Here is a 143,207-nt window from a genome sequence, read left to right as displayed (position 1 = left end):
CACAGGAACAGAAAACCAAACACCACATGTTCTCACTCATAAGTGGGATTTGGACAATGAGAACACATGGACACAGGGAGGGGAACATCACACACCGGGGCCTGTCGGAGGTTGGGGGACAAGAGGAGGGAAAGCGTTAGGACAAATATCTAATGCATGCAGGGCTTAAAACCTAGATGACGAGTTGATAGGTGCAGCAAACCACCGTGGCACATGTATACCTATGTAACAAACCTGCACGCTCTGCACGTGTATCCCAGAACTTAAAATAAAATTTAAAAGAAAAGAAAATACACAGGGCAAAAATGGTGTCAGGAGAGGGACATTCAAACAGCTGTGGTTGGGTTTGGGAGGGGAAATTGTGAGTGTTTTCGTTTACATCTATTTTCCAAATATTTGTCATGTGATTACACTACTTTTCACTTAAAAAAAAAAAAAAAAAAAAGCAAGGCTAGAATGAGGAAGAACCACTGTATTCTGCTTCAGGGAGCCCTGGACCCTGTGAATGAGTCTCATTCCCTTTCTCGTCCTCTCCACAGGTCCAGGAGAAGGGCACCTACGACCTGCTCACCCCCCTGGCCCTGCTCTTCTATTCCACTGTTCTTTGTGTAAGTCCAGGTGGGCCAGGATGCGGGAGGTGAGGGAGGAGGGGCAGGAGTGACCTCTCTCTGGGGCAGAGCCCTCACACCTCTGGAAATAAGCAGAGAGAGAAACTGTCAAACAGTGGCATGTGAAATGGGTTTCAACCTTTAGATGGCTTCAGAGCAGCCACCATGAGAGGCTTCCAGTGACTCCATGTGGCCGCCATAGTGCCTGGCATCTCTGGGCTCCCATGGAGGAACTGCTGCCACTGTCTGTTCACAAGCCACAAGAGATATTCTATGTCCACCTCATTCTTCACCCCAGTGGTCGGTCACCCAATGTGATCACCTGCTGTATTCACCAGACAGGGGGCACCAAATGTGTACACTGACTGAATCCATCCTCAAAAAATAAACATTTACCTGTAATGAGGCTGTTTAAGTAAAGGTGGTTTAGGCATTGAAGACCATTATCCATAACATAACATTGAAGACCACTGAATCCACCCTCAAAAAATAAACATTTACCTGTAATGAGACTAATTAAATAAAGGTGGTTTAGGCATTGAAGACCGTTATCCATAACATAACATTGAAGACCATTGAATCCACCCTCAAAAAATAAGTGTTTACCTGTAACGAGGCTGTTTAAGTAAAGGTGGTTTAGGCATTGAAGAGTGTTATCCATAACATAACATTGAAGACCATTGAATCCACCCTCAAAAAATAAACATTTACCTGTAATGAGGCTGTATAAGTAAAGGTGGTTTAGGCATTGAAGACCATTATCCATAACAAGGGTCAGCAATGGCACCATTGACCAGTAAGGGGACAGCCTTTCAGAGAGGCTCACTCAAGCATTGGGTAAAGCAAGTCCCTTCCAGTAGAGACACCCCAGGTGCCATCTTGCCCATCTGAAACTCACTCCCTGTGGGTAACTTCCAGTTCCACCTGGCCTTGTCCTGGGACACACTGCTGCCAGGAAATGTGTGTCTTTTGTGGAATATTCCAGAAAGGGAGCAGGGGCTGTTTGGGACTATCTGAGCCTTTTCTCACCTAGATCTCTTTGCTTGTTGCCTGCCTCCATCCTAGACACCACACTTCCCACCAGACTCGGATCTCCTTCTGAAGGCAGCCAGCACCTACCATCGGTTCCTGACCTGGCCTGTTCCTTACTGCAGCATCTGTCAGGAGCTGCTCACCTTCATCGATGCTGAACTCAAGGCCCCAGGTAAGCATTGAGGCAGCTGGCACGGGGGGCAGGGTTCACAAGGTCAGAATGCTTCCAACTCCTCTGAAACTGTTCTTTGTGACCCCCCTTACCTTGCATCCTTTGGTTCATCTCTGCCCGTGCCTTGGTTCACAACCATGGAGTCTCCTCTTCACGGCACCATCAAGCATCTGATGGTTGAATCCACACAAGATGAAAGTAAACAAGGGAGGTAACTCGAGGAGGGATTCTTAGGGGAAGCAGGAGCGAGCACTCAAGGCAAGAAGACCCCAGCCCTTGGCCTATGCCTCTGATCTGGTTAGTCAAGGGGTCTCCAAGGCTGCCCAGGTCAGACAGAGAAGCCCCCAGGATGCTGACAAGAGGCCTTTGCCTGTTCTCTGTGCCCCAGGAACAAGTAGGTAATTCTGTGTGTGGGTTGATGCAGTTTGGGTCAGGGAAGGTGGCTGGTGCTAGGAATGATGGCCACTGTGACAAGTGTGGACAAGAGCCGGGACTCAGTTTTCATGTGTGGGGTCTGAAAAGTAGTTCAGAAATTGCAGGTGCTGTCATAAACATGAAAATCCGGTCTAAGGAAGCTATGATAGTGCAGGAGAAAACATTATCAAGTGTGATTTACTGAGAAGTGGCTCAGCGAATCAGTACTCAAAGGAATAAATTCACAAAAGCACCTCAATAGATGCCTCTAAAATATTTCATAAAATTCATCACCATTCCTGATATTCAAAACCCCTCAATATATGGAAACGATTACTCTAGAAGTGCTTTTAATATGGCAACAGCCCAAGGTAAAATACTAGAGGCATCTTCTTTAGAGCCAATAATCTTCCTCTTTTGGCTTATCGGTATTTTGCCTATGCAAAAAGACAAAAACAAAGAATGCTTTCTCTTCTGAAGACGAGAAATTTTAATTAGTTGGAGTTCAAACAATTGGTTTTCTGTCAAGACTGAGAGAATCCCCTGAACGAAGAACTGTCAGACTAGAAAACAGGTAACTAAGAACTTTTTTATAACCAGCATTAACCAAGAAGAAAACATAATTTAAAAAAATTTACAATAGCAGTTAAAAATAAAAAATAAAATTTTAATAACCTATATAGAGGAAACAAACTTTGCTGAAGAATGAATAATTGAAGAATCATATTGCTGGGTTGAATCAATATTGTAACGAGACCAGGTGTTAGGAAAATAAACATAACCACAATCGAAATAACAAGATATTTTTAAAATCTATAAAATATATATAAATAAAAAAATATAAATATTTTACATATAAATAAATTTATATATAAAGAAAATAAAATCTATTTGAAAGATTTATTTATGCACTTAGTATATATTCATTCATGTATTTTTAAAGGAGAGTAAGAAGGAAATATTTCCATTTTTTGAAGGTATTATAGGGCTATAGTTATTAAAATAGTACACTATGGGTATAAGAATAGGTAGATAATGGAAGAAAATGTAATATCAAGAAACAGATTAAATATACAAAATTATATTATATGATAAAGTGGCATCCTCAAATTGCTGATGAAAAAATCAGTCATTTCATAAATGATATCAGGATAATTGGTAGACCATAAAAAAAATTGAGTGAGAAAACTATCTAAACAGGCCAGGTGCAGTGGCTCACACCTGTAATCCCAGCACTTCGGGAGGCCGAGGCAGGCAGATCACCTGAGGTCAGGAGTTCGAGACCAGCCTGGCCAACATGGTGAAACCTCATCTCTACTAAAAATAGAAAATTAGCTGGGCTTGGTGGCATGAGCCTGTAATCCCAGCTACTCAGGAGGCTGAGGCATGAGAATTGCTTGAACCTGGGAGGCGGAGGTTCAAGTGCCTCCAAGATTATGCCGTCGCACTCTAGCCTGGGCAACAGAAGCAAAACTCTGTCTCAAAAAAAAAAAAAAAAAAAAAATTCTATCTAAAAAATAAAATTAAGAGTCCTAACTCAAACATAAAAATAACTTTTAGATACATTAGCGGTTTAGGTGTAGAAGACAAGACCACAAAAACTACAGAAGAAAAATAGGTTGTATGAGCCTGGAGAGGAGAAGAGCTGCCAAACATATTCCCCAGGGCAAAAATTATAAAGGAAAAGACTAACAGGTATGAAAGCAAAAAATTTAAAGCTTGTCATATGGCAAGCCCACTTTGAGTGAAAGGTAAATGACAAACTGAGAAAAATATTTGCAATAAAAATTAATATATCAGGCTGGGTGCGGATCATGAGGTCTGGAGATCAAGACCATCCTGGCCAACATGGTGAAACCCTGTCTCTACTGAAAATACAAAAATTAGCTGGGCGTGGTGGTGTACACCTGTATTCCCAGCTACTCGGGAGGCTGAGGCAGAGAATTGCTTGAATCTGGGAGGCAGAGGTTGCAGTGAGCTGAGATTGTGCCACTGCACTCCAGCCAGGTGACACAGCGAGACTCCGTCTTAAAAAAAAAAATTAATATATCAAACCCATGAAGATTTTTTTTTGAGTCCATTAAAAAATAGGCAAGCACACTTATGGAAATATGAATAAATATGATTCAACAACATCAAAAAAGAACCCCCCAAAATATTCACCCTCACTACTCAGACAGAAAATGCAAAACTAAAGAGCAAAACTCTTTTTCCCCCCTATCAAATTGGCAAAAATAAAAAAGAAAGAACAAAAATGCCAGTGCTGGTGAGGAATGGGGGGCTGTGTTTACTAAGGAATCAGAAAAAATATCCTTTCACCCAGCAATTCTATTCCTGAATTTTATCCTGATGAATCCCTATGGATGTACAAAGATTCAGCTACAAAGATGTTCATCAATGCATTCTTGCTAATAATCAACCAATGCTAAAAAACCTAAACATTGAACATGGTTGAGTACCCTGTGGCAAAGTCATTTGGTGAAATGTTATTCAATTATTAAAAACGATATTGTAGAAATAGTTACTGAGCTCAAAAGATGTTGAGTAACTAGTCGAGCGTAAAAGCAGTCCCCCCAGTACTAAGTATGTTATAATCTCATTTTTATTTTCTCTCTTGCTAATGGACACATGCACCAGACCAGGTTTAGTACTGGTAGTGTTTCATTCTCACCTTACACATTAAACACACACAGAATGGAAGTACCAAATCTTATTCCCCAACGACTTATGGACCCTAGAAAGCTCAAGACTGGCTTGTACATTTCTTTGGAAGGGTTCATAACTTGCCTAACCCAACCAGTTACCTGATCTATCTGCGTCCTACGCAGTCAGCTGACCTGTTTGTGCCTCGTCCAATCAGCTGATCTGCATGTCCCCAGTCGGTCAGCCGTCTGCTGTTGTCTGTCATTACAAAGAGCAGAGCAGGTACAGCTAGGAATGGCCAACCCCCAAGTCTACCTACAACCAGGTCCTCACCTTGTGGTAGAGACTTGGGTGGAGATTTAGGACGTCAGGAAGACCCTTAAGAGACGCTGGACTCTGAAAGGTAAAAGGTGGATCTGCCAACCCAGCTTCCCAAGGAAAGGAACAAACCAGTTAAAGGAACAAACCCTAAAGGAACAAGCCAGTTTAAGGTCACACTCCTTCATTCCCTCCCTCACTCCCTCCCACTGTCCCCCAGAACAAACAGACTTGGATGTCTTCTGAGCTTCTTTTCTTCCTTTCTACAAGGCTCAGAGAAAGAATTTAAAATGCAAATGTCTTGGCAGGGCCTTGGGTTTCTACCCAAGACTGAAATGATTCTTTTTTATTTTGAAAAGGATAAGGGAGTTGTGGGGTTGGGGGAGGTGATTACCTGTGGGGAGACCACTTCCCAATTTCAAGTAGAACCAGCTGTCCCTCCTCACCTCAATGCACGCTATGCCTTGAGATATTTTTGCAGGCGGCTGGGTAGAAACTCTGTTCTGGGCAGACAGAAAGCAGATGTGCCATGGAGGGGCTGGCGGTGGTGAGGCCCAGTTCCTGGAATGATAAAATGTAAAGTCTGCAGCACAAGGACCAGGCAGGGCAGCAACGGGAGCCGGAAGTAGAATGAGGGTCCTTTGGCCTCAGAGCAGGGGGGATCCTTGGAACCATCACTCACTGCTGACGGCACATCCTTCCCGGGACCATGTGAAGCCTCAGATATCCTGGTGACCAATGAGAAGTCAGATACCCCAAGAGGGCAGCTCAAGCCAAGTACCCATGGTAGGAACCTCTCCTCTTCCAGGGAAAGCAGAACCAAAATAGGAAACCATCAACTCTCCCTCGTTTCCGGGAATCATTTTCAAACAGTTCCAAAACCTCACACATATATAAATATATAGTGAGCCTGTGCCCACTCATTAATGAGGAGAGCAGCACGATGATATAGCTGGCTTATAGGAGGATCCAAGAAACTGAGATGAGCTCCTCATGGAAACTAGAGTAAGATTCAAAGTTAGATACCAAATAGTTAATATCACAGAGGGGAAGAAAACTGTAACCTTTGAGGTTATCTTTTCTACTGAACAGAAATCTCTTGCTACTTACCTCACATCCACCAGTTAACCTTCAATTTTAAAGAAGCTAAGCCCTAATCCATAACAAATAGTTAAACAAAATTACCTTCTACATGACCCTTAAATGAGCTTTTTGAAAAATGCTTTTGTATTTTTTTTTTTTTTTTTTGAGACGGAATCTCGCTCTGTCATCCAGGCTGGAGTGCAGTGGCGTGACCTCGGCTCACTGCAACCTCCACCTCCTGGGTTCAAGAGATTCTTCTGCCTCAACCTCCCGAGTAACTGGGACTACAGGCATGCGCCACCATGCCCGGCTTATTTTTGTATTTTTTTTAGAGACGGGGTTTCACCATATTGGCCAGGCTGGTCTCGAACTCCTAACCTCGTGAGCCGCCCACCTCGGCCTCCCAAAGTGCTGGGATTACAGGCGTGAGCCACCGTGCCCGGCCTTTCCTATGATTTTTAACAGGCCTGCGGCCATCTTTGTACTCAATTCCTGAGTCCCTCCCACCCCCAGTTAAGTGGAGAGAGGGCTAGGATGGAGGCCAGGGAACTTGAACACTTGAAGGAGAGCCTGATTAACTTAGTGGCTTCTAGTCCTTGGGGCCAGATCGTTGTATTTGCAAATCCTGGGTCCGCTACTCACTAACTGTGGGCCTTCAGCAAGACATTTAGTTTGTGAGCTTCAGTTTCCTCATCTGTAAAATGGGTGTATAGCAATGCTTCCGTGTCAATACAGTTGGTGAGGATTAATGTTGGCCTAATTGATTTCACAGTGCTGGGGGCAGTAAGGGTTGCAGTGGTGTTAGCTCAGAAGGTAGGTCCTGGTAAAGTCACAGGGAGAAATGAGAAGGGACGCGGGGAGGTGAGGCCCCCACCCGTGAAGTCTTAGGGACCCAGTTGCCATGGAAATGAATGAAACAGTTTATCCTGCTTTGATGTGGCTGGGTGGCAGAGGAAGTGGGCCTGTTATCAAGGCTGGGGGCCTCCCCCTGCTTCCTGACTCCACCCCCATATGATCGTCCAGTGCCTCGATTCTGGAGGTAGCAGGAAACTTCACGTCAGTGCCACCGGGTCCGGCCCACCACAGCCCTCTTGGGGTCAGCCCACATGTTTATTGAATATTTACTCTATGCCTGCATAGCTGTGCCGACCACAATACTTTCCTGCAAAGAATTTATCTGTAAAGCTGGGGGATGACACTGGGCATCTTACGTGCAAACCGCTCTGCAATTTTCAAAGCACACAAACTTCAAGGATTGCATCTCGCCTGTAAGGGAAGAAGGAAAAGTCATATTCTTCTCATTATAAAATGGGAAATGATTTTGAGAAAACCAAGTTCAGTATTTCTTGTTCAAGATACAAAGTGAAGTATGAAAGAGGCAACATGAACCCTCGTATGACAAAGACCCGTACTTCGTCACTTATTAGCTAATGATCTTGGACAAGTTGCTTAGACTCTCTGAGCCTCCTGGTCAAAAGCAGGATTATAATTACCATTGAGGATGATGAGGAGGAGGACAGCAATGATGCCAGGGTTGTCTACGGCGTATGAAGCACTGTCACAGCTTCGTCCCATCTAACCCTCAGAACACCTCCATGGGTAGTTACTATTATTCCCATTTTTCAGATGTTGAAATGGAGGGCTCGACATTTATGTAACTTGCTCCTAGTCACAGAGCTGACAAGAGCTCTACCACTCGGACCCATATCTCTTTGATACCAAAAGTCATATCATATCCTTTTCACATTTGCATAAATCTGTGTTTCTACCAAGAGGCCTGACAGATGGCTGCATGACCCTGGGTTACCCAGGCTGTCTTTTTATAAACATTCCCCCTTTGGGGAATTTCTCCTGCCCCTTTCCCTTTGGGATGCTTAATATGGCTTCATACCCTTTGATCTCCTATCAAATGAGAAACAAACCTGGGTTAGGTCAGTTTTGCTTATCAACAGGTGGCAGGTGAATTCAGAATGTTCTTCAGTGGTGAGACGTTTCTCTTGGGACATTACTGATCACAGACATTTGCATTTTATACTTTTTGTCTCTGGTTATGGAATGAAAGGTTAGACCTCTTGAAGGATGTCCAACATCATTGACTAGTAGGTGGGGGAGGTTTAGGGTAAAGAGTAGAGGCCGGTGTTCCAGAAATCACAGGGTGTGATCAGTTAGGACTGAGTTGGCTGCCTATAGCAGAAAGCCCCAAACAACAATGCCTTAAACTCACAGGGGCTAGTTTTCTCTTACACACACACACACACACACACACACACACACACACACACACACCACACACCACAATCTGTAAGAAGGCAGGCCAGCATTGGCATGGTGGTCCCATGAACCTCCTAGACCAGCCTTCTCTCATCTTTCTGCTCCACCATCCTTAGCAAGAGGCACCATCTTCAAGGTTGCTTCATGGTCTAGGATGGCTGCTGGAGTGCTGGCCATCATGTCCACATTCCAGTTAACAGAAAGAAGGAGGTGAGGTGGGTTGCACCTAAAACATTCTGCAAGGGAGGTTGAGAAATTGACTCATCAACTGGGTACAATGCCCAGTGTCTCACTCGTAAAAAAACGAGGGATGGATATTGAGCAGATGCCTAGAAGTCTCTGCCACGTGTGACTTACTCGTAAGAGTAGCCCATAAGGCCTGGATTGGTCCTATTAGGGTGACTATCACTAGGGTGGTGAAAGGGTGTTGTGAAAGGCCCCATCTCACTTCGCCACCACAAGCCCGGTGGCTCTGCAAAGCTGCAGACCTCATCCTGCAGGCATTTCCGTGGGGTCACTGCACTTGTTCAGAGCAGCATATGTCTTGTGGTGGCACTGAACTTTCATTCCAAGAACTCACATCTCCTCTGCCTGCATGGAGGCCTGCCCAGTGGGTTCCTTCTCCCCAGTATTTTCCTCTTGGCTTTCTAGCCACATTCCTTCTCACCTTCCACCTCTCTGCTCCTGGACTCCCGGTGGCCAGGGATTCCAGCCTCCCTTGTTATGTCCTCTCCTCCTTTGTCTATTCACCTGAAAGCTGTGCTTCACCTTCCTACCCAGGCCCTGCTGAGGCCCACAACCATGAGTTTCCAATTCCTCCAGTCTCTCTGGAGTCCAGGATCCTGGAGATGGGGAGCAGGAAGGCACTGCACATGGGACCCCCAGTGAGGAGGGAAGTGTAAGAGAAACCAGGCTGTGGAGAGCGGTGTGCCTGGTGTTTGCTTCAGGGTATGACGTAGGTCACACTGTCCACCGTGAGTTCATATTAATCGTAGATGCTGGAGAACCAAACCCGACCGAGTCTCATTGGGAGACTGCATTGCCGTTGAGGCCGGGCCCTGCTTCCATCCTGTGGATTCCGTGGAATCTTGGGGTTCCCCTTGTAAGAGGAAACTGAGTCAGATGTGGCTGCTGCCTGCCTCCCCTAGGCTCAAGTACCCACATCACCCTCAGCAAGGACCTGTCTATCAGTGTGTTGTTAATGCCAGTGCTGCTTGATGGCAGATGTGGTGATTTTCATGTGTCCTGGATCTTCACAGTCAGCTGTTCTGTGCAGAGTCCCTATCTATTTGCAACTTTGAAAAGAGTGGAAGCTTTGATGGGCAGACAAGGCTTGATGGTGAAGGGTCTTGGACAACTGGGCCAGGAGTTTGACCTTCACTATGACTGTGTTCTGCCCACTCACCCCATTCTTTGCCTATATGGGGTGACTCCTCTCGATTTCTTACTTGCTAGGGCCTGATGCAGGAACAACCCAGGCAAGGTTTTTGTTTAGCCCTTGCACCAATCTTGATCTAAGAAGCTAAACTCAGAAAGTTGTTTCCCTCTGCTAAGGTGACCAAGGAAGGCTGTGATCTAAGATCAAAGGGAGAGAGGTGTCTGTTGATCTGAGGCTCCCCGGTGCAGCTTCCCTGTTTGGGGAGTGGAGGGTGGAGTTAAGGGTGGTCCCGAAACTGATATTGCACACCCCCACTTAGCATTCATGGCCTCCCTGGCATCACCAGCTAACACTGTGAAAACCAAGCCCATGGAGGATGCTGGGTGATATTCCCAGCCTCACACCATAGACCAGCAAATGGGGACTCAGCGGTACAATTTCTAAGCCAGGTTCAAAGGAGTGAGTCATACAAAAGTTTGTAGGATCAAAGCCTCCTCCACACTGCACAGTCTTTTCTAATTTGTTCCCAGCCCAGGCCCCAGCCCACCAGTTAATTACCCAAAACTCCACACCCCATGCATGCTAAGCAGGGGGGTCCATTACCAAGAGTGACCAAGGAAGGGGGTTGACGGTGTTTTTGGGGTGATGGCGGGAGTTTATCTGATGATCGTAGGCTCTGCTTGGGAACTGTTGGTACCTTGGGTATTCAGCACCAGCCAAACAACTTGAAAAATAACTCTCTCTGGGTCAGGGTGTGCCAAGAGGTACAGGCAACCTCCTAAATATCCCCCGTTAAAGCAACAGGATACATACAGCAACAGTCGCAAGGAGTCCACGTAGCTCATACGAAGCAGCTTCTTGTTCTAATTGTAGCACAATCCGAAAATGAGACTAAGGCACATGAATGTAGACGTGAGAGATTGCTCCTCATCCTAGAGACGAGAGGAAATGAAGGAGCTTCAAGGTTGTCCACAGTACCAGGAACTCCAGAACAAAAGTTCAAGCAGCGTGATGATGAACCGTTGGGTATGGCGACGGGGAAACGTTGCCAAGCTTCAGGAGAGCAAGGTCAGGAGGGCAGAGGCATTGGAAGCCAATGGCTGGGCGTTTTGGAAGAAAGCTGATGTGGAGGGAGAGTGACATCACAGTCCACTGCTTCCTGGAGTGCGACCGCCTGGATGACCTGGGTCAACAGAGGCAGAAGTGGCGGTGACGAAATGGGGTCAGCGGGGTGTAGGTTACCTGTTAAAAGCATTAAATAGTAAAAGAAAAGAGAAATAAGATCAAGAGAAGATTTTGCGTGTCTGTGTATTTTACGGTCAGGGAGATGGGGGATATCTTTGTCTCCACTACAGTAACTACGGTCACTACAGTAACTACGGTAACTACAGTAACTACGGTATTATGTTGGGGTGGTTGGAGAGTGGGTGAGGATCTCTTCTCTGTAATGCATGCGAGTGGCCACCAGATGGTGTCCCAAGTCCTGATGTAATAGCCACTGTGTCAAGGACTTTCCTGGCAAAACGGACCAAATGTTAACTTCTAAATATGTGATGATTACATAAAGTAAACATCATACAAAAGGCCCAAAATCAAAGCAATTAGGTCCCAAGTTAGAAGAGCATTATATGGTAATTTTCTACCTTTCACAGTCTTTCTATTTATAGCTGTCTTTAAACCCCCCCGGTCCAGACTTCCACTTCTGAGGGGACGTCCTGCAGGTACCCAGCTCAGTCCCAGTTCAGGGTGGCCCTGTTCTGGACGGGGACTACCCCGGGCCTATTTCCAAGCTATGACAAGAAGGCGGCCCACCCCACTGGGTCCCCAGCCCCTGCTCTGTGAGGGAGTGAACTTCTGCTTCCTGTTTCACCTCCTCTTCGTGGTGGAAACAGAACTGAACGCACACTGTAAAGCAACTACTGTGCAGAACGGAGTCAAGTTGCAGAAACAAAAGGAAAACCTTTGGTGTGTTTCTTCTCAGCATTTGGAAGTCAGAGGAGACAGAGAGCGGGAAGGGCCGGGGGAGAAAGGGGATGTGGGCTGGGAGCAGAGCCTGGGATGCAGCTGCCTCAGAGCAGAGAGGACGCCAGGCCAGACCGCGATCCTTTGAGAGGACTCGGGACTCCAGGCAGAGACCGGGAGGCGCAGGTGTGGAAACTCGAAACCTGCTGCCTGGCTGGAGCTGAGGCAAAGTGGATGGGCCGACAGGTGCCTGGCATAGCGGGAAGGCATCCAGGACCGGGAGAGGGGACGGCAGCAGGGACCCAGGAGTAGCCCGGCGGCACGAGACGCGGCAGCCTCCTGGGCCCAGGTTCTGCTTCCTGCGATGCTCTCCCTCCCAGTCTCTGAAGAGAGAAACTTTAAGTTGGTCAAGCTGGGATGGGGCCTGGGAATCACAGACTGTTAAAGGCCTCAGAGACCACTGATCTAATCTGCCCCTTCCCGGGAGAAACTGAGGCTCAGGGATTAAGTGACCTGGCCAAGAGCTGGAATAGAACTCAGGCTTCTGACCCGGGCTCTCACCCTGGATCCCTTTCTCTTTAGCTAGGCTGCCTCCAAGCCTGGGGCCGGGACCTGAGCCACGAGGGGAGTGGCAAGCTCTAAGGAAGGGAGGGCAGTCGGAGAGGCCACGGGAATCCAGAGGACAGCGAGGCCCAGGACCGAGTTTTGGTGTTGGAGGCGAAGGTGGGGATATGACTCGTGAGGTGTAAAAGGATGCAGAGAAGCAAACTGCTAGGCACGCTGGAGGAGCCACTGAACAGCTCCTCTCCAGGTTCTCCTGAGCGCCATCCGGGAACTTCCAACCTGATTGTCCGGTGCTTGGCTCGCCACGAGGCACAAGGATGATGCTGAAGGAATTGACCAGCCCATGAACTCTTTTCTTGTTGGCCCACAGGGATCTCCTACCAGAGGCTGGTGAGGGCTGAGCAGGGCCTGCCCATCAGGAGTCACCGCAGCTCCACCGTGTGAGTGCTCTTGGGGGACGGAGAAACAGGGGGGAGGGAGTTTGGGACCCCTGCACTGTTCCACCTTCACCCTCCTCCCCCACTCAAACATCCAGTACCCTGCCCCCCGCCCCCCCACCATCCACCCCAGCCAGCAACAAACAGGCTTCCAGGGATCTGGGAACTCCTGGCACTGCTGGTGGTATTTTGTGTCCAGGTTTGTTTTTCTAGGCTGAGGGTCTTTCACCAGATTCTTAAAGAGGGCTGCATCAATTGTGCCAGGTGTTAGGCACACAGTTCCCCCACTTTATCCATTCTTTTCAGATGAGGAACTGGAGGTCAGAGAGGCCAAGCAACTTCCCCAAAGTCACACAGCGAGCAAGGGTCTGAGCCACAATTTAACTCTCAGGCTTATTCAGAAGCCCATGGTATTTCCACAGTCTCTTTCTGCCTGTTACTAAAACAGTGTTTCCAAACTTTTTTGACCAGGACCTACAATAAAAATCCATTTTATACGACATCCTGGTACACACACACACACACACACACACACACACACACACAGCTGAAACGAAATGTATCCCTGCTACGTAGGATGAGCTCTATTCTATTCTATTTCATTTAAGAAACAAATTCAGCTCCCCCAGATGACTTCATTACTCACTCCTGGGTCCTCACCTGCAGTTTGAAAAGCACTAGAGAGGGGGTGCCCATTTGGAGGACCCTCTGCAGGCCTCAAAGAGTTGGGTGCTGCCTTGCCTGGACATGTTGGGAGCCCAGGGACCCCGGCCTTCACCAGCTCAGAAATTATAGGCCCCCGGCCCTCCCCATTCCCAGCCCCAGGGGTTCACTTCCCACTCACTCCCCTGAGCAACACTTCTTAATTTCCCTCTAGGTAAAAACAAGCACAAACAAAATGATAGATGTCCAGAGAGGGAAAGAATGCTAACATGTTGTAGTTTAGTAAGTAAATAAGATGCCTCTGGGGGAGCTGGGGCAGGTGGGCTGATGAAGAATCATCAACGCCTCTTAGACCCTTTCTCGACCTCCAGGCGCCATTCTAAGCGCAGTTACAGTTACGTGTGCTGACTCATTTAATCCTCACGTTAACCCTGTGAGAAGGGGAGTTTTCACATCAGGGAAGTGAGGCACTGAGAGATTTGTAGAAAGAGCTTACAGTTGGGAGATGGTCTCACTTTCATTATCTATAAATTGAGAATGATGATAAATTATGCGGCAGATAAATTATGCAAGCTGGTGAGGGCAGGGGCTCGGCTGGGCTCGTGATAAGGTTAAAAGGCGCTGCTTATGCAAGCCCACCACCTTTTTCTTGCAGATAGAGAAATCAAAGTTAGTTTCTTCCCAAATGATGGGGACTTTGACAGAGACTAGTCCTGTCTCTGCCCTGTCCCCGGGCACCGATGTCCCCAGAGCCTGGAGGGAATGCTGCCTGCATGGGGCTCCTCTGCACTGGGTTTAAATGCAGAGTGTGGAACTGAGAGAGCAGGAGCCATCACACGCAGCTCATACTAAAGCATTTATGGATTCAAAACCGCGATGGCTCGAGTTTGCTTCGAGGTCATGCAGTGGTGCAGGGGTTGGCATGGGGGAAGTGAGAACAGCCGTGCGTTGTTAACTGTAAACAAAGTGATCAGTGCCTCAGAGCCCACGATTCTTTCAATTTGGGGTATGTTTGAAAGTTTCCACAATAAAGAAATGTAAACACTGGCACCAAGAGGGAATCTGGGTGTCCATCGGGAAGGGAGGTAGCAGTGGCCAGGCACACACTCCCCTCCCAGCCCACGAAAGCCTGTGTCACAACTTTGGGCCAATTAGAAAAGGCGTCCCTCACGAGCGCAGGAAGAAGATGCACTCTGACTTCGCACCCTCTCCTCTGGGCAGAGGCAGCCCCACGCCATGAGGAATTTCATGCCCCTCTCGCCCCAGACCACACTGTACAGCACCACGTCGCTGCCCGGCTCCCCCCGAAAACTGGTCACTTGGCTTCAAGTCACCTTGCCGAAAATATCCTCATTTGAGTAATCTTGCGTCCACTCAGCTGTCTCATAGGAAAAAAATGTTTTTGTAAAAATTAAGTAAATTTAGTTTTAAAGAATTAAGTTCAATTTTGAAAAGATCTTTGAAAACAACAGCTGAAAAATGCTCAGCAGTGAACCCCACGCTTTCCCCGGGGAACCTGGGTCCTGGAGCTGCTGCTTCTGTCCTGGCCTCCTGTGGTCACCTCCTCAAGCTCTGCCTGGGCTTGAGGAAGGAGGCCCTGGCCTCAGCAGAGCTGAGCACCAGCAGGCACGAGGTGGGTGGCTGTGCCGTGGCATGCTGCCCACCCCCAGGTGCCACAGCCGGTCCTCTGTGTCCCCAGCACTGTGCTATTGCTGAACCCAGTAGAAGTGCAGGCCGAGTTCCTCGCTGTAGCCAATAAGCTGAGCACCCCCGGACACTCGCCTCACAGTGCCTACACCACCCTGCTCCTGCATGCCTTCCAGGCCACCTTTGGGGCCCACTGTGACGTCCCGGGCCTGCACTGCAGGCTGCAGGTATGTACCTGGGGCCTGGGGCTCTGGTAGAGTACCTCTCCGAAGAGGTAGCGCCCTCTCCCTGCTTCATCTCAGCCACGGTCTCCAGGGTACACTAGTCTCCGGCGCCCCAGGTGACATGGCAGGGTGGTGGCTGGAGGGCTGACCTCGTAGAAGGGGTTTCTGGTGCGCTGGATCCTGACCAGTTGGGTGGCAGCCTGGGCAGTGGGGCCGGGTGCTGATAACTGGTGCCTCAGAAGATGGCATGTGCCATAAGAACAAGAATGAGCTTCGGGCTGAAGACCTGGCCTCTAGGCCTGGCTCTGTCACAGGTCGGCTGTGTCACCCCACACAGCTTCTTCCCCTCTCTGGGATACAGTGAGGAGAGCTGAAGTCCTTCCTGACCGCACTGCCCGTGGGCAGGGAGAGGCCTGGCTGCCTGGCCAGCTGTGGGTAGGAGATGGATGATGAGACTGGGAGGGGACAGATCACTGCCTCCCTCAGTATGAAGCTAGGAACTGGAACAGGTGGACAGCTAGCTCACGGTCCAGGAGCAATGCCCATCTCCTCCTGGGGTTTCAGGCCAAGACCCTGGCAGAGCTTGAGGACATCTTCACGGAGACCGCAGAGGCACAGGAGCTGGCATCTGGCATCGGAGATGCTGCAGAGGCCCGGCGGTGGCTCAGGACCAAGCTGCAGGCGGTGGGAGAAAAAGCTGGCTTCCCTGGGGTGTTAGGTGAGGCTCTCGGGAGAGTGAGGTTCTCCCACATTCCCCATGGCCTATTCTAGGTCCCAAGGTGCACGGTCCAGGTGGGCCTGGTGGCTCTGCTCCACACAGTCACTCAGGGACTCAGCTTTTTCAGTATCTCACTGCTCTGTCATCCCCTGGGGTGTCTGTCATTCCTATCTATAGGGGCAGGGTGGGGGTGCCATCATGATGGCAGCTTGAGGGAAGAGGAAAAGAGAGTGCTTATGAGGGCAAAGCCTGGGCTTTTCTGTTGAAGGTGATGCAGAAGCTGGGCACATCACTTCCGCACATGTTCCTTTGAGCCCGCCTTGGTCACGTGGCCACATCTTGCCCCAGAGGATCCTGGGAAACATCCTCTCTACAACTCTATTACCATAGAAGGGAGCACAGATTTTGAGGAGCCATTCGCATTCCCTGTTACAATATTCCTCATAAAAACCTTCTGGACTAGTGTTATTATTCTCCCATGGGCACATTGTAAAATGAGGCTCAGAGGTTGTGGCTTGGCCACGTTCGCACAGCTCATAAAGGGCATGCCTTGAAAGAAGGGCCCTCTGGCTGGGAGCCCGCACCCTGGCTCTAACTCAGCCTCAGCCTATCTGGCTGTGCATCCTTGTGCCGATGCTGTCCCATCTCTGGTCTCTTCTCCAAGGCAAGGGGACTGGACTGGCCAATCTCCAAGGCCTCTTCCCAGCCCTCTTCTCCTATCCTCCCTGTTCTTACAGACACTGCAAAACCAGGGAAGCTGCATACCATCCCCATCCCTGTCGCCCGGTGTTACACCTATAGCTGGAACCAGGACAGCTTTGGTAAGGAGCCGGGGCCCTGGTGACACCCATACCCCACACTGCCTGAGCCGTCTTTCTGGTCCTGGGTCCGTGCAGCTCCCGCCCCGTCCCCAAAGCTCTCCCACCTGAGCAGGCTCTAAGCAGAGCAAGGGGCAGTGCTAGGAGTCCTGGGCTGGCCCTGAGTCCTTCTGCTGTCTCCCCTCCAAAGGGAATATGGAAGGGGATTTGGGGGCCCAGACACCCAGACAGTGCTGGCCTTGCTTCCCTGCAGACATCCTGCAGGAAATCCTGCTCAAGGAACAGGAGCTGCTCCAGCCAGGGATCCTGGCAGATGATGAAGAGGAGGAAGAGGAGGAGGAGGAGGAGGAGGAGGAGGACTTGGAAACTGACGGGCATTGTGCCGAGAGAGACTCCCTGCTCTCCACCAGCTCTTTGGCGTCCCACGACTCCACCCTGTCCCTCGCATCCTCCCAGGCCTCAGGGCCGGCCCTCTCGCGCCATCTGCTGACTTCCTTTGTCTCAGGCCTCTCGGATGGCATGGACAGCGGCTACGTGGAGGACAGCGAGGAGAGCTCCTCCGAGTGGCCCAGGAGGCGCGGCAGCCAGGAACGCCGGGGCCACCACAGGCCTGGGCAGAAGTTCATCAGGATCTATAAACTCTTCAAGAGTACCAGCCAGCTGGTACTGCGGAGGGACTCTCGGAGCCTGGAGGGCAACTCGGACACGGCCCTGCCCCTGCGGCGGGCAGGGAGCCTCTGCAGTCCCCTGGACGAACCAGTATCGCCCCCTTCCCGGGCCCAGCGCTCCCGCTCCCTGCCCCAGCCCAAACTCAGTACCCAGCTGCCCAGCTGGCTTCTAGCCCCCGCTTCACGTCACCAGCGCCGCCGCCCCTTCCTGAGTGGAGATGAGGATCCCAAGGCCTCCACGCTACGTGTTGTGGTCTTTGGCTCCGATCGGATTTCAGGGAAGGTGGCTCGGGCATACAGCAACCTTCGGTAAGAGCCGTAATAGGGAGGCATCGCTCTGCCCTGGGTAACAGCGTTGTTGTGCTGGTGGAATCTGGGGCCTGAGGCTTAGGCCCCAGGGGAACCAAAAGTTCCATTATTTATTTATTATTATGATTACTATTATTTTGAGACAGAGTCTTGCTCTGTTGCCCGGGCTGGAGTGCAGTGGCATGATCTCAGCTCACTGTAACCTCTGGCTCTCCGGTTCAAGCGATTCTCATGCCTCAGCCTCCCAAGAAGCTGGGATTACAGGTGCACGCCACCACACCTGACTAATTTTTTTTTTTTTTTTCTTAGTAGAGATGAGGTTTCCCCATGTTGGCCAGGCTGGTCTTGAACTCCTGGCCTCAGGTGATCCACCCACCTCAGCCTCCCAAAGTGCTGGGATTACAGGCGTGAGCCACCATGTCCGGCCCCCCTTCTCACTATCTTCTTCTTGCCAGGCGGCTGGAGAACAATCGCCCACTCCTCACACGGTTCTTCAAACTTCAGTTCTTCTACGTGCCTGTGAAGCGAAGTCACAGGACCAGCCCTGGTGCCTGTCCACCCCCTCGGAGCCAGACGCCCTCACCCCCGACAGACTCCCCTAGGCATGCCAGCCCTGGAGTACGTCCCCAGCCCAGACCAGTGGGGTGGTAATGTAGAGTTCTTGCTACCTGAAGGAAGCCGATTGGAAGTCATGAAAAGCAATGCCCTGTGTTGACAGGGCACCTGCCCCTGCGTGGTCCTCACTCCCTGCACTTGGATGTGACATTTTGCCATATGACAAAGACTGAAAGTTGTCATACTTCCCCAAGGGCAGGGAGAAGCTCAGCTTGGGGCTGCAGGTGCCATCCAAGGCCCTGGAGCTAGGATGGGCAGGCCTCCCAGGGAGCTGGGAATGACTCTTGTCCCTCGCCCTAGGAGCTGGGCACCACCCCATGGGAGGAGAGCACCAATGACATCTCCCACTACCTCGGCATGCTGGACCCCTGGTATGAGCGCAATGTGCTAGGCCTCATGCACCTGCCCCCTGAAGTTCTGTGCCAGGTAAGTGACCCCTGGGGTTGTGGAACAGGGTCCACTGGCTGCAGTCACCCAGCCTCACTTAGAAGGCCCTGGATTTAGGGAATCCAGCTTGAGGCCCCCATGGAGGACCTGGGCCCTCTTGGAAAAGATCAGGGAGTGTGGGTGAGAAGCAGGACTGAGCCTGAACTCAGGACACTGAGGGCAAGAGCTGGGGTCACTGCAGTGATGGAAGAGGGGCCTCAGAAGGGTCCAGGGGACCTCAGATTTCAGCCCCCTTCCTCAACTCCCGCCCTTGTCTGGCTAAGCCAGAAGCCTCCCCGGAGGCCGGTGGGTCAGGAGAGGGGCATGGAGGCTGGGCATCGGCTCTCCCCTGCTTCCTGCTTCCACCTCACCAGCTCCCCCTGGCTGGTGCCTCTATGTCTCTCTTCTATCTTCCTCCCTAATTCTTGCTCCTTCTTGCCATCTATCCACCCACCCATCTGGATTGGCTGCCCCTTCCCTCTGGCCACAGCAGTCCCTGAAGGCTGAAGCCCAGGCCCTGGAGGGCTCCCCCACCCAGCTGCCCATCCTGGCCGACATGCTACTCTACTACTGCCGCTTTGCCGCCAGACCGGTGCTGCTGCAAGTCTATCAGACGGAGGTAAGGCCTCCCTGACCCGCACCACCTCTTCCCCACCTGCCGGGCCTGCAAGTCCCCAGCCCTGCCTTGGGACAGCCAGCAGGTCTACGCTGGAGGAGCCGAATGGGCCCCTCCGGGGGTTCACACTGATGTACATGCTCCTGCACTCTGCAGCTGACCTTCATCACTGGGGAGAAGACGACAGAGATCTTCATCCACTCCTTGGAGCTGGGTCACTCCGCTGCCACACGTGCCATCAAGGCTTCGGGTGGGTACTGCCTGAGCAGAGACAGGCGGGGAGGCGGGGCCTGGGACACGAAATGCGGAGCTCTGGGGAGGTGGGGTTACCCGGGAGTTGGGGCCATGGGAAGGCGGGGCTGCACAGGAGGTGGGGCCATGGGAGGGCGGGGTTACCTAGGAGGCGGGGCCACGGGGAGGTGGGGTTGCCCGGTAGGTGGGTCCCTGGGGAGGCAGGGTTACTGGGAGGCAGGGCCATGGGGGGGCGGGGTTACCCAGGAGGCGAGGCCATGGGGAGGCGGGGTTACCCAGGAGGCGAGGCCATGGGGGGGCAGGGTTACCCAGGAGGTGGGGCCCTGGGGAGGCGGGACCCTGGGAAGGAGTGATCACAGCGGAGATGAGGCCCTGGAGTGATGGGGTCACTGAGGAGGTGGAGGCCCCCGGAAGGTGGAGTCGGAGAGAGATGCAGGGCCTTGGTGAGACAGATCCCTAGGGAGTCACGGTCAGTGTGGCAGGGGATGGGGAGGTAAGCCCCAGCGAGGCAAGGCCACTGCGTTCCTGAGGAGCCTGGGAAGCCAGAGGGAGTGAAGGGTCTGTCTGTGTGTGGCACAGGTCCTGGCAGCAAGCGGCTGGGCATCGATGACGACCGGGAGGCTGTTCCTCTAACACTACAGATTATTTACAGCAAGGTAAGACCCGTGCTGGGGCTCCTTCCCCTCCAGGATCTGCTACTGATCCTTCCTCCACCAGAGCTTGGGCCCAGAGCTGGACTCGTGTGTTCCTGGGCCCCAGTCTTTATGCTGGAAGGCCACAGCAGGCTCCCCTGGATGCTCAGAGAAGCAGAGAGGGGAAGGAGTGGATATCTCTGTGCTTCTTGGCCTCCAAAGCCTCTCTCCCACCGTGTGCTCTGCCCTCACCTGAATGCGCTCAGCAGCAGCCCAGGGGTAGGGGTCTGCTGGGCCTGGCTACAGGGCTGGGGCTGAGAGGGGGCAAGGGAAGCCTTCCAGAGGCACTTGAGGGAGAAGCCAGGGTCTCGGGGGGGCCAATGTGCCTGGCAGGCTGCATGCAGGGTGGGATTGGCATGAGGAAGGAGTGAGGAGAGTTGTAGGGAGGTGGAGGGCTGTCGGTGACAGGCCAGAAGACGTGAGTTCTCTGAGCAGATCACATCCCAAGTTCTAGGCTGAGGGAAGCTTGGCCTCACAGGTGGGCTCCTTCCTTCTTTCCTGCCTCCTTCCCTTTCTTCCTTCGGCCATTCCAAAGATATCCTCTTAGCACCTGCCATGCCACCTCTGTGCTGGGCAGAGGAAAAGAGGGGTTGAGCAGGGAAGCCTAGGCCTCAATTTAGCTTGTCCAGAGGAGGGAGACAGACGAGAAATGAGGAAACAAAGAAATAGCCAAGATAATTCCAGACAGTGGCAAGTGATGACAAGGCAATAAAACAGCAGATGGACGGTGGCGTTGGGGCTGCAGTGCATTTGGCAGTGAAGAAGGTGGGCAGGAGGCACCAACACTCACTGCAGCCACATGTCAGGTGCTTGCTAGACATCTTCCACGGCCCAGGCACTGTTCTAGGCCCTGGAGCCTTCCTAAGAGTGAACAAGGGACAGACGTGGCCCCCGGAGACATGCTGAGCCCCTAGAGTGGACGGTGGGCATTGGTTAGATGATGCACACGATGTAAAATTACAACTGTGACACACAGATGGAGGAGAGGGACACGGGATGTTCCTAAGCGGTGAACTGAACCCAGTCAGGAGAGTTAGTAGTGAAGGCTTGCTTGAGAAGAGACCTGAGTTAATATTGGAGGGAAAACCAGGAGTTAATTAGGCTGAGAAGAGAGGTGAGTGCTCTCACGGCAACAGGAACTGCATGTGCAAAGGCCCTGTGGTGGGAGGCAATGCGAACACCTCAAAGCACTCTGAAAGCAGATGCCCGGGCTGGAGCGGAGACAGCCGGTGGGAACATGATGCTGAGGTGAGGCTAAAGAAATGGGGGGACCAGCATACCAAAAGCCTTTATTGCAATGAAAGGAGTTTTTTCTTTTTCTTTTTTTTTTCTTTTCTTTTCTTTCTTTTTTTTTTTTTTTTTTTTTTTTTTTTGACACAGTCTCGCCCTGTTTCTCAGGCTGGTGTGCAATGGCACAATCTCAGCTCACTGCAACCTTCACCTCCCTGGTTCAAGCAATTCTCCTGCCTCAGCCTCCCGAGTAGCTGGGATTACAGGTGCCCACCACCACACCCAGCTAATTTTTTGTATCTTTAGTAGAGACGGAGTTTCACCACGTTGGCCAGGCTGGTCTCGAACTCCTGACCTCACGATCCACCTGTCTTGGCCTCCCAAAGTGTTGGAATCACAGGCATGAGCCACCACCACGCCTGACCCAATGCAAGGAATTTTATCCTGGTCCTAAGAGCAGTGGATATGCATTAAGGAGGCTTACGTTTGTGGTGGGGCTGGGAAAGCTTGTGACATGATCAGATCTGAGGCTTGGAAGCTCCCTCTGGCCGCTCTGTGGAGGAGAGACTGGGAGGGTCCGCAGGTGATGCGGGAAGGCCAGTTAGGAGGCTGCGGCCTTGGTCCAGAAGAGAAATGAGGGCAGCAGCCTGCACTAGGGTGGTGGTGGCAGAGCTGGGAAGGAACAGGAGACAGATGGGAGTGATGTAATCAGCAGGGCCCATGGATGGGTTAGGAAAGGAGAGGCCAGTCTCCTGGAATCGCGCCTCTGTGACTGGCAGCACCGTCTTATCGGGTGAGGACCACGGGAAGAGACCCAGGTCCAGTTGGGGAAGATCCTGAGTTTGGGTCGGGTCATATTATTGAGGTGGAGAGGCCTTGAGAGGTATTAGGAGACAGTGAGAATAGGCGGCTGGCTGAACGGGCCTGACTTTGTGGTGAATACGAAGATCGGTGGACAGCTGCTGTGGAAAAAGTTCACGGAGGAGACTCCTGAAGGGGGGAAGCAGGGAATACAAAGAGGAGAGGACCAAGGGAAGAGGCTTGAGCCCTTCATGATGAATGGTGGGCAGAGGGCGGCGATCCAGCAAAGCAGAGAGGCACCAGCCAGACAGGTGCTAGGGAAACCAGGAAGGTTCCATCACAAAAGCCCAGGAGAGGTTTTCAAGGAGGGGAGAGCCGTGAACTATAAGGTCAAGTAAGCTGAGGACCAAGAAGTGTTCTTGGGTTTAACAACAAGGAGGTCCCTGATGACAGAGACATTTACACAAAGACTTGAAGAGGGGGTTCGGGTCTGGCTGTGCCAGAAATGGCATGTCTGTGGGCCCATCCCTTCCTCACTCTGGCCTGGCAGGAGAGCTTCAGGACCACCTCTGCAGGTGCACTCAGCTCTTGTACCTTTCAACCTGGTCACAGAGGCTAGACCAAACCAGTGATGTGAGCTCCTCCCTGGAGTCATCCAGGTCCATCCAGGGTGGCACAGGGGCCCTGGTGAATAAGAGAGAGCTTTCTGGGGACATGCTGACTAGAGGCAACCCCCTGTCACTGATGGGCCTTCAAAGAGAAGGTGGCAGGCATGGAGGCCTCTGGACTCAGAGTATCTGGCTATGCTGCATTTCCAGGGGGCCATCAGTGGACGAAGTCGCTGGAGCAACCTGGAGAAGGTCTGTACCTCCGTGAACCTCAACAAGGCCTGCCGGAAGCAGGAGGAGCTGGGTGAGTGGGGTGGGCAGGGTGGAGTCGCAGTAGGGAGGTGCTCTGAGCCTGGCCTGAGTGCCCTTGCCCTTCAGATTCCAGCATGGAGGCCCTGACGCTAAACCTGACGGAAGTGGTGAAAAGGCAGAACTCCAAATCCAAGAAGGGCTTTAACCAGGTACCGGCTTCCCTGTCCTTCCAGCCATACCCTCAAGAGACTTATTGGAGCACGCATGTGTGTATGTGTGTACGTGTGTACGTGTGTGTGCACATGTATGTGTGTGCACATGTATGTGTGTGCATGTGTGCACATGTACGTGCATGTGTGTACAGACGTGTGTGTGTGAGAGAGAAAGAGGAGAGGTGGGGGAGGAGAGGCAGGGTGAGGGGTGTGATTTGGGGATGTTTGAGGGGTGTGGAGTGTTGTGGGGTGTTGGGGAGGTAGAGGTACCCTGTGAGAGGATGTGTGTATGTGGAAAAGTTATGGGGTGGGTGCCAGGAGAGTCCTAAGACTCTGAGACCAAAGAAAGCAGGCTCTGCCTCAGGGGACCTGGGGCTGTCCCGGTGAGGGCAGCAGGCAGGGCAGAGTCTCCTCAGGGCGCACTTGCTTCTTCCAGATGCTGGAGAGGAGGCAGGGGCTGACGGAGGCCTCGGGCTCCCTCCCCTGACCTGGTCATTAACCCTGGAGCGCGGTCAGACAAACCCCTGCCCTCCCACACCCCCAGAAGCAGATGGGCAGTTCTGAGAGAAAGAACTGCCAGGGGCTGGCAGTGTTGCGTGGCCAGGGATTCGGGGCTGACCTGGACCTTCCTTCCAGATTAGCACATCGCAGATCAAAGTGGACAAGGTGCAGATCATCGGTTCCAACAGCTGCCCGTTTGCTGTGTGCCTGGACCAGGATGAGAGGAAGATCCTGCAGAGTGTAGTCAGGTAGGAAAGGGGCATCCCAGGGAGGGGAGCAGTTTCTGCTCCCACCAACCCAGAGGCCTGGAAGGGGCTGGAGGGATGGGGGCTTGCTCTGATCCCTGGCCCTTGCCCTGCCCCACAGATGTGAGGTTTCACCCTGCTACAAGCCGGAGAAGAGCGACCTCTCCTCGCCACCCCAGAGGCCTCCCGACCTGCCGGCCCAGGCCGCGCCTGATCTCTGCTCCCTTCTCTGCCTGCCCATCATGACTTTCAGTGGAGCTCTGCCCTAGTGTGGGCCCAGCGCCAGACTGGACAGAAGCCCTGGGGCAACCTCCTGTGTGAGCCCTGGGACAGTCCCTGTCTGTGGAGAACGGAGTGGTCGTGTGTAGAGACAGAGTCCCACTGTGGGTCCTGCAATGGGCAGGGTGTGGGGGTACAGGGTTTCTGGGGTCTCAGCATTCTGGGAAAGGAACAGTTATCAGGGAGAGAAGGGCCAGACCCCATAGCCTCTCAGATTCCTCGAAGTAGAAGGAGAAGGATGGATAAATTGACCTCCGAAGTCCCTGACCACTAGCATGGTCTAGGATGCTTTCTAGAAGGAAGATCTGAGGCTCTGGTGCTCAGGGGGATGGCTTGGGCCTTTTCTCTCAACCTTGGCTGAGCCTACCCCTTATTTTGTCAAAGACTTGAGGACCCTGTATGTCTGGAGTTCAGTCCCCTCCTCTCTGGGGGCTCAGGTGACTGAAATGTGGATGAAATATTTCTCTACTTCAAGACCACCTCTCCCTCCAAACACACACACACACACACACACACACACACACCCAACAATTTCTCTCTCTCAGGTTTCCTGATTCTCCAGAAAAACAGCACTAATGCTGCACCTGTCTACTCTCAGAACCCGGCACAGATTTTCTCTTGATCCCCTTTTTGGATCTGAGATTCTTGGAAGACAGTATAGGCTTAAATTCAGTTGCAGCTCGGTTCTAGCTAAATCACCAGAGCAAGTTAATTACCTTTGAGGCTCCATTTCCTCAGAACTAAAATGGAGTGGAGAGTTGGGGTGGAAATAAGACCTGAAAAGGTGAAATTGTCTGCAAAGCACCTAGCCCAGTGCTGAGCTCCCAGTAGGTGTTCAGTAAAGCTTAGCACCTGACTTTCTGAACACCGATTCCTCCCGTTTGGAGCCACTGGGATACTCTCATCTCCATTGGGATGCTCCTCACTCCTTCCCAGTTCATGGCTGAGGCAGAACCCAGACTGAAGGGGGAAGAGACGTTCCAGAGGAGGATTGCCTTCGTCAGGGTGAGGAGTGGTCTGCTCAGGGGCCCCACCCTTCAGCCCCTTCTGTATCACATTGGCCCTCCCACTCCCATCTCAATCTTTGTGTGCAAAATCTTCCATGCCCGCAAGTTCACTGGCACCCTTCTGGCACCTGGGCAAGATCCCAGAACAGAGGATGGAGTGACTGGTCTCCCAGAGCTTAGTGCCCAACTCAGGGGAAATGGCACTGGTGCCTGGGACATGGTCAGCCTAGGACAGGACATGAGAGTCTAAGATTCAAAGAGAGCAGCTTGAAGTGGTTTAAGAAGCTAGAAACCAACATGGACTAGACAGATGGGGCAGAAGTCAAGACCAGGATTTGGACTGATAGACGTGGAGAAAGCAACCACGGAAGCCTGAATTGTATCCCGCACAAAGTCCCTCTTCCCCTCCTCCTAACTCATTATGCCCAAAAGGTCTTACATGAAATTCCAGCCCAGTGTACTCACGACTTGAGAGATGTGGACAGAGCCAGCTTCTACCTTGCCTGGCCGTTTCTCCCGTCTTTTTTTTTTTTTTTTTTTTTTTTTTTTGACAGAGTCTTGTTCTGTCGCCCAGGCTGGAGTGCAGTGGTGCAATCTTGGCTCACTGCAAGCTCCGCCTCCTGGGTTCACGCCATCCTCCTGCCTCAGCCTCCCGAGTAGCTGGGACTACAGGTGCACACTGCCACGCCCGGCTAATTTTTTGTACTTTTAGTAGAGACGGGGTTTCACCGCATTAGCCAGGATGGTCTCGATCTCCTGACCTCGTGTTCCGCCTGCCTCGGCCTCCCAAAGTGCTGGGATTACAGGTGTGAGCCACCGCGCCCGGCCTCTCCCCTGTCTTAATATCTGCTCTTGCTCTAAGCTCCAGAAGAGTGGCGGGCTATGTATCTTCAATACTTTTTCGCTGTATGGGCAGGTTGTCCTGTTACATGATCAACAGATGTCCAGGAATTAATGGGTGGAATTTAATATTTTTGTCAAATAAAACTTGATTTGTCTTATATTTAATGACCAATAGTTATCTTGCTGCATGACACCTGCTAGTTGGACAGTTTATATAGATCATTTTATTTATACCAGAAAGAAGCTTCATAGGGGATTGTTTTATTTCTCCTTTTGTAATTTTCCACCCTATAGAGAATATATTTGGGTGAAAATTTTCCCCAATACTGTTCTGCTTAAGCCTCATCATACTCACCGACCCACAGAACAAAAAATCCTACACCTAAGGACTCAACATTTGGGGTTTCCTGTGCCACTTCACTTGAGAAATACACACCCATATATCCATCTGTTCCCTGTATCCCAAGCCCCAGGGAGGGGATGGGCCTGAGGCTGTTGCTGTTGGTGGGTAGTGGCACAGTGGATCCCGGACCTACCATGCCGCTGAGAGCGAGGGAAGAGAGCTCAATAACAGCCCTCTGGATCTGGGACTGCCTTTAGACTTGGGTGATAAGGAGGGAGAGAAGAAGTGGAGGGATGGTAGAGGACACCTGTGGCTTGGGAGAGGGAGGTAAGTACCAGGTTCCCGGAACACTATTCAGGATGGAGAGAGAAAGAACTGTCAGCTGGTTCAGCTCTGCATCAGCTGGCTATTGCAAACAATGAAGCACGCCTTCAATTCAGGGGACTAATCATTTGTTCTCGCTCATGCATCTAGAGGTCATCTAGGGACCAGCTGATCTAGGTGGTGCAGGTGGTTTGGCTCAGGCCCCGAGTGGTTTGGCTCCAAGCTGCAGGATGGGTGCAGACCTGCTTCGTTGGCCTCTCAGACACATGGGACCAGCCTGAGAGGCCAGCAGAGACACGCGATGCCTCCTAGGAATGGAGCCTGGAACGGGAACAATATTCCTTCTGCCAATAATTGGCTAACACTGAGGAAGCACATCAACCCGCAGACTAAATAAACCCAGCAAATGTGACACAGGAAATTTGACACAGGAATCCCCACACAAGAAAAAAAAACACAAAATCACTTGAGAAGTGCACTTTGCCTTTGATGTTCTTTCCATAACTCCAGTGTAATCAAGAGAAAAAACATCATGTAAACCCAGACTATGGGACCAGATAACCTGACCAGGACTCTCTCAGCGTCACGAAAAATAAGGAAAGACTGAGAAACAGACAAAAAGAGAAGGAGTAAACCTGAAAACTAAGCAGTGGACACTGGCTTGAATCCTGAAACATTAATCCCAAAACTGGTAAAATCCCAATTTTTTTCTTAAACCACACACACACACACACACACACACACTTCGAAAGAAAAAAATGTAATGAGAAAATATTAAAGACAGAGGAAAATAATCCACTTTATCTTCAAAGTAGCAACAATTAAACTGAGAACTCCCTCTTTCAACAGAAACAACGGAAGCCAGAGATGATGAAATGATATCTTTAAAGTATGAGGGGAAAAATCAAACCTACTAACCTAGAATCACACACCCAGAACTGTCTGATAATTACTTTTAAAAAAAACCTTATAAACTGCAGCAGCCAGGCGCGGTGGCTCGCGCCTCTAATCCCAGCACTTTGGGAGGCCAAGGCGGGTGGATCACAAGGTGAGGAGATCGAGACCATCCTGGCTAACACAGTGAAACCCCGTCTCTACTAAAAATACAAAAAAATTAGCCGGGCGTGGTGGCGGCAGCTGTAGTCCCAGCTACTCGGGAGGCTGAGGCAGGAGAATGGTGAGAACCCGGGAGGCGGAGCTTGCAGTGAGCCAAGATCACGCCACTGCACTCCAGCCTGGGTGACAGAGCGAGACTCCATCTCAAAAAAACCTTATAAACTGCTCACAAGGGACACAGTTTAAAGATAACATCACAGAAAGGTTGAAAGCAAAAGGATGGAAAGAATCACACCGTGCAAAACCAGATCAAAAAAGCTGGTGTTAACACACCAATATCCAAAGATTTAACAGCAGATGCATTATGGAAAATAAAGAGGAACATTTCGTAAAGATTAAGGAGTCCAACAAAGGTATTACAGTTATAAAGCTATATACACCAAATAACAACTGAAAATTATACATAAATATAAATATATGTAACTATAAATATAAACTATATATAAATATAAAACAAAAATTGACAGAATTAGAAGTCTCCACAACCACAGTGGTCAACATACCTCTCTCAATAGCTGATGAAACACATAGACAAAAAAATTAACAGAGATATACAAGATCTGGACAACACAGTTAACACATTCAAGGCTATTGAAATTGATAGAACATTATGGCGCGATCTTGGCTCACTGCAACCTCCACCTCCCAGGTTCAAACGATTCTCCTGCCTTAACCTCCCAAGTAGCTGGGACTACAGGTGCCCGCCACCACACCTGGCTCATTTAAAAATTTTTTTTTTAGTAGAAACGGGGTTTCACCATGTTGGCCAGGCTGGTCTCGAACTCCTGACCTCAGGTGATCCATCCACCTCGGCCTCCCAAAGTGCTGGGATTACAGGTGTGAACCACCGCGCCCAGACAGAAGATTCTTTAAACCATACTTCACAAAAATCACTGGCCGACCTAAGAATGGATCCCCCATTGGTCAGACACATACCCTGGATACAATCACCATGATCTGTAGGCGAATCCATGGGCCAAGTGATTGTAGACTAAAGGGGCTGTGAGCCAGAAAGTCTCATCCAGTCCATAAGCTTTTGTAATCCGAGTCATTGAAGACTGAGGAAAGGGGCCATGGTAGGGGACTGAAACTAGAACCCTTACTGGGTCCTGCTGTTGGCAGATGAAGAGAAAGGAGGAGGTTGTCCTTTTCAGCACCCCACCCTCCTCCTCAAGGTGGCCCCTGCTCCACGTGGTACCTCACCATGAGCTCAGGAGCTGGCCATAAACTTGAAGACTCTCACCTCCCACTACTCAGAGTGGAATTACTTCTGCCTTAGGGGTGTTGACCTCCTAGTCTTGCCATCCCTGGAATGGGTATATTTCTCTAGCTTTGGAAGGAGATGGGTGTCTCCCTTTGCCACTTCCTGCTTCCTAAAAGGCTGGGCAGGCCTCCATTAGGGGACCAAAATCAAGCTGTGCACTGCGGGTCTCAGGGTGTGGGGCCGTAGAAGGGAGTGCTGTCTCGGCCCCCAGTTCCGTCATTCCTTCCTGCACCTGGTGGAACCCCTGTGGCCTCACATTTCCTCCGCCCCCTTTGCCGGATGTGGCACTCTCTCAGGCTAAACCTCGGATCACAGGGAGGCCAGGGAGGAGCGGGAGCACTCACCCTTGGAGTGACCCTGGCCGCCTCACAGTGTCTGCAGGCCTCGGTTCCTTGCCTGTGAAAATGACACAGTGTCTACGTTCCAGGGAGTGTGTAGGGCTTATCAGGGGATGCAATGTGAAAGGGGATGACGCTGCTGAGACTGTAGTCCAGGTAGGCTGCCCAGCCCCAGGGCTCCCTGTGAGCAGAAGCCTTACCGAGAGGGGGCTCCTCCAGACACAATGGCTTACACCTCTTTGTTCTCCTCAGGCAGCTGGGAGCTTCCTCTAGGGGCCGGAAGGTAGTGGTCTATCACCATCTTCAGACCTCTCCCTGAAGTCCCTGGCATCCCAGTCGTGTCTCCACCAGGAGGAGAAAGGGCTCTAAGCAGAGGCAGCACAGTTTTCAGCCCCCGCAGGTCCAGACATACCCGAGATGCTGTGTGGACCCAGCCTGCCTGGTGCCTGCCCTGGGCCTTCAGACTGCCCCTCCCTCATTGCCACACTGCCACCCACTCCAGCACCGGGAATGTTCACAGCTTCCCTGGGAAAAGGGCTCCCCCGTTTTCTTGAGGAAGAATCCACTTCCTTGTTTCCCCAAGTCTCTGAATCCTTCTCTTTCTTCCCCCAACCCTACCAGTAAAATCAGGGTAAAGGAAATGCCTCCTGGGAGAGGGTGCCATCCCCTATCCCTCTGGAGGCAAAGTGAGGCAGGTGGCAGACTCTGTCCCCAGGCGTGCCAGCTTATTTCTCTCTGTTCTGTGCACAGGCACACTTATGTCCTGGCTGGGACCACAGCCCTGGAGACTCTGAGCGTGGGCTCCCTGGAGACATGGCTGTGGTCACAGCAGACGCATGTGTCTGCCCCTCTTTGCACAGGGGGAGTGGGAAGAAATGGCGCTCGTTCGAAGGATCTCAGCTATTTCGAGCTCAAAGGTGCAGCGTCTCAGTCATTGCCACCTGCCCAGGGCATCACCTGTGAATGTCGGCGTTGAGCGAACTGAGCTATCAGCAATCACTTTCAGCACTTACTGAGCACGTGTCAGGCACTGCTCTGTGTGCTTTACGTGCTTATGTTAACTTGTTTGTGCTGCAACCCCAAGAGCTAGGCACAATTATGCCACCTTTTGACAGGCAGGGAAACTGAGGCAGAGACAAGTAACTTGTCCAAGGTCACCGAGACAGTAAAAAGGGGAATCCAGGATTTAAGCACAGACAGGTGGGCTCCGGAGTCCCTGCGCTTAACTACTAATCTCTGCCGCTCTGTCGAACCTCTCATGTGGGTGGTGGCTAGGCTGAGGCCGTGAAAAGGATCACACAGATGACTGAGAAGGATGGCTTCATTTCTAATGGATCGCTGGAGACGCTCTGATGGTTTCAAAATAGAAGCTGTGTTCACACACCCTCAGGAATGGTGGGAGTGGCAGGGGTGGAAAAGTTGGCGGGGGCATAGAGGAGGAGCGGAAGCTGGGGCCGGACTGGGTTGGCGGGACTCCAGGCTGGTCTGCACTGACCACTGCTGAGGGGAGGGCAGTCAGGAAGGAAGCCCTCAGTGAATGGTGAATGTCGCTCCTGGCTCCAGAGTGGACTGAAGGGGGTCCCCCGAGACCTCTGGGGAGGAGGAGGGAGGGAGCGGAGCAGCCTCCACCCCCACACACCCAAGGAAGGGGCCCTTGCAACCAGGGACCAGAGACCTTCTCTGAGCAAAACTGTAGCCAGTTCTCTGAGGCCAGAACAGAATCGTTTTGGGGCTGACAAAGCTGAGGAGGGCTTTGCACACCCCATCTGCAGCCCTTCAGGTTACAGAGGAGGAAACTGAGGCCCAGAGACTGGGAGAGGCCTGCACAGGGTCACACAGAGCGAGGAGCACGTGCCAGGATGAGGGCCCAGCCAGGTGGCTTGGCTTACTTTTGGGGGTGTGTCTCTCTCTGTGTGTGTGTGTGTGTGTGTGTGTGCACGTGTGTGGTCCTGCATATAGATATGTGGAGGGCAGGCAATTTGCATAAATAATGAGAAGTTGGAGTCTTTGCATTTTCGCACTGATCTCCTGGTTGACCCCAGCCATCTTGATTTGTTCCAGTTCCTGGTGTGAGTTCATTTGGGAGAAGAAAATGGAGAGGGTGATATGCACATCATGCAGATCAAGAGACTCCTAACACCTCCCCAGCTCAGCTCCGCCAGCAAAAGCGTGTCCAAGGAGGAACCTGTGGTATTAGGGGCTGAGGGAGAGGAAGCAGGGGTCCACTTGGTCTCCCTCTCAAGGCAGCCATGAGAACAGGGGAGATGAGAAGAGACCAGGCCCCACCCTTCACGGCAACCCCAAGGTGTCTGCCCTCTCACACCATCCCAGAGCTGCCAGTACCAAGGAGTTTGGGAGAGGGGACAGTTGCACCTGCAAAAGAGAAGGAGGAGGTCACAAGGTTTTCTTCACCAACTAAAGGATGGCTTTCGGAAGAGGGAGTGACTGATTTTCTCTGTGTCCTTCCCATTTTGAACCCTGTAAATGTGTGACTAGTCCAAACAAAAATGTACACTTATATTTAAGGAAAGAATGCAGTTGATCTTTATGCACCGATATGTCATGATCTTCAAGTAAACAAAGCAAGTTCAAGAGCAATTTCTATGGCGCTTATGTGTATAAACCATCCCAGGCTATTTACCATGGTTACCAGTGGGTGGGAAGGTAAAGAAATTGGGGATGGGGAGGAGAGAGACTCTCCTGTTTAACTCTTAGGTTCCTACAATGCTTGAGTGTTTTTATAATGGAAATATATTTATGGATTACCTAACTAGTTTTTGTTGTTGTTGTTGTTTGTTTGTTTGTTTGAGACGAAGTCTTGCTCTGTTGCCCAGGCTGGAGTGCAATGGCACAATCTTGGCTCACTGAAACCTCTGCCTCCCAAGTTCAAGTGATTATCCTGTCTCAGCCTCCCGAGTAGGTGGGATGACAGGCGCTGGCCACCATGTCTAGCTAATTTTTGTATTTTCAGTAGAGATGGGGTTTCACCACATTGGCAAGGCTGGTCTGGAACTCCTGACTCCAGGTGATCCACCTACCTCGACCTCCCAAAGTGCTGTGATTATAGGCATGAGCCACCATGCCTGGCCTATTTGACTAGTTTTTTAAACTTTATAGCTTAACGAAAAAAGAACATTGATGGCATTTAAAATCAAAACTTCCCCACCACCACCAAAAAGAAGAAGAATGGCTGAGAGGGTGACTGGTTGGATATGAAGCATAAATCTGCTTCTTCTATCACCTCAATTAGCCCTGATTCTGCATGCACCCTGCGAAATAACACTGCTGAAAGTAAAGGATGGAAGATTCCCAAAGTGTGCACTGTTCCTCCCTTTCCACAGCCACAGCAGACAGTACTAGTTGATAACAGATTTCCAGGGCAATGCTGATGCTACTGGTCCAGGGATTACCCTTAGGGAACCACTGGCTTAGAGCATAATGCTGTCCTGCCTGCCCCTGGGCCGTGGGCAAAAGCTGGAGGGACTGCACCAGAGGCAGAGGTGCCCTGGAGGTGGGTACTGCCTGTGCCACTGCCTTGGCCTTCCTGGACTGAGGTCAAGTGATTCAGGATTCAGGCTGGCTCAGCCTACAGATCTTCCTGGGGTCGGGTGAGAAGTCCTAGGACTGAGGGGTCCTTGGTTGGAGTCTAACCTCCACCAGGGATGTGAGCTTTTAAACTTGACCTATCTGTATAACTGTACCTGACTCACGAGGTGATTGTTTAAATGAAGCAAAATGTGTGTTCCTAACAGCTCTTTTCTGGTTTATTACCTCTCACGGTTTTCTAAAAATGGGACCTGCCAACCAGAGAACCACATGTGTGGGTGGTGGTGATGAGTTTGGGGTAGAAAAATGAGGAGCTGGCCGGGCGCAGTGGCTTATGCCTGTAATCCCAGCACTTTGGGAGGCCGAGGCGGGCAGATCACAAGGTCAGGAGATCAAGACCATCCTGGCTAACACGGTGAAACCCCATCTCTACTAAAAATACAAAAAAATTAGTCGGGCATGGTGGCGGGCGCCTGTAGTCCCAGCTACTTGGGAGACTGAGGCAGGAGAATGGCGTGAATCCGGGATGCGAAGGTTGCAGTGAACTGAGATGGCGCTACTGCACTCCAGCCTAGGTGACAGAGCAAGACTCCATCTCAAAAAAAAAAAAAAAAAAAAAAAAAGAGAGAGAGAGAGAGAGAAATGGGGAGTTAAGAATTGGAATGGAATTGAAGTGCACTGAATGCACGTCAAAGACAATTCAGGTATGTCTGTGAAAAAATCCGAGATGAAGGAACCAGCGCTGGTGAGTCAGGGTCATGTGGGGAGAAGAGAGAAAGGAAAAAGCACAAAACTCCACCCTATTCTAGGCTGCCTGCTCCAATGGCACGGCTTCGAGGAGGGACATCGGGACCCTCTGAACTATCCACAGAGGATTTTTGAATAGTTTGCCAAGAGATGTGTGATGTAGTCTCCCTTCATCCTCCCACATAATCTTTAGTAAAATCGACTTTGCTTATTAGTATTACATGTAAGTGGATTCCTTAGAAAACTGAAATGACCAATTCTGCTGCCTTCAATGCTGAATAATCCCAGAGTAGCTCCCATGGTGGGCGGCACTGCAGGCGAGGACACAAGCGACCCTGGGGGCCTCCTGTTCTAAGCAAATAATTCTTGCCTGACTCCAATACTGTGGTCCTGCAGACCTCCCCAGTGCCAGTATCTGGCCCCCCTCACCCATGGCTCAGTCCACAGTGGCAAGAATATTTAATTTTTGTTTAAAGCTCTCAGTGGCTTTGTCGTGGACTGGAAAATGGATGAGGATGGAATAGAAGCAGTGATTCATCTGTAGAGAAAGTAAGTAACTTTGTAACCCCAAGGCGAGTTATGTGAATAGACTTCCAAACACCCGGGCTGAGATAGGGGAACTTGAGCAGAGGCCATTGCAGCTATGCCCAGAAGGGTTACCAGGAGTGGGGACCCTCACTTGGCAGAGGAGGGTGGCAGAGGGAGGAGGAGGAGGAGTGGCAATAGATGGTGAGCCTTCTGCTTCTGTATCTCGGGCATTGATCATTCTGGGGGGGTCTTTGCCTCTATTAACTGACCAGGTCATCTGAGACCTAGTACAATGAAAGCAGGGAACCCTCATTTTTACAGTTCTGATGCTGATGGATCATTTGCCTTTTGGCAGGGAAAGAGGGGGCTGCTCTTGGGAGATTGGTGCAGATGAGAAACCTGGTAAGAGCACAGCCTGGAAAACTCAGATTAAGCAAATCCTAAGAACATGGTCTGGAGAGGAAAGACATGGCTGGAATTGGTCAAAGGGGTAGTGCCGCCTTGCCTTGGTGATGGTAGGGACGGTGCACTGGGGGCCGTGGGGGAACTTGGTCCTTCCTATTGTCACCTCCTTCTCCCGCTGTCCTTTGTTCCTGGCTGGCTATCAGCAGTGTGCACTCAAAAATGAAAGCACCCTAGCTCCTCTTTGCAAGGGACAGCTCTGGGGGCTTTCTGTGGTCACCAAGCTGCCCCCTCCATGGCTACCAGAGCCAATGCAGTTGCAGAAATGGCAGCTGATGATAAGACAGCAATGCACCCACAAGAAGTGACCTCGGCTTGTGATTTCCGATTCAGTTAAAGTCAAGGCTGATAAGGAAAGGGGCTGCCCAGGGTGGCCACACTGCCCGGGTGCTGCTGAGTCTGGAACCTGCAGGGGCTGAGTTCTTGGTCCTTTATTCTGTCCTGGGCATATTCATTTCCTTCATTCAGTCACCCATTTGCTTCACAAATAAGCCAAGCATTCTCTTAACACTCTTTCACCCTGTGATGGATGGAATAAGGAACAATACCCTAACCCCTGCTCCTTCAGAACTCACTGAGGGAGGGAGGAGGAACAAGGCAGACATGTGAGCTGAGAACATTAATACAAAGATGCGAGATAGAATGTGACTTCAGTCACACGAAGGGAACAGAAAAGAAGCAGCTGTGGGAGGAAGGCATAGCTGTAGAACAAATGATTTACATTTCTGGACTTTTTTTCCAAATAGCTTCCTCTGCAAAATGAGGGGTCAGCATAGAACCTAGTCAAGCCCCCACAGAAAAAGATCAGTGACTTCACAGCCCCAAAGCTCTTTGGGTTAAGTGACAAACTCCAACAGGCTTAATCCAAAAAAGAATGGAATTTATTGGATCATATACAATGAACAGTCCAAGAGTAGATTTAGCACCAGAATTTCAGGCATAGCTGGATCCAGCACTCAAACCATGCTGTCAGTCATCTGTCACTTTCTAGAGCCATTGACCCATTAAGCCCAACGGAATGACAGCACAGAACCTATGAGTTTTTCGAAGCTCTAGAAATGTGTCAGAGACTCTCCCAAATAGTGTTTGGCTTCAAAATGTGAAAAAAAGAAAGAAAATGACAAAACAGCAAACGCGTCACCATGCAGTTGATCGACTTCCCCCAGAAGCTCTACTGTCCCTGCCCAGCACTGCTCTCTCCTAATTGCCAAGGACAGCAGATGCTTTTTCATTCTCTTCACCTGTGTCCTCTCTGCAATCATTGACATTGTTGACTATCATCTCCTCCTTGGCATTCTGTCTTCTGCCAGCGTCCCTGGCACTCCACTTTCTTCCCGCCTCTTTGGCTTGGTTTTTGTTCTTCTCTGATAAATAACAAATGACAAGGGGTGAGCCAGGAGAAGGGCTGGGAAGCGATTCCCACAGCCTGGATCGTTAAGAGACTGCAGTGCTTCTGGGAAGGGCTGGAGAGAGGGATAAAACATGAGGTTGGAGTTTAGGGAGGGACCAGGTCAAGAAGGGTCTGGCAAGTCACACTGAGGAGTTTGGTCATTCTTTTAAAGTAATAAGGAGCCATTGAAGGTTGTAGCAGGACCGTAACATGAAGAAATTTGTGTTTCACTCTTAGAGACCTTTGGTTGTGGGGTGAAGGACCTCAGGCTATTGTGGTGTTTCAGGAGAAAGATCATGGTAGTCAGGTGAAATAGTGACAGCCATAGGGATGGAAGAAAGTGGAGGATTCATGAGCTATTGACAGGGCTTGGTGCACTTTAGACGTAACAGGTGAGGGAGAGGGAGGCGTGGATGACACCGAGGTTGCTGATTCTGAGGCGGGAAACAGAGAAGTGGGCTTAGAGGGGGAAATGATGAGCTCGGTTTGTACCTGTTGAGATGGAGGTGCTTGAGGGACATCTGACTGGCCATGTCCAGGAATGGGGGATGGTTGATGAGTCTGGAGCTTGAGAGAGAGGTCAGGGCTCCCTGCATCAATCCCTCCCCCGTCAACACCAGAGGGAGTCTCTTGGGAGGTGTCCCTCCCGTCCCATAAAATTGGTCACATTCGATCAGAATAAAGGACCTCCAGTGACCGTGGGTGACCACAGACGCTTCTTTAGAAAGCAGTCTCACAGCAGAACGCATTCTGGGAGGAGCTTCGAGGGCCACAAGGAAGGGGAAGGAAGAGGAGGGGACAGAGCTGTGAGACATCAAGCTTTCCTCTGCAGATCTGGAGAGCACAGTCAAGACCACAGACACCCGTGGAGGCCCTCCCAAGGCATCTGCTTCTCTGGGACTGGGGGCCTTGCACAGGACTGTAGGGAGTTGGTTGAAGGACTTGGGGAGCCCAGAAGCTACCACTGAGCCAAGGTAAGTGCTGGCTTGGATGGAGCTCGCCAGGCAGGCAGATCTGAGCAGAACAGACAGAGGGGTGGAAAGGAGGGAGCTGGAAGGGGAGCCCTGAGGGGGCTGAAACACCCCTGGCTCTTATTTACCCAGGCTCGGGGCTGCCATGGCCACCTTTCTGAGAAGGGCGACCTCATACACTGCAGGGTAACTCTGCCAAGTCAAGACTGTTTCATCCCATTTTCACAAGAAGAAAGGACACAGGACCCTGTCAGAAGGATTCTCCTTTCTTCTGGAATCCTGTACATGCCGTTAATAATAGGACTAATGATTCATGCCCGTGCTGCAGAGTACACCCATTTTCCCATTTGATTCTCACCAGCAGTTACAGGTTGACTGGATAAGTGTTTTAGTGCCATTTTATAGGACAGAAGACTGAGGCTTAGGGAAATGAAGCAATCTGCCAAAGATTGCAGAGTGGAGTAGCAAGGAGCAAGACTCAATGTGAAACATCTGGGTCCCAGTCCGCGCCCTTTCTGGGACATCATCTGTCCATCACTTGCCTGGGGAATTTGGTGAAAGTCATGCAGGTCTGGCCGATTCTCTCCCTACACACGAATCGGGTATCTTCTATGTGTGCCAGCGTCTGACCGAGGCCTGGTCTCTGTCCTTGAGGAGCTGACTGCCTGCAAAAAGGGTCTGAACACAGCTGCGAGTGACCAACCCAGAAAGTAATACCTGCCAGGGTCCTCAGCAAGCCAGGCAGTGTGTGGTGGGTGCAGGATGAAAGAGAGAGACTGTAGGGTGTGGGCTCAGGGAGGTTCCCATGGAAGGTGGCTCCTGGCTGAGGCTCAAGGGAGGACCTGGTGTGCAAAGAGGTGGCAAGAGGCACCCCAGCAATGGGGAGCAAAGTGTGCAAACCCCCAGAGGCAGGAAAGCAGGTGGGAAATTCAGGTGTTGGGGGGAGCACCGCTAGAAGGGGTGTGTGTCTCCTACTGGGGGGTGTACAGAGCACTCGCGGGCCGGTCCTTTTTGTTGTTGTTGTTGTTGTTGTTGTTGTCCAGACACAGTCTCACTCTGTCGCCCAGGCTGGAGTACAGTGGCGCGATCTCAGCTCACTGCAACCTCCATCTCTTGGGTTCAAGTGATTCTCCTACCTCAGCCTCCCAAGTAGCTGGGACTATAGGCGCGCACCACCACACCTGGCTAATTTTTTTGTATTTTCAGTAGTAATTTTTTGTATTTTCACCGTGTTAGCCAGGATGGTCTTGATCTCCTGACTTTGTGATCCGCTCACCTCGGCCTCCCAAAGTGCTGGTATTATGGGCATGAGCCACCGTGCCCGGCACAGTCCATTTATTTATTTAGCTCTAAGTGGTTTTCAAATATCATCTCATTTAGTCTCATGACAAGCCTATGAGGTAGGCATTGTTGTCAAGTCCCCTTTAAGATAGAGAAACTGAGGCACGGAGGTTTTAAGCAAGCAGCCCAAGTTGCCCTATTAACAGGATTGGAATGTCACCTGCCTGGCCACCGTGCCCCACTGCCTCCCATTAGAACCTGCTGCGGGCCCTCTACTGTCTCCACGCAAGTGCTTCAGCTGACATGGTGGCTGCAGATGCCAAGCTGCAGTCGTCGCCCTCTGCTCCCTGCTGCATTCGGGCCCGGTCAGATCCCATCAAGCTTCCCTGCCCCTGGGAACAATGCTCCCCCACCCCCACCCCACTGGCTCTTTCATATCCAGGTGTTTCCTTCCGGTCAGAAGCAGACACAGCTGAGGAAACAGGCCTGTCCCTGTCCACGGGGGCCAGCCCGGGCAGCAGGACCCTCACCTCCCGGTCACTTGGGAATCTGAAAAGTAGACCTCATGGGGGCAAGGGCTAAAGGTTGAGGGGCCCCCTCAGGACCCAGAGCTCTGTCCTCTCACTCCCTTACTCCCTCACTGCCAGCTCACTCACCACACGCTCTGATCCAAAAAATAAAAAAACAAAAACACAGCTATGGTGTCTGGCAAGCCTGAGCTGCCCCTGAAACCCTGAGGGCATAAGGCAGCTCTGGTGGGAGAAGAGGGGAGGCAACAGAGGCAGGTCACCCAGGCCCTGCAGGTCCCCTGTCTCTGTGCCACAGGAGCGGCTGGAGGACAGGAGGCAGAGTGTGGTCCTGGGAAGCTCCGCGTCTTGTCTGCCCAGGCTTTATTCCTGCAGCTGTGGTACAGGGTGGCCTGGAAGCTCCGCATCTTGTCTGCCCGAGCTTTATTCCTGCAGATACAGGGAGGCCTGGAAGCTCCGTGTCTTTTCTGCCCAGGCTTTATTCCTGCAGGTATAGGGAGACCTAGGTGGTGGGTTCTTCTGTCTGAATAGCTTGTCCCAGGACCCAGCAATGAGGGGCTGGGGGGATGGGGGGACAAGGGACTGTCAGATCTGCAATCTTCATGACAGAAACACTGAACCTGAGCTAGTCTTCCTCGGATCCTCCTCCAAGCCCTCTTACTTCAGTATTCTCTTCTATCCAGGAGGTCACGCCCACTTTATCTTACACCAGTGACAGGGAGCAGCAGCTATGAACAGGTGGCCCCCATTCGCTTCTTTCTGCCGTGTCCATAGAATGTTTCTGTGGTTCTGTGGTCGGTCCTTGGGCTTGTTGTACCCCAAGGGAGTGATGAGCTGTGTGTGTGCACCTGGCTTGCGACTCGTTCAATGCTGATGTTCTGTGTTTAAGGAAGAATGCTCTCTGAATCCCAATTCACTCCTCCCTTTGTTCGTTCATTCATTCTTTGTCTCCGATCTCATCCCTCTGCCAAGAACTGTGAAGGGGAGGGGTGCGATGGCTCACGCCTGTAATCCCAGCACTTTGGGGGTCTGAGACGGGTGGATCATGAGGTCAGGAGATTGGCCAACATGGTGGCCAACATCCTGGCCAACATGGTGAAACCCCGTCTCTACTAAAACTACAAAAAATTAGCTAGGCGTGGTAGCAGGCGCCTGTAGTCCCAAGTACTCGGGAGGCTGAGGCAGGAGAATCACCTGAACCCGAGAGGTGGAGTTTGCAGTGAGCCAGAATTGTGCCACTGCACTCAGCCTGATGACAGAGTGAGACTCTGTCACAAAAACAAACAAACAAACAGTGAAGGGCCTGGGTTACAAGCTAGAAGGATCTGTTAGTTATAAGTTAACTTAGAACTAACAAGTTAGCCCACCACCGTTTCATGGTCACCAGCAGAAGACATGAGACTCCAGAGTTAAAGACAAAGAACTCTATTACTCACAGCACAACTAGCAGCATGAGCGTCATGACTGTAGGTCCTGCTAGCCCCCAAGTCCCAGGGCCGCCGCAAGGAGCCCAACCCAAGTGGACTCTGTGCATCACAGCCCAGGAACCCTGAGCCTAGGAAACCCCAAATTTTCACGACGAGCTACAAACAAACCTGCCCAACTTTTACCCTGAAAGGAGCCATTATCTCTATTCTATTGACAGCAAATTAATCTGCCTTCTGTCCTAGAACGGACAGTATCTTCCAAGGCCGTTTGCTGTACAAACGTATTTGAAAAGATGATGCAGAAGAATGCTCACCAGGCATGCACAAACAGAAACCTATGGAGAATTGTCTCCCAACATCTTCCTAGTGTCCCCCACTCATTGCGCCCCAACCATGCTGTCCCTTAAAAACACTGGGCACCCTCGCAACTCAGGACTTGGCTATTCTCTCTGCTTAGAGCGTTCTTCCTGCAGATACTGCATGGCTTGCTGTCGGGCCTTTTTCAGGTTCCCACTCAAATGGCACCTCCTCAGGAGATCTCCCTGATCATCCTTTTAAAAACCAGCTGGGTGCGGTGGCTTACACCTGTAATCCCAGCACTTTGGGAGGCCGAGGCGGGAGGATCATGAGGTCAGGAGATCGAGACTATTCTGGCCAACATGGTGAAACCCCATCTCTACTAAAATACAAAAGATTAGCCGGGCGCGGTGGCAGGCGCCTGTAGTCCCAGCTACTCGGGAGGCTGAGGCAGGAGAATTGCTTGAACCTGGGAGGTGGAGGTTGCGGTGAGCCGAGATCGTGCCACTGCACTCCAGCCTGGGGGATAGAGTGAGACTGTGTCTCAAAAACAAACAAACAAAACAACACACACAGACTTGGGGATTGGGAGAAATGAGATGCCGGTCAAAGGGTATGAAGTTTCCATTAGATGGGAGGAATACGGTTTCTGAGATTCATTGCACAGCAGGGTGACTATAGTTAATAGTGGTGTATTATATATTTCACAACTGCTAAGAGAATAAATATTTCAAATGTTTTCACCAGGAAAAGGATACGTATTCAATGGATATGTTAATTAGCCTTATTTCATCACTCCACGTTGTATATGTCTACCATAATATCACTTCGTACCTCATAAATATATGCAGTTATAATCTATCAATTGACAATCACATTTAAAAGTTTAAATTTAAATCTATATTTAAATATCTATATATCCAAATATCTATATGTAGACACTGCACACTCCTCCCCAACTCTAGAACCCCTCCCTCCCCTTCCCAAGGTTATTCTTATACCACTATCTTTATCTAATATACGATTTAATCATTTGGTGGATTTTCTGTCTCCTTCACACTCACTAGAGTGCAAACTTTCTGAGAGCAGGCGTTTTGTGTATTTTAACTTATTGTCACATCCCCAGGACCTGGAACAGTGTCTGACACATAGGAGGTGCTCAGGAACTATGGAATAAGTGAAATAATGAGTGAATGCTGTGGGCAGTGTAAGTGAGAGGCCACGGCGGGGGTGACCACAGGGCATCTCCCAGGTTGTCGGGATTTGTCCCTTGGCCACTTTCCTGCTGCCTATTTTGGCTGCCAGGAGTCTTGCTGACTGCGGGTGGAGGCTGGTGTACTGCTTTCCTGTAATGTCTTATCCTTGCGCTACGGCAGGAGGGAGAGGAATTTTTAGATGAGCCCTGACATGCTCATCTAAAACATGCTCATGACATGTTCGGTTGGTCAGTACCTTGCACATTGCCCTTGTGGCACAAAAGCAGCAGTCAAACATTGCAGCCTCAGCTGTCCATGATAGGGCCCAAGAAAGATCGGCCACCCCCAGGTGACAGAGGTAGCTGCCAGGTCAATGTGGCACGATGTCCTTCTCACCATTGTGTCTGTCTCCACACTTCCTATGGGACTGCTGTCTTCTCTGCAGTATTCTGAGCATCAAACTAATCTCTGTTTCCTGTGTCATTTATTGTAGCAACCATACCCAACAGACCTGTTTCTGTCGTCTAGCCCAAGAGTAGCTTTGGGACAGTGACCCTGCCTTGTCTTCATATGAGTACCTGACATTCATTCATTTATTCAAGCATATTTATCAGGAGCCTTCCATGAGGTATAAACAGTGTCCGGTAATGGGGACTCAACAGTGAGCAAAATGGAGCCCCTGCCCACGGGGAGCTTATATTTTAGTGGTGGCAGCCAGATGATAAACAAATGCAATAGCGTAGTCCCCTTACCTGCAGAGGACACACTCCAAGACCCCCCAGGGGATGCCTCAGACCTCCCATAGTACTGAACCTGGCTGCTGTCAATCAGAACACATTTCTGCTCAGGTCTTGCACCCACACATTTAATACCTTTTCTATCTTAATGAAGCACTGTGGCCACAACTTTGCAGGTTCAGATGAGGCAGCAAAACTAGCAAAAAGGTCTTTTTCCTTCACAATTTCATGGCTAGAAGATTTGTCCTTACCACAGATCTTAGCTACTTCAACATACAATTTTTTTCTTTCCTTGTTAAGATGAGAACTTGTGCCTTTTCACTTCAAGGAAGCACTTTACAGCTTCTCCTTGGATGATTGACAGCAGGCAGGTTCAGTACTATCGGAGGTCTTAGGCATCCCCTTGGCATATCTGAATTGCCAGCCTCACTTCTCTTGCACCTTGGGGCCATGAGTAAGTAAAACAAGGGTGACTTGAACACAAGCACTGCGACACCGCCACAGTTCATCTGATAACCATGATGGTTTACAGTCAGGTAGCACACACTGTGTACACCTACTGAACAAAGGGACGCTTCACATTCCGGGCGGGACAGACCAGAACGGTGAGAGGTTTCATCATGCTCCTCAGAACAGTGTGCAATTTAAAATTTAGGAATCATTTCTTTCTAGAAGTTTCCATTTAGTATTTTTGGACCACAGTTGACCTTGAGGAACTGAAATTGCAGAAAGTGAAGCTGCAGATAAGGGAGGATTACTGTATAGGGCATCGGGTGCTAGGGAGAAGTACAGAGATACACCGTGTTTGTTGAAAGACTTCTATGGGCACTGTGTGGCAACCCTAACGCCCAGCCCATTTCAGAAATTCTGCAATTAACTTTTCTCTTTGTGAACTGCAACTTGAACCCAATATAGAACATGGATTGCCAACACGTCTGCTTTTTTTTTTTTTTTTTTTTTTTGAGGCAGAGTCTCGCTCTGTCACCCAGGCTGGAGTACAGTGGCACAATCTTGGCTCACTGCAACCTCTGCCTCCCAGATTGGAGCAATTCTCCTGCTTCAGCCTCCTGAGTAGCTGGGACCACAGGTGCATACCACCACACCCGTCTAATTTTTGTATTTTTAGTAGAGATGAGGTTTCACCATGTTGGCCAGGCTGGTCTCGAACTCCTGACCTCAGGTGATCCACCTGCCTTGGCCTCCCAAAGTGCTGGGATTACAGGCGTGAGCCACCATGCCCGGCTAGTGTCTGCTTTCAAGAGCCCAATAGGTAGCATAAATGGTGATGTGGACAGGCTGATAGTGCTGGCGTGGTGTGCCTGGCACTGCCCCCGGCTTCAGCGTCCCCATTGTGAACTCAACAGGGACACTGAGATCCTGGGGAGCACATGGCCCTTCTACAGGGAAGCTGCATGGCAACTCCAGCTAACTGTCGCCACACGGGATCAAGGGTTTGGTGTGACTAGATCTTCCAGTTACTCCTTTTAAATAAAAGCTGGAAATCTTGATTTTTAGATGAAATACGACTTTTAAATGTTGGCCGCAGATTCAAATTTCCAAAAACGGTGGTGTCTCCTGGGGAAGGAAACCAATGGGCCAGAGCAGCGGTCCCCAACCTTTTTGACACCAGGAACCAGTTTCATGGAAGACAATTTTTCCATGAATGGGGTTTGGGGGTGGGGAGGGGTTGGCTGGGTGGGGAAGGGAGCTGGGGCTGGGGATGGATTCGGGATGAAACCGCTCCACCTCAGGTCATCAGGTATTAGATTCTCTTAAGAAACGGGCAGCCTGGATCCCTCGAATGCGCAGTTCACGATAGGGTTCAAGCTCCTATGAGAATCTTATGCCCCTGCCGCCACCCCACCACTGATCTGACAGGAGGCGGAGCTCAGGCGGTCCTGGTGGCCCACCAGCCACTCACCTGCTACTGTGTCCCTAGTTCCTAACAGCCCATGGATCAGTGCAGGTCCACAGCCTGGGGTTTGGGGGACCCTTGGACCAGAGGATGACTAAGAAGGAGCCCGGCCTTTTACTGCATCGCTCTCTGTGCCTTTTAGAGTTTTGCCATTTGCATGGTTTTTTATGTGAAAAGTGAATTTTAAAAATATACTAGACAGAGCACAGTCTCTGAGAGTCTCTTACATGAGTCTGCGAAATGGGTAGTCTTCTTAAGCACTGTATTAGTCAGGTCACTCCAGAGGAACACAACAAACAGGATAGAGAGAGAGAGATTGGGAGGTGGGTAGGGGGTGGATAGAAAACAAAAGGATGTACTAGCAGGGATTGGCTCCTGTGATTGTGGCGGCCGAGAAGTCCCTCATCTGTGGTCTGTAAGCTATAGAGGCCCAGGAAAGCCCGTGGTATGATTCCAGTCTGAGTCCAAAGGCCTGAGAACCAGGGACGATGATGGCGTCAGTCTCCACCCAAGTCCGAAGACCGGAGAATGAGGAGCGCTGATTTTTGTCCAGGGGCAGGATGGAGGTCCCAGCTGAAGCACAGAGAGCACATCTGCCCTTCCTCCTCCCTCTTGTCTATTTCAGGCCCTCAGCAGATCATGTGATGCCCACCCACATGGCTGAGGGCAGATCTTGACTCACTCCCTCCATTCAGATGCTCATCTTTCCTGGAAACACCCTCACGGACACCTCCAGAAATAATGCTTCCCCGGCCATCTGGGTTTCCCTTGGTCTGGTCAAGTTGACACATAAAATAAACCATCACAAGCATGCTGCGTGCATGGGGCGGTGAGACAGTTTCAGTGTGCTCATGGTGGGCCATGGGTGTGTGAGGTCTGTTCCAGGGGTCTTGGGCAAGTTCAGCCACCCTGCGGTCATTACGAGGTGGCAGACTGGTAGACCATGCAGCCCCAAGAGGCAAGGACTATGTCTCATTCATTCATCTCTAACCTCTCAGGTCTTGTGCAATTTCTGCCCCGTGGATTATGTTCTGAAGAGGCTCTTTGATTTACTCAGCAACCTCAGCCACCCGAAACACTGCCAGGAACTCAGAAGACAGCCAGAGGGCCTTCTGAGCCAATAGAAGTTGCAAGTCCATGCATGGAAGTTTGATGCTCTTTTCATCAATCAGTTCTCAGGCTTTGTTTCTTCATTTTACATACAAGACAATTGCATGTGCTTATCCGGCTTCCCAGCCTTCAGCAAATTGGCAGTTGGGTGGAGGAGCAGACACAGCGCAGGCGGGGCTGCAGCCAACACAGAAGGCACTTTGTTCAAATCAGAAAGAGGCACCCCTCTGAGCAGACAAATTACAGCAAGTTCCTCTTTGGATGGATGAATTGCAAAACCTCACCCTCCCTGCCCGGGTAAATTACAAAAAGGCCAGCAGAGCAGTGGGCTGGACTGCAGCCTCCACTCACCCACTAAGTGCAGGACACAGTCGGTGCTGCTGAAATGAGGAATCACACATGAGAAATCAAACAGTAACAGCCACTCAGTGTAGGATAGGGTTGTCCTCACCTACTGATAGCTCCTGCCGTCGTCACTGTTTTATGGCACAGTGCATACAATCAGCTTCCATCAAGACTCATTGAGAAAACAGCCAGGCGCTGTGGCTCACACCTGCCTCTAATCCCAGCACTTTGGGAGGCGAAGGTGGGTGGATCACCTGAGGTCAGAAGTTCGAGACCAGCCTGGCTAACATGGCAAAACCCTGACTCTACTAAAAATACAAAAATTAGCTGGGTGTGGTGGCAGGTGCCTGCAATTGCTAGCCTCAGGGAGGCTGAGGCAAGAGAATCGCTTGAACGCCGGAGGCGGAGGTTGCAGTGAGCCGAGATCGCGCCACTGCACTCCAGCCTGGGCGACAAGAGGGAGACTCGGTCTCAAACCAAACCAAACCAAACAAAATTAATTGAGAAAACATTCAGAGGCATGGTTTGGTGCTTGAAAGGGCAAGTTTTATTTCCTAAAAAATTCTTCTCATTCCTGAAGCGAAGACACATGAGATGTTGATGCATTTTGAGAATGAGCTGCTTCTATTTCCATTTCCTGTCTACGTGCAAGCTTGTCCCTTGGGGGCTCTTCCCCTACACTGGTGTGGCCAGCAGCCCCAAAGGACAGGAAATCGACCACAAAGCTCCCCTGGGGGAGGAGCAAGGAAGCAGCACCTGCACAAATATATAGAAACGCTGAATAAATGTTTGATGAGTGAATGTGTGAGTGACTGAAGGAATGAACAAATGATCAGGGAGACTTTCTGACAGTTACTGGTAAAGTTTCTTAGAATTTTACTTTCCTTTTTTTTTTTTTTTTTTTTGAGACAGAGTCTCGCTCTTGTTGCCCAGGTTGGTGTGCAGTGGCGCCATCGCGGCTCACTGCAAGCTCCGCCTCCCGGATTCAAGCGATTCTCCTGCCTCAGTCTCCCGAGTAGCTGGGATTACAGGCACCTGCCACCATGCCCAGCTAATTTTTTTGTATTTTTAGTAGAGTCGGGGTTTCACTATATTAGCTGGGATGGTCTCGATCTCCTGATCTTGTGATATGCCTGCCTCAGCCTCCCAAAGTGGAATTTTAGTTTCAATTAAAAATCAGCCCAGAAGCACTCTCCATTTGCCACAAAAACTCCTGGGATCTTACACTTCTCTCTTAGTCTTTATTGGTGAGATTTCTTTTCTCTCGAGGCTGCCCCGCGTTCATTATTAACCCATGCCACCCCAGAGAGAAGTTTGCGTTCATTTTATTTCACTAAGACAGAGGGGGGCTCTGTGAGGTTTAGAGAGGGGAAAGGAAGGCATGTAGAGGTCACGGGAAGTGGCCACGACCCCACGCCCCAGGTTGAAATTTGGGCTCTAGCCCTGGTTCTATCCTTCATTGGCCACGTGGCTTTCGGCAGTATTCTCCACTTTCATTCGTTCATCAAATATGCATCTAAAATAGGTATTCATTGTCCACTGAGTGGGTGCTGCCCTAGGTGCTGGACATGCTGCAGTGAAGAAGACACGCCCCGTCCCAGTATTTGTGGAGTTCACATTCTAATTACTAGCCAAGAAAACTAAGCCTGACAGGAAAATTTTCCATACTGTTAAATGCTATGAATAAAATCAGAGTGTGCTGCAGTGTGCCAGGGAGGGTCTATTTTGGACAGGATGGTCAGGAAAGGCCTCTGAGGAGGTGACATTGACAATGAGACCTGAATGTTGACGGGGAGCTAGCTGTGGGGTAAGCTGGGGGAAGGGTGCTCCAGGCAGGGGCGTGCAAAGGTCCCGAGGTAGGACCAACTTTGGCGGGACGAGATACAGCTGGAGAGGTGCGCTGGGACCCGATCAGATGAGCTTGTCGGCAGCGTGGAGTTCACTAGGAGGTCGAGGAGAAGCCATCGGAGATCTTGAATCAGAAAATAGATTATAAGGGGAAAGAACGGAAGCTGGGAGACCCTGTAGGGGTACTGCCATGATCCATACGAGAGATGATGGTGGCTTGGACCTGGTGGGGCAATTCAGGTGGAGGTTATAATGATCATTCTCCACATCCACACAGGTCACACAGGGGGACCTGGGAACCCCAGCCTCCTGCACCCCATCTGGAAAGCTCCTCTTGGCTTCCCTCCGCCACTGGATGTGGGGTCAGGACCTGAATCTGCCTCATACCCACCTGCCTGTCTACCCCACACAGTGGCTCTGCTCACACTGTCTTGTCATTTTCAGCTCCTCCCCCTTAGACTGGAAAAGACTCCAACTCAGCCAGAGTCTCATTTTTTTTTTCTTTTTTTAATTTATTTATTGTTATTATACTTTAAGTTGTAGGGTACATGTGCATAACGTGCAGGTTTGCTACATATGTATACTTGTGCCATGTTGGTGTGCTGCACCCATCAACTCGTCATTTACATCAGGTATAACTCCCAGTGCAATCCCTCCCCCCTCCCCCCTCCCCATGATAGGCCCCGGTGTGTGATGTTCCCCTTCCCGAGTCCAAGTGATCTCATTGTTCAGTTCCCACCTACGAGTGAGAACATGCGGTGTTTGGTTTTCTGTTCTTGTGATAGTTTGCTAAGAATGATGGTTTCCAGCTGCATCCATGTCCCTACAAAGGACACAAACTCATCCTTTTTTATGGCTGCATAGTATTCCATGGTGTATATGTGCCACATTTTCTTAATCCAGTCTGTCACTGATGGACATTTGGGTTCTAGATGTACCATATGACCCAGCCATCCCATTACTGGGTATATACCCAAAGGATTATAAATTATGCTGCTATAAAGACACATGCACACGTATGTTTATTGCAGCACTATTCACAACAGCAAAGACTTGGAATCAACCCAAATGGAGTCTCATTTTCTTGAAATAAAATTTCAGGAAGTTGGAGTTTTCATGTTTGAATTTTCATCATTCACTCCAATTTCGATGCAATTTTATTCACAAAAACAGGCCAGGGAGAATTTTCAGACAGCACGGCACGGGTGGTTGACACGTTCCTCTCTGTACTGGGGTTTCGGGTCCCTGATCTCCAGGCCCAGCCCTTTATCTACGGGGTGTTGTTCAATAGTCTGACATTCTACCTGGCGCTTTTGGGTGTGTGATCTCACAAAGGAGGTGGCTGAGGCTCAGAGAGGCCAGAAAAAAATGAGCCACACAGGCTAATGGTGGGGGAGCCCGACTCGAACCCAATTCTTCAGACTCCATCCAGTCAGTCACGCCCACAGCACAGCATGAATCAGCTTCTTAGTGCAGCCGTCCCTGAAGCTGAGGGAGGGGAAAAGGGGGGATTATTTTAATAACTTTATTGTTATTGTTGTTATTTTAAAAGTTAAACCCACAGCACAATGTTCTTAAATTGACTGGCGGGCTCCCAAACGTTCATGTTATTACGACGTTCCTGAACATAATATGTTAGCTCTCTTCTTTTGTGTGTGCCATCTGTCATACAAAAATAAGGTCAAATGTACTTAATATTAAGAAATCAGAAAATGTAGAAATGTATTAAAATAAAAATTACCTGCGACCCCACTGTTTACAGGTAAGTCAGTAACCTTTTTTGTGGTTTCGTGTGTACCATTAAGAGGTAAGAGACTGACACACACACAAGTACAGTTAAAACTGGGGAAATCTGAATAAAATGTATCGACATCAATATCCTGGGGTTTTTTTGTTTGTTTTTGAGATGGAGTTTCACTCTTTGACCCGGGCTGGAGTGCAGTGGTAAGATCTCAGCTCACTGCAAACTCCATCTCCCTGGTTCAAGCAATTCTCCTGCCTCAGCCTCCCGAGTAGCTGGGATGACAGGCACCTGCCACCACGCCTGGCTAATTTTTGTATTTTTAGTAGAGACATGGTTTCACCATGTTGGCCAGCCTGGTCTCGAACTCTTGACCTCAAGTGATCCACCTGCCTCAGCCTCCCAAAGTGTTGGGATTATAGGCGTGAGCCACTGCGCCCGACCAATGTCTTGCTTTTGATATAGTAACATCATTTTGCAGGATGTGGCCACTGGGGGAACACTGGGTAAAGGGTACCCAGGAACTCTGTATTATTTCTTCCACGGGATGGGAATTTACAGTTATCTCAAAATTAAACGTTTGCTTTAAAAAAGAGATAAAGATTCCTTTATCTGACACTGACCTATTTTCTGACCCTGTAGTTTTTGGTTTTTTCTTCTTTTCTAGAATGTCATATAAATGGAACCATACGGCACGCAGGCTTTAGAGCCTGGCTGCCTTTACTCAGCATAACGTCTCTAAGATTCACGCACGTCGTTGCACGTGGTTCTCTTTTTAATGCCGAGTGTTCCGCTGTGTGGGTGTATCACAGTTTGCTCATCCACGCACCCACTGAAGGCATTTGTGTTGTTTCCAGTTTGGGGCCATTCTGAATAGAGCTGCTGTATATATCCACGAGCAGGTGTTCATGTGGAACACCAGTTTGTATTCCTCTGGAGGAAATAGCTAGGGATTACAGGATCATACAGTAAGTGATGCGCAACCTTACGAGAAATGGACAAACTGTTTTCCAGAATGGCTGTGCCATTTTGCATTCTCACCAGTAACGTCTGAGAATTACAGTTCCTCCTGACGGGTTGATGGGTGCAGCAAACCACCATGGCACGTGTATAGCTATGTAACAAACCTGCATGTTCTGCACGTGTATCCCCGAACTTAAAGTATAATTTAAAAAAAAAAAAAGAGAGAGAGAATTTCAGTTCCTCCGTGTGCTCTCCAGCACTTTCTATTGCTCATTTTAAAATCCGAGTCCTTCTAATAGGCATATAGTGAGACCTCATGGTTTTCACCTGCCTTTCCCAAACTGCTGATAGCATTGAACATTTTTTCATGTGTTTATTTGCCATCCACACGGTTTTTTTAGTAAAGTATTTATTTAGATCTTTTGCCCATTTGGGGATGATTATTTGTTTTCTTATTGTTGAGTTTTGAGGGTTATTTATCCTACATATATATATATATGTTTTTGTCAGACGTGATTTGCAAATATTTTCTCTAGGTCTATACTTTGTTTCTTTATTTTATTTTATTTTATTGTTTTATTTTATTGTTGTTGTTTATTTTGTTTTGTTTCTGAGATGGAGTCTCGCTCTGTCACCCAGGCTGGAGTGCAGTGGCACAATCTCGGCTCATTGCAACCTCTGCTGCCCAGGTTCAAGTGATTATCCTGCCTCAGCCTCTTAAGTCACTGGGATTACAGGTGTGTGCCACCACACCCAACTAATTTTTGTATTTTTAGTAGAGATGAGGTTTCAATATATTGGCCAGGCTGGTCTCGAACTCCTGACCTCAGGTGATCCACCCACCTTGGCCTCCCAAAATGTTGGGATTACAGGTGTGAGCCACTGTGCCCGGCCTGTTTTTTCATTTTGTTGAAGGCATCTGTCACAAAACCAAAGTTTTAAATTTCGATGAAGTCTAATTTGTCATTTTTTTCTTTTATGGATCATGCTTTGGTATTGTATCTAAAAACTTTTTCCTTAACATGAGGTTACAAGGATTTTTTTCCTATGCTTTCTTCTAAAAGTTTACTGTTTTGAATTTTACATTCAAATCTATGTCCACTTTTAGTTCATTTTTGTGTAAGGTCTGAGGTTTAGGTCAAGGTTTTGCTTCTTGTTTTGCATATTAATGATCAATTGTTCCATCACCATTTGTTGAAAAGATTCCTTTCTCCATTGACTTGCCTTTACAACTTTGTCAAAAATCAATTAACCATATCTGTGTGGTCCTGCTTCTGAACTCTTTGTTCTGTTCCATTGATTCATGTGTCTAGCCCTTCACTAATAACTTTATAGCAATTCTTAAAATAAGGAGTGCGAGGCTGGGCGTGGTGGCTCACGCCTGTAATCCCAACACTTTGGGAGGCCGAGGCGGGAGGATCATGAGGTCAGGAGTTCAAGACCAGCCTGGCCAACATAGTGAAACCCCCGTCTCTACTAAAAGTACAAGAATTAGCTGGGCATGGTGGTGCGTGCCTGTAGTCCCAGCTACTTGGGAGGCTGAGGCAGGAGAATTGCTTGAACCCAGGAGGCGGAGGTTTCAGTGAGCCAAGATCATGCCATTGCACTCCAGCCTGGCGACAGAGCGAGACTCCGTCTCAAATAATAAATAATAAATAAATATAAATAAATATTTAGAGATAAATCTAACAAAACATGCAGGAGCCATATGATAAAAACTATAAAATGCTGATTAGATAAATCAGAGAAGATCTAAATAAATGGAGAGAAATACTGTGTTCATTGATTACAGGCATGAGCCACCATGTCTGGCCTAAATATTTATTTTTTAAAAAATATTTGCGGCTGCTGTAAATGGTATTGTATCTTCTGAATTCAGCCAATACAGATGTATACCATAATTTTATAACTGCATGGTATTGTGTTGCACAGTATTTATTTGGTACACAGTATTTATTTGGTACTCTATAATTGGGCCTTTATTTTTTTAATCTGGTTTTTCTCTGTTGTTAACAATGTTTTAATGAATGTTGTTTTACATATCCTTTATCCATTTGTCCAATATTTCCCTTCGGATAGGTTTCTAAAAGTGAAATTGCTTGGACAAAAAAGTATGAACATTTTGAATTTTGGTAAATATTGTCCAGCAGTCACCCAGAAAGGCTATACTAATTTCTCTTCTCACCAACTATATGTGACTGGAAATTTTCTCATATCCTATCCTTGCCAATACTGGATGTCATTATCTTTTGTCATAATCTTTGCCACTGTAATTTTTTTTTTTTTTTTTTTTTTTGAGATGGAGTCTCCCTCTCTCACCCAGGCTGGAGTGCGATAGCGACATCTTGACTCACTGCAACCTCCACCTCCCAGGTTCAAGCGATTCTCCTACCTCAGCCTCCCGAGTAGCTGGGATTACAGGTGCGTGCCACCACACCCAGCTAATTTTTGAATTTTTTAGTAGAGACGGGGTTTCACCATGTTGGTCAGGCTGGTCTCAAACTCTTGACCTCATGGTCTGCCCACCTCGGCCTCCCCAGGTGCTGGGATTGCAGACATGAGCCACCGCGCCCGGCCTGCCACTCTCATTTTAATATTCATTTCTATGATTGCCAGTAGGCTGAAATTGTAGTACATTATGATTACAATCCATTGCTGAATTCAGTTAGTTGATATCTATTTTTAAATGTTATATGGATATTTGTAGGTGAGCAGCGTGGTCTATTTTGCTATTTTGGTAAAATATGGGTGTATAAAATTTACCATCTTAGCCATTTTTAAGTATAGAATTCAATGGTATTAAGTACCTTCACAATATTGAGCAATGATTACTGCTATCCATTTCCAGAAGCTTCTCATCATTCCAAAGAGAGACTCTGTACCCATTACACAATAACTTCCCTTTCATCCCTTCCCTAGTCCCTGGTAACCTCTGTGATACTTGCAGTCTCTGCCTCTGTGAATTTGCCTATTCTAGGTATCTCATATAAGTGGAATCATACAATATTTGTCTTTTTATGACTGACTTACTTCACTCAGCATAATGTTCTCAAGGTTCATTCATGATGTAGCATATATCTTAATTTCATTCCTTTTTAAGGCTGAATAACTTTCCACTCTATGTATACATCATATTTTGTTTATCCGTTCATTGCTTCTCTGTTGATGGACATTTGAGTCACTTCTACCATTTTGCTGTTTTGAATAATACTTCTATTAATATTGGTATGCAAGGATCTGTTTTTCCTGTTTTCAATTCGTTTGGGCATTTACCTAAAAGTGAAATTGCTAGGTCGTGTGATAATTCTATGCTTGACTTTTTGAAGAACACGCCATACCATTTTCCACAGCAGCTACGCCATTTTGAATTCCCACCAGCAAGGCACCACATCCTCCCAGAGTCTGCGCCCCAGAGCAATAAACTCAATGACTGGAAAGCAGGGGAACTCCAAACAAATACAGTTCTCCACACCCTTGCTAATGCTTGTTTTTTTTTTGTTTGGTTGGGTTTTTTTTTTTTTTTTCCTGTATATATAAAACGGCAATGGGTATGAAGTGCGTGATCTATTTTTTTTTAACTACATTTATTAGATTTTGATATCAAGGTTAAGCTGGTTTTATCCAATAAACTGAGAATCTTCCCTTCTATCTCCATGTTTTGGAGCAGATTAAATAACACAGATATTTTCTTTGTAGGTTTGGAAAAAACTTATCAGAAGAACCATCTGAGCCAGACATCACTCTCTCGGAGCTAGTTCTTTGACAACTGTCTCTATTTCCTCACTGGTTACAAATATAAGCAGTTTTTCTGATTCTTCTAGAGCCTTTTGAGTCATTTTTATTTTCCTAGAAAACCAGGTGTGACACAGGGGACTCAGATTTTCGTTTTTGGTGTGTGTGTGTGTGTATATATATGTGTGTATATATATATATATGACATTTATCATTTCTAATATTGTCTCTTTTTTATCTCTTTTGAGATTAGCTTTCCCAATTATATGTTTGTTTGTTTGCTTGTTTTCTCTCCAAAAACAAGCCCTTGGATTTGTTTGGAGTTCCTCTGCGTTCTGGTCATTGGGTTTATTGCTCTGGGCAGCAGACTCTGGCAGGATCTCCCACTGGGGTCACAGTGGGACAGCCAGAGGTCATGCTTAAGGGAGGGCTCTAGAGCCAGACGGTCTGAGTTCAAGTCTTCATTCCTTACTTACTAGCTATTTGACTTTGAATAGTTAATTAGCCTCTCTGTGTTTCAGTTTCCCCATCTATAGAACTGGGGACGGGGGGAGAGAGAGAACCTGCCTCATAAGCTTAATATTAATATTAAAAAGTTGATATTTTTTAAGTGTTTAGAAGAGTGATGCCTGGCACATAGTAAGCACTATATAAGTTTTCTCTTTTCTCTTTCTTTTTTCAGCCAAAGTCTTGCCCAGGCTGGAGTGCAGTGGCACCATCTCAGCTCACTGCAACCTCCGCCTCCCAGGTTCAGGCGATTTTCCTGTGTCAGCCTCCTGAGTAGCTGGAATTACAGGCACCTGCCACCATGCCCAGCTAATTTTTTGTATTTTTAGTAGAAATGGTTGGGCTGGTCTCGAACCAACCATAACCATGTTGATTGGGCTGGTCTCGAACTCCTGACCTCAAGTGACCCACTCGCCTTGGCCTCCCAAAGTGCTGGGATTACAGGTGTGAGCCAACGCACCCAGCCATAACTTTTCTTAAATACAGCTAGACTTCCCCCCAGTGTGCTAGAAGCCTAGGTCGCTTAGGAGCTTCTCCATTTCCCAAGGTGCTTTCTGCACCTTCCCACTGTTTCCACTAATTAACTGCCTCTTATTTTACAGAACCACCTCTGTGCAGAAAAGCAACCACCTTGTTTTCTATTCTGCTGCCTGAGACAACCACATCTTCCTCCTACACCCAAAGGCTCCCATGGAGAGCTCAGGTCAGTGTGGTGGGGGGAAAGGGGTCTAGTGAGCCTGCTGCCGAGTGGGGAAGGCCCTTCTCATGGGTGAGGATGCCTCTAGGGCTGGCAGGACCCCCTGCACGTAGACAGGCTGCAAGACCACAGTTCAGGGATCCTGCCTAAATGTGAGAACATCTTGAGAGTCGGACATCTACACGTATGCACGAGGCTCCAACTGCTTGCTGGACACTGAGCTTGACAATGGGAATAATGACAAGAATAGTCAAGATTTACTGCCAAATACTTGTGACTATTTAACAAAAACCTATATAGCACTTATAATGGATTGAGGAGGGATAAAAGCACTTGACAAATATTAACTCATTTAGTCTTGGTTAACCCCCTAAGATAGGGATTATTACTCTCCTTTTACAGAAGGGGAAATGGAGGCATGCCAGGGGCAGGTACTTTTCCCCCGTCACATAGCTATTGAGTGGTCAAATCAGGAGTGGAACCCAACGATCTAGCTCCCGTGTCTAGGCTTAATGATTTCAGTATGGATTGCCTTGCGCAAATGCCAGAAGGATTCTGTGAGGTGGGGCTAGCACCATGATTATCCTCATTTTTCTGAAAGGGAAACTGAGGCCTGGAGAGGTTGTATAATTTGCTCAAAGCCACACAGCTAGTAAGTGGCAAAGCCAGAACTGGGGCCTAGTCTGGCTGATTTCAAAGCCTGGACTCTTCACCCTATGTCAACTTGGGACAACAGGGAAAGATGACCGACCCCCAGCAAGGTGTGCATCATCTATTGGTCACCTGGAAAGTCAAAGATCACACCTTAGGCCACCAAGCCAAGACTCTAATTCCCCTAAAGATCCCTGTCCTGGGGAAGGGAAGGGCACCCCCTAGGCATCAGCTGCTCAGTTGTTAATATTCCTATGACATAAATTCTTTTGATGTCCATCCATCCATCCATCCACCCATCCATCCATCCATCGAGAGCCTCGTCCAATCAGAAGAAGCTCCACGGAGTCAGGCAACCCCAGTGAATCCTGGTGTTACAATATTCTGGGTCATCCATAACCAGCTGGGGTTTGGAGTGGGAGGCTTGGGATGGGGAAGCACTGTGAAAATCTCCTAAATACAGTCAGGCACTGCATATTGGCAACGTTTTGGTCAACGACGAGCCTTATAAATAGCAGTGGTCCCATGACAGAGTACCATATTTTTACTGTGCCTTTTCTATGTTTAGATACGTTTAGACACACAGAAACCATTGTGTTACAGTTGCCTACAGTACTCAGTGCAGTCACACACTGTGTAGGTTTGTCGCCTAGGTGTGTAGCAGGCTATGCCATGTAAGTTTGTGTAAGTGAGCTCTGCGATATCCATACACTGATGAAATTGCCCCATGACATATTTCTCAGAACATATCCCTGTAGTTAAGTGACACATGAAGGTATTTCAAATCTAACTTACTTTGCACTCACTTTAGAACAATAATTACATGCCATGCTGTCTTTTAGGAAAATAGGTGCACCAATAAAGGTTTGTTGTATATAAGCAATAGAAACTGATGTGGCCAATTTAATTTTTTTTAAACGTGGCCAAGCATCAAAGGAAAAGCTGAAGCACCAGACACTAGAAAGGGCAAGGAAAGCGTAGCCCTGCCACCAGGACAGAGAGAGGTAGGCAGTGTCCTTGGAGAGCACACCATGTGTCCTTCCCTCCTGGCCATACTCTGCCCAAGCCTGAGAGAGAGACAGAGACAGAGAGTATCAGTCCTTGGGCAGCCTGGTCCTGTGCCCACACCAAGGTTGAAGCTAAGTAGGCACCTGGGTCACAGAGTCCCACCAAGACTGCAATGAGCAGGGAGGGACGCTGGGCAAGTGAAGCCACTGACTTCCCCCTCCAAAGGTGTGGCAGAAGATTCCCAGATCCAATGGGTAAAAGGAAACATCCCCAAATCAGGATGATTGTCCTGGCAACTCAGAAGAGGAGTTCTCCCATCATGACCAGGACTGCAGTTGTCTTTCCACATTATGACTTTTTTTTTTTTTTTTGAGACGGAGTCTCTCTCTATCACCCAGACTGGAGTGCAATGGCGCCATCTAGGTTCACTGCAGCCTCCGCCTCCTGGGTTCCAGTGATTCTCCAGCCTCAACCTCCCAAGTAGCTGGGATTACAGGCGTGCACCACTGTGTCTGGCTAATTTTTCTGTATTTTTATTAGAGACGGGGTTTCACCATGTTGCCCAGGCTGATCTTGAACTCCTGACCTCAGGTGATATGCCTGCCTTGGCTTCCCGAGGTGCTGGAATTACAGGTGTGAGCCACCACGCCCGGCCTATGATTGTTTTTAACACTCTCCACCTTCCCACAGCTCTTGGAGTCCTCCCATCCTACAGTTAAGAAGAGGGGTACCTGAGAAGTAAAATATTTATTTCAGGGTATGCAAAAGAGCAATATTTCAGGGGCACCAAGCTGTTGTTATTTTGCCATGCCTGCAAACAGGGGTAAGATTGCAAAAGTTTTCCAAACAATCTGAGCCTTTATACTGCATAGGGGTAAGAGGATCAGGTGTAGGCTGGAAGAGGTGCATCTGGGTACTGGAGGCCCTCTAGGTGTGACTTTCTGTGATTGGAGAGGTAATATGCGACAAAGGTAAGGGCTCTAGACCTGGAATCTATCAAACAGGGAGAGAACAGTATTTGTCCTGCCAAACTCACAGGGTGCTTGTCAGAATCAAGTGAGATAAGACATTGGAAAACACTTTGCATATCCATGAGTCAGTCAGAGAACAGTAGCTGCTTTAAAAGCAAACGGCCTCAAATGTCAGAGGATTAAGACAAAACATGCTTATTCTTACTCTCACCACAGTCCAATTTGAGCTTCAAGCAGATAATGAGACTTATTCCGTCTTGTGGAAAGGGAGGAGGAGTATGGAGGACAATGCAGGGAACACAGGCTTGCGAGTGACATACATCACTTCCACCACATTCCATTGGCCAGAATGCAGTCACATGGCTTTTATCTAACTGCAGAGGAGTTTGGGAAATGCAGTATTGCTGTCTCTTGGCGACAAAAATGAACTTGGTTTGGTGAGCACATAGCATCACCTTACCACACCTATGGAAGACTCTCTGTGTGTACGCCTTTCAAGTGCTATTTAAATGTTACATATTCAAGGAGGTGAAAGATCTTTACAAGTACAAAACACTGCTAAAAAGAAATTATAGATGACATGAACAAATGGAAAACAATTCCAATGCTCATGGATTGGAAAAATCAATATTGTTAAAATGGCCATAACACCCAGAGCAATCTACAGATTCATTGCTATTCCTATCAAACTACCAATGTCATTTTTCACAGAACTAGAAAAAACTATTCTAAAATTTATATGGAACCAAAAAAGGGCCCAAATAGCCAAAGCAATCCTAAGTAAAAAGAACCAAGCTGGAGGCATCACATTATCTAACCTCAAACTATACTACAAGGCTACAGTAACCAAAACAGCATGGTACTAGTATAAAAATAGACACATAAAACAATGGAACACAATAGAGAATCCAGAAATAAAGCTACATGCCTACAGCCACCTGATCTTTGACCAAGCTGACAAACATAAGCAATGGGGAAAGAACTTTCTATTCAATAAATGGTACTGGGATAACTGGCTAGCCATGAGCAGAAGAATGAAACTGAACCACTACCCTTCCCATATATAAAAATTAACTCAAGATAGATTAAAGATTTAAATGTAAGACCTCAAACTATATGAACCCTAGGCAATACCATTCTAGACATCAATCTTGAGAAAGAATTTATGGACTAAGTCCTCAAAAGCAATTGCAACAAAAACAAAAATTGACAATTGGGACCTAACTACACTAAAAAGCTTCTTTTTGTTTTGTTTTGTTGAGATAGAGTCTCGCTCTGTTGCCCAGGCTAAAGTGTAGTGGCGCAATCTCAGCTCACTGCAATCTCCACCCCCCAGGTTTAAGTGATTCTCGTGCCTCAGCCTCCTGTGTAGCTGGGATCACAGGTGTGCATCATTACACCCAGCTAATTTTTGTATTTTTAGTAGAGATAGGATTTTGCCCTGTTAGCCAGTCTAGTCTCAAACTCCTGGCCTCAAGTGATCCGCCCCTCTCTGCCTCCCAAAGTGCTGGGATTACAGGCATGAGCTACCACACCTGGCCTACACTAAAGAGCTTCTGCACAGTAAAAGAAATTATCAACAGAGTAAACAGAGAAACTACAGAATGGGAGAAAATATTCACAAAGTATGCATTCCAACAGAGGTCTAATATCCACAATATATAAGGAATTTACACAACTGATTAAGCAAAAAACAAATAACCCCACTTAAAAAAATGGGCAAAAGACATGAACAGACACTTCTCAAAAGAAGACATACAAGCAGCCAACAAATATGGAAAAATGCTCTATGTTACTACTTATCAGAAACATGAAAATCAAAACCATCTCACAGCACTCAGAATGGCTACTAGTAAAAAGTCAAAAAACAACAGATGCTGGCAAGGCTGTGGAGTAAAGGGAATGCTTATACACTGTTGGTGAGAATGTAAACTAGTTTAGCCACTGTGGAAATCAGTTTGGAGATTTCACAAAGAACTTAAAACAGAGTTACCATTCGACCCAGCAATCCCACTACTGGGTATATATCCCCCAAGAAACAAATCATTCTATCAAAAAGACCCATGCACTTGCACATTCGTCGCAGCACTATTCACAATAGCAGAGACACAGAATCAACCTAGGTGCCCGTCAACAACAGACTGGATAAGGAAAATGTGTTGCGTATACAACATGGAATACTATGCAGCCATAAAAAAGGATGAAATCATATCCTTTGCTGCAACATGGATGGAGCTGGAAGCTACTACACTAAGCAAATTAATGCAGGAATGGAAAATCAAATACTGCATGTTCTCACTTACAGGTGGGAGCAAAACTTTGGGTACTCATGGACACAAAGATGGCAACAATAGAAACCGGGGGGGTACTAGAAAGGGGAGGGAGGGAAAGGGGAAAGCGTTGAAAAACTAGTTAGTTTGGATACTAGTACTACTCACAGGTGGGTACTATGAGTAGTACTATTATTAGTAATAGTACTCATAGTACCTAGGTGATGGGATCATCCATACTACAAACCTCAGCATCAAGCAATATACCCAGGTAACAAACCTGCACATGTACCTCTTGAACCTAAAATAAAAGTTAAAAATGTTTTAAATAAAAAACAAAAGCTTTAATATTCATAATAATATTAATACCTAATTAGTAATATCCCACATTCCTGGATGCAGAGGACGATAATAATAACGGATGCCATTTATCTATTGACTATTTGAGTCATCAAGGATGTCAGACCTGCATATCATATATGAACAATGCTGAGTCACTGGAGACACAGGAAATATCCCATTTCTTTCTTTCATTTAATCAAATCAAAACCAGCTTCAGTCTCTCATTTTCCAAGGTTAGGAAGAACTCTAGCATCATTCACTTGGAGTGCTTTCCCCTCTGTGGGAGTTTGTACAAGCTCGGGGTTTACAAAGTCTGGGTAGTTGGAAAAGGCTGTGGTCTCCAGTCCATGATGGCTGCAGCCACCAGAACTGCTTGGCCAAACTTGCAAGGTCCAGAGGGAGATAGAGCCTGCCTTGGGGGACAGTCTCATGCTCTGGTGAAGATGGCTCAGGAGACCTTTGCTGTGGCATCAGAGGCACAGGGTTCGTGCTTAGCGGCGCTCATCTGACCTTTGCCACCACTGGTAAACTTTGTCCCAGCTGGTCTGATTTTCCTCATTCCCTGGAACCCTATATCTCTTGTGCTCTCACAGTCTTAGGGCATCCAACCTCCACCCTTGAACTGGACCACTCTCCTCTTTAAAAGCATCAACCTTCTTCTGCACTTAGACAATCCAGCTTGATTGGCTCAGTCAACTTGCCCGGAGCCTGAGACTGAAGTGCCTCCAGGGGCCAGGCAGAGGATGTCAATGAGTGAGACCGAGGCGTGGGGAACTAGAAAGACCTAGAGAAGCTGTGCTCATCTAAGGGGGCAATTGCTCCCCACCCCCTACAATTGTCACATGTGAGAAGAATGCAGGTTCAGTGTCAACAGATTGTCAGATTTTCAAGAGATGCCAGAAACCCAAACTGTTTTGCAAAATCTCCTGACTTGTAAATGTTGGCAGCTACTTCATTGCTTTTTTTTTTTTTTTTAAAGACCCTATACAAGCCCAGACAAAACACACAGCAAGCCAGATGTGGACCAAAGCCTGAGAGTTTGTTTTAGCTACCCAGACGTTCAAAAACAAAATTTATTTGAAGTGGTCTCCCAGGGCTACTGGCAACTTCTCTATTTTTGTGTGAAACACAAAAACTCAACTTCCCTTGCAAAGCAAGGGGACCTAGTCTCAGAAGACAAAGGCTTGGCTGCGCTTCTGATGAGGGGAATGAGAGGAAATCACATTTGTCACAGTTTTCAGCCTTTCCATGCAAATATGCAATGGAAGACAGAATAAGAAAGAGAAAGAAGGAAGGAAAAAAGAAAGGAAGGAAGGGAAAGAGACAGCGAAGGAGGGAGGAGAAAGAAAAAAGACTTAGCACCAGCTAATGTTCTAATAACTCATCCTGCATTAACTCATTAAATCTTCATACAAGGTGGAAATGCATAGATGGAGGAAAGACTGTGACCAACCTTCAAGCCAAGATAAATGATTTCCTCGACAGTCTGGGGAGATGATGCTCTGCCCAGCAGAGGGACCAGGTGGGCAGATGCGGCTGTAACACCCTGTCCACGCTCAGCCTGGAGGATATTCAGGACCAGGCCCAGCCAGGGATAAGTGTCTTACAGGGGACATGTGAGAGCCAGGAAGAAAGTGGGGGCTTCAGGGATGTGACCCCCATAGGCGTTGCATGGGTCTGAGGAGGGGCCAGACCATAGGCACTAGCATCTATGGTGACTTGGCCTAAAAAAATTTTAACTCTTGGATTGCAATCTGCCCATTTTTAAACGTGTTATCTCTATTCTACTTACTTCCAAAGGAATCTGAGACAATTCAGATGTAGATTAAATAGAATATAAAGCAGGAGCACCAAAAAGGAACCAAGAAGAGAGATCCCTGTCACATGAGATGAGCTCATTTTTGAGACTGGGCCCCAATTTGACCGTAAGTTTCCTGATAGCCAAGTCAAAGAGGAACCCTTGAAGCACATGGTTTGTGTTGTCTGACAATCAGAGAATACACACTCACCTATAATGGCAAACTCTTGGTGGGAGCTAATTGCAAAGAGGAATTTATTGTGTGAGGAGTGTTTCCCATACTTCCTGTCTGAGTCCGGATCTGCCAAGAAGCAGACACCAAGTTCAAGGATTTATTTGGGGAAACACTGGTGTGACAGAAACGGAGAGGGACCTGGGAGAGCAGCTGTCAGACCCTGGTGCAAATCTGACTCCGAATGAAGGAGAAAAGGAAGAAGGAGCAGCGGAAATGCCTTGGACTGATGGGAGTCCAAGAAAAGCTCAGCAGGGCAGTTGGAGAAGCGTGAGCATCTCCTGGGGAAGGGCCTGCTTTAGAACCACTACCATACCCCGTATTGGCTGGGAAGTGTGGCTCAGCAGAAAGTGATGGATTTCACAGCTGTCTTAGTCTGTTTGCATTGCTATAATACAAAGGAACACCTGCAGTTGGGTAATTTGTAAAGAAAAGAGGTTTATTTGGCTCAGTGTTCTGCAGGCTGTACAAGAAGCAGAGTGCCAGCATTTGCTTCTGATAAGGGGCTCAGGGCTCAGGAAGCTTCCACTCCTGGTGGAAGGGGAGCCAGCATGTACAGATCACATGCTGAGAGATGAAGCAAGAGAGATGGGGAAGCTGACAGGCTCTTTTCAACAACCAGTTCTCAGGGGAGCTAATAGAATGAGAACTCACTCACTACCGCAAGGATGGCATTCATGAGGCATCCACCTCCATGGCCCTAACACCTCCCATTAGGCCCCACCTCCAACACTGGGGACCAAATTTCAACCTGAGATTTGGAGGGTCAAATATCCAAACCACTGCGACAGCACAGCAGCTGGGTACCTGCGTCCATTAAACTCCCGGTCGTGGGAGATGAGCGAGGTACATTCTCACAGCTACCACACTTCCCAAATGTCAGTTGCTTATTCTTGTACCACTTTCATGGTTTTTTTTTTCCATGTCAATGTACCACTGTTAAAGAAAAAATTTATTCTGACACTTGTTAAAATGGTAAGGAAGACTTATCCAAGACTATTGCATTAGGAAAGAGAAACCAGGCTTGACGTGGAATAAGGAAAAGCCAGTTGGGGATTTACAGCCAATGGGCAGAGTGAAGGGATCAGTGGATGGAAAATTTCTAAGAGGGGACATCAAGGGTTGGGGCATTCTTGCTAAACTGAGCTAACAGGACTCTTGCTAGAGGCAGGTCAAATTCTTGTACATGAAGGGGTGCAGGAGATATTAAGGGTGGGGGATTCCAACCTAAACTGATTTGGCAGGATTCTTGCTAAAATTGGGATGGGCAGGCCAAAGGCAGGAAAGGAGCCAAGGCTGAGGCCCGGTGAAGACGAGGGCTTAGAGGGGGCCGAGTAAATTTTGGTCAAGGAGAGAGTCTTTGTTATCACCTGTCCTGGTATGGATCTGACATGATTCTTCAAGTTGACTTTAGATTTTAGCTTTATACTTGGATGGGAGACTACCAGAAAACACAGGGTGCTGTAGGCTTCAAAAGAATAAATAAATAAAATAAATAAGTTTTAGCTTCATGCATGGATTGAGGAACTATTAAAAATAATGGCGAAGGCCAGGTGTGGTGGCTCACGCTTGTAATCCCAGAACTTTGGGAGGCCGAGGTGGGCGGATCACAAGGTCAGGAGATGGAGACCATCCTGGCTAACACGGTGAAACCCAGTCTGTACTAAAAATACAAAAAATTAGCCGGGCGTGGTGGCGGGCGCCTGTAGTCCCAGCTACTCAGGAGGCTGAGGCAGGAGAATGGCATGAACCCGGGAGGCGGAGCTTGCAGTGAGCCGAGATCCCACCACTGCACACCAGCCTGGGCGACAGAGTGAGACTCTGTCTCAAAATAATAATAATAATAATAATAATAACAAAAACTGCAATTACTTTTGCACCAACCTAATAGTTTTTAATATATATATTATATATATTTGGAGGATATATATATATTCCATACATATATTTGGAGGATATATATATTTCATATACATGTTTGGAGGATATATATTTATATATGTATTTGGAGGATATATATGTTTCATATACATATTTGGAGGATACATATATTTATATACATATTTGGAGGATATATATTTCATATACATATTTGGAGGATATATATATTTCATATACATGTTTGGAGGCATATATGTTTCATATATATATTTGGAGGATATATATTTCATATATATGAAAATACATATATGTATTTTCTAACATGCATTACAATAAATGCATAACCATTTAAATTTTAAGGTTGTTTGTATACCATCTAAAATTATCCTGCATACCACCAGTGGTACACATACTGCACTTTGGGAAATGCTGGTTTTACAAAGAACACAGAAATGTGGAAGGAAAGGCTATATTCCAGCCCCGGCTGGCATGCTGCCTGCCAGCTCTTAGTAGATTACTTCGGGCACCTCTTGAGGCTCAGAGAAATGGCTAAAGACATTCTCAGGAGGAATGGAGGTGGGACGAGGGTGAGGCTCAGTGGACTGAGTTTCCTCCCACCCCTACTACTTCCCAGACATGGAGCTGGACCTCCAGAGGAGCGTGCAGGCTGTGCTCCGGGAGCTCAGCACCCAGGCCCCTGCCCTGCAGAGCAACCAAGGTAAGAGCCAGCTGGCAGCAGCGACTGGTCCCTCTGACCTCCACCCAACCCCAGCCAACAATACACACACATACAGGAAAGGGCCCGGCCTGGAGCTCACAGGGCAAGGGTCTTCTCGCCAAACCCCTTTCCTGCTGGAAATACCTAGAGCCTGAAGCACTGAGAAGGCTTCTCTGCTCCCTAGTTCAACCCTCCCAGCAACTGCCACAGAGCACATTGGGGATCTGCCACCATTTTTCTTTCCTTTTTTTTTTCTTTTGTTTTTGAGATGGAGTCTCACTCTGTCACCCGGGCTGGAGTGCAGTGGCGCAAACTCAGCTCACCGCAACCTCTGCCTCCCCGGTTCAAGTGATCCGCCTGCCTCAGCCTCCCGAGTAGCTGACATTACAGGCATGCGTCACCACGCCTGCTAATTTTTGTATTTTTAGTAGAGATGAGGTTTCACCATGTTGACCAGGCTGGTCTGGAACTCCTGACCTCAAGTGATCTGCCTGCCTCAGCCTCCCAAAGTGCTGGGATTACAGGCATGAGCCATGGCACCCAGCCTGCCACCCTCTTTGTTAACCACCTTCCCTAGCTTCACTTTCAAACCTAATTCCCCTCAGCACTCCAGGCCTGCAGGACTTCCAGAATGTGGCTTGGGGCACACACCTGCAAACACTGCTGCTCTGTGATCCACACGCATACACCTGTCACAATCTGTCCCCACTGGTGTCCCACCTGCCTTCCTTTCTGCCCTGGGAATTCACTGTCCACAAAGGGCTACAGATCAGAACTCCCGCCTTGGGAGGAGCCCACCCAGGTGCCCAGGTGCACCTGGAGCCAAGCGCTGGTGGCAGGGTCAGACCTGTGGCTGGTTGGAGCTGCGGCTGGGGCTCCAGGGCTCAGGGTCCTGCTCAGAGGGGTCTCCTCTGAGAGCTCCTTCCCACCTGGTCATGCTGGGCTCCCCTTTCTCCTGGCCCAGGCATGTGGAGGTGGTCCCTGCACAAGAAGGTCGAGCGAGATCCTGGTAAGAGCCCGGCGCTGGTCCGCATTCTGCTCAGAGAACTGGAGAAGGTGAGTTCCTGGACCTCAGGAAGGAAGACGGGGATGGAAGGAAGAGAGGGGCCAGTTGGGCAGGGGCTCAGTCCTGGCAGCTGTATGTCTCCCAAGCTTTGGTCGCCTGCATGATTTTTATCATATGCATCTCCCTCCTGTACTTTTACGTAAGCAACATTTTCTTTACATCGACTCTCATTGTGTTACTTGAATAAACATCTTTCAAAAAGAAGCGCCATAATGCGACCACAAATGGAAAATCCATATCACTTGTCAGAAACAGAAGGTGCTTATACACATCAATATACGATTATTGACGTTTCTCAAAACTATCCTCGGGCCACCTACATTATCCTCCACATTACCCAATGTCGTGCTTGCAGCTGTTTGGGAAACACTGCATTCAAGGGTGGCTCCAAGCTGGGGACTTGTTTGTTGCTTTGCTGCGACTCCTACCCTAATTGAATTTGGCCCCTCACCTGCAGAGTTCTCTGAGGCCTCCCCGATGCTCCTACACCCTCCCCGAGGGGCTTCCTCACCTGTGTGCCCTTCCCTCGCCACTCCTCTATCCAGAGCAGACAATGGCCCTTTGCTCTCCCCCTGGCTGCCTTCCACCCCATCTCCTGCCCACCCCCTGCCTAGACTGCCTCCTGCTAGGAGGTGGGGAGTCCCCCAGCCCAATACCTGTCACGTGATCTCCTGTTTTCCAGGCGGAAAGCGAGGACCTCCGGCATGTCATCATTCCCTTGCTGCACACTGTAATGTACGTGCTCACCAAGGTGAGCCGGGGACTGAGGTCGAGGTGGTACTGGTGACCTGCACGTGGCTGGGCCGGACACTGTCCTTTCCCCTTAGTGGGCAGTCAGTCTCTGCCAGGATGAGCCTAGAAAATCCCTTGGATTACCTGCCCTAAACTGGCTTCTAAGCGCCAGCCACCCCCTTTCCCTCCTATATGGAGAGAGAAGTTTGGAGAGACGATGGCCTTGAATGGCAGGATGAGGTCTTTGCATTTGCTCCTGTGTGCGGTGCGACAGGAGACACCGCTGATCCCTACACAGAGCAGAGACATGATACAGATGCGGTGAATGTTTCAGGAAGAGTAATCGGGAGCTGTGTGTTGTCGCAGGGGGTGGGAGTGGTGGTTAAGGAAGGCAGGAAGAGCAAGTCTGGGGTTGCCGGAGAGTCCAGGGTCAAGACGGGGCTTAGCTCCGGCAGAGGCAGAGGGCACACGGAGGTGGGGAGGGAGAGGGGGGCCTCCTGGGCACTGTGGAGCCCAGGCCTGTGGGATGCAAGGAGGAGCAAAGGAGACTGAGGAAGTGCCTCCGAGGTTTTGAGCCTGGAGAACCGCAGGAATGTGCTTCCCTGATAGAGCAGGAGGGCTGGGAGGAAGTTGATTTGCTTGCAGAATTGATGCAATGAATTTTTATCTTGGTAAGTTGGGGCGGGGTGACAAAGGGATGTCTTACAGGTGCTGGGAGAAGAGGCTGGAAGGTGTGGGTTTGGGAGAGAGCTGTGAGCCCAGGTCTGGCTGTTAGGCCTGACCTTCCACCTCTTCTCCCAAGTCCCTCCCCGGAAACTCCCCTGGGACCCTTCACCTCCCCCTCCTCCTTCTCACCTCCCCCTTCTCCCTCTCGCCTCCCCCTCCTCCCTCTCGCCTCCCCCTCCTCCCTCCCGCCTCCCCCTCCTCCCTCCCGCCTCCCCCTCCTCCCTCCCACCTCCCCCTCCTCCCTCTCACCTCCCCCTCCTCCCTCTCACCCAGGCCACAGGAATCACAGAGGAGCTCTACCAGAGAATCTATGCCTTTTGCACGAGGTTACTGACCCTGCCCACCCCCTACTGCACAGTCGCCCTGGACTGCGCGATAAGGCTGAAAACAGAGACGGCTGTCCCAGGTGAGAGTCACCGGGCATCTTTGTCTCCCATGCTGCACCTCCAACACTGCCCAGGGTCTTTCCTTTTTCTCCAGGATACCAGGGGGCTCAAAAGCCTCCACACCTTCTGTAGGAAGGTGGAGAATGGGAATCAGAGACTTGGGGGCTGGTTGGCCAAAGTGGTCTGGTTTGCAGGGACCCTCTACCAAAGGATGGTCATTGCCGAACAGAACTTGATGAATGAACTGTATCCCTACCAGGAGAGGTGAGTGGCCCCAGAAAAACTGCTCCCTTCAGCCTCCTAAAAGTGTTGTGGCGTTAGTGACTGCTCCCTGGCAGGAGGACAGAAGAGGAGGCTGGATTAAGAAGAGCCCTAGCAGAACTCCCCAGCCATGGCATTTGTCCAGCAGTGGAGTGCGTTTGCGGTTCAAGGTTGGCGCCATATTGTTTTCTGGAGACCACTGAACACAGCATAGGTCTTTCTTCTGAGGCTGGATTCGAAGCTACCTTGCTCACGTGCAGAAGGTGGACATGACCTCGGGGCCACTTTGGAGCTCTGTCATTCCACCTCCATCCTGCCCTTGGCCATGATGCAGCATCGTACCAGCCAGGCAGCCAGAGGAGACTCCAGAATAGCCATAGCGGAGGGGCTCAGGTGCAGGTGCACAATGAAGCCCGAGGGCTTCCATGGGAGACTCCCAGCCCCTTAGATAAGACTGAGGAAGTGTCCCCTGCTTGTGCTGGGGAGAGGAGTGAAGAAATTGGGAGTGGCACCTCCCTTTTCTGCAGGCACCTCCACTAACTTGGCCCTGAAAGACATAGCTTGAGTTTGGGGTGTGAGGTACTATGTTCATGAAAGATGCAAGGATGCCCAGGGCACCCAGAGGACTTAGCATGGGAGAGGTGGGGAGACACAGTGGGTGAGGAGGAGGGAGTAGGGGAGATCGGCTCTCTGGTGTGATAAGAGTGATGAGAGAAGAGGGGATCCACGCAGAGCTCAGAATTCCAGTTCTGGCAGGAAGGATTTAGAGTCCCTCCTACAGGGTGACCTGGTCCCTGGGCCAGGATGCTGAGAGAGGGAGCAGGATTGAGGCTGGAACTTTCCTAGACATGGGACTAGGCCTGCTGTCTTCTGTGGACAGTGATTAGAGCTGCCCCTCTAGAAGGGCTGTGCATGCTCTTATTTGCCACAGTCCTCACCACTCCCTATTGTCATTCCACCTAGAGACTTTCGAATCTGAGACTCCTCTTTTCAGCAGGATTAAATTACTTGGGGGTGCTGCACAGCTCTGAGAGTGCCCATCCAGTGGCCCCTCTCCCATTAGTTACTATCGATCCCACCTCTCCCCCTGCCTCTGCCCTCAGAGTGTTCCTCTTCGTGGATCCCGAGCTGGTGTCTGCCTCCGTGTGCAGTGCTCTGCTACTGGAGATCGAGGCGGCCCAGGAGCAGCAGACACCAGAGGCCTGCATGCGCCACGTGGTCTCCCACGCCCTGCAGGCGGCTCTGGGGGAAGCCTGTCACGCAGGCGCTCTGCACAGGAAGCTGCAGGTAATGGCCCTGCCTGCAGTCCCTTGTCAGTTCCAGCCCTGGTCCCTGGATGCCCGTACCAGCAGCTCACCCTGCTCTTCCTCCTTCTCCTGTTTCACATCACCTTTTCCCCCAAATCAAAAATTCATACATTTTGGCTGGGCACGGTGGCTCCCACCTGTAACCCCAGCACTTTGAGAGGCTGAAGCGGGCGTATCACCTGAGGTCAGGAGTTCGAGACCAGCCTGGCCAACATGGCGAAACCCGGTCTCTACTAAAAATACAAAAACTAACTGGCCGTGGTGGCACATGCCTGTAATCCCAGCTACTCAGGAGGCTGAGGCAGGAGAATAGCTTGAACCTGGGAGGTGGAGGTTGCAGTGAGCCAAGGTTGTGCCACTGCACTCCAGCCTGGGTGACAGAGCGAGACTCCATTTCAAAAAAAAACAAAACACAATAATAAGATATAAGATAACGCCAGTATTCCTAGCAGCAGGGTGAATGAGTGTCTCCGTCCTGAAAGCAGGAATCTGGGTCACCACAACAGTAGCTACTACATCATCTCACTCAGAGTCAAAGCCAAAGTGATTGCAATGACCTATAAGAGCCTGGTGTGGTGGCTCATGCCTATAATCCCAGGTACTTGGGAGACTGAGGCAGGAGGATTGCTTGAGGCCAGGAGTTTGAGACCAGCCTGGGCAACATAGTGAGACCCCATTTCTACGAAAAATTTTTAAAAATGCCAGGCGTAGTGACATGTGTTTGCAGTCCCAGCTACTCAGAAGGCAAGAGGATCACTTGAGCCAAGTTTGAGGCTGCAGTGAGCTTTGATTGTACCACTGCACTCTAGCCTGGGCCACAGAGAGGCACCCCATCTCTAAAAATAAAACTGTCTACAAGAACCTCATCCTGAGGGCCTTGATCTGTTCCCACCTCTCTTCATTTCCTCTCTGGCCTGTCTCCTAACTTTCCCTCTCATTTCCTCTGCTCCAGCTAAATAAGCCTCTTCATTTTTCTCCCAACATGCGCACGCCTGACACAGTTGCACCCCAGGGCCTTTGCACTCACTGCTCCCTATGCTTGGAACGTTCTCTCAGATACCTGCATGACTCACTCTTTCACTTCAAGTCTTCACTTTTTTTTTTTTTTTTTGAGATGGGGTCTGGCTCTGTCGCCCAGGCTGGAGTGCAGTGGCGCAATCTCAGCTCACTGCAAGCTCCGCCTCCCAGGTTCACGCCATTCTCCTGCCTCAGCCTCCTGAGTAGCCAGGACTACAGTTGCCCGCCACCACACCCGGCTAATTTTTTGTATTTTTAGTAGAGACGGGGTTTCATCGTGTTAGCCAGGATGGTCTTCATCTCCTGACCTTGTGATCCACCCGCCTTGGCCTCCCAAAGTGCCAGGATTACATACGTGAGCCACTATGCCTGGCCAAGTCTTTACTTAAAAGTTACTTTCAACCGGGTGCAGTGGCTCACGCCTATAATCCCAACACTTTGGGAGGCCAAGACGGGCAGATCACTAGGTCAGGAGATGGAGACCATCCTGGCCAACACGGTGAAACCCTGTCTCTACTAAAAATACAAAAATTAGCTGGATGTGGTGGTGTGTGCCTGTAGTCCCAGCTACTCGGGAGGCTGAGGCAGGAGAATCGCTTGAACCTGGGAGGCAGAGATTGCAATGAGCCAAGATCATACCACTGCACTCCAGCCTGGGCGACAGAGCGAGACTCCGTCTCAAAAAAAAAAAAAAAAAAAGTCACTTTCTCAGGGAGGCTTCCCAGATCTCACAATTTAAATAATTTAGCCCCTCCCTCAAATTCCACATCCTCCTTCTCTGCTTTATTTTCTCTTTGGTACTTATTGTTGTTATGTACCATACCATAAATTTTACTTATTTTGTTGATTGCCCGCTCCTCTTGCCATATACACACGACAATAGGAGCTCCCAAATTTTTGTCTTTTCGTTTGCTGCTGTTATCCCAGCCCCTAGAACAACGCCTGGTGCAGTGAGCTGTTCTAAGTGCTGGAGATGCAGCTGTGAACGAAACACAGAATTCCCTGACTCCCTGGAGTTCACAATCTAGTGGGGGCTAGAACATGGATCCAAGTGCTGGGTGACGCTTTCAGGAGGTGGGCGTCAGTGGCCATCTCTGCCTCTCTGGGTAACAGATGATACAGACCAGCAGTCTCCCCCTAATAGCATGTGAGGGGCAGAGGGGAACCCCCACTTGCAGGGCAGGTGTGGGGCCCTGAATGTGAGATCCAGAAGCCTTGGGGGGAAGCTCTGCCAGTCCACCAGGGGCAGCGGGGAGGTGTCACCTTGGGCTGCCAGAGCCCTGTGGACTTGGCTTAGGAGCTGGGGTGCATGGGCGCTGGGCCAAGACCCAGGCTCTGCGCCCCTCCCGGACAGGCCAGCCCTCCCCGCACCCTGGAGCAGTATTTCCACGCCGTGGTGGCCGCCGTGGAGCAGATGGCCAGTGAGGCCAGCCCGAGCCGGGAGGGACACGTGGAGAGGCTGGAGGAGATTTACTGCTCGCTGCTGGGGCCCGCGGCGGGGCGCAGAGGTGGTAAGCGATGGGCGATTGGGGGACCCTGCCAAGGGCCCCGCGGGCGCAGCTCACTGCACCGCAGGGGGCGCCAGAGAGCAGCACCGGACCTGCCTCTGTCTGGGTGCCTGGCTGACTCCCAGGAGCCTGGGGACTGGGGGCAGCCTGCGGATTTGGTAAGACCAGGACTAAGAAGGCCGGTAATTAGGCCGGGAGCGGTGGTTCACGCCTGTTATCTCAGCATTTTGGGAGGCCGAGGCAGGCGGATCACCTGAGATCAGGAGATCGAGACCAGCCTAGCCAATATGATGAAACCCACTAAAGTAGAGGGTTTAGTCTCTACTAAAAAAAAAAAAAAACAAAAAAAACAAAAAACAGTCACCCGGGCGTGGTCGTGGGCGCCTGCAGTCCCAGCTACTCGGGATGCTGAGTTAGGAGAATCACTTGAACCCAGGAGGCGGAGGTTGCAGTGAGCTGTGATTGCACCACTGTACTCCAGCCTGGGCGGCAGAGTGAAACTCTATCTCAAAAAAAAAAAAAAAAAAAAAAAAAAAGGCGGGAAATTTGGTTGTGATAACAGCTGTTGCCCACAGAGCCCCTACTATACTCCAGTTGCTGTTCTAATCACCTTACATATATTTAAATATATTGCCTATACTGTATTAAATCAATGAAACCTCACAGTCAACTTATAAGCTAGAAACTATTATTATCCCCATTTTACAGAGGACGAAACTGAGTTAGAAAGAAGTTAAATATCTTGCCCAAGATCACCCAAGGCAGTAAGTGGCAAAGGCAAGATACAAATCCAGGCTGTCTAGTTCACCACTCAGCTGTAGTAATCAAAGGATTTGACCGTCCAAGGACCAGAGTATCTAAAAGAGCAGATGAGTCAACATCGTCTATATCTGGTATCATAGAGTTTTACTCCTCACCCTTCCCTATTTGCATATTTATAAGATAACGCCTTATCTTATGCAAGGCATGATGTAGGTAAGATAATGCCTACCCTGACTCAAGCCTCATGTGGATGGGGGCATCTGAAATAGCCCAGAGAAACATTCCAACTATGTGTTTCCTGGCTGTTGTAGGATGGTTCTGATTTGGGTCCTGTTTGATGGTCGCCCAAAGTATCATGGAATGTGTCAGCCTGCACGTCCCAGATACGCATGGTCTCTGATCGTGCACCTGTGGTTATAAGGCATGGGGTTAAGGACTGGAATCCACTGGAAGAGGTTAGTGTGCCAGGCCCTGGGTTTGAACTTGGCAGCCCAGGTTGGGTGGAGGCCCCAGCAGTTGGGTGAGGTGGGCAGGATAGTCCCTGCCTCAAGACTCCATCTTCGAAGTTTTCCAGTCTTTTGCTTTAATATTCTACGCTGCCTCTGATTCCACATGAAAAAGCTGCTCCTGCACCCCAAGCTGGAACAAACCCTGGGGCCAATCTGGCTTCGCTCCCCTTGTGGCCCCTTGCTAACACTCACCAGCGACTCTGCGTGGATCAGGCAAGATCATCTGGGCTGCCCCCAAGCCACATCCAAGGGCACCTGTCTCCTGCCCAGACTTGCCCTGTGCATTTTATTTATTTATTTATTTATTTATTTATTTATTTATTTATTTTTTGAGATGGGGTCTCACTGTGTCACCCAGGCTGGAATGCAGTGGCACGATCATGGCTCACTGCAGCCTTGAGCTCCTGGGCTCAAGCCATCCTCCCACCTCAGCCTTCTGAGTAGCTGGGACCACAGGCACGCGCCACCACACCTGGCTTAGCCCTGTGTGTCTGAATGACCAGGCAGCAGCCCCGTCAAGCCCTGTGGCTGTAGGAGGCAGTATGGAGCGGTGGTTATAAGCACTGTGTTGTGGGTAAGAGCAGGGACTCTGGAGCTGAGCTGCCTGGGTTCAAGTCTTCGCTGTGCTATTTACTATGTGACCTTGGGTCAGTCATTCAACCTCTCCATGTCCTGGCTCCTCCCCTGTAAATTGAGGATAATAATATCACCCGTTGCCCAGGGCTATTGGCAGGATCCAGAGAAATGATTACACTGTGTGCCAGGTGAGTAGAATAAGGCCTGGCAGGCAGTAGGTGCTCAGTGAACACTAGCTGCTCTCCCCTAAGAAGCTTGCAGCCTCAGGAGGGGGAAGCCACAGCAATATAGAAATAAAACAAGAATACAGAGCCAAATCCTAAGGCCACATGTGAGATGTGCCCAGTGTGCAGACAAAGTCTGCTGGAGGGAATGACCACCGTGGGCCGCTGGAGTGGTCAGAAAATATTCTAGAAAGAGGAGCAGGAAGAAGCGCTGGTCTTGGTCTCTCCCCTGGACTGCCCGGGGTTCCTGCTGCCCCCAAACTTTGCTGATGAGTTCTTGTCAGCATCACTGACAGCAGCAAATGTTAATTGAGTGTCTGCTGCGTGCAAGATATTGGAAGCAGCGCTGAGAAGGGAAGGGGTCTCTCCTGCCTCGTCTGGACGCAGGCAGGGCATTTTAAGAACAGCAGGGAAGCCAGTCTGGTGGCTGCACAGCGCTGAAGGCATGGCCAGCATAGGAGAATAGGTTGGAAAAGGCCTTGCGAGCTGGTTTGTGAAGACCCACTAAGGGCTGAGCTAGGTTTAAGGAAACATAGCTACTAAGCATTGTTGGACAGGGAGGGGACAGCTGCACTGTTGGGCCCTGGATGGGCTGGTGGTGGCAGAGATGGAAAGGCAGACCAGATGTGGAGAGAGTCCCTGCCACCCCTCTAAGACCCCGCACAGGAGCTGAGCAGGATGGGGAGGGCAGATGGGGAGGGTCCCATGGCCTCCTCCATGGCCTCCATAGCCTGCTCCTTTCTGCAGGTGACCCTGTCCAGGAGCGGCCACCAAGCATTCCCCTGCCCAGCCCCTACATCACCTTCCACCTGTGGACTGGCGAGGAGCAGCTCTGTACGTGCCCCTGCAGCTGTCTGGAAACAGTGGTATATGTCTGTGTCTGTGTGTGTGCATATGCGTGCATGTGTGTGTTTGTCAGTGTGTTTGTGTGTGTGTGTCTGTGTGTGCATGTGTGTGTCTGTATGTCTGTGTCTGTACGTGTGTGTGCATCTGTGTGTCTCTGTGTCTGTGTGTGTGTCTCTGTGCATGTTCTTATGTGTGTCCTTATGTGTCTGTGTGTCTGTCTGTGTTTCTGTGTGTGTGTGTATCCTCTGAGGAGGACTGGTTGGAATCAGGAACATAGCCCTGCCAGCCTTACGTGTCCTCACTGCCCTTGTTCCCCCATCCCAGGGAAGGAACTGGTGCTCTTCCTCCGCCCAAGATCCCAGCTGCGTCTCAGTGCTGACTTGGAGGTCTTGGATCTGCAGGGCCTCCGGCCAGACCGGGAGTTGGCCCGGGTTTCCGTGCTGTCCACGGACAGTGGCATCGAGCGAGACCTTCCCCCGGGGGCTGATGAGCTGCCTGCACCCAGCAGCCCTGAGATGGAGCGAGCTGGGCTGCAGCGCAAAGGAGGCATCAAGAAGCGTGCGTGGCCCCTGGACTTCTTGATGCCTGGCGGCTGGGACGGGCCCCCAGGGCTGCACCGGAGGACAGGCAGGCCCGGTGGGGATGGGGAAGTGCTGCCTGGTGTCTCCCGGCTGCACACAGCCCGGGTACTTGTGCTGGGAGACGACAGGATGCTGGGGCGCCTGGCCCAGGCCTACCACAGACTCAGGTGGGGCTCCAAGGTGGGGACTGGGGGCGGGCGCTGGTCAGGGGCACAGGTGGGCCTGGCGTGGGCTGGTGAAGGATCACAGGGTGGCAAGAGAGGGTCAGGAGGCAGAGGCCAGGGTGGGACAGAGGAGGATGCCACACAGTGCCAGCAGCCGTCACAGAGCACCGCAGTCCCTGCTTTGTGTTTGGTAGCTCCGTGAACCCTCATCGCCATCCTGCGAGGGAGACATTACTGTACCCATTTTGTAGATGAGAAAGCAGAGGCTCAGAAAGATGACACAAATTGCCCAAGGTCAAGAGATAACAAATAGCAGAGCCCAGTCTCTTTGAAGCCAAGCCCCATCCCTAACCTCCTCTGCTTTGCTGCCCGTTGCTAGGAAACGGGAGACCCAGAAGTTCTGCCTCACTCCCAGACTCAGCCTGCAGCTCTACTACGTCCCCGTGCTGGCACCTGAGGTGACTGGACCGCGGGAAGGCGGTGGCAGGGCAGAGACAGGGCAGGGTGGGCAGGGACACACCTGCAGCCTCACATCCCCCACATCCCCAGCGCAGGGACTAGAAAAAGCATCCTTAGGATGTGGAGACGGGACAGCCGTCAGCAGTCTTCTTTTCAGAGGCTGCAGACGGTGCTCTGGGGGCTGAATGTGGCCAGAGATTGGGTCTCTCTCTTGATGGCAGCCTGCTTGCTGCTGATATTCATTTTGTTTTTGTAGGTAATGGAATTAGTTGCAAAGTTCTCAAACACAGGCGCTCTCTCTCTCTCTCTCTCTCTCTCTCTCTCTCTCTCTCTCTCTCCCTCCTTCCCTCCCCTCTCTTATACACACACATACACACAAACCCCACACTTTCTGGTATGACATGAAAGGAAATTTCAGGCAGTGAAGTCCATTGATCTAGTAGGGGGGACAGACCCACACTTTCAGGTCTTACTTCCTACTGCACACTCCACTTCCTACTGCACATGCCACTTCCTACTGCACACACCACTTCCTACTGCACACGCCACTTCCTACTGCACACGCCACTTCCTACTGCACGCACCACTTCCTACTGCACACGCCACTTCTACTACACGCACCACTTCCTACTGCACACGCCACTTCCTACTGCACGCTCCACTTCCTACTGCACGCTCCACTTCCTACTGCACGCTCCACTTCCTACTGCACACTCCACTTCCTACTGCACACGCCACTTCCTACTGTACACTCCACTTCTACTGCACACTCCACTTCCTATTGGGAAGCAGTAAGGTCAAAGACATACTTGTCTCTCCCCTTTTGAAGTTGGTGATCATTTTTCAATGTCCCTGATGAGTGAACCTCAGCAAAATATATTCTAGCTTCATCTGAGTTTATAAAACAGAACAACGATGTGTCTTCACATGCAGAAATTGAGGCCCCAAGAGGTTAAGTGACTTGACCATATTCATACAACCTAGGCTGATGGCAGCTGGAAGGCAGAGCTGGAGAGAGGGCCTGATGGGGTCTGCCCTATCCCCTTTCCCCCAGAAGCCTGCAGCATCTAGGCAGCCGGAGCTGGGAGAGCTGGCTACATTCCTGGGCCGTGCAGACCCGTGGTACCAAAGCAACGTCAACACGCTGTGCCCCGCCATCCACAAGCTGGCTGAGATGGTAGGGGAGGGTGAGGGTACCTGGGAGGGAGAGAGGGAGGGGAGTGGGGTCTGGGCAGAGGGGAGAACAGAGGAGCCCAAGTGGTCAGCGAGGGTGAAATGGGGGTGAGGGGGGGCTATCTTTTCGCTGCTGTACTTGACCCTTGACCTTAAGAGTCGGGTGGGATGAGGCAGGAAGGGAATTCGAGAGAGGGGCCCTAACCAGCTAGTGGCTTTGAACTCACTCGGAACACTTACCAGGCACTTACTTTGGACCAGATCACCGTGGAAAAGATTAAGTAAAATATTCTTTCATAAGTGTGTAGGGCAGTTATATTCCTTCTTGTGTGAGCTTCCTGTGATCTTTTTTCTTTGTTTTTAATAATTTATTTATTTATTTTTGTTTTACTTCAAGTTCTGGGATACATGTGCAGAACATGCAGGTTTGTTACATAGGTATACATGTGCCATAGTGGTTTGCTGCACCTATCAACCTCTCATCTAGGTTTTAAGGCCCGCATGCATTAGGTATTTGTCCTAATGCTCTCCCTCCCCTTGTCCCCACCCCCAGACGGGCCCCAGTGTGTGATGTTCCCCTCCCTGAGTCCACGTGTTCTCATTGTTCAACTCCCACTTATGAGTTTGGACATGAGGTGTTTGGGTTTCTGTTCCTATGTTACTTTGCTGAGAATGATGGTTCCCAGCTTCACCATGTCCCTGAAAAGGACATTAACTCATTCTTTTTTTATGGCTGCATAGTATTCCATGGTGTATATGTGCCATAATTTCTTTATCCTGTCTATCATTGATGGGCATTTGGGCTGGTTCCAAGTCTTTGCTATTGTAAATAGTGCTGCAATAAACATACGTGTGCATGTGTCTTTATAGTGGAATGAATCATTTTTCTATGATTGTAATAGCTGATGTTTCCTGAGCACTTGTGCTGCACCGGGCACTGTTCTAAACACTTACACACAGGGCGGCTCATGTAATTCCCACAGTAGCCCAGAGGCAGGTGCCCCTGTTGGTAGGTACTATTGTCACCATAGCCCCATTTTACAGATCAAACAACTGAGGCACAAAGAAAGTAAGTATCTTGCCTGAAGTCACAAAGTGAGTGGTGGAGTGCCACTTGGAACCAGGCAGCTTGACTCCAGAGCACCCTCTCCTAACCACAAACCCATCTGCCATATCCCAACCGTGGCTGGCAGTGGAGAGGGAACTCATCTTTTACCGATTTGAAAGGGCTTTTATATAGTAAGACAATTCTACCCTTTTTGTCATCACATATGTTGCAGATTTTTTTCCCTTGGTTGTAACTTGCCTATCCACTTTTTGACTTGCGGAAGTTTAATACTTGGATGTCGTCAGACATACCACTTTTATTCTTTACAGTTTCTGCCTTTGGAGTCATGCTTTCAAAAGCTTAAATAAATGTTCACTGATAATTTACTCTAACACTTTCCATGTCTCAATTTTTACATTTAATTAATTGCCTATCTGCAATTAATTTTAGTGTTTAGTGTGAAGTATGTCATTTTATTTTTTCCAAATGTTGAGCTAGTTGTCCTAAAGCTATTTTGCATAAACCATCTTGCCGCAGCAATTTGAAATGCCACTTTTATCATTTGCTAAATACTTACATGTGCCTGTATTTAGTACATGATACTTACATGTGCTTGTATGTAGTACGTGATCCTTACATGTGCTTGTAAGTATTTAGTACATACGTACTCTCTCATTGATTTATTCATTTCTGTACAAACTAGCCTTTTTGATATTTTAATATCTGACTATAGAAGCCTGCTTACCCCATTATTCTTCTTTTTCAAAACTTTTCAGAATATGCCTATTTATTTATCTTCCTGATAAACTTTAGAATTTCAAGTTTTGTTTTTGTTATTATTTTTAATCCTATTGGATTTCAATTGAAATTTGAGGAGAATTAGAATCTTTAGCATATTGAGTTTTTCTCTCTAGGAGCACGGTATAGCTCTTCATTTGTCAAAGTGTCCTTATATATCCCTCAGTATAAGTGTAAAGTTTGCATCATATAGCTTCTGTCCAATTCTCACTAAATTTATTACTCGTGTGTGATAGTGTTTCTTACTATTGCGAATGCTATCTTTATCCCATTATATGGGTAGTGCCTGAAGCTAAAAGGAAGCTATTGATTTATACATATTTATTTTAGTTTTAAAAACTGCAGTAAAAAACGTAACATTAATTTACCACTTTTACATGTCTGTTTTTTAACATGCCACTTTACTGAGCTCTCCATTTTGCTTTATCATTTGATTGATGAGGGTGTCTTCTTACATATTTTATTCAAATAAGGACATTTAGGGATGCACATTTTCTGGATTATACCTGATCCGAAAATGTCTTTGCATACACACAGAGACCATTTAGCTGGGTATTAAAATACTTTTTCCTTGAAACTCGGAGGATATTACAGTGGGAACATTTGATGCAGGCCCCATTGGTGCTCCTTTGCTGGTAGCTATTTTTCTCTGCCAGGACACTGTAAGATTTTGGTTTTCCCTTTCTCCTTGTATTTAACCATTTGAAGGGCCTTATGCTTACTCCAAAAGCAATCGCCACATGAAGAGACCAGAAACATTGTGAGCAATGACAGCATTATTAGAATACGTTCATAGCTCCTCAGTGTGACCCTTTTGAAAGGAACAATATTTCAGTACACCAGATGTGAGAGTCAGAAGAGCTCTTACAGGACCGGATATGAGTCGGATGAGATCAACTCTGAGCTTCCTTCTAGCCCTGACACTATCACATTCTATGTAGATGTTCTGAAAAACCAGTCACTATGCTTTATCATCATATGGGACCAGGGAAGGACTGGAAGACAAGATGCATAGTCCATTCCCAATAACATGCAAACCTGAATTATTTTATTTTATTTTATTTTAAGATGGAGTTTCACTCTTGTTGCCCAGGCTGGAGTGCGATGGCACAATCTTGGCTCACCACAACCTCTGCCTCCTGGGTTCAAGCAGTTCTCCTGCCTTAGCCTCCCAAGTAGCTGGGATTACAGGCATGCGCCACCACGCCTGGCTAATTTTGTATTTTTGGTAGAGATGAGGTTTCTCCATGTTGATTAGGCTGGTCTCGAACTCCCGACCTCAGGTGACCCTCTCGCCTCAGCCTCCCAAAGTGTTGGGATTACAGGCGTGAGCCACCGTGCCCAGCCAATTAGTTTATTAATAGATGCAGGGACCACCAGAGCTGAAAGAGACATCAGATCATCTGGTTCAACTTCTCATTTTCTCTAGAAGGACATTCAGGCCTCAAAGAGTTTGAATAACTTGCCCACACCTGCCTGGCCAATGACAAGTAGCCCATCCAAGCCTAGAACCCAGTCCTGGCTCTCTCATTAGCTTCACTCTCCAGCATCTTGTCTCCCCCAGTCACTTAGCACAGTGCCTCACACATAGCAGTGCTCAGTAGTCTCTGTAGAACTGAAATTAGTCAGATTCCCTAGGGAGGCAGGGCTCTGGACAGGAATATTTTGATTGGGAGTGGAAATTCAGTGGTAGGAAAGGTTTGGAATGTGTTGAAGGATGCACTGGGTTAGTGCATCCCAGAGATGTAGGGGCTTGGAGTTTCTCTCTGAATAAAATGGCATCTCCCACAGTGGCCTTGGGGGAGATGGTGAAGACATTCCCTGTCTCCCTCACAGCCTCCTTCCCTGGACTCATCCCAGACTGTGGACCCCTTCATCCTGGACGTCATCACCTACTACATCCGCATGGGCACCCAACCCATCTATTTCCAGATCTACACAGTCAAGGTAATCATCCCACTGAAGGCTCCAAGGGATCCCAGGACCCCACAGATTAAATACCCAGGCTCAGGGGAAACACTGGTTATCAGGCCACACATCATGAACACACCCAGATACTCTTGGTTATTAACGTTACCTTCTTCATCTCTAAATGAATCAGATCATTATTAATTTCAAGACCTCAAATCCAAGAAGTAGGTCTTCTTTATGTGGAAGGGTTCTCCATGGCCCTGGATCCCTGGAAATCAGGGATAGAGTGATTTGGAAATCACACCAGGAAATGCCACCCTCCCTTCCTCTCTCCAGATCTTCTTCAGTGACCTGAGCCAAGACCCTACCGAGGACATCTTCCTCATTGAGCTGAAGGTGAAGATCCAAGATTCTAAATTCCCCAAAGGTAAGCATCTGCCTCCCTTTTCCCAAAGGTCATCCTGACTCAGCTTCCCCAAACTCTCATCTTCTCACCTCTCACCTGACGAGCATCCCCACACCCTCAGTGCTCGTCCCTGCTCTGTTCCCTACCTCTGCTGAATGCCAAGGCTGCCCTTGATCCCCTCCAACCCCCGAAAGACTGAAAGGCAGCCTGGCCCCCTGAGGTGTTGCCTTTCCATCCAGGGAGATGGAGGGATGGGTAAACCCAGCAGCTCAGCTCCTGCCCTCAGAGAGGTGGGGAAGTCAGGGCGAGAGGGCTGGGAACCTCCACCCCAAGCCTCTTTTCATCTCCCTGCAGATGGCTTTTCACCCAGGAGGAGAGGCGTGGCCGAGGGCCCAGGGGCGGAGCTCTCCCTGTGCTACCAGAAGGTCAGCGTGCACGGGCGTGGTCAGTAGGTGGCCAAGAGGTACAGCTGGAGAGAGCGGGCCTCGAGGACAAACAGGGAAGCAGACAGAGCCAAAGGAAGCTTCTGCCTCTTTTCTTGAAGCTGCCTGCAGAGTTCCCCAGCCTTCAGGGAGTTTTGCAGGGATGGGTGGGTTAAGTTGGCCCTACATGTAGACCAGGAGGTGATCTGATTTAAGGAACAAGGGGCCTGACTCCTTGTTAAAAAATATCTTCCTTGCTAGCTGGCCAGATGCTTGAACTGATTTCACTGGAAATTTATTCTTTGGGGTCTGGAAGGCTGAACATACTTCTAGGGCTGGGAGTGCTGTAAACCTTTATCTGCTAGCCCTTATGGGACTGTAGTGACATAGACAAAACAGGGTCTGGCACAGTGGCTCATGCCTGTAATCCCAGCCTTTTGGGAGGCTGAGGCAGGAGGATCACCTGAGCCCAGGAGTTCAAGACCAGCCTGGGCAACATAGTGAGACCCCCAGCTCAAAAGAAAAAAAAAAAAAAGACGCTCATGGCAGGGGTGGAAAACAGGGGAGAGAGGCAAGACTGTGGATGTGGGGATGTGTGGGGAAAAGGTATGTCCTGAGGACCTCCACCTGTTCCTTGATACCTCTCCCCAGGCCTTGCTCAGCCACCGGCCCCGAGAGGTCACCGTTTCCCTGCGGGCCACTGGGCTGGTCCTGAAGGCCATTCCAGCCAGCGACACAGAAGGTGAGGAATGGGGAATGCAGAGCAAAGAAAGAGACAAGAGATGAGAAGGGCAATGCTGGGGAGAGGGCAGAGTGGCAGGAGAAGGGGGAGCCCTCCCAGTCACGGAACTGGAGCCAGGTCCAGGGCTTGGTGACTGCCTTCAAGCTGCTTGCTGTGGGGTCCCCTAGACTCTAGCACTGGTCGCTGGCTTGAGCCTCAGCAGCCTGGTGAGACATAGTTGGAAGGTGGAGGACTACAGGGAGGGGTTAAAGTTGGCCTCCTGCCACAGAATTGTGTCTGCAGGGCTAGTTGTCTTCTGTTTGGAAATTTTGGACTTTGAATGTCATTCCAAAAAAAAAAAAAAATGGAGACAATAGAAGATGCCAATTTATGTGCATATAGTAAATTATAAAAATTAACTCATATTGTGAGCTCCCTGGTCTCCTAGAATAATGCAAAGGATGGCAATCTGGATTACTAACATTGCAAACATGCACCGGAGGCCGGGCAGTGAAGCATGTGAACCCTAGGAAATAGATAGTATTAGTATTAGCAACTTTTTACTAGAGAGGAAACCGAAGGAAAGAGAATAACGCACCCAACATCACGTCTGCCAGGAAGTATCAGAACTGGAATTCAAACCCAGGTATTCTCATGCAAGAGCCTATGTTCCTTACCACTGCCTCCCCTAGAATTGCCAACTCTCAACAGACTAGACTTAGGGGATGTTTCTCCGGTGATGCTTGTAGAAGACCGTTTTGGAGCAAACAAGAAAATTCACCCAGGCAGAATTATATCTTGTTTGCCATCTATTCCATTTGTCCATGACGTGTCCTGGCATATAGTAGATACTTGATCAATATTTCAGGAATAAATGAAATGCTACTTTACACTCAAAAATTTGTTTTAAAAATGAGTGAACACATTTGGAATATTCCAGAAGGAAAACGGAATGAAAATACACATGAGCCAGGCTGGAATGCTTACGGGGAAGCCAACTCCGATCCCTCCTCTCCTCTCCAACCACGAGTATTTACTCCATCTCTGAAATCCACTGTGGCTTTGCTAGCATTCCAATGATGACACCTTTCTGACAATAATGCATTTGTGTTCATGTGTGGGTATCCTAGTGTCATAATTTCCTTAGCATCTGGCACAAAGAAGAAACTCAAGAAATTATATCACTTCCTAATGAAATTGCTTCCAGGCAAGTTGAATTCGTGGATGATGACATACGAAACTCCATCACAGCAGGACACTCTTTCCCTGCAACTCTTTAACACCATGAAGGAGACGTGTACTCGTGGCAGTAGCTCTTAACCTAGAGGTGCTCAGGAGCAGGCCGTCAAGGGTGCGGGGCCAGAGCCAGATGGGTAGGGCTCACACCCCAGCTTGGCCACTGACTATCTGTGTGACCTTGGATGTGTGACTTGTGTCCTGTCTACCTTTTTTTTTTCTTCTTAAATGGAGATAATAAGTAGCTACTAATTTGTGTGCATACAGTAAAAAATACATGTTAGCTCTTATTGTTCAAACTGTATTCCTTCCACTTCTCTCACAGACTGTCCCCACTCCCAGCCCTACTCTAGACCCTATCAGTACCAGTCTGATGATGCCACCCTCGGTGGAGCAGACTTCTACAAACCCTCTTTAGTCGGCAGGGAGGGATGAAGCCTACCAGCGGGCACACAGTAATGATTTTTGACACATTATAGACTATTAAGCAACCCCATCTCTACTAAAAATACAAAAAAAAAAAAAAAAAAAAGAGTTAGCCGAGTGTGATGGTGCTCGCCTGTAATCCCAGCTACATGGGAGGCTGAGGCAGGAGAATCGTTTGAACCTAGGAGGCAGAGGTTGCAGTGACCGAGATCATGCCACTGCACTCCAGCCTAGGCAACAGAGTGAGACTGTCTCAAAATATATGTATATAATATATATGTGTATATATATACATATATACGTGTGTGTATATATGTATATGTGTGTATATATACCTATATGTGTGTATATATACACATGTGTGTATATATACATATATGTGTGTATATATATACATGTATGTGTGTGTATATATATATACAAAAAAAACTGTAATAAAAAAAGGAAGTCAAAGAAACACTCTACCTGTTGGCACTACTGCCCTCCTCACCCACTTGGAGCCTCTGTCCTGCACAAGATCCCTGGGCAGGTGCTTCTTTCATTCATAGCATGCCCAAGAGCTGCAGGAAGTGCAAGAGAACTTCTAGAACTTTATTCCTTTTAAAAAGGGTTGCAGGAGGACATAATGAAAGGGTGGGGGTGTGGATTTGGGTTGGTGATGGCCGCTGACCTGAGGATATAGAAACTTGCGGATTCACCGGGGAAGGAAGAAGGATGATTGAGAAGGAACAGTAACTTGGCTGGGACCAAGCAGATTCAGGAAGTGGGGGCCCAAGGAGGAGTGAGAGGGCTGGGGGTGTGAAGATGGGTTCATGGAAATCTTGAGACCTAGAATCTCAAACTCCCCTACTTCCCTGGAGGTCCATTTACAGCCCCACCAATCTCATTCAGTTTCAGGGTCTCGCCATTGCCCCCTGCCTGCTGCTCCTGTCACAGACCACACGTGTCTGAATGTCAGTGTGACAGAGGTTGTCAAGTCCTCCAACTTGGCGGGAAAGTCCTTCTCTGTAAGTACTGAGTAGACTGGGAAAGGGAGACAGCCGGCTGGGGGCTCAGAGTAGACTGGGAAAGGGAGAGGTGGCTAGGAGCTCAGAGTAGACTGGGAAAGGGAGACAGCCGGCCGGGGGCTCAGAGTAGGCTGGGAAAGGGAGACAGCCGGCCGGGGGCTCAGAGTAGACTGGGAAAGGGAGACAGGTGGCTGGGAGCTCAGAGGGAGGGTGTTCAGAGAAGGGAACTGACTTCCCAGCCTTTCTGAGCCTTTGCTATTGGAATGGGTCTTCCTGTTGGAAGGAATCTGCTTTGCAGTCAGTCTGTCTGAAGTGCAGAGTGCTCAGTGGTATAAGGAAAGCACTTTAAGAGTCAAAGCCCTGCCCTCCATCTGCTAACCATTTGAGGACCTAAGACATACCCAGATGACTGCAAAATGCACCTATGTCCTGTCATCCCAGGCGCCACACCACAGCCAGACTCCTAAACAACAACAGCCCAACCTTTGACCAAATCAAACCAGCTCTCTCAATCCCCTTGCCCTTTGCCCTTTTGCCTTTGTGCATATCGATATTTTTTTATTTTTTACTTTTTATTTTTCTTGAGACAGAGTCTCACTCTGTCACCCAGGCTGGAGTCCAGTGGTGTGATCTTGGCTCACTGCAACCTCCATCTCCCAGGTTCAAGCAATTCTCCTGCCTCAGCCTCTCGAGTAGCTGGGACTATAGGTGTGCGCCATCATGCGCCATCATGCCCGGCTAATTTTTGTATTTTTAGTAGAGACAGGGTTTCACCATGTTGGCCAGGATGGTCTCAAACTCCTGACCTCAGGCAATCCACCTGCCTTGGCAAAGTGCTGGGATTACAGGCGTAAGCCGCCACGCCTGGCCGATACTTACTGACACAGACTAAAACTATTCATTTCCTTTCTACCCAATGGCCTCTCTGGACTTCACTTCCCCGCTCAGCTTGGCTTTGGTGCCCCATGACTGCGCCTGAACCATGTTCGCACTGATGTCCTCACTCCCATGCACCACCCAGCAGGCTGACACTCCCATTTAGGTCAAGCCACTTACTCAGTCTGTGTACCCAGGTGGCCAAGTGCTTCTGGAATAACCCCTGCATCCTCACTGATTAGATCCACAGCAAACTTATGACCTCCCCCTCACCTGGATCCTTGGGATCACATAGCCCTTTCCTTACCCACCCCCTCCAGGCTCTTCTCTATCTGTTTGCAGTTCTCTCTCCCCAGCTTTGACCTCTTCCTCTCCACTGCTCCTTCCGCTTAGCCTACATACACTCAGGTCTTTTCCATCTTAAAAGACAAAAAAAAAAAAACAACTCTGCCATGACCCAACTACCTCTCTAACTACCCACTGCATCTCTTTCCTTCCCTTCTCAGTCAAGCTCCTTGAAAGGTACTTCTAGAAGAGTTTCCAGCTCCTTATCAATAACTCTTCTACCCATGACTACCTGTTTACACATGTCCCACTGTGGAAAAGTCACCTCCATGTTGCCAAAACCAGTGGTCATTAGCCCTTATATTTCTTTATCCTTTAAGATAATGTTTTTGTTTGTTTTTTGTTTTGTTTTGTTTTGTTTTGTTTTTGAGACAGAGTCTCACTCTGTCACCAGGCTGGAGCGCAATGGCGCGATCTTGGCTCACCACAACCTCTGACTCCCTGGTTCAAGTGATTCTCCTGCCTCAGCCTCCTGAGTAGCTGGGATTACAGGCACGCGCCTCCATGCCCAGCTAATTTTTGTATTTTTAATAGAGACAGGATTTCACCATGTTGACCAGGATGGTCTTAAACTCCTGACCTCGTGATCCACCCACCTCAGCCTCCCAAAGTGTTGGGATTACAGGTGTGAGCCACTGTGCCTGGCCAAGATAATGTTTTAACCTATAAACAAAAGTTTCATTATTTATTTTGGAAAATATAAAAAAGCACAAGAAGTACATTCACCAGTAGTCGCAATCCCTGGAGAGGATGAATATTAACATTTTCAGGTGTAAACACCCAAGTCTTTTTTTCTAGCTATTTTAAGATAATTAATTGATAGCTACACTACACACTGGTCTGTACCTTGATGTTTTTTACTCAAAAATATACTAAAGCCTCGTAAATAGGTCTTGATGGGACCTTGCTTTGGTCATTAAATATGTTTTGCGTCATTAAGTATATGTCAGTATTTATTATATGGTAGTTCCATATACCTATATAATTCTAATATTCTAATAATAAATTCTAAGACGACGTTTAAGTAAGTTCTCATTTTTCACCATTACGAGCATGTGAGCAATTTCCTTAGGGGTAAATATGTGCTAAAAATCATGGTTATGTCTTTTTAGAAGAATGCCTAGAAGTGAAATCATCCAGTCAGGTGGCATCCTTTTTATATATTTTGCCAAATTGCCCTCTAGAAAGTCAATACCAAGTTCCAATCTGATTGTAGTGTTTGAGTGCCAATTTTGCAGCACAATTCACATATTGATTGATTGTTTTATCTTCACAAATTTGATGATCAAACTTTTCATTATTTTGTTTCCTTTATTACCAATTAGTAAAATGGAATACTTTCTTGTATTTCTATTTCTTCATTCATTTATTTCCTATTTGTATTCTCATCTCATACTAATATCCTGTTTTATAGTGTGAGGACATTAACCCCTTTGTTGTCATAAATTTTGGAAATTCTTTTCCCAGTTTGTCTTTTGATGCTTTTTTAACCTAAAATAGCTTTATATTGTGACATAGCAAAATCTACCATTTTCCTTTAATGATTTCTGACTCTGATATAATTAAACATTATGTATGTCTAAAGACCCCATCTCCTTGAATTTAAGGCATACCACAATTTTACATACTACTAAGAAACAAACAATGCTTCCTAAACTACGGACAATGCTCTCTTATCACATTGGTTGCAAAATACTCCCTAATTTTAGAGCTGTTGAAACGTGTTTTAGAATCAATGAAAATGGCAGACCTGTTTAATAGTAGTATGCTGTTCCTTCCTTGTGGTTTTATTCTTTTATTTCTTCACTCATTCTAAACATCTTTATTTTATAATCTGATTTATGTAATTCCATTATCTATAATTACTGGGAGTCTAATCCTTCTGTTTATTGGGTTCACTGACCCCCTCCCCACAGTAGCTTAATTCCTTGTTTTTCAATTATGAGTTCATATTTCTTAGGGCTTTATCTGTGGGAAAACTGGTTGGAAAAATTGTCCTTCTAGAGAAATTCTGAATTTGTTTTTGCCAACTGCCTCAGAGATGTTATCAGCTCAGAACCATATTTTGAGTTCAGTTTTGGCTGAGAAATTGCCAGACCATGAAGATAGTGTACATGTGTACCCCAGATTCACATCCGAACGGGCTCGTAGCTAAGAATCTCCAGGAAAGACTTGCCTTCCTCACTCATCATACAAGCCAAAGCAGACGGGCTTTTTTTCTGTGGTCTTTCCCTATTTCTGTGTTTGTTTTTCCGTCTGTTTGTGTATTTTGTTTTATTTTGCTTTCTAGTCTTTCACTGGGAATGTAGGCTTCAAGAGTCCCTGCTTCATGTAACCCCACACCATTGCCTCCCATCCCCACGTGGCTATTTAAACCCAAGCCCTTTGATTCCTGAGATTATTAGCAAATGCTCCTAGGACAGCCAAAGCATCTGGCTTACACAATTTCAACTTCTTTGGAATGTACTGACATTTTTTTTGTTGCCTGGTACATGACCAACTTTTTTTTTTTTTTTGAGACTGAGTCTCACTCTGTTGCCAGGCTGGAGTGCAGTGGTGAGATCTCAGCTCACTGAAGCCTCTGCCTCCTGGGTTCAAGCAATTCTCCTGCCTCAGCCTCCCAAGTAGCTGGGACTACAAGTGTGTGCCACCACACCCAGCTACCTTTTGTATTTTTAGTAGAGATGGGGTTTCACCGTGTTGGCCAGGATAGTCTCAATCTCTTGGCCTCGTGATCCGCCTGCCTTGGCCTCCCAAAGTGCTGGGATTATAGGAGTGAATGATCAACTTTTTGATATTCAATGGCAACTAAAAATACATGTTTGTTTTCTATCTATAGAATATATAAAGTATGAAGTTTAGTTATTAAATCAAACACATTGTATTACTGTAATCTACAAATTTAAAATATTTTTTGTCTACTTCATCTGGCCAAAACTGAGAGAGGTTTCTGGATGTTCCTGCTGTGGTTTTGATTTTGTCAATTCTATCTGGATTTCTTTGAAAGTGAACTTTCTTCTAGTTTTTGATGCTGCTGTTGTATAATATGATGCCTTCTTATGCCTAGTCTTTGTATGAGACTTTTTTTTTCCCTTTCTCTGTCTCTTTGGAAGCCTTAAATACTTAGTTTCAGAGAAGATTCTGAATATCACAGGAATATACCTTGGTGGGATCTTTTTTCATTCATCATTTTGGACCTTTGATGGACATTCTCAATCTGGAGACTCATATCTTTCACTTCTCAGATATTTTCTAATACAATCTTTAAAATTGTTTCCTTCCCTTTATTTCTTTGCTTTCTCTTTCTGGAACTATGAATAGTAGGATGTTTGACCTTCTGAATTAATGCTCTAATTTTCTCATCTTCTTTCTCCTATTGTTCTTCTTTGTCATTTCTTCAATATTGGGGGAGTTTTCTTCAAATTCATTTTTTGAACATTTAGGCTATTTAAGAATTCTTTCTTGTTTTCTGGTTATTTGTTGTCTCTCTTAATATGGTCTCTTGGCTAGGCACGGTGGCTCACGCCTGTAATCCCAACACTTTTGGAGGCCGAGGAGAGCGGATCACAAGGTCAGGAGATCGAGACCAGCCTGGCCAACATGGTGAAACCTCACCTCTACTAAAAATACAAAAATTATCTGGGTGTGGTGGTAGGTGCCTGTAATCCCAGCCACTTGGGAGGCTGAGGCAGGAGAATCATTTGAACCTGGGAGGCGGAGGTTGCAGTGAGCCAAGATCGCACCATTATACTCCAGCCGGGGCAACAGGGTGAGACTCTCAAAAAAAAAAAAAAAAAAAGATCTCTCTCGTAACTAAAGAGGGGGCACTAAAAACCTGGGTCAATGGTGGGCTTCTCAGTGGGCAGTCAGAAGGCCATGCTCCTTTCTGTGGGGGGAACCCAGATGTCAGTATCTGCAAGTCTCTTTGCTAGGAGGGTTTTATTTTTCCAGAAGTGAGTCCTTTGGGCTCCTACCTCAGCAAGTAAAGGGGACCAGGGATGAGGGGTGGATAAGCCTGCTTATTATGCCTGTCACTCTGGAGCTGGGATAATTTCACTTTTTCTTTTCCAACTTGGATGCCTTTTATTTCTTTCTCTTGTCTGATTGCTCTAACTAGGACTTCTGTTATGTTGAATAGGAGTAGTGACAGTGGGCATCCTTGTCTTATTCCAGTTCTTAGAGGTAATGCTTTTAATTTTCCCCCACTCAGTGTGATGTTGACTGTTGGTTTGTCATATATGGCTTTTATTATTTTGGGATATGTTCCTTCTATTCCCATTTTGGTAAGGGCTTTTATCATGAAGAGATGCTGGATTTTATGAAATGCTTTTTCTGAATTTATTAATATAATCATATGATTTTTGTTTTTAATTCTGTTTATGTGGTGAATCACATTTATTGATTTGTGTATGTTGAACCAACCTTGCATTGTTGGAATAAAACTCACTTGATTGCAGTGCATATCTTTTTGATTCACTGTTGAATTTGGTTTGCTAGTATTTTGTTGAGGATTTTTGCATCTATGTTCATCAAGGATATTGGTCTGTAGTTTTCTTTTTTTGTTGTGTTCTTGCCTAGCTTTGGTATCAGAGTGACCCTGGCTTCGTAGAATGAGTTAGGGAGGATTCCCTTGTTCTCAATGTTTTTTGAACAGTGTCAGTAAGATTAGTATCAGTTCTTCCTTGTATGTCTGGTAGAATTCCACTGTGAACCCATCTGCTTCTGGGGTTTTTTTTTTAGTTGAGAGATTTTTTTTATTAGTAATTCAATTTCATTACTCATTATTGGTGTGTTCAAGATTCTATTTCTTCTTGGTTCGATCTTGGGAAGTTGTACGTTCCTAGATAAATGGAATTTATCCATTTCCTCTAGATTTTCCTGTTTTGTGCATAGAGATGCTCATAGGTCTCTGATGATCTTTTGCATTTCTTTTGTATTAATTGTAATGATACCTTTCTCATTTCTAATTGTGCTTATTTCATTCTTCTCTCTTTTTTTCTTGGTTAACCTAGCTAGTGGTCTATCAATTTTGTTTATCATTTCAAAGAACCAATTTTTCATTACATTGATCCTTGGTATTTTTTTGGTCCCAATTCCATTTAGTTCTGCTCTGATCTCTGTTAGTTATTTTCTTCTGCTAGCTTAGGGTGTGCTTTGTTCTTGTTTTTCTAGTTTTTTGAGATGCAACATTAGGTTATTGATTTGAGATCCATCTTTTTAATATAGGCATTTAACACTATAAACTTCCCTGTTAGCACTACCTTTGATGTATTACTTGAGGTTTCGGTATGTTGTGTCTCTATTCTCATTCATTTCACAATTTTTTAAATTTCTGCCTTAATTTTATCATTGATGCAACAATCATTCAGTAGCAAATTATTTAGTTCCCATGTATTTAAGTAGTTTTGAGGGTTCCTCTTGGTGTTGATTTCTAGTTTTACTCCACTGTGGTCTGAGAAGGTACTTGATATGATTTCAAGTTTTTAAAAACTTTACTGAGACTCACCTCGTGGTCTAGCATATGGCCAATTTTTGAGAATGTTTCATGTGCACGTGAGAAGAATTACATTCTGCAGTTGTATAGTAGATTGTTCTGTAAATGTCTGTTAGGTCCATTTGGTCTACAGTCCAATTTAAGTCCAGAGTTTCTTTGTTGATTTTCTGCCTTGATAATTTGTCTGGTGCTATCAGTGGAGTACTAAAGTCTCCCTGTATTATTCTATTGGTGTCTGATGTGGTTTGGCTGTGTCCACACCCAAATCTCATCTTGAATTCCCACATGTTGTGGGAGGGACCCAGTTGGAGGTAATTGAATCATGGGGTCAGGTCTTTCCTGTGCTGTTCTTGTGATAGTGAGTAAGTCTCACAAGATCTGATGGTGATATAAGAAGGAGTTTCCCTGCACAAGCTCTCTTTTTGCCTGCTGCCATCCATGTAAGATGTGACTTGCTCCTTCTTGCCTTCTGCCATGATTGTGAGGCTTCCCCAGCCATGTGGAACTGTAAGTCCATTAAACCTCTTTCTTTAGTAAATTTCCCAGTCTCAGGTATGTCTTTATCAGCAGCATGAAATGGATTAATACAGTAAATTGGTACCAGTAGAATGGGGTGCTGCTGAAAAGATACTCAAAAATGTGGAAGGAACTTTGGAACTGGGTAACAGGCAAAGGTTGGAACAGTTTGGAGGGCTCAGAAGAAGACAGGAAAATGGGAAAGTCTGGAACTTCCTAGAGACTTGTTGAATGGTTTTGCCCAAAATGTTGATAGCTATATGGACCATAAAGTCCAGGCTAAGGTGATCTCAGATGGAAATGAGGAACTTTTTGGGAACTGGAGCAAAGGTGACTCTTGTTATGTTTTAGCAAACTTGTGGCATTTTTGTGGAACTTTGAAATTGAGAGATATGATTTATGGTATCTGGTATAAGAAACTTCTAAGCAGCAATGCATTCAAGAGGTGACTTGGGTGCAGTTAAAGGCATTCAGTTTTATAGGGGAAGCAGAGCATAACAGTTTGGAAAATTTGCAACCTGACAATGCAATAGAAAAGAAAATCCCATTTTTTGAGGAGAAATTCAGGTTGGCTGTAGAAATTTGCATAAGTAATGAGCAGCCAAATGTTAATCCCCAAGACAATAGGGCAAATGTCTCCAGGTCAGGTCAGAGGTCTTCACAGCAGCCTCTCCCATCACAGGCCCTGAGGCCTAGGAGAGAAAAATGGTTTCATGGGCTGGGCCCAGGGTATCCATGCCATGTACAGCCTAGAGACTTGGTGTTCTGCATCCCAGCTGCTCCAGCCATGGCTGAAAGGGACCAATGTAGAGTTTGGGCTGTGGCTTTAAAGGGTGCAAACCCCAAGCCTTGGCAACTTTTATGTGGTGTTGAGCCTGCAAGTGCACAGAAGTCAAGAATTAGCGTTTGAGAACCTCCATCCAGATTTCAGAGGATGTATGGAAACTCCTGGATGCCCAGGCAGAAGTTTGCTGCAGGGACAGGACCCTCATAGAAAACCTCTGCTAGGGCAGTGCAGAAGGGAAATGTGGGGTCAGAGTCTGCAGAGTCTCTACTGGGGCACCACCTAGTAGAGCTGTGAGAAGAGAGCCACCATCCTCCAGACCCAGAATGGTAGCTCCACTGACAGTTTGCATGTGCACCTAGAAAAGCCACAGACACTCAACACCAGCCCATGAAAGCAGCTGGGAGGGAGGCAGTACCCTGCAAAACCACAGGAGCAGAGCTGCCTAAGACCATGGGAATCCACCTCTCACAACAGCGTGACCTGGATGTGAGACATGGAGCCAAAGGAGATCATTTTGGAGGTTTAAGATTTGACTGCCCTTCTGGATTTCAGACTTGCATGGGGCCTGTAGCCCGTTTGTTTTGGCCAACTTCTTCCGTTTGGAATGGCTGTGTTTACCTGATGCCTGTACCCTTGTTGTATCTAGGAAGTAACTAACTTGCTTTTGATTTTACAGGCTTATAGGCAGAAGGGACTTGCCTTGTCCCAAGTGAGACCTTGGACTTTGGACTGTGGACTTTTCAGTAAATGCTGAAATCAGTTAAGACAGGGGGGCTGTTGGGAAGGCATGATTGGTTTTGAAATGTGAGGACATGAGATTTGGGAGGGGCCAGGGGTGGAATGATGTGGTTTGGCTGTGTCCCTACCCAAATCTGATCTTGAATTCCCACATGTCGTGGGAGGGGCCTGATGGGAGGTAATTGAATCACGGGGACAGGTCTTTCCTGTGCTGTTCTCGTGATAGTAAGTCTCGCGAGATCTGATGGTTGTATAAGAAGGAGTTTCCCTGCACAAGCTCTCTTTTTGCCTGCTGCCATCCATGTTAGACGTGACTTGCTCCTCCTTGCTTTCTGCCATGATTGTGAGGCCTCCCCAGTCACGTGGAACTGTAAGTCCATTAAACCTCTTCCTTTTGTAAATTTCCCAGTCTCAGGTATGTCTTTATTGGCAGTGGAAAATGGATTAATACAGTGGCTATCTCTTTGATCTAGTAGTATTTATGAATCTGGGTGCTCCAGTGTTGGGTGCATATATATTTAGAATTGTTATGTCTTCTTGTTGAATTGATCCCTTTATCATTATAAATGACCTTGTTTTTTTTTTTACTGTTGATTTAAACTCTGTTTTATCTGATATAAGTATAGCTACTCCTACTTGCTTTTGGTTTTATTTGTGTGAAGTATCTTTTTCCACCCCTTAGAGTGTAAATGTCTTTAACAGTTAGGCAGATTTCTTGTATGCAACATACAGTTGGATCCTCTTTTTCTTATCCATTGCAACATACAGTTGTCCACCAGCCTATATCTTATTGATCCCCCTACTTCAGCCTCCTGAGTAGCTGAGACCACAGGTGCAAGCCACTATGCCCAACTAAGTTTTAAATTTTTTTGTAGAGAAGAGGTCTCACTATGTTGCCCAGGCTAGTCTCAAATTCCTGGACTCAAGTGATCCTCCTACCTTAATGCTCGGAACTCAAGCAACCCAAAGTGCTGAGATTACAAGCATGAGCCACTGTGCACAACTGGGCCTATATCTTTTAAGTGGAGCATTTAGTCCATTTACATTTAAAGTTAGTATTGATATGTGAGGTTTTGTTCTGGTCATAATTATTACCTAGTTGTTTTGCAGTCTTGTGTAATTGTTTTATAAGACCTACATGTTTTATACTTTCCTGTGTTTTTATGACAATGAGTATCACCCTTTTGTTTCCATGTTAGAAATCCTTTGAGCATTTCTTGTAGGACTTGTCTAGTAGTGACAAATTCCCTTAGTGTTTGCTTGTCTGGTAAATACTTTATTTCTCCTTAATTTATGAATTTGTGTTTAGCAGGATACAAAATTCTTGGCATCTTTTTTCTTTAAGAAGACTGAAAATAGAACCCCAGTCTCTTCTGGCTTGTAAGGTTTTGGGTGAGAAGCCTGTTGTTAGTCTGATGGGATTCTCCTTTTAGGCAATTAGACAAAATATGTATATTTGAAGTTATATTTATATATTAATACTCCAATGAAGCTGGCTTCTAGCACAGTCATAAATGTTTTACCCAGTTTTATATTCCTTTGGTCAATTTTGAGTGGAATTCCATTACTAGAACTGAAGCCCTGTTCTCTGAGTCTTTAAACACCCTAAATCTATAAATTCAGAGACACCACTTTCTTATAGACTTTCTTCTACACGCCTATTACGTGTTGGCCTCGATCCCTGAACTCCTTTTCCTAGATCCTTAAGTAGCTACTGTCCTCAATTTCTATCCATGTCTCACTTCTGTTCTCATTTCCTGGACTATCAAACTCATAAGGATTTAGTTCCATTTGTTAAGTCCTCCCAAATCTGTATCTTCTGCTCTGATATTCATACCTGAGTTTTTGACTCCTGCATTGAACTAAGTTAGCATGAACTGGATGTCCCACAGTACCACAAACTCAAGATATTTAAAATCAAAGCCAGTACTTTGTAATAGTTAAGAGCTGTCTAGAGCCAGATTGTCTGGGTTCAGATCTTGCCTCTGCCATTTACCAGCTATCTGATGTTAAGCAAGTTAATCTCTCTGTGACTCAGTATCATTTTATAAAATGAGGAGACAGTCATTCTTCAGTATCCATGGGTGATTGTTTCCAGGACCCCCAAGGATACAAAAATCCGTGGATGCTAAAGTCTCTTACTATTGGCCCTTTGTATCTGCAGGTTCCACATATGCAGATATGGAGGGCCAGCTATAATAACATTACCTACCTCATCCAGTTATGAGGATTGATTGTTGCATGCGAAGCTCTTAGAAGAGTGTTTGGCTAAAGTAAACATTATGTATGTGTTAGCAGTCATTTTTATTTCATCTCCTCCTTATATCCCCTATCTCGTTTAATGGTACCATCATTAACCAATCACCTCTGCCAGAAACCCAGGAGTCATCCCTGCTGCCTCGTCTTCCTCACTTTCCTTTGTCCTGATGGAACACTTCTCAAATCTCTCCCTTCTTTGTCCTCTCTCTTCTGGTCCAGCTTGGTTGACCAGCTGTCCCTGTTTGCCTGGGACTCAAGGGGTTTCTTGGACTTGGGACTTTGAGTGCTAACACCAGGAAAGTCCCAGGCAAATCAAGCAAATTGGTCACCCCAAATCTGACCTTCATCTATCTCCTTCTAGCTGGTCTCCCCGGCAATACTCTGATCCTCCTTAAGTCCACCTTCCTGCCCATGTTATTCCATACTTAAAACTCCTCCATCATCTCCCATTCTCCAAGGGCAGAAAAACTCTTCAGTGTTGCGTAGCTTCACTCCTCTTCTTCTCCATCTGCAGCTTTGGACACTCCCTGGAGGCTCTTCCCACCACGTGGTTGGAAGTGTTCCTGAAGTCACATCTCTGTGCCTTTGCTCATGCTAGTTCCTGGACCTGAAACCTGCCCTTCCACCTGCCCACCTTCTTTTTATAATTCCTACTCATCCTACAAGTTGAGACTCAGGTGTCATCTCCCTCAGGAGGCCTTTCCTAATGCTTTTCCCCTTCCTTCCATGTCCTCCACCCTCCTCCCCTCACCTAGGTGAGCTAGGTGCACCACCTCTGTGCTCCCATAGGACCCTGGGGACATAGCTATGGAAACATTTGTGACACTATAAATGGCATGATCTTTGTATGTCAATGGCCTGCAAACTCCCTAGGCTCAGGACCCTCATCTTAGTGTGGTGTCTGGCCTGCAGCAGGTCCTCACCAGATGTTTGTTGAGTCATCTAATCCACCTTCCACTTCATTCTAGATCTCAAGCCGGAACTGGAAGCTGACTCTGAGGCAGCCTATCCACTGTAGGAGAGCTCTGATTGAGAGGTCTGCCTTGAGCTGAAATCTCTCTTATTATAGGGCAGTCCAATATTTAAGTTTTAGGCTCCAAAGTGGACCTATTTACCCCTGTGTTGCATTTCCTCTTTCAAAGTCAGTTCCTTAAAGTGGTTTCTGTTTTTAATGACCTCTTTAGACAACCTGGTCAGGGGCTTTTTGAAAGTCTAAACTTATCACTTCAGCAAGTTCTGTTTTATCCCTACAGGGACTTGCTAGGGGAAAATTCCAGCAGCTGTGCTTTCCTCCTAGAACCGGGCAGGTCCACGTATGTGTGTTGTCCAAATAGACTGGATGATAACCACTGAGCAGGAAGGGGAAGCTCATGGTGAGCTGGAGTGAAAAGGCAGAGACAGTTTGAAGAACCGTATGGGGCAAGGGTATTGTGGCTGGCTCAGTAAGTTTAAGGGTCAGATATGACCTTAGTTGGATTGGAAGTTTGAAATAGAAAAGAAGTGGCAAATAAAGCAGAAACAGAAGAATTGGGGCTTTGGGGTGTGGAAAACAGGAAGCCGCCAATAGAGAACAGGAGACAATTAGCAGCACTTTGCCCATTCTTTAGTCTTACGGAGAGTGGGATCCTTTGCAAATTCTGTATCTGGCCCTTTCCACTTGCTCCCCTGGCTTCATTTATAAACTAAAATCTAAGACTCTTGTGGTCCTTATGGGCCAAAGCCAAGTAGGTAGAGTGTGTCTAGGTGTGCAGACCACAAAGGGAAATGAAAGGCATCTGCCTACACCGCAGGCAGAGTGGGAGGAGGCTCAGAGACTGTGTGTGATTACCTAGAAGGTGGGGCCAGGTCCATGGGCAGGTCATGGAGGCCCAATCCTTCCAGAGACACCTAGAGCAGCCTGATGCTAAAGAAAGAATACCAAGTTGAGAGTCAGAGAGCTGGCCCCGTAGCTACCACTGTGCACACTTCAGTGGGTCACATTCAATCCCCAGTTTCCTAACCTATGGAAACCGTGCATCTCTCTCACCAGGTGCAATCAGTTCAGGTGCAATTCCATTCACTATGGCAAACAGAATGCACCTAGCTTTCCCCCAACCCCAGCTCATGCAGCACTTCAGCCCCCTGCAGTCTCTCCAGGTATTTTCGGAAGGTCACGAGTGACATTCCAGTATCAATGGTCATTCCGTTAGCTGTCCAGTCAGTGCCCACTAGGTTCCACTGCCTGCCCCCTTGACCACAACCTCCCACCGTGGCTGACAGCTCCAGAGCACAGAGCACAAAAGGTGCCACAGGCTCTTTTTTTTATCTGAGAAAGAGTCTCATTCTGTTGCCCAGGCTGGAGTGCAGTGGCGCAATCTCGGCTCACTGCAACTTCCACCTCCCAGGTTCAAGTGATTCTCCTGCCTCAGCCTCTCAGGTAGCTGGGATTGCAGGCATGCACCACCACGCCCGGCTAATTTTTTTGTATTTTTGGTAGAGATGGGGTTTCACCACGTTGGCCAGGCTGATCTCGAACTCCTGACCTCAGGTGATCTGCCCACCTTGGCCTCCCAAAGTGCTAGGATTACAGGCGTGAGCCACCGTGCCCAGCCAAGGTGCCACAGGTTCGGTTGGCACCAGGGGAGAAGCCCCCTCTCCCCTGAGTGTTACCCTCTGTCATGGAGTCGCCCCATCTTACAGAGGTTTTGTTAGATCTGTCTTTACTCACAGCTCACCCATTCAGACGCACAGGAGTCTATGCATAGTGGGGTGATAGGCGGGGGCTTGGCCTAGGGCACAAACCAAGAAAAGAAAGAACCCATAGTAGGTTCCCCTTCCCCTCTGACACCTGGGACTTCATTGCTGAGTCCATTAGTCATGCTTGGCTCCTTCTTGGAAAATTATAATTAATAAGAGTTCTTAACAGTGTCTTGGGCTCTCTTCCAAGCACTTAATATATACTGTCTCATTTAATTTTTACAACAATCCTAAAAGGTAGCACAGAGGGATTAAGAAACATGCTTAAAGTCACACAGCTAGTAAGTGGCAGAGTTGGGATTAGAGCCTGGGCAGCCTGGCTTAGAGACTATGCTCTTATCCTCCTCCTGGGGTATCCCACACGGCCTGTCCATAGACTTCTGGCTGGCCTACCCCCATCCCCTAAAAGTTCAGCTGAAATGCCTGGGCATGTGCAAACCCCCAGTTTAGGCTGCTGCTCGTGCCTCTGCTAGGTGACATTGAACAACTCAGTGGTTGTTCGCAGCCCTGCCTACACTCAGGAGCTTTTTAAACCATGCCCGTGCCTGGGCTCAACTCCATGCCACTTGAATCAGAATCTCCAATATTATGCTTTTGAAAATTGATTCTTATGGGCAGCCAGGGTTAAGAACACTTGAATGAGATGGTCTCTGAGGCCTCTGGCAATTCCAAGTTTCTGTGGTTGTAAATTACCCAAAGTTGTTGTCTGTGCGTGGAATGAGCCACAACCTCTGAAAGCTCCACCTGGAACCCACAATCCTCCTAGTTCTCTGCCCAATGGGAGGCGACCTCTCTGGAGCTACTCCCTCAGATCTGGAGTTATAAGGATGCCTGGGGATGCTTTCCTTTGGCCTGGTCTGAGGCTTGGGGTCTTTGGCTGCTTCCTAGACCCTCTGCGTCTGCGGCAGGTAAATAATGTTGTATGTGATTTAATGCTGAGAACCAGGGTCAAGACTTTTAAAATCCCTGAAATACCCCCCAAATTCCATATACATTAACATGCCTGGCATAGAGGAGATGCTTGGAAAATGTTGAAGAAATCAGCACTCAAGTTCGGGTAACTTGGCAGCCTGGCAAGCACTCTTCACAGCATTCCCATTTGTGTTCAGAATCAAGGACAACAGGTTGGGAAAAGAATTAGAAAAACGATGTGAGATCCAAGGGCAAGGGCAGCCTCGAAGCAGTTTGTGCAGGGTTGTCACTCCTCTGTCACTTGCAGGAGGAGAGCTGGGGACTCCGTGTGCTGGACTGAAGAAATACACCAGATCCCAGGGTAGGAGATGTTGGCAGGGCCACCTGTTGAGCAAAGGTAGCACTCACGTGTGCAATCTCTCTGCTGCAGATGGTGACCAACACCTTCAGGACGAACAATATCCAGATCCAGAGCCAGGACCAGAGGCTGCTGACATTGTCACTGGACAAGGACGATCAACGCACTTTCAGGGACGTGGTCAGGTAAGGCTGGGCCTGCCACCCCTAGAGGTCCAGGGCCCATGGGACAAACCGAAGCAGGAGCCAGCTCCCGTCATCTCCTGCCTCTAGCTCAAGGCACCTCATCGGAGGTAGATCCTGTGGCCAGGCAGGTGTCCTTGGTGAGGATAGACTGAGGCCACTGCCCTATGCCTTGAATCCAGGAAGTTGAGGCAAATGAATGGCAGACCCAGGGCAGCAGCTGCTACTGCATTTTCCCCAGATGCCTCTGCATACACTCAACCTGCAGCCTCCTGATCCAGCCCCCTCTGCAGGCACGGGCCCCTCCCACACAGGCTCACCTTCAGTGGCATCTGTGTCCCAGTTAGCCGACCCTTACTGGCTTCCCCTCGGGAGGTGTGTTTGGGTAAGGGAGGCATACGCAGAGTTACTTGCTCCAAGTGTCTCCTCCTCTCCCGGTGAGCCCCAGGCCCAGGTTGTTCTTTCTCATCCTGACTCTTCCTCTTTCTTCTGTGGGGCCACCTCCTCAATGCCCTACAATAGCAGCTCTGCCTTTCAAATGCCCTAGGCAGGTCTGATCCCTGAGACGGGTCACCTGAGCTGATCTCTCTCCACCCACAGATTCGAGGTTGCTCCCTGCCCAGAACCATGTTCCGGGGCCCAGAAGTCCAAGGCGCCGTGGCTCAATTTGCACGGGCAACAGGAGATGGAAGCGACCAAAGCCACACCCAAGCCCCTTCTGATGCCCATCAACACATTCTCTGGCATTGTCCAGTGAGCCTGCAGGGACTGCAGGCCCAGGAGGAAGGATACACTACCCCACCAACCCCAAACACTCACACCAACAGCCAGAGCAAGGCCCAGCTCCACACGGCAGCTTTGGCCTTGACCAGGAGCCAGCGAGTGCCTGGGAGCACAGGGAGCCTGCCGTGGGGGCTGTGACGAGGAAGGGCCCACACGGAGGTCTATGGATGGCCCGGGCAATGCTGCAGCTGCTTGAGAACATGCACACCAAGCCCAGCTTCTCACACAAATGTCTACGCCTTCATTTAACTTCAATTCCCACTTCTCCCACTGTCCTCTCCCACCCAAGCTCCCCACCCAGCCCGTAAAACCAGGGTTAGAGCTGCTGTCTTGGCCAGAGCCCTGTGGCCTAGGGGAAAACGGGAAAATGGGAAGCAGGGAACAGCAGTGGCACCACCTCCCCAGCAAGTCTCTTCCCTTCCCACTCTTAGGCCACTGCCTACCTCACCCAGTTGACGCAGGTGTTTCTATCAGGTGGGAGAAAAATGTCAGATTCAATAAATGTACACAAAGTCTTTCTGCTTTCATCGCACACCTGGCAATCTTTATATGTTAATAGGAATCATCAAGGCAATCCTTTATACAACCCGTTGAGATCACTTGGGCCAGGTCAGAGTTCTGTGAGGTATAAACTGGTGTGTTCTGTCTCCTGCCCCTTACTTGCCCTGTCACTGCTCTGGAGTGCAGTGGCGCAATCACAGCTCACTGCAGCCTCGACCTCTCAGGCCCAAGTGATCCTCCCACCTCAGCCTCTCAAGTAACTGGGACCACAGGTGCATGCCACCATGCCCTACGACATTTGGGATTTTTTGTTTTGGGGCTTTTTTTTTTTTTTTTTTTTGACAGAGTCTTGTTCTGTCGCCCAAGCTGGAGTGCAATGGCATGATCTTGGCTCACTGCAACCTCCACCTCCTGGGCTTAAGCGATTCTCTGTGCCTCAGCCTCCCAGGTAGGTAGGATTACAGGCACGCACCACCACGCCCTGCTAATTTTTGTATTTTTAGTAGAGATGGGGTTTCACCATGTTGGCCAGGTTGGTCTCGAACTCCTGACCTCAGGTGACCTGCCCGCCTTGGCCTCCCAGAGTGCTGGGATTACAGGCATGAGCCAGTGCACCCGGCCATTTGGGCTTTTTTTTTTTTTTTTGGTAGAGATGAGGTCTTCCTAAATTGCCCAGTCTGGTCCTGAATTCCTGGGTTCAAGGGATCCTCCCACCTCGGCCACCCAAAATGCGGGGATTACAGGCATGAGCCACCACACTAGCTAAGCCAGAGATTAAAGACATCAAAATTCTTGGCTTTTATATTCAAAAACTTACATCCAGGTGTAAAATAGAAGGATCAATGACACATCTTCAGTTTCTTCATCCCCAGAAATAGGTATGGTGTCGGGGGAAAATAACAGAGAAAACCAAAATGCCTGGACTTGAGTCCTATCACCTGGACAGAGTGCCAGGGGATGACGGTGGGCATGCGGGTAAGGTGAGGATGGTAGAAGATTCCCTTTTAAGTTTGGGAATCCAAGAATAGAGAAGAGGGCACTTTGCTTTGGGCCAAATTGCCCCAGAGTGGAAGCAAGTCTCGATGGCAGGATACCATCTCAATAAGTGTAAGATGGACCACCTGGTGTGCAGAGCCAGAGGGGTCCGAGGTCAGTCTTAGAGAGAGTCCCTGTGCCTGTATAGGACATGGGAAGCAGGCAGAGATTTTCTTGGGTAGCTGAAAGCAGGCAAGCTCAAAGGGAAAAGGGTGCAGCTGCAGGCAGCAGTGTAGAGTACAGCACCTGAAGGCCAGGTGCAGAATTGTGGGCACCTCCACAGACTCCAGCATGGTGCAGTGAGAGAGGGAGCCTGGGGGATGCCATTCACTCCATTCTAACTGCCTGACTAATGGTTTTACTTGCCTGACGCAATCCAAGTGTTTAGCCCAAGTTCCTGGGGCAATGTGGGCAGCCAGAGGCTGGGCGGGGCCCATGGTCTAGCTCAGGGTGCATCCTGCAGGCGTCAGGACATGCCCCTCGCACACCTGCACATGTCCAGGCACATTGGAGTCTGACACCTGCCTCCCAGTGGAGATGAACCCAGGACAGGTCAGGACTGAGAAGTGAATGGATGCGCTATCTTCCACTGAGGCTGCCCACAGCAGAACCCAGGGAGGGGCGGGAGTAGGGCAATCATTAGTGTGGCTGAGGTGGTTTTAAACCTGAAATGATTGTAGTAGCACTGAATTGGAGTGAGTTTACCTGGAGGAGACTAGATTTTATTTTTCCTGCCGTTGGCGCGATGTAAACGGATTCATACCAACTTGATCGCTTAGTCATTAGGTTTTCAGTAGATGTCTGCAGAGTTTAGCAGTTATTTAGGTTAAGTGAGGCCTCTGGGCCTCCCTCCAACATACTCTGTACCAGCTGATAATGAAGGCAAGTCACAGGTCGAATTCCGTTACACATACACATGTGTTGGCAAGTCATTCCGCTCCACCCCCAGCCAAATTAGGTGCTCTGAGCAAACCCTGTATGAAAAGTTTACCGAATCAGGGGCTGCACACTGGACCATTTTGAAGCAAAGCCTACAGCATCCTTCCAAAGGGTTCGGACTAGTGACATCTGTAGATTATTATACCCTGTTCCAGCAAGAGAGGAAGTGCCTTCAAAAAATTATACCCGATCCAGGTGACTTGGATACCACCAATTTCACCAGTGAAAAACTATTTCTAATATCTATTATGTTCATTAGTGAAGACACTTCTGTTGATTTAAGATTGTTGACGTGCTTGTATTAGCTGTCTCTGTCTTTTTGATGAAATGCTAGCTGACCACCTCAGGTGTGTGTACTCTTAAACAGGGCGCCTGAGTACCCTTAGGTGTAGGTTAAAACCGTGCACCTGGGGACTGCCATGTGCTGGCGGATCGGCTGCAAGGAGTTCCCCTGGACGACTGCCATCAGCTGTTAGCCCTCCTTAGGGATTGTCCCAGCTGGAGACAACCGTGTCACCCGAGGTCATGCCACTTCCGAGGGCAGCGCACATCCAATGAAACAATTCTAGGCCCCTGGGACAAAAGTGCCTGCCTTCCTGGAGCTTGGATTCTGGTGGAGACAGACAATAAACAAGGTCAACACATGAAATATAAGCCCGTAGTGCCTTGGTCAGTGATAACATTCTAGAGAGAATGATCAAGTAGGGCAGGGGAGTGGGAGTCTTGGAGGTGGGGTGTGGACAGGGGTATGGGATTTGCGATGTCAGAGTGGACCGGGTTGATCTCTGTGGTTGGTCACTGATCAGGGTGCATTCGAATAAAGACCTGAGGAAGATGAGGAAGAGAGCCTGGTGGATACCATTCATTCCATTCTGGTTCCACGCACGCCGACTCTGACGGTTTACTTGCCTGAAGCAGTCCAGGCGGTTAGCTCAGGTTCCTGGGCTACACTGGCAGCCAAAGGCCGGGCGGGGCCCGCGGCCTAACTCGGAGCGCACCCTGCAGGCGCCTGGACGCGCACCTCGCGCACCTGCGCACGTCCGGGCAGGTGGCCAGCGGCGGCAGCGGGACGTGGCAGGTGCGGCTCGCAGGTGCGCCGGCCCCGCCCCCACCTTCGCCTCCGCCGCGCCTCTCCCTCCGGGCGGGGCCACTTTCGGGCCAGCGGCAGGACCTGGGGACGGGGGCCCGGGGCGGCCGTTGACCTGGTGACCGCGGCGCCGCCCCAGACCAGGGGCGCAGTCCCACTCGCTCCGAGCCCCGGGCCCCCGAGCCTCCCTCCCGGGGGACATGGGGCCGCGCCCGCCCTGCGCCCAGCTCCGCCCTGCGTCGGCCCAGGCCTGACAGAGCCCGGCAGCCATGAGCGCCAACCCCCGGTGGGACCTCAGCTGGGCGCTGGGGGTGGCCAAGCTCTTCCACCTGGTGTGCGGGGTCCGGGAAGCCTGCGTGACCCCATTCCTGACTCTCTACCTGAGGCAGCTGGGCTTGGCCGCGCCCTGGGTGGGCATCCTAATGGGAACCAAGCACCTAATCGCTGCCTTCTGGGCTCCGGTCTGTGCCTTCCTGGCCAAAAGCTACCGGAAACGGAGAGCGCTTCTGATCGGCTCCCTGCTCAGCTCGGTGGGGGCCAGCCTGCTGATGGTTCTGATCCCAGCGGCGGACAAAAATCAGATGCACCTCCCTTGTAATGGAAGCAGCGGCGTGACCAGCACAGACGCACTCCCGGGGGTCACACTACGTGTGAACATCACCTCGGCCCAAGAGCCTGCCTCCAGGCACCCAGCCAACAGGACTGCAGAGGTGGAAATGCCTGGTTTCAGAAACCCACCTGGTGAAAGTGACCGAGAAACTGTCCGTGATCCGCACGGCCACGTAGCGCCCTCCGTTGAAGGAGCTAGGACCACATCCCAAGTTCTCCTCCATCCTGTCACTTCGGGGCTGAAAGATCATCCCTGGGAAGTTACTTTTGAGGTGGTCAAGACAGCCCTCCCCTTGCTTCCTGGGGGGAAAGGGCCCGGAAATCCAGCCAATTTGTCAGGGACCAAGGGGAAAGCCTGGGCTTTTGACCTGTCATTGGAAGGGTTGCGGTGGACTTTCATCCTCTCCTTGGGGTCCGTGGCGTTCTGGGAGCTGCTGGCAGCGCCTCTGGAGCAGGTGGCCGATGACAGCCTTTATGAGTATCTGGATTTTGTGGATGCTACCGACCGATACAGAAGCCTGTGGGTCTGGAGGTTGCTGGGCATGTTGGCAGGCGTGTGTGGCATCGCAGCCTTGGTGGGGCAGCTGGACTGCTTCCTGATGAACAGCGGCCCCCGGGGTGTGGTCCACTTCTATGGGTACTCGGTGGTCAGCACCCTGGCCTTACTGGTGAGCATTGCCTTTCCTATTCCCATCTGTCAGCGGTGGGAGCCCAGCTACAAAAGCGTCAAAGCACTGTCTATTGTGGGGGGCGACCCCCGCCTCATTCTCCTCGCCTTCACCGTTGTTTTGACAGGAGCCATCGTCAGTACTGTCCAGAACTTTCTGTTCTGGCACATGAAGGACCATGGGAGTGGCGAGCTGGTCATGGGTTTCTCGGTCGCCCTCAGCTTGCTGGGGGAAATTCTGCTTCATCCATTCAAAACTGCATTGCTTAGGAAACTGTCCAGGATGGGCCTGGTGGGGCTGGGGCTGAGCTGCCTCGCTGGGCAGCTGCTCTACTACTCTTTCCTCTGGAGCTGGTGGTCCGTCCTCCCCGTTCAGATCTTGAGTGCCATTAGCAACGGGGCTCTGTGGTGGGCTGTGGGGGCCTCAGTGGAGGACCTGGCCACTCCCCGCATGGAGAGGGCTCTGAGTGCCTTGTTCCGAGGCCACTTTTACGGGAGTGGCTGTAGCCTGGGCAGCTTTGTGGGAGGTTTCGTGGTGATGCGCTTCAGCCTGGCTGTGCTCTACCAGGCCTGCTGTGTGACCCTGTTGCTCTGGTTGGCCTTGCTCCTGTCCATACAGCAGAGGCTGCCTCAAGAGCGGAAAATCAAGTACTCGAAGCTGCTGTCCATGGAGGTGAGTGACACCAGTGACTCTGAGCAGGGGACAGAACGTGACTGGCTTGTGAAGGCCATGAGGGAGGAACACTCAGACTGAAAGGGCTGAGAAATCCAGAGTGTGCTGATCGAGGAAGGAATGAATGGACTGAATAAAACTCAGCCTGCTGAGGACAGAAACCTGCCCTGGACTGCAGGGAGCCGGGGAAGAGAGAGTGGGTCTATGCTGAAGGCCCAACAGGATCATCTCATTGCATGATTTTCTTTACTTTTGAAGTAAAAGCAGATTTAACTTTTTGCCATTCGATCTTTTTTAAATAATGGAGGAAGAATATATTTGCTTTTTTAAAAGTTCCCTGTGTAGTCATTATATGTTGATGCATAAGGTTTCCAAAAGTCCTGACTTGGGTGCTGTTGAATTCAGCAATGGCTGAAGCGATCAAATCAAACTGTCACTGCCAGGAAGACCATGGGGACCTTCAGGATTCAGTTGGCAGAGAGGGCAGCTGACTTGGATGAATCATGGCGTTCCCAGGGGTCATAAAGGCATTAGCCTGCTTCTATAAAAGCCATGCTGTGGGCAGGTAAGAATGGTAATGAAGGGCCAGGCGTGGTGGCTCTTGCCTGTAATCCTAGCACTTTGGGAGGCCAAGGCAGGCGGATCATGAGGTCAAGAGATGGAGACCCTGGCCAACATGGTGAAACCCCGTCTCTACTAAAGACACAAAAATTAGCTGGGCGTGGTGGAATGTGGCTGTAGTGCCAACTACTTGGGAGGTTGAGGCAGGAGAATTACTTGAACCCTGAAAGTGGAGGTTGCAGTGAGCTGAGATCATGCCACTGCACTCCAGCCTGGCGACAGAGTGAGACTCCATCTCAAAAAAAAAAAAAAAAAAAAAAACAGAGAATGGTAAAGAAAACAAACTCCTTTCTGTTCCCACAGATCTACAAGTGCCCACACTCACACCCAAGTGCTTCCGATGGGAGAAAATAATGGGAAATGTATGTGTGTTGGGAGGAAGTGGGAGGTTAACAGGTTTCATTCTTACCTTCTCACAGATGTGTGTCCCACTTAGAATCATCATCTATATTGACATCGGAGCAACGGAAATTTCATGTCTTTTGAACTCACATTTTGCATGCTCTGCCTCACAAAGCACATGGAGATGTTAACATCTGTTTTATTGGGGTGCAGACGTCTCCATAGGTCAAGGTGCTATAGGTTCTCCATACTGTACCTGTGCCCGGGCACTTGGTGGGGTTTTGGGAGCGACATACTAGTGCTTCTGCCTTCTCAAACTCCCCCAGGGGAAAGGCCTGGAATAAAGGGCCCTTTATTCCAGAGGCCAGCCCCCAGGGCCCAATTCTTCTACCTTATCATTAGTTAAATATAGGATATTGAATTTAGAGGAAGCCTCACTGCACAAATGCAGAAAATGTCTCATAGCTGGAGAGGCGGAAGCAGACATATGAATGTCCACTGGGTCAGACATGGCTCTAGCATCTTTATTTGTTGTTGGTTTTGTTTGTTTGTTTTTTGTTTTGTTTTGAGACGGAGTCTCGCTCTGTCGCCAGGCTGGAGTGCAATGGCGCGATCTCGGCTCACTACAACCTCCAGCTCCCTGGTTCAGGTGATTCTCCTGCCTCATCCTCCCGAGTAGCTGGGATTACAGGCATGTGCCACCATGCCCAGCTATGGTTTTTTTGTTTGTTTGTTTGTTTTGTATTTTTGTATTTTTAGTAAAGATGAGGTTTCACCATGTCACCATGTTGACCAGGATGGTCTTGATTTCCTGACCTCGTGATCCGCCCGCCTCATCCTCCCAAAGTGCTGGGATTCCAGGTGTGAGCCACTGCACCCGGCCCTTTATTTGCTTTTTTATTTCTCCCTAAGAATCTTTAAGGTACAAATAATCAACAAAAAAATTACCTCCGCCCTAAACAATTAGAGATTTCTCATATATATATATGTATGTATATGTATATCTCATATATATACACATATATATATATATGACATTCAGGGGTGAGCAGCCTGTAGATAGTGCCACTGCTGGATGATGCCACTGGGGATCTAGAATCTTTTCATCTCCTCACACTATCATACTCAGCCTAAGGCTACCTTCCCAGATTTGTACCCTCATAGGAACAAGATGGCTGCTGCTCTTCCAACCCTTTCATCCGTGTTCCAGGCAGGAAGAAAAGGGAAAGACAACAGGGCAAAGGGAGAAACAGGAACAAGTGTCTGTATCAAGAAAATAGGCTGCACAGTGGGTAGCTCATGCCTATAATCCCAGCACTTTGGGAGGCCGAGGCAGGAGGATTGCTTGAGCCCAGGAGTTGGAGACCAGCCTGGGAAACATGGTGAGACCTTGTCTCTACAAAAAAAAAAAAAAAAAAAAAAAATTTACATTAGCTAGATATGGTGGCGTGCACCTGTAGTCCCAGCTACTCAGGAGGCTGAAGTGGGAGGATCACTTGAGCCCAGGAGTTTAAGGCTGCAGTGAGTCGTGTTTGCACCAGTGCACTCCAGCCTGGGTTACAGAGCAAGACCCTATCTCCCCCCACCAAAAAAAAAAAAAAAAAAAAAGAAACTCCTCAGCTGAGTGGCCACTCTAGCTGCAAGGAAGTCTGGGAGGAAGTATTTTCAGCTAGGCACAGTTACACACCAAGCAAAATCAGGGTTGCATTAGGAAGAGGGGGCTGGATATAGAACTGGCAACTAGCAACATCTACAGCGGCCTCCAGGATGGAACTCACAGCCAGGTCCAGCTTATTGTAAAGCCTGTATTCCTTTCACCCCAGTAAGCCAGCTTCCCCCACAGAAATGACTTTAGCAACATGACCCCAACAAATACTCTATGAATAAATCAAATTTGTTATCTGCATTTTACAAATGAGAACGTGGAGTCTCAGAAGTCACACATTGGGTCACTGGCAGAAACATCATCAGAATCCTGGATCTCCTTACTCCAAATTTGGGGCATTTTCTTCTGTGCCAGTAGTTCCCCAGCCTGGCTGTCGATCCAAGTATGAGGAGCATATCCTAAAAGCCAGGTTCCTGGGTTCCACCAGAATCTCACAGGTGGGGCTCAGTGATCTGCATTTTTGGAGCAATCTCCAAGTGATTCTGATGTGGTTAGCCAAGCACTGTCTACTCGGTTACCCTTTCCAGCTCTATCTGTCTCAACACTTCTTTGCCAAAAGTTTCCATTTGCAGTGAAGCAAATAACAACTATTGAGTGTTATCACTCTAGGCCAGGCACAAACTATTGAGTGGTCACTCTAGGCCAGGCACTGTTCTAAACAAAGCACATAGTGTACGCGTACTAGCTCATCAAGCGATCATAGGATGTAGTCACTGTTAGCATCTCCCGTTTCAGATGGCAGAACCGAAGGTTCAGTGACTTGCCTGAGGTCACGCAGCTAGTAAGTGGCAGAGTTGATATTCAGATCTAGCCTGGTGGCTCCTGGGCCTGAGATTTTAATCACCGTGCTCTATGGCAGAGAAATCGAGGTGAAAGCCGGGGCGGGGAGTGGAGTTAAATGTTAAGATCCAAGGTAGCTATCACTTGAAATTGACTGGATAGTAGATAATATTTACTATTTAGACAGAACATACAGTAATACCAAAAGGCAAACACGTGTATGTCCTCTTAAATAAAAGGATGAGGAACAGGAACTGGCTTAAGAAAAGAGTTAAGTAAGTAAATGTGATTTAGCCTGAAGAAGAGGAAGAAGGTAGAGAAAAAGAAGCATGAGTTGGGGGAAGGGGCTGTAGAGGAGGAGACTGAAGACAGAGGGAGGAGACGACTGATGGATCTAAAAGGTTTTATGGGAAGGATGGGAGGCTGAGGCGTTCGTTTGGGCTATTTAGTTAATGTTTGAGTTTATGTTTTCTTTAATGAATGAAGCCCCTTTTTCCAAAGGGAAAAAAAACGTTGTGCTACTTGCCATGGGGAATTCAAGGATGAATGAAATGCACAGCCCATACCCTCAAGAAGCTAACAGTCTAACTAGAAGATTTACTTACACACACACACAAACACGCAAACACACAAACACACACACACAGAAGCACAGGACAGTGTGGGAGATGTCACAGAAAAAGTATTACTAGAGTTTAAGAAAGAGATCATTTCTGACTCAAGAACTCAAATAAGGTTTTGTGGAGATTATATTTAAGTCTAAGTCTTCAAGGATAGCTAAACTTTATTTTATTTATTTATTTGTTTGTTTATTTATGTTTTGAGACGGAGTCTCGCTCTGTTGCCCAGGCTGGAGTGCAGTGGTGCGATCTCGGTTCACTGCAACCTCCACTTCCCGGGTTCACGCCATTCTCCTGCTGCAGCCTCCCGAGTAGCTGGGACTACGGGCGCCCGCCACCACACCCGGGTAATTTTTTGTATTTTTAGTAGAGATGGGGTTTCACCGTGTCAGCTAGGATGGTCTTGATCTCCTGACCTCGTGATCCACCCGCCTTGGCCTCCCAAAGTGCTGGGATTACAGGAATGAGCACCCCGCCTAGGATATGTAAACTTTTAACAGGTAAAGTGAGGGTGGTAACCTGTAAACTGTTAACAGGCAAAGTGAGGGTGGTAACCTAGGAGAGGGCATTCTATGACTATATAAACAAAGCTGCAGAGGTGAAAAAAAGCATGAAGAATACTTGGAGGGTAGCAAGAAATACAGTTTGGCTAAAGCGAAGGATTTGTGTAGGACGGTGCTTAAATGCAAGGCTGGAAAGAGAGATGGGACCAGGTCAGGGAAGGCCTTGATCCAGTAGACTTTGGATAAGACATGGAGGGCTCTGGTCAGGGTCATAAGAGGCCACACTGAGCTTTTTTTTTTTTTTTTAAGTAGCTTTATTGAGGTATTAACATATTAAAAACTGCACACAATCAAACACTTGTGACATGCCTCCTGCCCCTTTATAATCCCTCCTCCCTAGCCTGCTCCACGTTGGTCCTGGGCAACCACTGATCTACTTTCTGTCACCATGTGTTAATTTGCATTTTTAAAGACTATAGTATGTCTTCTTTTATTCTGACTTTTTTCACTCAGCATAATTGCAATAACTTCTGACACCAACGACCAGGAGCTAGACTCAAGGTTAAGGGCTCAAGACTGCCCTCACTTCAGATGCAGTCACAAGTTTAAGGGCTTCCCACTCCCCTCTCAGGTTTGATAATTCACTAGAAAACCCCACAAGACCCAGGAAAGAACGATACTTACTATTACAGTTTTATTATAGCCAAAGGTTACACATCAGAACCAGCCAAAAGAAGAGATGCACAGGGCAAGGACTGGGAGGATCCCAAACATGAAGCTTCTGTATCTTCTCTTTGTGGAGTCAGGTCAAAGGACCCTCCTAGCACACTGATGTGAGACAAGACAGAGTGTAGCCAAGCAGTCCGACTCACCCAAGCTCTGATAGCCATTGTTTTTATTAGGGGCTTCATCACATAGGCATGACTCATTGGATCACCGGCCTGTAACTCAATCTTCAGCCCTTCTCCTCTCCCCAGAAGTCAGGCCTATATCAAAAGCTCAAAACCCCAACCTTCTAAATCCATGGTTGGTTTTTCTGGTATGGCCAGCTCCCATCCTGAGTCATTCCATTAGCATAAATTATGTAAGGTCCCATCATGAGTCACCTGATCAGCATAAACTCAAGTGTGGTTGACGGGCCAACCACCAATAACAAAGACACTCTTTGACTTGGAAAATTCCAAGGATTTAGAGCCCATCTCCCAGGAACTGGGGACAAAGGCCAAATTCTTTATTACACAGGATAATTAATTTGAAAATCAGCAATGATCTTAAGTGTGTTAATAGCTTCTTCCTTTTCATTGCTGAGTAGTATTCCATCGCATGGATATACCACAATTTATCCATTCATTTGTATTGTATTATATTACAATACATTTCAATTCCAAAGATGTTATTGTTTTAAGTTTTTGATGATTACAAATAAAACTTTTTATGAATATTCATGTCTAAGTCTTTGTGTGAACACATACTTTCATTTCTCTTGGGTAAATACCAAATCAAATGGTAGACATATGCTTAACTTTTAAAGAACTGCTAATAGTTTCCCAAAGTGGTTGTGCCATTTTACATTCCCACCAGCAGGGCATGAGAGTTCCAGCTTCTCTACACCCTCACCAACACTCTGTAAAATCGATCTCTTTAATTTTAGCCATTCTAACAGGCACGTAGTAGTAGAGGTGTGTCTTGGTATCCTGGGGGAATTGGTTCCAAGACCCCTCCCCCAACAGATACCAAAATCCAAGGATGCTCAAGTGCCTTGTATATAATGGCATTCTATTTGCATATAACTTATGCACATCATCCCATACACTTCAAATCATTTCTAGATTATTTCTAATACCTAATATAATGTAAATGCTATGTAAATAGTTGTTATTCCCTATTTTTGCATTTGTATTATCTTTGTTGTTGTTGTTTGGATTATTTTTGATCCATGGTTGGTTGAATCAGCAGGTACAGAGCCCACAGATGCAAAGGGCAGACTGTATCTCATTGTGATTTTAATTCACATGTCCCTAATAACTAATGATGCTGAGCCTCCTTTCTCTGTGCTGTGCTTTTGAAAATTAATCAGCAGCACAGAAGTACGCAAGAATAAAAACAACCTCAGGTGACTATAAGAGCACATTACCTATCAGAATAGTAAATGCTTCAGAGCAGTGGTCTTTGTTTCTAGAATACTTTAATGGGGGTGGGGGACCAGAACAAAACAAAAAGTCTTGATAACTTCGTGTCTTGGATAGTTTTATATACTCACAAGCCTAAAGATATTGAATCAAGCCAGATGATCTCTAGAGGTCCCTTTAAGAATTCTTTTTTTTTTTACATTTTTTATTAGCAATGCTTTTGGAGAAAGACGCTTTGAGAATTCTAATGTATGCATAGGGATGTGACCTTTGTAGGAAAACGCTGAGACCACTGACTACTTTCAAAGTTTATAAAAATGTGGAAGTACAAAAAATTAGCTGGGTGTGGTGGCAGGTGCCTGTAGTCCCAGCTACTTGGGAGGCTGAGGCAGGAGAATGGCGTGAACCTGGGAGGCGAGCTTGCAGTGAGCCGAGATCGCGCCACTGCACTCTAGCCTGGGCGACAGAGCGAGAATCCGTCTCAAAAAAAAAAAAAAAAAAAATGTGGAAAATGATCTTCAGTGCAAATTCCTTCGTTTAAACAAAGCCTATCCCTGCCTCTCCGTTTGCCGCATGGGTCTCCAGATGCGGATGGGAACAGTAATCTTCCTGACAGGCACATCTCTACAGGAAGCCGTTCCTGACCAATACCCTACTTTTTCATTTCTGCTAAAGTTGGTTTACCATTCCCCCTCTGACCTTGTTTCAAAGAAGTGGCTTTTCACGTTTTAGGGCATATCGTTTCCTTTAATAATCTGATGAATGTCACAGGGGCTGTCCTCTGAAATATACATATCAGATTTTTCATGCTGGTCACATTTCATGGACAAAACAACAACAACAACAACAACAAAACATTCACTGGCCTCAGGTTAATTAAACAGATGAACCTACTTGAGGCAGATTTTCTGCCAAATATCTTCCCAATGGCCCAAATTAAGAAACCTCCTTTCTAATTTCGTCTTCGCTTTACCCCACGACCTGTGATTTTGCTATCACGAGCTTCCCAAATTCTCTTCACTTTGCTGCTTCTCCTTGTTCAGCCCTGCAGGCTTCTGTCTTTATGCCGGGGGCACCCTGGGGTGAGGTGTTGTAGAGTCAGAGGCTGTGATAGAGGGAAGTGGGTTCAGAGTGAAGGCCCTGGGCTCAAGCATTCTTCAGATCACCCTTCCTTAATAAGTATGTACTGAGCAAGGTTGTGATCCGTCAGGGTGCTGGGTGAGTCTTTAGGAATGCGTCTACCACTCCCTCCTGCATGACGTCACTGGATGCCTCCCACATCTTCCCGGGGTAACTAATGTCACCTCCCCATGGCTTTATGCCATTCTGCACATTTTGTTCCCAGGGCCACAGTCATTGTTTGGCAATGTGCATGTGAACTACCCTGTCCAGTCAGAGTAACACTCAACGGACTCTCTCCCTTGGATATGAGGCCAATACTACCCACCCTGTCGATTTGTGCAGATGTGAAACCTTGAACTGCACTTTGCTTCTACGACAAAGCCTGTCTGGGAATGATACTGACAATTTAGAAGGAAAGACCTAACCACAAAAGCATGTCCACAAACAGAATGGGACAGGACAAGGTAAATGTCAAGTGAGAAGTTCAAATAGTGAGCGTTTCTCTCTGGGCAGACGGGACAGCTGAGTGCAGGGACCTTCCGAAAAGACCCTCATGGAGTTTATGAAATAAGCCTGCGTGTGAAGGAAGCACTGGGTCATAAAGTCTTAGACTTCAAGCTGTGACTTTCACTCTCTTGCCTACTTTACTAGTAGATCAGTTAAGCTTCAGAGAATCAAAAGTAAATACAATTCTTAGCTCCTGATCTTGTAGCTGTTAAAGATATTGAGTTTGACACTCTGACATGTCTTGGTTCCAGCTAAGAGGAAATTAAATATTGACTGAGCCATTAACCATTACGCTAAAGTATACTTAGACCATGATTTCCCAAGTGAGTTTTGTAGAACATGCAATCCTAGTGGTGTGGAGGGTTGGGGAGAGCATTACATAAGGATTCTGTCTGTGGTCAAACAACTGTGGAAAATGACGTTAATTATTGTCACCCTTTAGAAAGTTGTGATGCCCATTAGCAATTAAAGACTCTCAAAAGCCTGCAGTCAACAAACCTGTTTCTCTCTCTTTGACCTATAATTCCCCTTATTTGGTGTCACAAGCTTCTTCCCATGTAACACTAATCACAATCTTTCAGAACTAGTGTTCCCTGGAAGACCCTTTGAAAAATGCCATTTGTAGTATTCTGGATGATCTTTTCAATCCAATAGAGTTGATGCCAGGGACAAATCTGGGCTCCCACACCCAGACTAGCAGGAATCTTGTGCATCGTGCTAATAAGAGCGGGATAAAGCGTATCTCATTAAGTCAGAGCATCGAATTTATGAAATAAGATATTAGTACGGCCTCATTTTACAGGTGAAGTGACTAAGGTTCAGAAAGGTTAAAATTCAAAACTAGGTATCTCTGACCACAGAGTCCATCCTCTCAGCTGCTACGTTCAGCCAACTCAGGCAAGTGAAGAGGCTCTTCCTAGCAGGGGAGCAATGATCAGGGGTAGGGGCACAGTAGAGATAACACATCTGATATGTGTGTAGATTTCATAGGAGATTCACGGAAAATAAAGTTGGAAAGATGTGTTGGAACAGATTGTAAACCTCCTAAGCCTCAATCTAAGGGAAACAGAACTCACATGGGTTGAAATTTGCTTCTGCTCTCTATGCCTCACACCTGCACACAGCAATACTCATAATTCTCATACGAATCTCAGTTTACAGTAGGGGAAACTGAAGCTGTGAAAGGTTAACTGACTCAGTTACCTATGGTTGCGACTATTAAATGGTAGAACCATAGCTTGAACCCAGATCTGGCTACTAGAAATCCATGGTTCTTCCTCTGAAGATTATGGGGCCTCTAGAAGAGAAGATTTGACCAGCCAGTGGAGAGGACTGAAAGCTTTTATAACTCTTGCCTGCTGCGAAGTGAACAATGAGTCTGAGTTAATGGAGATTATGGGTGCTGAGACGTTTGTTTTGGACAGACCACCGCAATTTTCCAGGCAAGAAGAGGCTGCATCCCAGAAGGTATGAGAATCAAACGACAACACAGCACATGTATTGGAATTTCAGAAGTGGAATCGACAAGACAGCTCTTGGGTGTTGATTGGATAACAGGGCCGGGGATCATCAAAGAAAGAGTATCAAGGATTGTGGATGATTTTGTAATTTTGAACCCAGGTGATGAGGGGGAAATTCCACAGAAATGGCAGAGCCTGGGAGCCCATGAAGCCGTCCATCCAAAACCTGAAACCAAAGTACAAATCGTAAGAATTATAGACAATACAGGTTGGGCGCGGTGGCTCATGCCTGTAATCCCACAACTTTGGGAGGCCAAGGCCAGTGAATCACCGGGTCAGGAGATGGAGACCATCCTGGCTAACAGAGTGAAACCCCGTGTCTACTAAAAATAAAAAAATAAAAATAAAAAATTAGCTGGGCGTGGTGGCGGGCTTCTGTAGTCCCAGTTACTCAGGAGGCTGAGGCAGGAGAATGGTGTGAACCCGGGAGGCGGAGCTTGCAGTGAGCTGAGATCGTGCCACTGCACTCCAGCCTGGCAGCCTGGGTGACACAGCGAGACTCTGTCTCAAATAAATAAATAAATAAATAAATAAATAAATAAATAAAAGAATTATAGACAATACAGCAAAAACTCATCTGCTAGCTTCCTTCTACAATTGCTGCCTGTCACTGAGACCAGAAGCCCTGCCACTTGGTGACGCCTGTGACATGGAGCAAAGCAGAAGGCAAGCTTGGCATCCAGTGGCTTTCTATAGCCATATTCATGAAACCTTTATCTTTTTGCAAGACTGGCTGTGAAATGGCCTGGAGACATGAGTCTCCACTGGACTGAAGTTCTTTCCAATCCTGGGAGCCTGTGGTCCCCGATAGAAATGTGACTGGTGAGGTGTTGCTATGGTTTGAATATTTGTCCCCTCCGAAACTCATGTTGAAATTAATCCTCCATGTGGCAGTATTGAGAGGTAATTGGTTTAAGAGGTGATTGGTTCATGAGGGTGCTGCCATCATGGATAAGTGAATGGGTTAATGAATTGATGGGTTATTATAGGAGTGGGGCAGGTGGCTTTATAAAGACAGAGACCTGAGCTAGCATGCTCAGCCCCCTCGCCATGTGAGGCCCTACAACACTTTGGGACTCTGCCAAGAGTCCTTCCCAGCCTGAAGGCCCTCACCAGATGTGGCCCCTTCACCTTGGACTTCTCAGCCTCCATAACTTTAAGAACTAAATCCTTTTTCTTTCTTAATTACCCAGTTTCAGGTATTCCATTATAAGCACCAGAAAACAGACTAAGACAGTTGTCATTGGCCGCAGAAGTAAAACTTAAAATATGACCCCTGGGTAAGTCACTTACCCCACTGGGTCTCAGCTCCCATGTCTGAAAAATGAGGGCCTTGGCCTCTATGACCTTCTAAGTTTGTGCCTCTCGGCCTTGACGTGATTCTCTCCTTTGGGCCAAGGTCACGCCAGCCCTTCTCACCCTGCAGAATAGCACAGCATTCTGGAACCCGGGAGATGCTGGGGCCTGGAATGAATGTTCATCTCCTTCCCCAGAACCTAGCAGCAAGTTCCTGGTCTGTGTGCAGAGGGACCACATTGAGCCCAAGACACCAGCCCTATAGGCCAACCTATCTGCCCTCAAAGCCAGGTCTAGGGAGTGGTGGGATGAGCCAGAGGGGGCAATCTGTGGTGATTGGAACTTGGTGTCTGTGGTCGAGGGCTGCAGCATGGGGGGCTACTGCGGAAGGCGGAGGTCTGGGTGGGAATCTTCAGGGCAGGGGCACCTTCCTACTGGCACTCAACGTTCCCTTCAGCTTTGTTCATGTCGACCCCCTTAGGCTGCAGTTTTGGACACTTGCATCCCCTCTGCCCTTTGCAAGGGGCGAACCATGCTCTCGGGCCTGGAAAGCTATTTTCTGCCTCCACACGGGGGTGGTACGGCTGTAAGCGGGAGGGAGGGGACTGAAGAGAGCTTCTGAAGGCAAACCAGGACAGGAAGGGAGAAGATTCGACCCGGGGTTCCGAAGTTCTCCACCAGGGGGCGCCAAACACATGGGAAAACTAGCGTCCCTCTTCCTTGTGCAAACCCGGTCCCTATGCCCTTCCCAAAGCTGCGGCTCAGGATGAGGCCGGCAACCTGAAGACCCTTTAGTTCTTGGAGCTTGGAATTGCAGAAAACCCCGAGGATCAGGTGCCCTTGCTGAGCTAGCTTTGTGAGAGACAGGAGGCGAGTCCAGGCTCTGGGAAAGGGGAACGGCTGCAAAGGCTTCCAGTGGAATTGGCAGATCAGCCTGGCCAGCCCAGACAGCCCCTGGCAGCCTTTCCTGAGGACATGGACGACCCTGATGCTACTTTCGTCTTGATCAGTGTAAATGTGAAGAAACGGGATAAACAGTTGCATGTACTTCTTGAGTTTCCTAGGGCAGACGAAGGACCACCTGAGGTCAGAGTCACAATAATGAAACCAATTTCACAGACCCTCACCTCCTGTGCCTCAGCCCCATCGCCTTCCAAGCCTGGCTGCCCAGATCTCATCAGTGTATATTCCAGGGCCTGCAGAGAGAGCCTCGCAAGGATTTACAAATAAGTCCTATCTTACCAGGCACTCACTGGATCTCTGTCACCGTGGAAAAGATGAGAAGATTTGTCATGGGAAGCCTCCAAGAAAATTCCAAGACCCTCCACTATCATATCAATATGTTACAATTTTCCTCTTTCGGGAAGGATGTGGCATCTAGAAACAGTGTTTCTTCCTATTGTTCTTGGCAAATTACATCAAAATCTGTGTGCTGTTTGCCCAGAAAAGAGATGACACTTCCAGGAAGGAGAGAATATAGCACCTGCTTTTGGCTAAAACTCCTCTTCTCCAAGGTTGTACTGGCTTGTTTTCTAAATTACGATTAGAGAATAGTGAGAAGTTTGCCCTTGGGGAGGTGAATTAGGTAAGAGAACTATGATTGGATAGTTCAAGAGAACTATCAATGAACCTACCTGAAATGAGGTAAGAGAGTTGGGAATGGATCCCACCAGAGGCCCATCATTTTTACGGCAAGTCCTAAGAGGGATCTGAATGTCTTTCCCCATGACACTAGCTGTCCCACCTTGCCTTGGAGCTTGTCTGTCAGCAGCAAATAAACCTCACTGTGTCTGTCCCTGGGACTAGTGAACCAACTGGGGATTCAAGGTGTTTGGATATTTGAAGAAGTCTTGCCTTCCACAGAAGATCAGAGGTTGTGTGGTGTTATCTGAATTTTGCTTAGCATTGTCTTGAACAGGCACTAAAGAAGCATTTCAAGAAGAAAACAATTATTTTTAAAGACAACTCTTCTTTGTCATGTGGTGCTCAGAAATATTTGTCTCATTGCAAACAAAGGAACCTAAGTAAGGGCAGTCTTGGAAAGAAGAGGCACCAGGTACCATTACTGCATTCATACTGAGGCCCGCCACCACCATGACCACCACCAATGGAAATGAGAGATGGGGTTCACATGTGGATGACAAAGATGTGAATGACAAAGGTCTAGCATCAAAGGAGAAAATCAACAGAAGAGAAGAGGCAACCTATGGAATGGGAGAAAATATTAGCAAATCATGTATCTGATAAGGCTTTAATATGCAGAATATAGGAAGAACTCTTAAAACTCAACAACAACAACAACAACAACAAAACCTGGGTTTTTTTGTTTTGTTTTTTTTTGTTTTTTTTTTGAGGCAGAGTCTCGCTCTGTCCCCCAGGCTGGAGTGCAGTGGCGCGATCTCAGCTCACTGCAAGCTCCGCTCCCGGGTTCATGCCATTCTCCTGCCTCAGCCTCCTGAGTAGCTGGGACTACAGGCACCCACCACCATGCCCACCTAATTTTTTTTTTTTTTTTTTGTATTTTTAGTAGAGACAGGGTTTCACCATGTTAGCCAGGATGGTCTCAAATTCCTGACCTTGTGATCCACCTGCCTCGGCCTCCCAAAGTGCTGGGATTACAGGTGTGAGCCACTGTGCCCAGCACAACCTGATATTTAAATGGGCAAAGTACTTAAATAGATATTTCTCTAAAGAAAACATACAAAAGACCAGCAAGCACATGAAAAAGATGCCCAACATCACTAATCATTAGGGACATGCAAACCAAAACCATAATGAGATACCATCTCTCACACTCGTTAGGATGGCTGCTATGAAAAATAAACAAAAAATGAACAGCAACAACAAAACAGGCTGGGCACTGTGCTGGCCTGTAATCCCGGCACTTTGGGAGGCCAAGTTGGGCTGATCCCTTGAGGTCAGGAGTTCACCTGGCCAACATGGTGAAACCCAGCCTCAACTAATAATACAAAAATTAGCTGGGCCTGGTGGCACACACCTGTAATCCCAGCTACTCAGGAGGCTGAGGCAGGAGAATCGCTTGAACCTGGGAGACAGAGGTTGCAGTGAGCTGAGATCGCATCACTGCACTCCAGCCTGGGGGACAGAATGAAACTGTGTCTCAAAAAACCAAACAAACAAACAATAATAAGTGTTGGCAAGGATGGAGAAATTAGAACACTGTGAACTGTTGATGGGAAAGTAAAATGATGCAACCACTATAGAAAACTGTAGGGTTGTCACTAAAACAATTAAAAATAGGATTACCATATGATCTAGCATTCCCACTCCTGAATATATACCCAAAAAATGGAAGGCAAGGTCTTGAAGAGATATTTGTACATGCATGTTCATAGCAGGATTATTCACAGTAGCCAAAATGTGGAAGGAACCCAAGTGCCTATCAACAGATGAATGGATAAAAAGTGTGGTATATACATACAGAGGAATATCATTCAGCCTTTAAAAGGTTTCGTATGTTTCCTCTGTTCTTTTATTCTTCTCCTCCTGTGTTCTCATTACATGTATTTATGTGAACAGCTTTTGTAGCTATCCCACAGTCCTTGGATGCTGTGTTCGGGTTTTCTTTTTTTTAGTCTCTTTGCACTTTGCTTTTTTTTTTTTTTTTTTTTTTGAGATGGAGTCTCACTCTTTCACCCAGGCTGGAGTGCAGTGGTGCCATCTCAGCTCACTGCAACCTCTGCTGCCCAGGTTCAAGTGATTCTCCTGCCTCAGCCTCCCGAGTAGCTGGGATTATAGGCACCCACCACAACACCCGACTAATTTTTGTATTTTTAGTAGAAACAAGGTTTCACCATCTTGGCCAGGTTGGTCTAGAACTCCTGACCCACCTCAGCCTCCCAAAGTGCTGCGATTACAGGCATGAGCCACTGCACCCGGCCTTGCACTCTGCTTTTTAGTTTTGGAAGTTTCTTTTGAGATATCCTCAAGCTCAGAGGTTCTTTCCTCAGCTGTGTCCAGTCTACTAATTAGCCTATCTGGGTGGTCTTTATTTCTGTTACGGTGTTTTTATCCCTAGTGTATCTTTTTGGTTCTTTCTTAGAATTTCTATCTCTTTGTTTAAATTGCCCATCTGTTCTTGCATGCTATCTGCTTTATCCATTAGAGCCCTTAGCATATTAATTATAGTTGGGTTAAATTCTTGATCTGATAATTCCAACATCCCTGTCATATGAGTCAGATTCTGATGCTTTCTCTGTCTCTATGTTTTGTTTTTGCCTTTTAGTATGCCTTGTAATTTGTTTTCCCCAGACATAACCTACTGGGTAAAAGGAACTTCTGTTCATAAGCCTTTAGTAATGTGGTGGTAAGGTGTGGGGGAAGAAGAGCATTCTATAGTCCTATGAGTAGGCCTCAGTCTTTTAGTAAACCTGCCCCTGGACTGTGAACTTCGCACATGCTTCTCAATTGTTCCCCTCTCCCCATAGGTAAGCTAAGACGGTTAGAGTGAGCTGGAATTGGGAATTTTCCTTCTCCCGCATGGAAGGTTAGAGGAAATTAGAGTTGAGTATTTCCTTTCCTCCACGTGGAAGGCTACAGCTGGTTGGAATTGGATATTTTCCTTCCCCTAAGTTAATTAGCCTCTGATAAAATCCCAGCAGGTTCGACTCTGGTTAAATAGTTTCTCCTAGAGGAAGGCTTTGTTGAAAAGAAGGGAATGCATTGGTATTTCCAAATAGCTTCTTTTGCCATCCCCAGGATGGAAGCATGAGGGAAATTTTCTCAGATTATTGGCTGTGAGAACCTAGTGGAGCTCCAGGAGGTAAAATTCACAAGAGTATAGGGACCCCCTTATGCGTGGGTCCCCCTGGAATATTTATCTCTCAGACTTGTCCATGCCAAGCCTCCAGCAACTCATCAAGTACAATGCTGGTTTCTACTTGTGAATTTCTGCTTCAGTATGTTTTGATTCTCTGTATCCACCTGTCTGTCTCTCCAATCTTGGGGGCACTGGTTTATCCTGTGACATCACTTGTCTCACACATCTAAGAAGAGTTGTTGATTTTCCAGTTTTTTCAGCTTTCTGCTTGTTAGGACACAGGAGCACTTGGCTTTGTAACGTCTCAGTATTTGGTAAGATGAGTCCTCTTTACTCTTCTTTTTTTAGGCTTTATTCTCCCTTATAAATCTTATAGTAACTGTTTCACTTTCCCTCAAAAAAATTCTGGAAATTTTATTGGAACTGCATTGAATTTGTATATTAATTTGGAGGGATTTGGCATCCCTACATTGTTAAGCCATTTATCCATGTATTTCCATTTATTCAAAACTTTATTATTATTTTTTTTTTGAGATGGAGTCTTACTCTGTCGCCCAGGTTGGAGTGCAGTGATGCCATCTCAGCTCACGGCAAGCTCTGCCTCCCAGGTTCACGCCATTCTCCAGCCTCAGCCTCCGGAGTAGCTGGAACTACAGGCACCCACCACCATGCCTGGCTAATTTTTTGTATTTTTAGTAGAGACGGGGTTTCACCACGTTAGTCAGGATGGTCTTGATCTCCTGACCTCGTGATCCACCCACCTTGGCCTCCCAAAGTGCTGGGATTACAGGCATCAGCCACCACACCTGACCTCAAAACTTCTTTATGTCCTTTACTAGTTTTAAATTTTGCTCCACAAAGATCTCATGTAGTTTTCATTATATAAGGTCCTAAGTACTCAATAGGTTTTTATGCTATTGTAAAAGATCATTTTGTATATTTTTATATTTTCTAATTGGTCATTGACAGTGCAAACCCTATCAGTTTCTTTTTTTTTTTTCTTTTTTTTTTTTTGGAGACGGAGTCTCACTCTGTCGCCCAGGCTGGAGAGCAGTGGCGCAGTCTTGGCTCACTGCAAGCTCCATCTCCCAGGTTCATGCCATTCTCCTGCCTCAGCCTCCCGAGTAGCTGGGACTACAGGTGCCAGCACTCCCGGCTAATTTTTTTTGTATTTTTAGTACAGATGGCGTTTCACCATGTTAGCCAGGATGGTCTCAATCTCCTGACCTCATGATCCGCCCTGCCCTCCCAAAGTGCTGGGATTAGAGGTGTGAGCCACCATGCCTGGCCTACTTTCTGATTTTTAAGTAAACATGAATTATTAGATAACTCTAACTTGATCCTCATAAATTAGGTTTTAAAAAATACACTGTTGGATTGGAGTAGCCAATATTTTATTTAAAATTTTTTGCATTAATATTCACTCTGTTTCTTTTCTTTCACTTTTCTTAACCTGTTTTCTCATTATGATTATACTAGACTCATAAAATAAATCAAGCAGCTTTCCCTCCTTTTTCCATTTTCTATTTTATGGAACAACTTGTATAACATAAGGCTTATCTGTTCAACATATGGTAAAACTTTGTGCCTGGAGTTCAGTAGAGCCACTTTTCTTGTATCCAAGAAAACTTTATATACAAATGTTTATGTAATTTTCTATTTCTTCATATGACATTTTACATTTTCTGGAAATTTATCCTTTTCTACGCAAGTTTTCAAATGTATCAGTGTATAGTTCTTGAGACTGTTGCTTGCCTACCTAATATACATTTCCCCTCTTCTTTACCCAAGTTATGTACCTGGCAGCAATTGTGTTCAAGTAAAATGTTCACCTTACCATACTCTGCATCTTAAAATGTTCACCTTACCAGAAATTCTACAAAGGATGTCTAGTAAAGATTTTTGCTTTCCAGATGTAGGCTCTACCTCCTTCTCTTCCCCTTCCTTAGAGAAGAAACAGCCATCTTGCAACCATGAGGTGAAAAGCATGAGCAAGAAAGTGCTATCCTCAGCTGAACACAGTCCTTTTTGCTCAGTTACTCTTACCAGGTTTGTGTTTAGTGTTCCCCCCCGCACCCTGCCACAAAAAAGGCTAGTTTTGGTTTAGCTAATTTTACCCATTGTGTTTGCTCTCTCTTTTTATTTTTGCCATGATCGTTACTAGTTCCTTCATTCTCATTTCTGTGGGTTCACTCTATTGCTCTTTTTTTTAACTTCTGGAGTTACACACTTACCTTTTTGTTCTAAGTATTTTTTATTTTCTAATAAGCAGAGTCACAAATTTTAAATTCTCTTGTGTACTGCTTTAGTATAAATTTTGACATTGTGGTTCAGCACACATTTTGACATTATAATTTGGTTCTAAGTATTTCATAATTTCCCTCGTCATTTCCTCTTTAGCCCAAAGTTAATATTAATTCTTCCCAGAAATGTGGTATTTTTAAGTGCCCTTTTTATAATGAATTCTAACTTTATTTCACTATAATTGAAGGATGTAATTTCCTCATAATTAATTTTTTGTAATTTATGGATTTTCCTTTGTTAAGTATAAGAGCATATGTTTGTATATGTTTTAGTTCAAAATTATTAAATATATTATTCAAATATTCTATCTTGCTTATCTTCTTGATTCATATTCTGAAAGAGCTGTGCTAAAATCTCTGCATATCATTGTTCATATATCTATTTCCCCAATATATATTTTGAGGCCACATTGTTGGATGATTGTTATTTCTTCTTGATTTATTATCCCTTGTTAGTATATAACATCTCTATTTGTCCTGTATGTTATTTTTGCCCTAAATTCATTTTTCTTCTGATGTTAAAATTGCTACCTTGGAGTTCTTTCTTTTCTTAATGCGCCTAGATTTTTTAACCTTTCATTTTTAATTTTGCATAAATTATCTTTTGCTAACAGTATTTTATTGAATTTTGTTTTTATATTCAATCAGAGTCTCTTTATTTTGATTTCTGCATTTAATTCACCTACATTTATGTCAATTAATGTTATCTTGGGACTTATTTCTGCTATCTCATTTTGCGTTTTCTATTTACTGTACTTTCTTTCTACTGCTTTCCATTTTCTTTGGGATAATTCAAAATTGTTTTCTTCCACTGAAATGTTTGGATTTTATACTTTCTATTGACTATGTCAAATTTATTTTTTAGAATATAATACATTCTGTGTATACTCTTCTCATTGTTGACCCTAACATTATGACCCTTACTTATGTTTATTCTTTCCCTTGTCAACTTCTTAAGCTTAACAGCATCTTAAGCTTGATAACTCTTCCTTAAACAGAACAAGTGCATTAGCATACTCCCATCACCCTCTAGACTTTCCTACCAGCAGTTTCCCACTCCCCTTTCCCACCACGCTTCTGGTTTCAGGTTGTATTTCTGAATTATCTATGATATATAAATTTTGCAGGAGGAGGCATTGCTAATTTAGGTAACAATATGCTTTTGTAAGATATGTTTCTCCCCTTTACCTTGCGTATTTCATTACTTCATCCTGTGTTCATTTCCCATTTTACTGGGGTACTTCTCTTTTTAAAATGCTATCAAGGGAGACTGCCTTCTAAAATGGTGAAATGAGGACTTTGGTGAGCCATTATCCCTTAAAAACAACAAAAATACTGGCGAAACAGCTAAAATCAACCATTTCAGAACTTTGGAAGAATACCAAAGCCACAGAAGGAACTGAAAATCATCCATCCAAGAGAAAAATACTGAACTGCAATAAGACAGTGGTGTCTGTGGGATTTTAACTTGAAGCTATTCCCATCCTCTCTCCCTCTCCAGCTTGGTGGCCCAGTAGCCATGAAAGGCCAGCAGACATGGAGCTAATGGAGATGACTGACTCTTTTGGAGCTCCATTAAAAGCCCCACGCCTAGAGCACACTCAATATTTTGTCCAAATTAGCAGCTACCTGGAAAATCTCTATTCCCAAGATGTTGCGGCTATTTCATTTGATTCACAACTCAGCTCATGGACAAAAACAACAACAACAACAAAGCTGTCCCCAGGACATTGCCAAAAACAATAGCAATCTGATGGCAATATCTCAGCTGCCTAAGTCTGTGATTCTGGTTGCAGCAAACAAGAGCCTGGCCAACAACAATAAAAGTTTAAAAGGAAGTTCTTGAGAACTAGAAAACCACAGGGAACTTTAAAAAGCTCCAATATATTCCTGGGGATCTAGAAGGCTGTACTCATATGCAAGCTTGGGAAAGACCTTGGAAAGAAGAAGGCCCCAGTCATTCACCTCTGGATGACCCTGAGTCCCTGTACAAGCAAAAAGTGAAAGTTAAGGCTGTCTTATAAACTGCCTGAAGTGTGAAGCTGTGCCTTCAGATACAGATCCCCTTGGCACATGGTGAAAGATATACAGACAAAGCATTTAGGGAAATCTTCCGACCAATCATTTTGGCTGACCACTAAATTATACTGACCTAGGACTGAACTCTAGGAAACCAGACTTAAAAATGAAAATAATAACCCTTCTTTAAAATGCTAACAGAGAACTCAGGACCTGCATATTGCAGGGAATATAGAATCTACAGAATTAATCCAGGAAAGGCACTAAGCACATAAGAAGCAAACAGGAAAACAATGACATAAAAAGCAGTAAGAGCAACAAACCTGGGGGGAGGGTATCTCATACCATGTTGTTACAATATACTATCTATCTTAGTCTGTTTTGTATTGCTATGACAGAATGCCTGAGACGGGGTGGGTAGCTTATTTTTAAAAAGATAGTGGGCCTAGTGGCTCATTCCTATAACCCCAGCACTTTGTGAGACTGAGGTGGGTTTAGTACTCAAGCCCAGGAGTTCAAGACCAGTCTAGGAAACATAGCGAGACTCCATCTCTACAAAAAATAAAATACTAGCCAGGCATGGTGGTTCACATCTGTAGTCCCAGCTACTCAGGAGGCTGAGGTGGGAGGATTGCATGAGCCAAGGAGGTCAAGGCTACAGTGAGTTTTGATCGCACCACTGCACTCCATCCTGGGTGACAGAGCAAGACCTTGTCTCAAAAAAGAGAAAGGAAAAAGAAAGCAGGTTTATTTGGCTGATGATTTTGGTGGCTAGAAAGTTCAAGATTGGGCATCTCTATTTGATGAGAACTTTGGGCTGCTTCAGCTCATGGCAGAAAGCCAAGGGGAAGTGAGCATGTGCAAAGAGATCACATGGTGGGAAGGGGAGCAAGAGAGAGGAATCGAGGAAATCAGACTATTTTAAACGACATGCTTTCATGGGAACTAATTGATTCCCACAAGACAGAAAACTCACTAACCCGCGTGAGAAAGTATGAATATATTCATGAGGAATCCACCCCCATGACCCAAACATCTCCCACTAGGCCCACCTCTCAACACTGCCACATTGGGGATCAAATTTCAGCAAGAGTTTTGATGAAGACAAACTATAACCAAGCCATGGTACTATCAAAAATGTTCCATTTCGGCCGAGCGTGGTGGCTCAAGCCCATAATCCCAGCACTTTGGGAGACCAAGGTGGGCAGATCACGAGGTCAGGAGATGGAGACTATCCTGGCTAACATGGTGAAACCCCTTCTCTACTAAAAATACAAAAACTTAGCGGGCACCTGTAGTCCCAGCTACTCGGGAGGCTGAGGCAGGAAAATGGTGTGAACCCAGGAGGCAGAGGTTACAGTGAGCCGAGATCACGCCACTGCACTTCAGCCTGGGTGACAGAGCAAGACTCCATCTCAAAAAAAAAAAAAGAAAAAGTTCAGTTCCATCAGTAATTTACAAGACATGCGAAGAAACAGAAAAGTATGCCACATATACAGTTAAACAAACAGCCATCAGAAAATATCCCTTAGGGCACACAGATGTCAAGTTTAGTAGACAAAGACTTCAAATCACCTATTAAAAATGTGTTCAAAGAATGAAAGAATACCAGGCCTAAAGAATTCAAGAAAAGGATGACAACAATATCTCACCAAATAGAGAATATCAACAAAGAAATAGAAATTACCCCAAAAAAGCCGAATAGAAATCCTAGAGTAGAGAAATACAATAACTGAAATGAAAAATTCACTAAAGGGGATTGATAGCAAATTTGAGCTGTTGAAAGAAAAAATCGGCAAAGTTGAAGGTAAGTCAGTAAAGACTATCTATCTGAGGAACGGAGTAAAAACAGAATGAAGAAAAATAAACAGAGCCTCAGAGACCTGTGGGATATCATCAAGCATACCAACATACATATAATGAGTGTTCCTGAAGAAGAAAAGAAACATAAAGAGAAATAAAAAATATTTGGGGTAATGACTAAAAATTTCCCAAGTGTGGTGAATACCACTAGTGTACGTATCCCAAGAAGCTTAACAAACCCCAACTAGAAAAACTGAAAGAGATTCACACCTAGACACATCATAGTCAAGTGGGTGAAAGTCAAAGACAAAAAGAAAACCTTGAAAACAGCAAGAGGAAAACAACCTGTTGTGTCCAAGACATCTTCCACAAGATTGACAGCTAACTTCTTATTAGAAATCAAGAAGGCGGGAAGACAGTGGGATGACAACTTCAGTGTGTCAAAAGATTCTCAATCAAGAATTCTCTATACAACAAACCTCTACTTCAAAAATAAAGATGTTAAGACATTTCCAGATAAACAAAAACTGAGGGCACTCACTGCTAGTAGAGCTTATCAGAAATACAAAAGGGAGCCCTTCGGGCTGAAATGAGAGGACATTAGACAGTAACTTGAATCCACATGAAAAAATAAAAAGCACCAGTAAAGGTCATTAAATGGATAATTATAAAAGGCAGTATAAACATATTTTTGTTTCTAACTCTTCCCTTTTTTGATTTAACTTTCTCTTTTTAAAATCAGCTGCATAAAGCAATAATTATAAAACTGTACTGATAGCTGTATAAAGATGAAATCTGCATAACCATATTGGCACAAAGAAGCAGGGAGGGAATGGAGATATATTGGAGCAAAGATTTTGTAGATTACTGAAATTAAGTTAGTATTAATTCAAAGTAGATTTTTTTGGAAATTAAAATGCTAATCGTAATCCCTAGAGCAGCCACTAAGAAAACAATTTGTTAAATGGTTTCAAAGAAGATCCTGATGTGGTAAACGTTTTGAGAATTTATGTGCCTGAAAATATTTTTTATTCATGATCACATTTTAATAGTAGTTAGAATGCATACAAAATACTGGGCTTTGAAAAGCTCTTGTCCTTCAGTCATTTGAAAATATTACTCAATTGTTTTAAGTTTGATGTTGAGAAGTCGAATGCCAATATGGTAATTGTTTCTTTTTCTCTGGGAGCTTTTAGAATTTTCTGTCTCAACAATGACTAAATAATGGCATATTTAGGAATGAACTTAACAAAAAACGTACAAGACCTATATAAAGAAAACTTTAAAATTCTGTTGAAAGACAAGAAAAAGAAGACTGAAACAAGTGAAAAAGTTTAGTTGAAAAGAATGAATAAGACCTTGTATTTGATAGCACAATAGGATGACTATAATTAATAATTATTTAATTATATATTTAAAAATAACTAAGAGTATAATTGGATTATTTGTAACACAAAGGTTAAATGCTTAATAGGATAGATAGCCCATGTTACATGATGTGATGATTATACATTGCATGCCTATATGAAAGCATCTTGTGTACCTTATAAATATATACGCCTATTATGTACCCACAAAAATTAAAATTAAAAATTAAAACAGGCCTTGGCCGGGCACAATGGCTCATGCCTGTAATCCCAGCACTCTGGGAGGCTGAGATGGGCAGATCACTTGAGGCCAGAAGTTCGAGACCAGCCTGGTCAACGTGGTGAGACCCTGTCTCTACTGAAAATACAAAAAATTAGCTGGGCATGGTGGTGCATGCCTGTAACCCCAGCTACTCAGGAGGCTGAGGCATGAGACTCACTTGAACCTGAGAGGTGGAGGTTGCAGTGAGCTGAGATTGTGCCACTGCACTCCAGCCCGGGTAATAGAGTGAGACTCTGTCTCAAAAAAAAAAAAAAAAAAAAAAAAATTAAGACAAAAGAAAAAGTTTACCATTTACATTAGGTGATTCAGCATCACAAAGATGGTCTACATTCATTTGTACATTTAATGCAATACTAATAAAAATAGCTGACTTTTGTTGTTGCTGCTGTTTAGTTGATTGCTCTGCTTTGAACTAGAAAAGCTGATTTTAAAGTTGATATGGAAAAATAAACAAGCATAGTTATGAAGACTAAAAGAGAAGTACAGTGAGATTGGACCAGCCCTAAAAGATGTAAAACCACGTGAATAGACAGACTGACAGAACAGAAAATTTTCATGAAGAAAAGGACTAGTCAGTAAGTGATTTGGAGACAATTGGGCAGCCATAGGATGGGAGGGAAAAAAATGGATTCCTGTCTCACACCCTACACCAGGAAAAACTCCAATTGGCTCAAAAACAAAAATGTAAAAAGTGAAACCATAAAATGATATGAAACCAGGCTGGGCGCGGTGGCTCACACCTGTAATCCCAACACTTTGGGTGGCCGAGGTGGGAGAATTGCTTGAGCCCAGGAGTTCAAGACCAGCCTGGGCAACATAGTGAGACTCTGTCTCAACCAAAAATACAAAAATTAGCCAGGAGTAGTGGCATGCACCTGTAGTACCAGCTACTCAGGAGGCTGAGGTGGGAGGATTGCTTGAGCCAGGGAGGCAGAAGTTGCAGTGAGATGAGATCATGCCATTGCACTCCAGCCTGGGTGAGAAAGTGAGACCCTGTCAAAAAAAAGGTACATGAAACCATGAAAGCATTTAAAGAAAACATGGAAGAATTCTTAATAGCTTTGTAATAGAGAAAACTTCTCTGACTATGACTCAAAATCCAGAAGCCATAAAAAATATTAGTGCATTTGAATACACAAAAATAAAAAATTTTACTGACCAGGTATAGTAGCTCATGCCTATAATCCCAGCACTTTGGGAGGCTGAAGCAGGAGTATCACTTGAGCCCAGGAGTTTGAGACCACCAGCCTGGGCAACATAGTGACACCCCATATCTACAAAAAAAAAAAAAAAAAAAAAGTAGAAAAAAATAGCCAGGTGTGATGGCACATGCCTGTAGTCCTAGCTACTTGGGAGGCTGGGGTGGGAGGATCACTCGAGCCTGGGAGGTTGAGGCTGCAGTGAGCCATGATTGTGCCACTGCACTCCAGCCTAGGTGACAGAGCAAGACCCTGTCCCCCCAAAAAATAATTCTACCAAAATAAAAGAACACCCACCTCAGCATAAGTCAAAACACAAACTGGGAAAAATATCTGTGACTCATTTCATGTCCAAGAGGCTATTTTCCTTGCAAATCTCCTACAAATCTCTAAGGAAAAGGCATAGATTTGTAAGAAAACTCAATAAACTGATAGGCGAAGGATATCACAGGCAGTTCACAGAAACAGAAAACAAGTGAATAGACCCAGGAATCCTACTTTGTGGAATGTATCCTACAGATACACCTGCCTATTCATTAAATGGTATTTATACAAGGTTATCTATTACAAAAAAAACTGGAAATAGCCCAAATGTCCATCAGTAAGAGACCAGTTACACAAATTATGGTTTGTCCACACAATGAAAAAAAAATCATGCAATTAAAAGCGCCTTTTGTGTATTGATATGGAAAAATCCCTAACGTATATTAACAAAATAAAAAGTGATAAAAATATAGAACAGGATCTATATACCACTTTTTGTATAGAAAGAAAGGAAGCTAAGATTATATTCATGTCTGCTCATATTTGCATAAAGAAACTCTGCAAAATATGCCAAAAGTAATAAAAGTGGTTATCTATGGGGAAGGGGTGGGAAATAGATGGATAAAAGAAGAAATGCAAGTTAGACTTTTCACTAGATGCTCCTTTTTTGAATCTTTTGAACCATAAGAATCAACTATCTGCCCAAAATTAAAAACTGAATTAAAAAGTAATTTTCTATTTGTCTTTGCTGTTCTTAAGTTTCACCGCAATATGTCTAGGTGTGGCTAGAATGTTTTGTCTTCTTAGATATGAGACTTTTTGGTGAATCTGAAGTCTCTCTTGGAAATTCGTGGTCACTTTTTATTCAAATTATTTCATCCCTCTCCATTTCCTTTTCGTGAGACTCATCTTACTACTTAAATCTTACATTTTTGCCTCACTCCTCTTTCCTAGCTTTTATTCTTCATCTCTTCCTGATGTCTCTAGGAGAGTTGCTAACCTGGCCTTCCACTCCCTAATCGCTCTTTGTCTGTATCCATCCTGCCATTCAACGTATCCATTCAGTTCTTTCATTCATCAGTCTTCACATTCAGGATGTCCATCTGATTTGTTCAACAATATTGGGGCTTGCTTCCGCTTCACATTTCTGACACCTTCCCTCATGTCTTTAAACACATTTGTTATGCTTATTTCAAATTTCGATTCCATTAATTCATTGGTCGTTTTCTTTGATACAGTTTGTTCCATTTATCTTTCTCATATAACCGTTGCCCTTATATAACCGTTGCCCTCCTCAGACATCCCATTCTTTTTCCTTATGAGTTCTTGTCCTTGGTACTACCAACTACATCAGCTGCCAGTGCATATGTGTCCATTGAGAGAGCTTCTGGTGTTGCAGTCTGAAAGCAACGACTTCCCTTTTGTCTTCCCCAACCAGGCAATACTTTTCCTCAGCAAATCTTCCAGAGCCTCTTCCTCAGATATTATTCTTTTCCAAGGGCTGCCTCCCTCTGTTGCAACTGCCTGTCCCATTATATTCATCGGCTCAGACTGCTATAACAAAATATCACAGACTGGGTGGCTTCCATAACAGACATTTATTTCTCACTGTTCTGGAGGCTGGGAAGTCCAAGATCAAGGTGCCAGCCGAACGGGTGTGTGGTGAGGGCTCTCCCTTGGGTTTCAGATGGCTGCCTTCTCACTGTGTGCTCACATGGCCTTTCCTCTGCGCGTGAACACAGAGGGAGCAAGCGAGCTCTCTGGTGTCTCATGAAGACACTGATCCTATGAGATCAGGGCCAACCTTTACAACCTCATATAGCCTTAATTACCTCCTGAAGACCCTGTCTCCAAATACAGTCATATTGGATTAGGACTTTAACATACAAATTTGGGAGTAGGGGGTTGGTCACAATTCAGTCCATAGCACCTGTGGAAGAGGGTACAGTCAGCCTTCTCCCTCATATCTGCTGTAACGCTGCTCCCTTCTCACCTCGCTGCTCCCAGTTGGCATTAAGTTGGCCCTAGGCTAATGCTGTTTTTTTGTTGCACAGTGGCAACAGGGTGTGCCAGGGTCTTGCCAGGGCAAAACGAAGGCGAGAGATCAACAGTCTGACATCCCCTACTGTTAGGAATAACGCTCAAAATCCTAAGGAAATTGAACACTCGAACAAAGGGTTCTTAGCAAAGCAATTTTACTTCCGTGCAGAGGGATGCCTCCTTGGCCAGTCGCCATGAGAGCACACCTGAACAAAGGGGCACGAGAGCCTTTATTCCTGACGCAAGTCCTACCCCTGTACCTTTTCCCCATTGGCCGGGGTCAGGTCGTACAATGTAAACTAATCCCGGTTGGCTAAAACATTTGATTTTTTAGATAGGATGGGCACGTAAAAGAAAGTGGAGGGAAAGGGGAAGGGGTGTCTGTAATGAGCCAGAAAGTTAGTCCTCTTTCCAAATAAAGAAAGGAATGTGAGCTGGTACTGATAACACCTGGTACTGTGGCATGCCTGGGCATCTAACAAAGGCAAGAAGGAAAAAAGGAGAAAAAAGGAGAAAAATGGGGGGGGGGGGTACTATAAATTAAAGAATAAAAGATTGATCAGATTATTTGCAGAGAAACCTCATCATATCCCACACTACTCCCCATCCATAATATCTGTTCCTCTTCTGCTTTAGACTTACATTACACACATACACTCTTTCTCTCTCTCTCTCTCTTTCTCTCTCTCTCTCTCTCTCTCTCTCACACACACACACACACACACACACACACACACACACACAGGCATCTAACCATATAACTCCTCAGGGTTCCCTCTTTGTTTTCTGTTCAGTTCCAGGACCCGTTAACCTCCCTCCCACTTCTGCAGCTCTCCAGGAACAGGAGCTGAGAGCCTTTCCTGGTTGCAATCTCATGGGAAGCCTGAAATTAGCCTCATTTCAGTTCCCAGCTTTGCCATTGCTGGAGATGAAGTTGAATCTCCAAGCCTCCACTGTTTTTCTTCTATTATCATGAAAAGCTTGGAATCGATGATCTCGGGTGGTTCTAGCTCCAAACTTCTGGGATTCTGTGTGGTAAGTGAAGAAGTGGCAGGTAAGGAACATTGAGATATTTTAAGACTACACAGTTTCCAAGGAGATAAAGAGACATAGTGGGGGAATACCCTACGAGAGAGAGTTATTAGCAAGAATGGATGTCAAATATAGAAGGTAGAATGTCAATCAAGTTTCAGGGACTGAGAGGAAGGTGAAGGATGTTAGTGGAGATTCACAAAAGAAAGGGAAAATGACTGACTGAAAGATTTGGAGGAGAATCTGCAAGACTGAAGAATGACAAAAGCGATTAACCACCGTATAAGCAATTATAGTATTTTCTTTGTAATTTATTATTAAATATTGCAGATATAGCAAAAGGTATACGGAATAATAATGAGCACTTTGTCCCCAGAGCTCAATCTAAACTATTACTCGTTACCAATATATAGTAAGCCTCCCAGGTGCTATGTCCTTCCCTCCACCATCACTAGGAGATGGTAATTATTATGCTAAATTTGTTATTCTTTACACTTCCACTACACAGGGATGTATTCAGGGTCAACATTTTCTTTTTATAAATCAAATTTGGGTCGGGCAAGGTAGCTCATGCCTGTAATCCTAGCATTTTGGGAGACCGAGGCAAGAGGATTCCTTGAGGCTGCAAATTCAAGACCAGTCTGGGCAACATGGGGAAACCCCACCTCTGCAAATAATACAAAAAAAAATAGCCAGGTGTGGTGGCGTATCCCTGTAGTTCCAGCTACTTGGGAGGCTGAGGAGGGAGGACCACTTGAACCCAGGGAGGTCGAGGCTGCAATGAGCCATGATTGTGCCACTGTAACTCGTGCTCCAGCCTGGGCAACAGTGTGAGATGCTGTCTCAAAATAAATAAATAAAAAATAAAAGGAAATCAAATTTGATGTCTGAAGACTGAGAAGTATGACTATTGAAATGCTTGAGATAAAGAAAGGTGTCCTCACTGGAGCGGTCTGGGCAAGGAGAAAAAGAAAATGGATGGAATAACTTGGGGCAGAGTGTGAGAAGCTTCCTTTTACCCACTTATGTCTTTCTAGGTGAAGAGGTCACTAGTAGTCACTTCCGTATGTGGACATAGAGCATCGGTCAGCTTCCTGGTGAAGGCAGAGAGCCACACTCCCAGAACACCCAAGGTCAGAAGGAAAGGCGTTAGTTCAGCTACTGCCTAGTAGAGCTGTTAGTCTGGATGAACGGGAGTTCTCTTCTCAGTAATCCCAGCATTGGGAAATTGGTCATGATAGAGAACAGGAGGCCATCTAACATGTCAGGGACAAGCCACAGAGCAGGCTGAGGTTTGAGGCTGGTCTCCAAGACCAGACTTAGCCATGACTGCCCAATGAGATGAGTACAACCAGTGTTCTGCCTCATCCTTTCCCTGCGAGTGGCCCTTGAAACTGCCTCTGAGGGGTTCTGTCTTCCTCAGCCCCAGCAGACCGCCAAAATGGAATCATAGAATCATTCCATGAAAAGATGGCTGGGTTCAGGGAGGCCACCGGCCTTGCATCGTTGTATTACTGAAAACCCACTGGGGCCATCTTTAGACAACCCAGCCCTGCAGGAAACGTAACTAAGCCCTAAACGCTGCCATAACAAACAGATTAAAATTCACTTTCATCGACATTAAAAATCATTTGGGAGGGAAAAAAAGGCAAAACGACTTTTCTAATTTTGCTTTTGAAATTATTTGTCTGAGTAACTCATTTAATTCACAATTTGCTTTGCTTATTTTCCCCCCAAAAATCTGTGCATAATTGGGAATTCTCGAGAAGTGAGGAAATGAAATCCACAGATTACTTTCAAATGTGTGAAATGCCGTATGAATGCTAAAGTTGGCAATTCAGGAAGCTGGTGTGTTAACATTTGTAAGCATTGAACTCAATGTATATTCTTCATTTTGTGACTTCCTTTTTGCATTTTAGAGCCAGCGATTATTTTCAAGCTGGAAACATTGGTAGAGGCTCCCAAGAAGCTCACAGGGCCTAGGCCCTGTGCCCACAGGCCTGGAGGATCAGCAACCCAGTGAGAAGGTTTTATGGGAGGTACTTGTGTCTGTGGGCACTGACTGGTTCCTTTGTCTCAATTCCCCATACCTCCCCACTCATGTTCCTTGGTTGTTTCTTCCTCCCACTTGCCATAACAGTGAGAAACTTGTGTTGTTCACTGCTGCATCCCCAGCCCAGAAGAGCATCAGGCCCATCACAGATACTCGACATAAGTATTTGTTGAATGCACAGTCACCACTGGGAATGGGATTGGGTGGTAGACAAATAGGGCTCCAGATGTATTTCTATTGTTCGAATGATGTATAATGAGAATGTACTCACTTATTAGTTTTGTAATTAAAAAATAACATAATTTTACAATGAGATGTCACCTCGCATCCATCAGGATGGCTACTAAAAAAAAAAAAAAAAAAAACAGAAATAACAAGTGTTGGCGAGAATGTGGAGAAACTGGAAGACTTGCATGTGGTTGGTGAACATGTAAAATGGAGCGGCCACTGTGGAAAACAGTACGGTTTCTTCAAGAAATTAAAAATAGAATTACCATATGACCTAGCAATTCTGCTTCTAAATATATACACTCCAAAAAATTGAAGCCAAGTCTCAAAGAGATATTTGAACAGCCACATTCATAGCAGCATTATTTGCAATAGCCAAAAAGTGGAATCAACCCAAATGTCCATCAATAGATGAATGGATAAACAAAATACAGTATTAATAGAAGGGGATATTATTCAGGCTTTAAAAAGAAGGAAATTCTGACATAGGCTACCCCATGGATGAGCCCTGAAAACGTTATACTAAATGAAATAAGCCAGTCACAAAAAGACAAACACTGTATGATTTCATTTATATGAAGTACCTAGAGTAATAAAATTCATAGAGACAGAAAATAGAAAGGTAGTTGTCAGAGGCTAGGGGAAGAGCAAAATGGAAAGTTACTCATTAGTGGGAATGAAACTTCAGTTTTACAAGATGAAAATGTTCTTTTTCTTTTTCTTTTTTTTTTTTTTTTTTTTTTTGATGGAGTCTCACTCTGCCACCCAGGCTGGAGGCCTGGAGCGCAGTGGCACAATCTCGGCTCACTGCAACCTCCACCTCCCGGGTTCAGGCCATTCTCCTGCCTCAGCCTCCCAAGTAGCTGGGACTACAGGCGCCCGCCAGCACGCCTGGCTAATTTTTTTGTCTTTTCAGTAGAGATTAGGTTTCACTGTGTTAGCCAGGATGGTCTCGATCTCCTGACCTCATGATCTGTCCACCTCGGCCTCCCAAAGTGCTGGGATTACAGGCGTGAGCCACTGCGCCCGGCTGAAAATGTTGTAAACATTGGTGGCACAAACGTGTGAATAATACTTAACAATACTGAACAGTACACTTAAAAATGCTTAAGATGGCAAATTTGTTGTTATGTATATTTTACTACAGTTAAAAATAAACAACATTTAACAATACAGTTCTAAACGTAAATATATTTATAATTCTGAGTGCAGGAAATTTTTTTAAAGAAAACACAAAACTCAGGAAGATAGAATGATCAACAGATTCCGCTAGATAAATATTTTACATTTCTATGATAAAAGACAACATAAAATTAAAAGACAAACAGCAGGCTGGCAGAAAATATCTGCGTGTATATGTTGGACATTATTCATCATACAGGAAACCTTTTTTTTTGTTTGTTTTTTTGATACAGAGTCTCACTCTGTCGCCCGAGTTGGAGTGCAGTGGCGCAATTTTGGCTCACTGCAACCTCTGCCTCCCAGGTTCAAGCTATTCATTGGCCTCAGCCTCCCAAGTAGTTGGAATTACAGGCACCTGCCACCAAGCCCAGCTAATTTTTTTGTATTTTTAGTAGAGACAGGGTTTCACTATGTTGGTCAGGCTGGTCTCGAACTCCCGACCGCAGGTGATCCACCAGCCTCGGCCTCCCAAAGTGCTGGGATTACAGGCATGAGCCACTGCATCTGGGCCATACAGTAAAACTATTTATGGGAGGAGGTAAGTATATTTGGTTTAGTTAGCGTAGATCAAATTACTGAAGTCAGTGAACTCTGAGGACACCTCTGACAGACACACAAAATAAGGAGGAGGAGGTTGCAAAGTGTTGATGTTTGTGTAACCACAAGCATGGCTGAGCCTAGAACACAATTAGTATTCAAGCAAATGGAACCGTGCAGGTATTCATACAGGTTACCTTCATTCTAGGACCCTTCCTTCTGTCACTAATACCATAAACCACATGCAAATGAGGCAAGTAAGATCTGGGAGGAATTTGAGAAGCGTTTGTGCAATGTCCGAGAGTGAACTTACAATAGGATGAACTTAGGGAGTTAACAAGAGTCTGCACTGACCCTGAACCCTCCAAACATTCTTGCGATGGCCGAGCACAGTGGCTTATGCCTGTCATCTCAGCACTTTGGGAGGCCCAGATGGGCAGATGGTTTGAGACCAGGAGTTCAACACCAGCCTGGGCAACATGGTGAAACCACACCTCTATAAAAATACAAAACTTAGCCAGGTGTAAGGGTGTACACCTGTAGTCCCAGCTATTAAGGAGGCTGAGGTGTGAGAATTGCTTGGGCCTGGGAGGTCAAGGCTGCATGAGCCGTGATCATACCACTGCACTCCAGCCTGGGCAACAGAGCAAGACCCTGTCTCAAAAAAAAAAAATTCTTGGGGACTGCAGATATGTTGTGTCTATCTCTCAATGATGTAGTCACAGGGTAAACAAACCAAATATTGCCCCACCTCTCCTCTTTAGTACCATCTCTGCTTTTAGAGAATCCCAAGCCTAGAAGGAGGGAAAGCGAATTCTCCTGTTGACTTGGTGAATCAGCCTGGGTGCCTCGCTATTGGTCAGCCTGCCACAGATTGCTGTGTTGATTGCCTCCCTGTCCCTTGTTGCATCCAATGATGGTCCAACCAATCCATTCAAAAGTATTAGGATGAACAGAAGTGAGCATCAAAAATATAGGATTACGTTCGAGAACACAGAAAGGCCTTCTATAAATCAATAAAAATGCAAAGCAACTTGATTTTTAAAATATGCATCAAACATGAACAAGATACTCACAGAAGAAGAAACAGCTGTATACAGATGTGTAAGTTCACCTATCAGACTGGCAAAAATGTAAGAGATTGGTAATACACCATGTTGGTGAGTGTCTTAGTCAGTCTGGGCTGCTCTAACAAATTATCATAGGCTGGGAATCTTAAACATTTCTTTCTCACAGTTCTGGAGGCCGGGAAGTCCAAGATCAAGGTGCCTGAAGAGACAGTGTCTGCTGAAGATCAGCTTGCTGGTTTGCAGATGGCTGTCATCCTATTGCTCCCTCACATGGCGGAGAGCAAAGAGAGAGAAAGCAAGCACTTTCTTTTCTAAGACAGAGGACGCTAAACCCATGGTGAGGGCACCACCCTTAGGTGCTAATTACCTCCCAAAGGCTGAATATCCAAGTACCATTACATTGGAGATTAGGGTTTGATATGGCTTGTCTGTGTTCCCATTCTAATCTCAACTTGAATTGTATCTTGCAGAATTTCCACGTGTCATGGGAGGGACCCACGGGGAGGTAACTGAGTTGTGGGGGCCAGTCTTTCCGTGCTATTCTCCTGATAGTGAATAAGTCTCAGGAGATCTGAAGGGTTTATCAGGGGTTTCTGCTTTTGCTTCCCTTTCATTTTCTCTTGCCGCCACCATGTAAGAAGTGCCTTTCACCTCCGCCATGGTTCTGAAACCTCCCCAGGCATGTGGACCTGTAGGTCCAATTTAAACCTCTTTCTCTTCCCAGTCTTGGGTATGTCTTTATCAGCAGCATGAAAACGGACTAATATAGGGTTTCAACATATGAATTTTGGGGGCAGGCATTCAGTTCACAGCAGTGAGGATGTGAAGACTCTCTACACTTTGGGTTGGAATTTAAACTTGTAAATTAGACTTGTAAAGTCTTCAGAGGCTCAGATATGACATGTGAGCCTTGTGATTTCTGAGGATCAAGGCTGCGTTCTGGCAGCTCTCTCACCATTGGCAAAAAACCAGAAAAGTATCATTTCCATTGGATATCCTGCTACGTACTGAATTTTCACATTGAACATTTAATTTCCCATTTAAATAAACCCATCTGGAGTTTGATTTGTATATGTCTATTTTCCAAATAATGAGCTAGTTGTCCAGCACCATTTGTGGCATAATCTCTACTTTCCCCATTGGAATATGCCATGATAGCATATAATGCATTCCTATAGAAACTTGGGTTTATTCTGAACTTTCTATTCTCTTTATTGTATCAAGGATCATAAACTGGGGCCCTGTAGCCCATTTCAGGCCTCCAGATGTGTGTTTGGTCTTGTTTTGGTTTTGGACCGAAGTATCTTTGAAAATTGTGAGTTTTCATGCCCTTAGGCAGCTCACAAAGTCAGGCCTGTCTTAGAGCAAGGTACTTGCCCAAGCCCTTAGAGCACTTGAGGTTTTTTGCCTGGAGTGACACCAGCAACATGTTGTTTTAACACTTTCACCTTAGAACACATTTTGGTGTCTAATAGTGGACTTTCCCTCTCATTCTTCTTTTGTGATGGTTCCTTAAGTACTCATTTCTCCAGATGAACTTTTACACTGTTTTGTCAACATCTGTGGGGGAAAACTCTCTGAGATTTTGATTGCAATCGCATAAAATTCCTAAATTCATTTGGATGGAATGTACAGCTTTACCATATTGAACCATCATTTAGACATTTTGTAAGTCTCTATTCAGTTCTTTCATATTCTCAGTTAAAATTTTTAGTGTTTCTTCTTTTAATGGAGACGCGGTCTCACTGTCACCCAGGCTTAAGTGCAGTGGTGCTAACTTGGCTCACTGCAGCCTTCGCCTCCCAGGGTCCAGTGTTCCTCCCACTTCAGCCTCACGAGTAGCTGGGACTACAGGCAGGCGCCACCACACCCAGCTAGTTTTTATATTTTTGGTGGAGACAGGGTTTCGCCAAGTTGCCCGGGCTGTTCTTGCACTCTGGCGCTCAAGCAATCCTTCTGCCTTGGCCTCCCAAAGTGCTGGAATTACAGTTGTGAGCCAATGTTAGCGGGCTTGTCGACCAGCACACAGGGGGCTTGGAGGCTGCTTCAGAAGTTCCCGCTAAGCCAAGGATACAAAGCCTGGTGACAGCGCTCCCATGTGAGGCCCAGGTCTTCTGTACCTCGCTCAAAAAATCTTTCCTGCTCATATCATTTGAGACTGATTTTGCTTTCTTCGGGATCTCTATTGCGCTGCGTCACCCAGAGAGTTCCATATCTGAATGGACTCCAATGATGAAGTTAAATCAGCCCTCACCTCAGTCCTTTGGAACTAGAATCTATGGGGCTGGGTCCTGACATCTGTATCTTAATGTTCCCAGTTGAGATCCTTAGACTGAAAGACTGGTATTTGCAAAGCACTTCTTTTCCTCCAAACTCAGCCTCCGAACTAGCTGGGACTACAGGTGTGTGCCACCACACCAGGCTAATTTTAAATTTTTATG

The 143,207-nt window shown here is 47.1% G+C and overlaps 3 protein-coding genes across 4 annotated transcripts in view; all 3 read left to right on the top strand.

Moving 5' to 3' along the window:
• Window positions 1-26,668, top strand: part of PIK3R5 (phosphoinositide-3-kinase regulatory subunit 5) — an 88,287-nt gene extending 61,619 nt beyond the window's left edge. The window contains exons 4-19 of one of the 2 annotated variants that reach the window (XM_008010323.3): window positions 540-608; window positions 1,674-1,812; window positions 12,816-12,885; window positions 15,245-15,419; window positions 15,981-16,134; window positions 16,872-16,955; window positions 17,206-17,929; window positions 18,385-18,547; window positions 18,845-18,970; window positions 19,464-19,589; window positions 19,743-19,836; window positions 20,418-20,494; window positions 23,380-23,473; window positions 23,548-23,630; window positions 24,270-24,382; window positions 24,501-26,668. In XM_008010323.3, coding sequence (XP_008008514.3) covers window positions 540-608; window positions 1,674-1,812; window positions 12,816-12,885; window positions 15,245-15,419; window positions 15,981-16,134; window positions 16,872-16,955; window positions 17,206-17,929; window positions 18,385-18,547; window positions 18,845-18,970; window positions 19,464-19,589; window positions 19,743-19,836; window positions 20,418-20,494; window positions 23,380-23,473; window positions 23,548-23,630; window positions 24,270-24,382; window positions 24,501-24,648 — 2,439 coding nt within the window. In that variant the 3' untranslated portion in view covers window positions 24,649-26,668. Of the gene's footprint in view, window positions 1-539; window positions 609-1,673; window positions 1,813-12,815; window positions 12,886-15,244; window positions 15,420-15,980; window positions 16,135-16,871; window positions 16,956-17,205; window positions 17,930-18,384; window positions 18,548-18,844; window positions 18,971-19,460; window positions 19,590-19,742; window positions 19,837-20,417; window positions 20,495-23,379; window positions 23,474-23,547; window positions 23,631-24,269; window positions 24,383-24,500 lie in introns of both variants that reach the window. The other variant, XM_008010322.3, reaches the window with a different exon arrangement.
• Window positions 26,669-36,740: 10,072 nt separating this feature from the next.
• PIK3R6 (phosphoinositide-3-kinase regulatory subunit 6) lies at window positions 36,741-102,669 on the top strand. Its single transcript, XM_008010318.3, has 20 exons — window positions 36,741-37,540; window positions 55,766-55,866; window positions 65,648-65,731; window positions 66,696-66,787; window positions 67,480-67,548; window positions 68,529-68,661; window positions 68,836-68,905; window positions 70,006-70,189; window positions 72,581-72,737; window positions 75,553-75,639; window positions 75,976-76,399; window positions 76,776-76,854; window positions 77,910-78,032; window positions 81,711-81,821; window positions 82,122-82,212; window positions 82,546-82,616; window positions 83,265-83,355; window positions 85,888-86,003; window positions 101,097-101,209; window positions 101,807-102,669. The coding sequence occupies exons 2-20, from the start codon at window positions 55,854-55,856 to the stop codon at window positions 101,961-101,963; spliced, it is 2,265 nt and encodes a 754-aa protein (XP_008008509.3). The 5' UTR covers window positions 36,741-37,540; window positions 55,766-55,853; the 3' UTR covers window positions 101,964-102,669.
• Window positions 102,670-105,536: 2,867 nt separating this feature from the next.
• On the top strand, window positions 105,537-107,778 carry MFSD6L (major facilitator superfamily domain containing 6 like). Its single transcript, XM_008010317.3, has one exon. The coding sequence runs from the start codon at window positions 105,821-105,823 to the stop codon at window positions 107,579-107,581; it is 1,761 nt and encodes a 586-aa protein (XP_008008508.3). The 5' UTR covers window positions 105,537-105,820; the 3' UTR covers window positions 107,582-107,778.
• The last annotated feature ends 35,429 nt before the right edge of the window (window positions 107,779-143,207 follow it).

Source organism: Chlorocebus sabaeus, chromosome 16 (genome assembly GCF_047675955.1).
Source record: "Chlorocebus sabaeus isolate Y175 chromosome 16, mChlSab1.0.hap1, whole genome shotgun sequence".
Taxonomy (NCBI): domain Eukaryota; kingdom Metazoa; phylum Chordata; class Mammalia; order Primates; family Cercopithecidae; genus Chlorocebus; species Chlorocebus sabaeus.
Note: the sequence above shows the minus strand (reverse complement) of the source record. Positions and strands in the feature narration are given on the sequence as shown.

Coding starts and splice junctions, on each gene's coding strand:
- PIK3R6 (XM_008010318.3), top strand. Junction 68,906..70,005: donor CTGTATCCCTACCAGGAGAG/GTGAGTGGCCCC, acceptor CTCTGCCCTCAG/AGTGTTCCTCTTCGTGGATC. Junction 70,190..72,580: donor CTCTGCACAGGAAGCTGCAG/GTAATGGCCCTG, acceptor CCTCCCGGACAG/GCCAGCCCTCCCCGCACCCT.
- MFSD6L (XM_008010317.3), top strand. CDS start 105,821: ATGAGCGCCAACCCCCGGTGGGACCTCAGCTGGGCGCTGGGGGTGGCC.